This window comes from Crocodylus siamensis, chromosome 7 (assembly GCF_052110815.1).
Source record: "Crocodylus siamensis isolate JL-2025a chromosome 7, ASM5211081v1, whole genome shotgun sequence".
In the NCBI taxonomy this organism is placed as follows: Eukaryota; Metazoa; Chordata; order Crocodylia; family Crocodylidae; genus Crocodylus; species Crocodylus siamensis.
In genome coordinates, this window is record NC_143401.1 from 9830413 (window position 1) to 9952308 (window position 121896).

The 121896-nt window shown below is 46.4% G+C and overlaps 4 protein-coding genes across 6 annotated transcripts; 1 reads left to right on the forward strand and 3 right to left on the reverse strand.

Moving 5' to 3' along the window:
* Nucleotides 1-4181: 4181 nt before the first annotated feature.
* On the reverse strand, nt 4182-5204 carry ATP5IF1 (ATP synthase inhibitory factor subunit 1). Its single transcript, XM_090057377.1, has 3 exons — nt 4999-5204; nt 4812-4924; nt 4182-4488 (listed from the first exon to the last, which is right to left on the reverse strand). The coding sequence occupies exons 1-3, from the start codon at nt 5092-5094 to the stop codon at nt 4344-4346; spliced, it is 354 nt and encodes a 117-aa protein (XP_089913503.1). The 5' UTR covers nt 5095-5204; the 3' UTR covers nt 4182-4343.
* A 5637-nt stretch (nt 5205-10841) lies between these two features.
* Nucleotides 10842-23463, forward strand: DNAJC8 (DnaJ heat shock protein family (Hsp40) member C8). The gene is made up of 9 exons (XM_090057553.1): nt 10842-10972; nt 13048-13149; nt 14778-14834; nt 16575-16641; nt 17369-17463; nt 18590-18661; nt 19314-19405; nt 20337-20412; nt 22671-23463. The coding sequence occupies exons 1-9, from the start codon at nt 10904-10906 to the stop codon at nt 22791-22793; spliced, it is 753 nt and encodes a 250-aa protein (XP_089913679.1). The 5' UTR covers nt 10842-10903; the 3' UTR covers nt 22794-23463.
* A 10088-nt stretch (nt 23464-33551) lies between these two features.
* On the reverse strand, nt 33552-72382 carry ERLIN1 (ER lipid raft associated 1). Of its 3 annotated transcripts, none has more exons than XM_090057550.1 (12): nt 72258-72382; nt 63540-63663; nt 56122-56203; nt 54422-54468; nt 52098-52159; nt 49667-49792; nt 47773-47846; nt 44495-44553; nt 42545-42636; nt 41572-41661; nt 41129-41208; nt 33552-40867 (listed from the first exon to the last, which is right to left on the reverse strand). In XM_090057550.1, the coding sequence occupies exons 2-12, from the start codon at nt 63650-63652 to the stop codon at nt 40649-40651; spliced, it is 1044 nt and encodes a 347-aa protein (XP_089913676.1). In that variant the 5' UTR covers nt 63653-63663; nt 72258-72382; the 3' UTR covers nt 33552-40648. The 3 variants fall into 3 exon arrangements, with proteins under 3 accessions (XP_089913676.1, XP_089913677.1, XP_089913678.1); XM_090057551.1 differs by lacking the exon at nt 72258-72382 and adding an exon at nt 71989-72159; XM_090057552.1 differs by lacking the exons at nt 54422-54468; nt 56122-56203.
* A 2652-nt stretch (nt 72383-75034) lies between these two features.
* On the reverse strand, nt 75035-121583 carry CHUK (component of inhibitor of nuclear factor kappa B kinase complex). Its single transcript, XM_090057549.1, has 21 exons — nt 121404-121583; nt 120991-121085; nt 118076-118190; nt 112830-112899; nt 107098-107186; nt 105902-105991; nt 105624-105748; nt 102975-103082; nt 99957-100092; nt 98559-98753; nt 97577-97679; nt 94796-94919; nt 93484-93635; nt 89146-89207; nt 87771-87880; nt 84384-84433; nt 82577-82673; nt 81101-81248; nt 79957-80093; nt 78859-78958; nt 75035-76189 (listed from the first exon to the last, which is right to left on the reverse strand). The coding sequence occupies exons 1-21, from the start codon at nt 121530-121532 to the stop codon at nt 76163-76165; spliced, it is 2262 nt and encodes a 753-aa protein (XP_089913675.1). The 5' UTR covers nt 121533-121583; the 3' UTR covers nt 75035-76162.
* Between the last annotated feature and the right edge of the window lie 313 nt (nt 121584-121896).

Sequence of the window (121896 nt, forward strand, 5' to 3'; positions counted from 1 at the left end):
AGCTCCTACTCTGGCTTTGCTGCTTTCTGGGCACCTTTGAAGGCTAAATTTTCACTCCCAGGAGAATCTTCCCCATCAACATTTCCCTTTATCCAGGGAAAGGCAAGTTGTGTCTGCAAAACACACTTTATACACACTGACAGGATCAACACCTGGTAGCAGCCTAAGGCTTTTGGATAAGCACACTACTGTTTTCCATGCTGCTAAAAAGGCACATCTGCATCACAGGCAAATCCTTGTCCAGGAACACCATGTTTGATATGTTACATTGAGCTCAAACACCAAAGACACAAGGACCTGCAAAATGCCAGCATGTCACCCAGTAGTGCTATGAAGGTGCCTAAAGCCTTGAGAGAGCCCTTCAGTTCACATCTTCAGTGATAGGGTTGGTAGTCAATGTACATTTCAGAAGTTGGAGAGGGAGTGGAATAGGGTTAATATCACGTTTTTGTGAAGGCTATATAGTGAGCACAAGAACTGACAATTAAACGTTTGGCGATTTCTTTTGTAACAACAAATTGTGAAGTAATTATTGCAAAAGAGGAAAAGACAGAAAACAACCAAACACTCAGCAGAAGAACCACCAGGAGAATAACGAGGAAGCTGCACCTGCTACAGGCCAGCATGTGAAAGCCTGAAATTATCTTTCTTGTCCTCTGTTAAGTGGACCATGGGAGGGAGCGAGGGAAGTGATCCTGAAGATTCCTGTAGTGCAGGGGGCTAGGATCCCCCATAAGATACATTCTCCAGAACCTAGACAAGCTGGAGCAGCTTGCCAGATCTAGTGGTCAACTACCTTCTGCAGGATCTCCATCTGTTGCCAGATGCATCCTGTCTGTCAGAATAGGCTTGTTTGCTTCCTGATACTCCTAGGGCAGGTTCTTTCACATATGCTCATCTTTTCACAGCATCTTCCCAGCACAACAGCTCCATGAACTCATCCTTTCTTCCTCCACCTCCATGTCACCGTCAGCCAGTGTTACCAACAGGTCACTCAAGGTTGCTATGAGTAATAATGGAGACATGGAGCATTCCAGATTTACAGCAGAAGGCAGGGTAGGGTGGCACATTAGAAACTAACTGCTTCTGTGACATGCACTTTGGTAGACAACAGCATGTTTGGTCAAATGCTTTAATCAGATTTACAGTGGCAGCCCAAGGCAAAAAATAACTCTGAAAGATCTCTAAAATACTGCTCCTGTAGGCTTACCATAGTCAGCAATTCCCACTTCTTTCTAATGAACCTCTTGTACCTCTGTCAGCAATATGCCAGTACCACCTGTGGCCAAGTTAGCTGTAGGCATGCTTCCCCTACAAGATACCCCCTCTCCCCTCCTCCTACCTAGACCAGCAACGTACCCACAGGCACTTGCATCTAATCTATTGGGCTTCCACTGCAGAGTTTGGGGGTTAAACAAAGACAAAACAACCACTATTCCCATCTGTGTTGGGAAAGAAGAGTTTTGTGGCAATAACTTTATTGGACTGACTAGCTAGTTGGCAGAAATGTTGGATAAATTTGGGGCAAAAAGTACTCTTCTCCAGTGAAAAAGTTAAAAAAAAAAAATAGAACTGATGAAATACTTAATTTAACATTTTGAAAACTAAATGTTTAAGGTTTTTCATTTGAAAAACAGTTTTTGGTTCAAGTTTCATAGATTTCATAGACACCAGGGCTGGAAGGGACCTCGGGAGATCATCGAGTGCAGCCCCCTGCCCAAAGGGCAGAAGTCAGCTGGGGTCATAGGATCCCAGCAAGATAAGCATCCAATTTACTCTTGAAGGTGTTCAATGTAGGTGCTTGAACCACCTCCGCTGGCAGACTGTTCCAGACCTTGGGGGCTCAGACAGTAAAGAAATTCTTCCTTATGTCCAGCCTGAAACAGTCTTGCAGGAGTTTGTGACTGTTCGACCTCGTCATCCCTTGGGGCACTCTGGTGAACAAATGTTCCCCCAGATCCTGGTGGTCACCCTTGATAAACTTACAGGTGGCCATCAGATCACCCCTGAGCCTGCGCTTTTCCAGGCTAAAGAGTCCCATGTCTCTCAGCCTATCATTGTAAGATCTGTTTTCCTGACCTCTGATCATGCGCGTGGCTCTCCTCTGGACTCTCTCAAGCTTCTCCACATCCTTTTTGAATTGTGGAGCCCAAATCTGGACGCAGTACTCCAGCTGCGGCCTCACCAAGGCCGAGTACAAGGGGAGAATGACGTCCCAGGATTTGCTCGAGAAGCACCTATGGATGCAAGCCAGCGTTTTGGTCGCTTTATTAGCTGCAGCATCACATTGCAGGCTCATGTTCATCTTGTGGTCAATGATGACCCCCAAGGCTCTTTCTTCCGTAGTGCTAGCCAGCATAGCACTGCCGAGCCTATAAGGACGCTGGAGGTTTTTCCTCCCAAGGTGGAGAACCTTGCATTTTTCGGTGTTAAACACCATCAGGTTCTTGTCTGGCCATTTGCTGAGCTTGTCCAGGTCAGCCTGGATCACCCGCCTATCTTCTGGTGTGGATGCTTTGCCCCAAAGTTTGGTGTCAGTTGACCCAAAACTGTCTTTTTCCTCAATACTCAAATGTTTCAGTTCAACTGGCAAACCAAAAAAGTAATTTTTAGAGCTCTACTCACCCCACCATCCCCCCAAAAAAGACCTCTCCCCCCCACACCTGATGACTCCTGCAAACAAGCATGGTATAATGGAATAGTCTGTAGGGAAGCTTCTTCTTCTATAGCCGATTAAACCTTGGTGATAAATACGCACGTAGCTAATCTAAATTCTTTAGGGCAAGGATGGTCTTTTTCTGTATTTGTATAGCATTTGATACCAAAAGGTTCTCAGCATTTTTATTAATAGGAAAGACAGCACAGCTGTTACAAATACCTTAGTTAATTGTTTTGAATCAATGTTTCCTCTTTGTTGTTTTTGATCTATGTGCCCTTTATTAAAAAAGAATCAAAGGCCTCTTGCATTCCAGAGATGTTCTTTAAAACAGAGAGAACTTAATCATTTTCTTCTCAGTCAGTCCAATGACAGCTATGTTAAAATGCTTTCTGTACCAAAGTCTCAGTGAGCCAACAGCTGTTCAGAGATCTGTTCCAATCACAAAATCCTATGACAAAACAGGCTTTACTGCAAATCTACAGCTATGCTAGGGATACCCTCCCATAATTAGGCTACACACTGTGAGACTACTTTCGTAGTACTAAAGAATAACTCCACTTGGTTCACAGGCTGAAAAACAAAACAGGAGAGAGCACGGTAGAACCCACTTTCTCTTGCCCTTGTTATTCCCCCACCCCATGACAACAATCACATACACACACTTTTTTCATCTCTCTATTCCAGAGGTGTGCTTGTTAATTGGGTGGGTTAGGTGGCTTTTATTCTTTAAGAAAGTTCTCCTTCAAAAAAAAAAGATTAAAAGTTGGTTACACAGATTTCAGTTACTAGTACCACGTTGACTATTTATTTACTCCATTAGATTTGTGCGCCACCTCTCTCAAAGCAGCAGCTCAGGGATTAGTTCAACATGCTGTTTCTGAAACAGCACCAGCATTGTAGGAGGGAACATTTTAAAACAAAAAACAAATTAAGTTAATCAGCAAAAGGATACTGACATTTGGAATATTAATGTCTGAAGTGTAATGAGTATAACCAGAACATAAGTGTTTCCTTTCTAAGTATTAATACTATGAAGTCTATTCTCCTATCATGAGCTAAGCTTGTACTACCCAGCAGTAAACAGCTTTATTTCATACAAAGCTCTCTATGCATTTGCATATGACCAAGGGCACATTTGAAGTAGAGAAACAAATAATTACTCTAAAATGGCTATAGTTTTGCCTTGCAACTCAGCCACCACACTTGTGACCCGACACAAAAAATTCAGGCCCTAGCCACTGGTGGTGGGAGGGGGGAGAAAGAAGGGGTGAGTAACGGCTGTACAGACAGCCCAGCTCAACTTGTGGCTGCTGAGCCCTGCCACGAGGCCTAAATCAGCATTGCAGCTGCTCCTCCCCCTGCAGGGCCAGGCTGCAGCCTGGGGTAAAAATGCTATAGTAGGAGTATAAACCACTTGTTAGCAGCCAAGACAACATAAAGCAGTTTAAATGTCAGTGGCTGGGGAAGCCAAGACGAAGGCCAAAGAATATGCATTTTGGAAAGACAAAAATCACTAAGAACGCTTGTTGGATTCTTTGTTTATTTGATTTTTCTGCAGTCCATATTATAATGGTGCAAACCCAGATCATGCTGGCTAAAGCATGTAGTCTTCAACGCAGCAACAACAACAACAAAAACACATATTGGCTGCATACAGAAGAAAACCACAACAGATACTGACGGTTTAGTCATCATCATTTTTAAGTTTCTTGATCTTGTACTTGTGACGCTCGATTTCTTTCTGCAGAACTTCTATCTGTTTCTTGTGGTGATCGATTTCTTCCTCATGGTGTTTCCTCAGAGCTGCCAGCTGTTCCCTCTCCCTTTCCCTGAAGGGCACAGCAGGCAGCACAGGGGTCAGCTAACACTTACCAAAGGCCTGGAGACGACGTGCTTCAGAGACAGGTCCCTTCCAGCTCAGCTGGGGACTTGCCCACCGCTCAGCTGTGCCACACCCCCGTCGCCGCCACCCGGACACATTTTTGGAGAAAAGGGGCCTCGGTTGCAGTTGAGCACACGAGGGGGGCACGGCCCCAAACCCCAGACCGTGGAGGCTGGGGACGAAACAACCCTGCCCAGACCGGAGGCTGAGGAAGGCGACTCCCGCTCGCAGCACAGCCAGCAATCCCGGCCCCCGAGGCGTCCCGCTCACCTGAAGTAGCGCTCCTCCTCGGCCGCCTGTCGCTTCCCGAAGGCGCCGCCCGCCTCACGGATAGAGCCGCCGCCCCCACCGCCCTTGCCGGCGCCCTTGCCCAGTTCGCCCAGCTGCGGAGAGAGGCGGCGGCACCGTGAGCGCAGCCCTCCCCCACCCGCCCCGCGGCCGGCCCCCCCGCACGCACCTGGTCCGCGCCGGAGCCGGAGCCGGAGCTCCACCCGCGCTGCTGTTGCATGAGAAAGGCCCCACGCAGGCCGCCGCGCAGCACGCCCGCCGCCATCACCCCGCGCCCTTGCAACGCCGCGCCTGGCCGAGCAGCGCGCAGCCCGAAGTGACGCTCAGCCGGGCCGACCAGCTCCAAGCCCGAGTGAAAGCCGCCGCACCCCACCCCGCCCGTGGGGGATGGGCCTACGCCACCCTATCAGGGGTTAAAGGGCGTGGCCATTCCCCGCTAGGCAAAGGGGTGGGACGCACGTTCCCCCACTCCCTGATTGGCCGCGGGCTGACTGGCAGCCCGTGAGCGTGGGGGGGGAAGTGCTTTGTGCTCATGCGCTGTGGCCGTCTTGTCTCATTTCCCGACCCGCGCAGGGGGTTGCGAGCTAGGGAGTGCCTGGTTGTAGTGCGCATGCGCGTCCCCCGTCTGGTTTTGCAGCCGTCCACTTGCACTTCTATTGGGTCTGGGCTTTTTCCGCGGGCCGTGCTCACTAGCTCCCTCTAGGAACAACGGTTTGCATCCCTTTGTGGCTCCTCGTTCTAACCCTGCTTGCCCCACTGTTGCCCTCACCTAGGGGGGTGTGCACAAGTGCTAAGGCAACTTAAGTAAGTTGACTTAAGGTTGTGGAGCATACACATGTACAGCACCTTGAAATAGCAGCTATCTTCTGAGCAAAGTCGACTTAACTAATGAGGCTCAAAAGAATATACCTCGGGGGGGTTTATGCTCTGATAAGCTACTTAAAAGTTAGGTCAACTTAACTGCTGGAAAGTTAGTATGTGTGTATGCACCATAGGGTCGCTCAGTAGATACAAATGTGAGTCAGGAAGAGGAGGGCGTGTATACAGCTGTGCTAGTTCTGCCTATTGTTAAGGTAGTTTGATACCTTCCCGCATAAGATCCTGTTTTCAGTTGCTCTCACCCTGGCCAGACATGAACTTTTGGGCTGACCTGTTTCATTTCAGAGGTTTGCCTTGGGCAGGTTTGTTTTCTTCAAGTTCCACTTAAAACAATCCAGCCATTTTGAAGAATAAAGATGAAGAAAAAATACATTGGTTTCCTGTATTAAATGAGTCTGACATTTTTGGGATTTTTGGTTTTTTGGTTTTGTTTTGTTTTTTTTAGATGATCTAGTGCCCCTATGATTTGGAGTCAGGGCTTGCAATTTGACAACTAAATGGATTTTGTGCTAGTGTTGTGCCTTTTGCTGTCCTGAAATAAAGCTACACAGCTTTGGCCAACTTACAAAGCTCTAAAAATTGCAGCTTGCATATGGTCAGGTAGAACTTGTTAGAGCAAAATGTAGATCTCCAAAAATTCTGTCTGCAGGGAGCATGCTCTGCTCGAAAGATGCAAATACTAAATAGGACTTTTACTTCCATTGCAACTGCATGGGACTTCTAATGTCAGACTTGGAGATGCTGGTGCTTCTCACGGTCTGGGGTAAGGTGGACTTGTAATCAGTGCTGGATGGATTTTTTTCAGAAAAGATGTGTGTACTGGCCTTCTACCCAGCTGAGCTGGGATTCAAACACACCACACAGGCCAGGTTCTTTGGGTAGATGTGATCTCTTTTATTAAACCAACTGAGTTGTTGGAAAAAAGGTTCTTTGCAAGCTTTCAGGCACAAACACCCTTCTTTAGGCATTGGGAGCCTGCTGTTCTGTGATCTCCACGGAACAACAGACTTCCTTGAAGATCTCAGAACTGCAGAGACTCCCTACATCTGAAGATGGGTGATTGCACCCGAAAGCTTGCAAAGAACTTTTTCCCAATGACTCAGTTGGTCTACGCTGAAGAAACACAGACATGATCTGCAAGCACCAGTGACATGGCCTGAATTCTCAGCTGCTGGGGTTATCCCAGTGGTGCCTCTGGCCCCAGCTGCTAATTGTCCTCACCTCACCCTGCTGCTACAGCCCCTGCTGCTGCTGCCATCTGTTGGGCCACACATACCAGGCATCCCCACAATGTCCAGAGCTGGAGGAGGGCACAGAGTTCAGATCCTCCCACAATAAATTGCACAAGGACTCAAATGAGTACTCCTCTTATGCCGAGCTGCCTCATTAAAGTAGAGTTCCTCCTTTCACCACCCTAGCACTGAAGGGGAAGGTTTTACACATGTCAGTCGGCAGACCAGTATCCGCCCCAAGTCAGGCATCCCAACATTCAAACCTGCTTTGAAAATTTAACCTTGGATAAGATGATGGAAAAATCCCTGCAACAAAGTGCAGATACAGAAGAAAAGTTTTACAAATATGAAGATCAATGGCTGAAAATTGAAGACAAATGCTGTGAAACTGAGCTTGCTTAAAAGCTCCAGCTGATGCTAATACTGGGGCAGACACTGGCAAGAACTTCTTTTAAAGTATCCCAGAAGTCATAGTCTGTACCTGCCAGTCTACCTCAGAGAGCAAATCACTGCTAACATGGCTATAACTTTAAATAGAATGACACGACAGCATCACTTTCTCCACCAACAGGGTATTATAGAGTGACCTTTTCATTACATAAAACAAGTCCCCTAAAGGCGATGAAGAATGTTTTTCCATTGATGACCAACGTCATTCTTTCTTTGACACAGGAACGTCAAACTCATTTGGCCCCTTAGTCTGGATCCGGATTGCGGGGCTCCAGACCCACTTTTGGCAGCAGGACAGGGCAGACAGTGACAACGTAAATGGCATCAGGTAGCCATGAGGGTTAATGCAGCTGCTGCTTGCCAACCTCCACAGAAATACATACCCCAGAATTTGGCAGCAGGCCCTGCCCCTAAATTCCTGGCCTCTACAGGAGCCCTGCAGGCCATGTGTTTAACACACCTGTTCTATCAGAAAGAAGCAGACAGGTCAAGGTGGCTGAATAGGAATCAATGGAGGATGCGAGGCATACACAGAAGCATATCTTAATGCAGGGGTGTCAGACTCACCCAGGGCCTCAGGCTGGATCTAGACTGTTGGGCTCTTTGGAGGCCGGAACCAGCCTGAGACACAAGGGTGGCTAATGCATCAGCAGTTGCAAGGAGTCTGGCAGTGGTGGCTGCTCTGCATGTGGCAGCATCTGGTCTGTCGTGCAGACTGGGAGTGCTGTGGCAGTGAGCCAAGCTTACCACCGACAGCCAAGGCAGTGAAGCCAAAGGGCCACAAATTTGGTGGCAGACCATGTCCCCAACTTCCGGTGGCCCAGTGGTAGCCTGGTGTGCCAGGCAGAGAGGCTTAGCTGGCTGTATCTGGCCCATGGGCTATATGTTTGACACCTCTGTTTTAATGCAGTTGCAGGTCTCAAAGCAGGTATTGATTTTGCCCAGCCCCTTCTAGTTGCTGCTCCAGATAGAGGATGGGAACATACTACTGCCATTGGTTACTGAATACAAGTAGCAAAAATCTTTTTAGTGCATTTCTGTAGTTCCCATCTTGGCTCCATGAATTGTTTCCCTAAGGGGAACAGTAGCATCCCTTTATCAGTCTGAGTTGACATTCAAGTCAGTAGGCATTAGGAAGTAGGCTGCCTGCTGGGAGCTGAAAGCCACATTACAGATCAGTTGCCAAGAATCCTCTGGCTTTCTGACTACTTGTGGGCACAAATGATACCACTACTCATCTATCTGAGCAGGCCAAAAGGAACAGCGGGGCTGTGAAATGGAGGGTGAAGGAACTGAGCTTGAAGAGATGTTCTTTTCACTTCTTGCAGTCAAGGCCAGAAGTGAAGACAAACAGATGCTTCTTGTGGGTGAATGCACAGCTGTGCAAATGGTTTTACTGACAGGGCTTTAGCTTTCCTGAGCATGAGGTGATCTTAAAGACTGTTGTGTCAAGATGAAGAAGGGGTGGGAGATGTTGGTCTCAGACTTGCTTACCTAGTAAGGCAGTCTTTAAACCAATTCAATTAAAACTGGTGACAAGCCTACAAATAAATATAAACCTAAGGCCTAAGAACGGAAATCATATGCACAATCATAAGCATCAGGAGAGCAATCGGTGTGACACTTAGATCGTCTATTTAGAAACTTGGATTGTCAGGGAGTCCTGAACACCCCTCCCCACATTTTGCTGTGCTGGGTGTGTCACTATATTCCTCCTCTCACATACTCTGATCCCAGAAGCAGTTCAGTCTGAATCAGAGATTAGTGTGTGTGGAAAGCAGGTTGAGAGACAGTTTCAAGGGAGTTGAGATGCACAGGATAGAGTTGAGCTGCACAGGTCAATGATTGCACCCAATGCTATTAAGGTGACCCTAGGTTAAGAACAATATTCACAGGTCATGACTCTGCTCCCTACTCAAGTTGGCCAAGTTATCTCAGAGGAACGGGTGGGAATATGGAAATTTGAACCTGAACCAAACAAAGCTTTCCCACACAAAGGCAGAGGGGTGAGAGCCAGAAAGTGCCTTGAGCTGTAAGGACAGATCCAGAGGACCCTGAAACCTGACCACCAGGTAGTGAGTAGGCCTGTGTATCCTCTGCTGGATGTTGCTGCTTTTGGAGATGTTGCCTGGTTGCTAAGATCGCCATAAACCTGTGTCTTGTTCAGAGGAACTTGCTTTGGCTTGTCTTCTCCAGATGAAATAAAAGCCCCTAGCACTGGCAATGCACAGGGGGTGCACGTGGGTGCATGTGCACCCCCTGCAAAAAGCAGTGTTGGCAGTCCCTGCAGACAGTCACTGCTCACCCCCCCCTCCCGCTGCCAGTGTCTGGGAGGTCCGCGATCGCCGCTGGCGGCTGCCGATGTTGCTGGCAGCGTCTGTGGGTGGTTGCCGACCATTGGTCAGCGCTCACCACCCCGCTGCCAACAGCGCTGCAGCTGCCTGCAGGAGCTCCCCACTTGCCGCCGCCATGCTCCTGCTGCCGACAGCACCACAGGGACGCACGGTGTTCATGGCCCCTAGAGCTTCTCAGCCTCTGGTGGGCTCAGCTCAAGCGTAGTCCTATGTTTACCTGCCAAGGTGATGCCTGCGGTGGTTTCCTAGTCACACCTGGGGAAGACCACTTTCCTGGCACAGTGATAGCACCTGCCAAGGTAACGTCCCACTTAGCTGTTGGAGTGGGACTGTCTTGGCTTTACACCCATTTATGGAAAGGGGAGACTCCTCCTTAGCTTGCTCCTGGGGCCTACAGCTAAAGGCAAACAAAACTGGGGGGCATCTGAACCCCAAGCCTCCGGGCTTGGGCCTGCAAGTAGGATGCCTGCCAAAGGATTTGGAAACATCTGAAATCCCAGATGGGGGTGGAGGATGTTTGCTGGTAGTAGGGCCACTTTTGGCACTGGACTGTCTCACGGATTTGGAATTTGATTTGGCCACTGATTTAAAGACTCATAGATCCTTAGGGCAGGAAGGCACCTCGCCAGAGCATCGGATCCAGCCCCCCTGCACTAGGCAGGAATGACAGTGAGGGTCAGGTGACCCCAGCAAGGCGACCGTCCAGTTTCCCCAGCAGGGTTTGCCCTTAAACTGCCAAAGTCACCCCTGGAGAAGCTGAAAACGGGCCTTGGCTCCACTAGAGGTGTGGCTCGTACTCGCGGACGAGTTCCCTGAATGAAATGGTAACAGCGTTCTGTCACTGGTGAGGCCCTGCGTCGCTCGGGTTTTGCCGAGGTGCTTCTGTAAACCAGGTTTGGAACAAAATTTAATCAAATGACGTTAAAATAAATAAATAACAAATAAAAGCCCGAGATCTGACTGGGCGGGACACCGCGCACGAGCCACGCAGCCCCGAAGCCCCTCTAACTCCCGCTCACCTGCCGAAGTCCCGGAGCAGGGCGGGAAAAGCAGCGGCCGGGGGGCGGGGCTCTGTGACGCTTGTCACATGACGCGCCGCCACAGGGGCGGGGCCCTGCGGGTCACGTGGGGAGGACGCCCGCGTCACGTGGTGCGAGCAATGGCGGCTCCGGCGGAGCGTGGGGCGGGGGTCGCTGCCGAGGACGCGTTTCTCACCTTCTACACCGAGGTAGCGGCGCGGCGCGGGGCCGGGCAGGCGGCGGGGCCGGGCCGTGCGCTGAGAGCCGCGGGGAACGGTTCTGAGCAAGCTCCGCGCCTTCCCCTGCTGCTCCGGTCCGGGCCCGGGGTCGACGGGCCTGTGCTGCAACCCCCGCTCGTGACAGCAGCGGGGTTTTGAGGGGGATCCAGAAAAACACACAATACGGGTTGGTGCCATGGTGGTGGCGGGGTGATCGGCTGCCGTGCGGGGGGACTCGAGAGGCCTGTTCAGCTCGGAAGGGGGGGACCCGATAAGGATTTACGCAATACTAAATGGCGAACGGATGGAGACTTATTATTGACTCTCTCCCAAGTTGAGAACTAGGGGTCCGAGGAGGGAACGAGTAGGTGGTGAGGTAGTTTTTTGTTGCGTGGCGTCTATCATCCAGGCGTGAAGCGCATTGTCACCAGATGTGGTGGCAGCTGACATTTCATCCGGGCTCACGGAAGAGCAGACGCAGCCTTGGAGGAAAGGGGCATCGGTGACTGCTGAGTTGGGGAACGAGGGGCCAGCCTCTGAAGCAGACCTTCCCTGGCCCTTGGATGCTGGAAGCTGCGATAGTTCAGACGGTGGCTGCCATGTCGAGGGGCTGTACATGTGTACGCTGTGACATGGCTTAAGCCGATGTAGTTAAGTCGGCTTACTTGAAGTTGCTTTAGTACGTGTGCGGACCCTAGGTGAGTGAGAGCGGAGCAGCGGGGAAAAGCTGTGGTCAGACCCAGCTTACTCTCCTGTTCAGCATCTATAGCATGACAGGAGACTGGGCAAGATGGTTCTGTGGTCTGACAGTAAATGGCAGTTTCTTTGGGGACCTCACAGTAAGCTAGACAGTTTCAGAGGTGGGATTTTTTTCCTCCTTTATCTTAAGGTGACCCCCCCCCCCAATCCCACTGCATGTTGCAAGTAGGTACGGTTCACATGGAGCATTTTAAGCCACAACATACAGCCATAATTGTACTTTTCATATGGCTCTTCTCTCCTACCATAACCTAAATAGGCATCTCATGCACTGAAAAAGATTTCATGCATGACCCTGCAAGCACTGCGTGTCGAATTTGTTGTTCCACTCCTCTGCTTAGCCGAATCTTGGAAATCTGGCATCCCACTAATGCTTAAGGGGGTTTTCTTCCCTTCTTCCTCATTCTTTTATGTGACACTTGCACCTTTTCAGCAGAGTCAGGCCAATACAAGTATGAAATGGAACGATTACTTCAGGTTAACTTAATCTTGCGGGGAAGGAAAGTCAGCTAAACTGAAAATCGCTCAACCCAAAATATCTGCACAGGAACTTGCAGCAGTTTTACTAAATCTGTTTAAAATATCCCTGTTAAACCTGCATAGGTCTGTAAGGACCTAAAGCCTGAGAGAGTTTATGCAGATTAGAGAGTGCAGAAGGCAGTACTGGTGGGACACCCAAGAATTGGGTGCAGTGTGGAGGATGGCCCCTCTCCTTAATGGGAAGCCACAGACAGAAGCAAAAGCAGTTTCTGAACTCCTATAGTGGAAAGGCAACAGGGATGGTAAGAGCAAGTGCTATATAGCAGTGGTTCTCAACCATTTTTGTACGAGGATCCATTTGTAACCATCGATGGACAGTCCCAGCCCAGTACCCCTCTGTCGAACCCCCTGCCCCAGGCCTCAGCCCCCAGTGTGAGGTGTGGGGCGTGGAGGGCCCCAAGCAGCCCCTGGCAGGCTAGAACTCTGCCAGCCTGCAAGGGAAAAGCCATGGTTTCCCACTTTTTTTTTTCTACTTTGAAGGAGAATCCATTTTTAAAGTTTGTTGATGACCCTTTCATATATTCTTATAGCCCACTTTTGGGTCATGACCCACAGGTTGAGAAATGCTGTTGTGCAACATCAAAGTGTAAAAGGATGACAAATGAGTCTAGCTAATTCTTATATAAGGAAATGTCCCCACTGAATTGATGGCGACAGGCCTGAGTTGGGGTCGGGTGTCTCTTCTACCTCTCAGCAAAGCCCCCTGTCATGGTCACTACACAAAAGTATAATTAATTATGCTGTAATAACTTTGTCCCTCTCTCCAGGTGAAGCAGATCGAAAAGCGAGACTCTGTTTTAACATCAAAAAACCAGATTGATAGGCTGACCCGTCCTGGATCCTCTTATTTCAACCTCAACCCTTTTGAAGTAAGTCTGAGCACTCTTCCTCTTCTTTGACTTTCTCCTACTCAAGGAGCTTCCTATGTCTGTTGGCTGTCTACTTGTTGAAAAATTCATTCAGTGTAGACCCTGATTGCAAGGGCAAGGATGTGTCATTATGTTCCATGCACTCTCATTGGGAGCTAGCCTCTTAGTAGATTTCACTCATATTATGGCACTGACAGACTTGGCAGATTTGCCTCTAATTTTAACAGAATATTGCTTTTGTCACTATTTACTGCTTGTGCATTTTATTTTGGATATCTGAAATAAAAGCAAGGCTCAGTAATCAGTTTTACTTTAGCATGAAGTTACATAAATTTGCAAAGAAGTAAATGCATTCAAGTTTCCGTACATGTGATGTTTTAAATGATCGCTGACTGATGTATACATAGGTGAGAGTCCTGTTTTGATCTAATGCACCATGCACATGCTGTGTAACAAAGTCCTGAAAGAGAATTGTACTTGCAATGCAAACATTAGCCTGGTTTTTCTTCTTAGCCAGCCCTTCTTAGGACCTGTCTTTCACCTTCTAGTTTTCTCTGGCTTCAGATTCTCAGCTTTATGTTCTGAGAAGCAAAAGAGGCCTCCTTGCACTGTTTGCCAGGGTGATCTGCAGAATAGTCCTGTGGAAAGTCCTAGCACTTGATTGGAAAGTAGATCAGTTGTTCAGAAAATTACATGAAATCTTATCAGTACATTGGGTGTGTTCTTTGGAGTTGTTGATTTTGTGCCCCTCGTAACAGTGTTGATGATGTGAGAAGAACTGCAGATTACTTGTAATCTGGTAGAACCAGCATGCTTCCTCTGTGGGTCCCAACCAGGATGGCAGGACTAGAGCAGGGAGGTATATGTAGATCTTCCAGGTTGCAAGCTAGCATCTTTACAACGGGGCCAGACTTGCTCCTTTCTCATTGGAGGGAGTCAATAAGCAGTGTTTGTTTGTTTTTGTTTTTTTGTACCTATTCCCCTGTGCCATCTGCATCCTTCAGAATTGTGCTAATGCTGCATCTCCCTATTTCTTCTATTTGGTAGGTGGGAGCATTACTAAATTCCCTTGCATATCAAGGGGATGCTTTCTTTGCTAGATCTCCAGTCCTCAAGCCATTGGACTAGCACAAAGGAACTAAACAGTAAAACTTTCCAGTTCGTCTTTGCTTAAAAGAGAGAGAGTTTAAACAGAAGCATTAAGCGTAATAGTAGAGCAAACTAGATCAATGGTTAGATTAATCAGTCCTAAGATGGGTATAATACTCATGATAGAAAATTAATCTGCAAGTGTTTCTCCACATAAGCAGCATTCACTGTTTCAACCAAGTTGAGCTCTGTTGCAAGACTATGAGATAAAGGTGCTTTTATGCTACTATTTGTATAGCTAAGCGGGCTCAGCTGGAGCCTAGAATGGTCCCTAGTATTGACTAGACTAGAGCTCCCTAGAATAGCATGCACCACCCCCAGCTGAGACTTATAGTGGAGAAACTGGTCAGGATTTAGTGGCTTTGTCTCTACTCGTGAATGCACTGCACAGATGCCAGTGAAAGAGACATTATAGGCTAGGCTGCAGGGAACCTAAAAAACAGGCCTCTCATGAAACCTGTTGCTGTGGGCTCTTCTAGGTCCTGCAGATGGATCCTGAGGCCACAGAAGAAGAAATAAAGAAGAGGTTCCGGCAGGTATGTAACTCTTGTTGGGCTCGCAGCTGAACTCCTCACTGAGAAGCCAGGCATGATCTTATTCCTAAGGAAGCTTATTCTGAATTGACTGAACTTCTGAGTATCTGAAAGTTGTCAATGCCTGTGTGCAGTAAATTTTTGCAAATACATAACAGCTAGAGCTGATAGTCAGGGGGCATTGTAGCAGTAGAACTAGGATAGAGAACAGGACCAGAATTCACAGTCATTTTGAGAAATAGACAAAATGGCTTAAAAATTAACACAATGAAATTGAGTAAAGAAAAATGCAGAGTACTGTGCTTAAAAGGGAGAAATCAAATGTACAAATACATGGGAGATAAGTGACGAGGCAGTGGACCAGGCAGAATTTTGGGATTATTGTGGGCCACAGACTGACTGAGTCAGCAACATGATGCTGCTGAAAAATGTACAGTTCTCATTCTGAGACTCTTAACAGAAATGTTCTATGTAAGACCCTGGAGAGTTATTCCACTTTCCTAGATGCTGGTGAGGCTTCAACTGGAATAGTGTCCCATTTATGGCACTAGACTTCCAGGAACATGTAGACAAGCTAGAGGAAAATGACAAGTAAAGAGTTGGGGGTGGGAAGCATAAGTTTTCAGATACATAAAAGATTGTTATAAAGATGAAAGTGATAGATTGATTTGATATCCCATGCAAGGATGCATGCATCTGATGAAGTAAGCTGTTGTTTACAAAAGCTTATACATCTCTGAATTAGTTGGTCTGTAATGGGGGTGGGCAACTGTTTGGGCTGGAGGGCCATTTAGGGAGTTTTGGTGAGATGTTGCAGGGCGGGTCAGAACCCCTTCCTCACCCCCGGTCTGCAGCAGCTCACCAAAGCTACGTAGGTTGTATATTACTAGACCTGGGAGCAGATTGAACTGCCTCAGGCCCCAGCCCTGTGCTGTCACCTCTTCACAGAGACTGGCTCGGCCTGGGATCCCCGTGGGCAGGGCAAACTTGGTTGGGCAGATGGGATGGGACTGTGGGCGGGCAGAGAGCAGTGTCTGGGAGCAGGATAGGTGGGCAGGGCTGGGACTGGGATATTGGAGCGGTGACAGTCTGGTGGTGGGTCAGAGCTGTGATCTACTTCCCACTAGCCCCTGCCTGCAGACCTGGCATCCATTGCAGGGATGTACAAGCAGCGGGATCATGGCTCTACCCCAGGCCACGATCTGCTCCCCTGCCCATCTGTTTTGCTCCCAGATGCCACTCCCCACCCACCTGTGGCCCCACCCCATCCACCCGACTGAGTCTGCCTTGCCTGTCCTGGCCTGTCTCCATGAAGACCCTGCCTGCCCACTCTCTCTAGTGCCCCCAGTGGTGGGTGTGGGGCAGACGGGCCAGGGTGCCTGGACAATAAGGCTGAGCTTGGTGGCAGCAACACTAGTGACAGCAACTGGAAGGGAGCTGCTGCTGCTGGGGCTGCCAGAAAGTGGAGTCCAGCTGCCATACCACCCCAGCCCTGCTGCATACCTGGGGGTGGTGGGACCCACTGCTTGTGCCAGAGCTCATGCTGCCCCCATGCCTGCACCAGGCAGGGCTAAGGGATCTGCCGTGAGGCAGATAAAATCCTTTTGCAGCCTGCAAGCACCCCTGGTCTATAAAGTGCAACTCTGCCCTGCCCTCTGCCTAATTTCAGACTAACATTGCTAGTACTCCATATACACAGTCCAAATAAAATTGATTTTGGTCTAATGGCATGTTTTCTTGTAGTTATCTATATTGGTACATCCTGACAAAAATCAAGATGATTCTGAAAGAGCCCAGAAAGCCTTTGAAGGTAAGGTTGCTGCCAGCATTGTATAGAAAACTGTATGTGGCCATATTGTACTCATGTTTTAGTACAGTACTAAAGCGCTTAGCTGGTTTTTCTGTTGCATAAAGTCAGAAGACTGTTCTCTTCCTTGGATGGTAAGGAACCCCAGAAGGCAGAAGGGGGGTTAAATGGAGGTCTTAGAAGGGAGAGAGACATAACTCTGCTTGCTAATTGCTGCTCTAGAGGAAGATATCCTCTAGGTGGTAGTAATAGCTTTGCTACAATCTAAGAAAGGGCGAGTTTGTTCATAGGTCAGCCCTAGGGGACCATCTTTAATTTATTACACTCTATGAACTGTTGGTTGGGCAGAAAATACCAGTGTTGAGTGGTTTTTAGCCCTGTTCTCTACATGGAAGTTAGTAGGAGACATGCCGCTTAAAACTGCCTTACACTGTGAAATCCAATCACTTGTTGGGAATTACAAATTTATTAATCCCCGAAGGAGGTCTGTGGATGATTTCTATCATAAGAATCTACCAGCATTTCAGCTGACTTCAGGTTGTGACTGATTTATGTGATCTGTAAAGGAAAATAAATTGACATGTTCCCTTGTATTAATAGCTCTGGTTTATGCACCTGATGGCATGAGAAGGGGATTGGATTGGATTCTGCCAGCAAAGAATCTTTATGGATATGTAGTGTCTTATGAATGTGTTTGCAGATTTGCTTAACATCAACCTTGTTTTGCTAGCCGTGGACAAAGCATACAAGTTACTACTGGATGGAGAGCAAAAGAAGAGGGCCTTGGATGTGATACAGGCAGGAAAAGAATATGTGGAACATACTGTAAGTACTCCCTGCCTGTAAAGCCAGCAGTGGGGAAAGAGTGGGGTAGTGACCTTATTTGATGCTCTGGGATTTGTTGCTGTTTACTTGTATAACACTGTGGATGCATAAGACATCAGAGTGACTGAGCTGTGCACACTCCAGACAGAATTGTGCCTCGAGCCATAGTTCAGCTGCGTGCACAAAACTAAGCTTTATTCAAACAGAAGTTGTTGGGACCAATATGGGATAGCTGAGTGAAATGTGACGGCCTGTGATCAGGGTCAGGCCACATGATCTGAACTTAAAATTTTTGAAACTATGAATGATTGATACGGATTACATTTGGAGAACAGCTGGTGGTGAGAGAATAACATGTTGTGGGACCCATGGGTTTAGGGAAAATGTCCTGGAAGGTAAAGAAGGATGCTGGAAGCTTGATTTACACTCAGTCGTACAGGTCATGTAACATACAAATAGCTTGGAAAACAGGCTAAGAGGAAACTCTGAGGCCTTAAATCAGTAGTTCTCAGACTTTTTTGGGTTCTGTAACCCTTTTTAGGTTTGTTATACTGCTGTGTACCCATATGGTTTTGTTTCAAGGACAGTTGCAGTGTATCATCTTCAGCAACCAAAGAACTATCATAGAGTTGTTTATTTTTTTTCCATCTTTTTCTTCCATTTAATTTCCTTTTCCTTTTTCTGCTTTCCCATCCCTTCCTCTCTCATTCTCTTGAAGTTCATCACAGGAGTATGCATTCCCCAGTTGGAGGAACAGTGTGTCCTTTGGTTTAGCACAGCATTTGCCTGCTGGGTGGTGTAACCAGCTTCTCAGTAGAATGAGGAAAAAGCAAACTTCTTAGTGCCGCAGATGAGGCATATTAAGGGTGAATAAAAACAACGGGACTGTTGAACAGTGGCCCTTTAAATAAATGGGGTTCACTTATGTGTGCATGTCTGTAGGCTGAGAGCTGCAAGATTTTAGATAAAATGCAAATCCAGGATAAAGTCTGACTGTCACTCTGAGGACCACCCCCCCACTCGTGATATGTGCGTATGAGGGCTGCTGACTCAGTTGGACTGTAAGAAGGAACCCCAGTGAGATGCCTGGGGAGTCCGTTTTTTACCTTAGCATAATCTTCCTTAGGTAAAAGAAAAAAAGAAGCAGTTGAAGAAGGAAGGCAAACCCACCGACGTAGAAGAGGATGATCCAGAAATAGTAAGTTGCACGAGAGCAAATATTTTTGGTTCTGTTCAAGGAGTCTGAACATCCAAGACTGGGCATTGCAGGGTCATATTCCAAGGACTCTTGACAGTAAAACTGTCACCTGGCAGTTGCATGCAAGCCCTGATACTGAGCTTAGATGATCTTAACTTTGGTTTGGAAGAAAATGCTGGGGGAAGGTACTTTGTGGAACAGTGCCATCTCCCCTCATACTCTTTCTTCTGTTTGCATTTTTACTTTTCTCACCAGCTGAAATGTGAAAGCGGTACTTGCTTCTGAATTCCAGAATATAATGCTGGAATTGGAGCTGGAGCAAAGAGTTTTTATACAGCAACATACTGCTCATCTTGCTCTGCAGGTGCTCATGACGGCCATCCTGAGAACAGGGTAATTGTGCCCCCAATACAAGAAGGTTGGACTAGCCTCCTTGCATGTTGAGTCCTGCAGAGTTCTGTGGAAATGCATGAACTCTGAGTCCTGTGAGTTGGACTTTCCTGCAACACTGTGTTATTCATGCCCCTTACTATGGGTCTCAGATGAAGCTTCTTTCTTATCTAGCACACAGGGCTATTAAACCAGCAAAGCTTAAGGCCCAGTGCAAAACAGATGCTGCAAAGTGCATTACCACTTGTTCTGTTTCTTACAGTTCAAACAAGCTGTGTATAAACAGACGATGAAGCTCTTTGCTGAACTTGAAATTAAAAGGAAAGAGAGAGAAGCTAAAGAAATGCATGAAAGGTATGAGCAGCATTGGCACTGTCTGTATGTAAATGAGGCTTTGTCATGTGTGTTCAGGAGGAAATTAAGACTATGGACAAATATAATTTTAAAACATTCAAAAAGGAAAGGAGAACTAGTTGCTCAGGAGTGGAACGGTTACAAGTACAGCGGTTATGTGGTCACTTACAGGAGTGGACAGATGTAACAGTTCTATTAAGAGGCTTAGTTCTTTAATTTAAAATATTATTGTATTATGGATTCTGGCACTTCCTAAAGAAGTCACTCACAAGAACAATTCAGTGGGAGCACATGCTAGCAGTACTAGCAGTAAGCAAAATGTTAAGTTTCCTAATGTTAAATATGTTGCTGATTTTGTATTTGGTGACTTTCATGACCTGATGGTTCACTTTGGTATTTTGCATGATTATAGTGCAACTTTCCCAGCTGGTGGGCACTAATATCAGTCAGGGGGCTGCAAGGTATTAAAGTTTGCTGCAGTCAAGAGCACCCCCCCCCAGTCAAGTGGTCCATGAAAGGGTGACAGACTATCTCAGCGAGTAGGTAGGGGTATAATTGTTGTCATTGGTATACTTACAAAAAAAAGGTGGAATGGCTGTGAAATATTTGACTTTCAAGAAGGGTTGCGAAGATGAAACTTGGGAACCACTGACCCGGTAGTACACATTCTGTCATCAGTGATTGTGTCATCTTGTGTTCTTAATGCTCTCCTTATCTGGGTTGTTTGAAACTAATTCTTGTATCAGAAATGTCTTATACTCCATGTTCTCTTGCTTCCTGGCTTAAAGTGTATATTTCTTTCATTCTTTTTCAAAAGTACTTACCTTCCCTGCCTAATCAGAGTGGATTCATGAGAAGTTTGTGGGCGGGTTGTGTATTTCTTTAAAGTATGGACCGACAAGCATGTACTTCTTTATTGCCTCCCTTCCAGGAAGCGGCAGAGAGAGGAAGAAATTGAAGCCCAAGAGAAAGCCAAACGAGAGCGAGAGTGGCAGAAGAACTTTGAGGTACTCTGCAGCACAGCCAGTTGCTATCTTCAGTAAAGGCTTCTCAGCAGCTCTGGGCTTGGCTACAGAGGATGCATCTGGAAAACAGAGCAAGTCTTGTCCTGTCCAATAATGGCACAAGGCAGTTTAAGTAGGCAGAAAGCATAGTGAAGGATCCTACAGGAACCTGAGTTTTACATAATCCAGGGAGAGGAACACTGTTCTCGTGTGTTATCAAGGCTGCAGGGATCTCTTGCATACAAAGGAAAGCTTTTGATCTGTGTCCCTTTCATGAGGAGATGTCTGTAGTGAGGTGCTGTATATCTCGCCCCTCTGACCAGCTTTATATCTACACTCAGCCAGGAGACTGAATTGCCCCTGAGCTTGAGTAACTGGTGTGTTTGTTTGGCCTGTGGAATACATTGGTGAGACTCAGTCTAGTTCTTCGTGGATGGGTGCTTGTATCTAAGAAGCGTGGATCTTGGCTGAGTACCATAAACCTGAATGAGTGCAGAGATAAGTCAGGATGGCAGGCATATCTGTAGGGGTTTTGTATATGGTGCTGTTCATGCTGCACCTGTACTCTCGGTAAACATATTGGACTTGAAATTCACTTAAATTTTATCAGTTCCATCCTAGCATCTAGGAGGCTGACCCACAGACTATTGTGCTAGGTGCTTTACAAACTCAGAACAAAAGCTCCACAGAGCTTCAGTGTAAGATGAGAGATGGTGAGGAGCTACAGACAAGAGAGAAGCACAAGGAAGCAGTGAGAACGTTGTCCAAGATAACAGTTGTAGCACAGGAACAGCCAAACTGTTGTGAGGTTTTTGTAGGTATCTTGGCAAAGGAGTTCTGAGGGGGCCAAAAAGGAGCATGCGGATGTTTACAGGGAGCTTCTCCCAAGTGTGGGGGAAAACACAAAGGTGCTTGTTTGGAGATTAAAAGTGGGCAAGGAAGATGGGGATCGTGGGACGCTATCATGGCTGCTGGTGGTGCAGCTCTGAAATGCATGCTCTGTGTCTTTGTCTCTGGGCAAGGGAACCCGTGCATTTGGAACTGGTTCTCCTCCCTTGCCCATTCGCCTCATAGTCTGTGTGAAGAGCTTGTTCTCTAAGCTAAATAGGTTTAAATTTGTGCCCTAAAAATATACTATCTTTAAGTGGAAGAGGCCTATATACACTGGAGTACTTGCCCCTCAGCTGGAAAGAGAGGGTTAGAAACAAAATAACATGTGGATTCTTGGTTTGATAGTAGGCATGTGCCTACTATTGTGTTTATATTTCAGATCCTTATGGAGTAGATACATGTGCGGGGGGGTTGGGGGGGTTATTCCTTGGAGAAAATGTTCTTCCAGGTCTTCATGCCAGAAGAAATATTTTTGCTTTAAAGGAATTGAAACCTGGAAAGTTGAAACCAGTCCATCCAGCTTGTTCCCCAGACTTGCATTGGTATACAGACATAAAAGATAGTTTGTAGACTGCTGTTTCTCCTTTTGTCTCTTTAGCCTTATTATGGTTTCCTGTTGCCTCACCAAAAATTGACCCCATTTCCCAGTCATCATCACTCGATCTCAGTTGCACACTGGCCTGTATGTTTTTGCCACCATTCCTCATAGCACGTAGCCTAAAGCTGTACTCGCCAGTTTGGCCAGATGATGTCCAAAGATGTTCTTCCCTGTTGCATTATATCCGTGGTCTCCAACCTTTTAAGTAGGAGATCACCTTTGGCATTTAAAAGCAACCCAAGATCTACCATGTGCTGCTGCCAACCCCCACCCCCAGCAGGTAAGTTGCAGGGGTGCAGGGGCAGATCGAGGCAGAGGGAGAAAAAATTATTTGGGGGTGCACCTCCCCAGCAGGTAAGTCCCACCTGGCTGGGACCCCACTCAGTTTACCCCTGCTCCTGCCTCTGGCAGTGTCCCTCACCACAGGGGCCTCGATCTAGCCCCCCCCGTCCCTTCCCTCCTTTACCCCATGGACTGACCTGCTGGGCTGGGGTGCGTGTATACACGCAGGCACTCAGTCCCCCATCCCGGCTTCTGATAGACTTCAAGAGGCTCCGAGATCTACTGGTGGATTGAGATCCACTCGTTGGTGACCACTGCATTAGATGGATGCTATCCCTCTGCATTCCATCTGCTCTCTTTTTCTGGCACCTACTTGGGGGTGCCATCTGCTGGGTGAGAGGTTGCCGGCTGTCAGAGTTGGTGGAACATGACCTTCTCTGTCAGTCTTGTCTTTCCTTGTGTTAACATGTTCCTCCCGTATCTTGCTCAGGAGAGTCGAGACGGGCGTGTGGATAGCTGGAGAAACTTCCAGGCAAATACAAAAGGGAAGAAAGAAAAGAAAAACAGGACCTTCCTGAGGCCTCCCAAAGTAAAAATGGAGCAGCGTGAATGAGCCCAGCAGCAGCTCTGCACAAGCAAGTCCCCTCAGCCTCCCTGCTTTTAAGGACTCATTGTCACATAGGATAATATTTGCTTTTCAGTAGATGGTTTTGTTTTTCAAGTACAATTGAATATTGGTCCAGTATTTTTTGTACTTTGTACATTTGAACTAGGGCCACGGTATGAACTCTGTCAAGAACCAACTGATCATAGAACGATTGGATTAAGAGGGTCCTGCCATTATTGCTGTCCTGTTTGTTTTCAGCCCTGTAATTCAGTGTTTTGTACTTCACAGAGATTGTGCTGTTTCTCCATCTTCACATACAGTTTGTGAGAGTCTGATAGAACAGCATGTCTGAAATGGCACTGGTGCCTCTTCAAGCCTCCTCCAGCTTTGGGAAGATCTGTTACCAGCTGTGGGGTCCGTTTCCAGACTGAGGTGGGTGGGGAGGCTCAAACCTGACTTGGAGATGTGCAGTTCAACCTCCTGCAGTTCCCCACCCAAATGCATGGTGCTGAAAGACTTGCCCTTTGACTCCCAAACTAAAATCCTGGCTCTCCAGCTTGGAGTTCTGTTAATCTTAGTTTTTCCTTTACAGGAGGTGACTAGCTCATCTATCTTCTCCCTTGTTTAATAGTTAGTAGCAATGTTCTGTATGTAAAATAAATTTTTACCCAAATTATTAATTCTTGCTTAGATTTATTTAAATATGTGACTTTGAGGGAGTTAGGGTGATTGTCAGCCTTTCCTTTGTGGCTTCTGTAGTCAGCACCAGCCTGAAAGCTGTCTTTAAATCATCATTTGAAAAACTCTTTTCTTGGCTGTCATTCAGCTTGGCTCCTGGTTGCAGTGGGGTGAGGAGGATAGAGTCTCTTCCAAACTTGCTGCCTTGATGGTTCCATTCCCTAGGCTGGGGATCAGCAACCTACAACCTAGGGGCCTGACTGAAGCCTGTCAAGCAACTTCATTCAGCCTACAGCACCAGAAAGTTGGTGGTGGTTCGGCACCTGCTCATACATACATTGGGAATCTTGGTAGCAATTCAGCAGCTGGAGAAATGGCAGCTGGAATGGGATTCATATACCCAGTGCTGTACTGTCAGACCAGTAATCCACGTAGCTCAGTAGCCTCTGACAGTGGCAAGCGTACGCTTTAGAGCAGAGGCAGGCAAAATATGACCTGCAGACCGGATCCAGCCTGGGGTGAGGTGCCTACCAACTGATTGGATCCGACTGCAGCTGCCCCTCCAGCTGTCCACATGGGGCCAAGCCCCTGCCAGACAGCACCACCCCAGCCCTGGCCACACAGCTTCCTGGTGGGGCTGCTTCCACAGCTGCCGTGGCCCTCCTTGGCTTGCTGTCTCCAGCAGCTCTTCCTCCTGGTGGCCCTGCTGCTTGCTGTTGACCAGCAGGGTGGCAAAATAGTGCCATATTTAAAACCATGGGTTTTGCTTCCCTGCCAATGGGGGGGGAGCAGGGAGCAGTGTGTGGTGGGGTGGCATGCACAGGAACCTGGAAGACTAAAGGAGCTGCCATGAATTTGGTAGGTCCCTAGTTAGAGATGTTTGACTTTTAGTATGTGGTTTGTTTTTATCTGTAATTTGTTAAAATGATATCTTCTGAAAGATTGGGTGTGCAGCCCTCAACAGCTCACCAAAACTCATTAAGTGGCCCTCCAGCCAAAATAATTGCCCATCCCTGCTTTAGAGGGAGAGCATGTGAACAGGGTTTAGCTAGAGCGCTCCATTCCCTGTCATACTCTCCCTAGCATCAACCAGCATCGGTTTAGGAATGGCAGAGAAATACATACCTCTATTTAATAGCTCCCAGTGGACCAGTGCTCCATTAACGTTTAATCCCTTTTCCAACTTGATTATACCTGCCTCTACAGCCTCCTGCTGCAATGAGTTCCACAAGCTGACTATGCACAATGTAAAAAATACCTTGGTTTAAACCTACATCCTGATCATTTCTGGGAGTGTCCCTAAGTTCTTATATTGTACATCTTGGTGAACACAAGGCAGTCCCCAATAACTGGCCATGTGAATGCTCTTTCTTCACAGCTGATGTGGAAAAGCTCATCTCACTCCGTTATGCTACCTCACAATGACCGCTGGGTCTGAACTTGTGCACTGGGGTTTCCTGCCAAGCCGATGTGCTGTACGTTCTCACCCTGGCTTATCCCGTGGTAATTTGTTTACTTGCCTGCACCCTTAAAAGAGTTTAAGTAGCCCTTGGAAATTGCAGACAAGTTGAACTGCTGCAAGGGAGATTTAAACTGATGTGTGTCCCCATGTACAGTTGCAATTCAACTACAGATACGATTTCAAAGCAAATTAAACTGATCCAGGTTTGTGAATAGATCTGGGCTAAATCAGTATTGCTATTCTCTATGAAGACTTAAGGATTTCCATAAAACATTATGGGTTGAGCAGGGGGGGTTGTGAGTTAGGGTGTCTGGTTTTTCTGGGAGGGGAATGGGCCCTGGTGGGGTTTGGGAAGGGAAGAATGGGCACAGACAGACAGACCAATATGCAGACATGGATGCTCAATGGTTTAGAGACTGAGGGCAGAGGTGGTGCCCAAAGCCAACAGGCCCAGGGCCCCAGCCCACTCCTCCCATCCCTCAGAGCCTCTTGGCACTCACCTGGGAGCGTTGGTGAGATGGTGCTTCCATGTGCCCTATGCTATTCGGGGTGGAGAGTCCTTGTGCAGAGAGGGTCCTGCCCCGACACCTGTGTGGGGTCTGTCCTGTGGGTGGAAATGGTCCTGGTCTCAGGGGGGTTGGCTGCTGCCTCATCCCTGGCAGTCCCTGCGCCCCAGGGCTGTGGCTCTCCAGGCTGGGCAGGCACTGGTCCATGACGTTGTGGGCTGCCTGTGGCACGGGTTGCACAAAACAGGTGGTAAGGCAATGACAGACCTGCCCCCCCCCTTCAGCTGCAGGGGCATGTCCCAGACCCCTTGACCCCACCCTGCCTAGGAGACCCCACAGCAAGGACAACCCCAGGCAGGGCCTTGTAGGAGCGTAGCCTTGGGGTGGGAACTACCCCTGGGACCCTCAGAAACCCCCTGTCCATGTCAGTGGGTGAGCCTGGTAGCCCCACAGTGTAGGGAGCAGGAAGGGGGCATTGGAGACAGGGTAGGGCAGGGGGAGCAAAAACCCATGCCCTCCCCCCGCAAGGGGCAGAGAAACCTGTCACTGCCCCCGGGCTGTGGGCTGGGGGGAGGTTTAGACAACTGCCATCGTTGCTGTGGGAGGGAGGGAGGCATGGGAGCCCTGGGCACTTAATTCACCCCCCTCCAGCCACAGCGAGATGGCTGATCGTTCAGGGAGCGGTGTTCAGCGCCTGCAGTGAACAGCACCATTGTAGGGGGGCGGGGGGACGGTGATCTAGGAGCCAGAGTCCTCTTGTCTGGCTGGCTCAGTGGATGGGGACACGGCCCGGGGCTCTCCCCTCGAGGGACCCTGGGCAGCCCAGCCCCAGGGTGGGAGCACTGGCTGGCTCAGACACAGGCAGCTCTGGTCTTTCTCTTCCAGCTCTGAGCTAGTTTTTCAGGTTCAGGGGTCCCCACCTATACCTCAACAGTGCCCCCACCCCCTTCCCTGCCGGCTCACCATGCAGAAGCCGGGGGGCTCCAGACCCCTGGGTCCTGCTGGCGAGTGGGTCGCTGGGCAGTGACTGCTCCTCCTGCCGCATGTTAACATGGTGACGTCACAGGGGCCAGAAGGGCAATGAGGTCATCCCAGGTCAGTGGGGAGGGGGGCACGAGCAGGAGAGGATGTGGGGTGGAGTGCAGGGACACCCACTCCATCCCTACCAACCTCAGGCCATCCCCTGCCAAAGGGCGTTCGGGATCCAGGCGCTCTCAGGGTGGGGAGGCAGCGCTGGTTCTGGGTCCTCAAGGGAGGCGGGGGAGACGTACAGGGCTGGACGGACAGACAGAGGCATGTGCGGATGGAGGCCTTTCCCCTACAGCCATTAGGCCCATGTAGGGAGTCCTGGCAGAGGGGTCAGCTCTAGAAATGTCAAGAGCTGATTGTTCATTAGACCCCCAGAGAGACAAGGATGGAGTGGGTGGCAGGCCAGCCTGGCTCCGCTGGCATCTGACTGTGTGTGTGCACCCCCACCCCACCCGCTTGTGATGGGGGGTCTCTTTGGGGCAGGGTGTGGACAGGCTGCTGGGGGAATGAGTAATGCATTTTGGGAGCTCTGCTCTAGTGCATCAGCTCATGTTGTGGTGTGCAATGCATTCTGGGAGCCCTGCTATCACTGGGGCTGGACAGTGCATTGTAGGGCCTCCCATATGCATCCAACGAAGGGGCAACAGTTCAGCATCTGCCCCTTAACACAGGGGTGGGCAATTCTTTTGGGCAGAGGGCCGGTTGCTGACTTTCAGCAAGCCATCAAGGGCCGCATGACAGGCAGCCCAGGGCAGATTAATATTAATTTTCTAAATGTTTTAGGGGCCCCACGGGCCAGATAGAATGCCCTGGCAGGCCGCATCTGGTCCCCAGGCCGCATTTTGCCCACTCCTGCTGCCTTAATACCATGCATTGTACTAGATCTGCAGTGGCTCAACATCCTCCCCCACACCTCAGACAAGAGCCACTGCCACCCAGCAGCTCTGCACCAAGACGCACCCATGACAACTCAATGCTCTCCCCTAAACACACCTACTATGAGAGACCCCCCAGAGCCCCTCCCAACACACACGCACCCCTAGCTGGGATGGGCCCACAATGCAGCATTCCTTCCCTGTGTGCACATCCCTGCACTCCTCCATGCACCTCGCTGGGAAGTGACCACAGAAATGCACCCTGCTGCCCTACAGAGCTCATCCTGCCACACCCACAGCTCAGCATCTGCATTCACCAAGCACCACTAATGCAAGAGCACGGCAAATACCCAACACAGCCCAACCCCACCGACCCACAGCAACACACCATCCTTCCCTTGCATTCCCACTGGGAAGGCATCACAGACACTCAGCCTCCTCCCTGCCATGAGCCCTATTTTGGTATAATTGCAGAAAACTGCTTCCCCCTAACACCCTGTACTGTGACATACCTACAAGCAACTGAGCATCAATTCCCCCACCCAAACCTTGCCCCAGCACACACCCCTGCACACACCTACACCCATGCACACCTGCTACTGGGACAGAATGGAAATGGCCCAGTGCCTTTCCTCAAACACAGTCTGCTGTGCCAGAGCATCAGCAACTTGCCATTCTCCACCTAACACATCCTTGGTTTCTAACCAGCTGCAGGACATAATCCTCCTCCCCCGCAAATGCACTCCATCAACTCACCATCCTGTGCCCGCAGGATCCTCCCTACAACATACCTGCAGCAATACCCTGCCCCCAACACACCCTATCCCATGACATGCATAGATATTCACAGTCCCACCCCCGAGCACCACACTGGGATCGGCCCAGTCCCTGGACATAGGGATCACTGTGTGTTCGTGGTCTCTAGACTGCAGTGCACAGCGGAGGGTGTTTTGGATTTTGCTGGTTGCCACACGGGGGTGGAGGGAATTTCCACCGTCTACCATTGGTACTGGTTTGAGCAGGGGGAGGGGGAGGGCCCAGTGCCGTCTTCTTCAGCAGCTTTGTGTGTTGGCTGCAGCCCAGGTCAGAGGTCGGAGCAGGGTGGGGTGTGCTGATACTCCTGCTAGGACATCAAAAACCCTCAAGGGTTTCTGGCTAAAGGATCCAACTCCAGTACTCGAGGTCAGAGCAATCTGACCCTGGGGATCAGGAAGGGCTTTTACCGTATAGTCAGGCTAGCATGAACTGCCCAGGGTTTTGTCTTGCTCTGCAGCAGGAGCATGGTTCTCTCTCTCTCAAGTCTCTTGAGCATATTTAACAACTGCCTGTCCTTCTGGTCTTTGCAGGAGCAGGACATTGCTACTGCCCTCCTTCTCCTTTACTTGTTGCTGATGTTTTGGGCACTGTGCCTGGTAGTTACATTGGGAGGGGTGTTTACAAAGTTTGTAGGAACAGGTTAGACAGACATATAGGATAGGTTGGATAAGGACAATCCTGCCTTGAAAGGGGGGTTGGTTGGAGCAGATGACCTCCTGCAGTCCCTTCTAGCCCTCCTTTTCCATCATTAGAGGACAATCTTGGCATGGTCCTCTAGCTTTAGCCCTCTTCTGTAGAAGGCTCCTCAAAGAGCACATATAGCACCCATCTTTAAGAAAGGGAAGATGGAGGATCAGGGGAGCTACAGACCCATCAGCCTCACTTCAGCCCCTCTCTCTACAAAAGGTAGGGTAGATTTGCACCTTATAGACTAACTAAATCATATATATGTAGAGAGAGGTGTCTTTTGCCTGGTCTGTCACAAGATGGCGATAGTCTAGTCTAATCTAGTTTAGTCCTTGTATGTGTGCGTATATGGGGGGGGAGGGTGTGCACACACACATACACACAATAACTATGTATACTATTCAGTATAGTTATTATGTATACTATACTATACACAATTACTATATACATATAGTATACTGTATACTACATACATACTATATACTATGATTACGCTATACTATACTATAACCATTTTGTGACAGATCAGGCAAGACACCTCCCTCTACGTATGATTTAGTTAGTCTACAAGGTGTAAATCTACTCCACCTTCTGTAGAAAGAGGCGTCTCTTGCCTAGTCTGTCACAAGATGACAGTATTTCAGAGCATTAGTTCCCACTGAACAAGTGCCCAATTCTCAAAGATTATACTATGCTACAAAGCTGCTATTTGCATTTATTCCACATTATAAATACTGCTAATTAAAGCCACCCTTCTTTCAACTTGCAAATAACTTTTCCCCAGAGCCGTGTTTCTGTCACTGATTTGGGCAAACAGTGCAACTCCTCTCCCTTCCACTGCTTTGCTCCTGCCACTCACGACTGCCCAGCTGTTTTCTCAATTAACTTGCCTCTACTGAAGTTGAGCACAAATACTTTAAATTCTACACAAAGAGGTGTTACTGCCTGGGTGTGGTTTTAACTTGCCAGACATAGACAGGATGGCACAAGAAGGAGAAAAGATAATATCAAACACCAGTAAGGGCAATTTTATAATAGTTTGTGAACCTAATCTTCTGGGCAGCATCCCCTCCATAACAAATGGAGGTAAGTCCTTGCACAGGTACTTGGTAGGAGTTAGACTGTGTTGATTTGGGGCAAGAAAGGTCACAGATGCAAACATCAGGATGAATATGGATGTGCCTTTCGCAGCAGCATTGTACATACTTCTGAATAAGTGTTTCAGATAATTGAGTTTTGGACTTCTAAGATAATCTGTTTCAAAATAAAAAAACCAGGACTTTTCTGGGATAATTTAAGAACCACAAATCATAGAAAATGGTGCCGCTATTGATTCAGCTGCACTGAAGGCATATTTCCCTGGTTTTCAGAGTGATTTTTTTCATGAAGCAATGAATAAGTGTTGTTCACATCCACCTTGAGGAAGACAACAGCTCTCAACTCCTGCCATATTTCTTCACTCCAAACACTGGATCTTCTTTCTATAATGCCAATTCCTCTGGGTTGTCTTTTGCTGGTAAACAGAATAAAATCTATTTAGTGTTGCAATTGACTATAAAAAGGTTTTGTAGCCGTCAAAAATGGGCTGACTGATAAAATGGGATATTTTCCAGGTATCCAAAAATAAATTCCCAAGGTATCTGAGAAACTAGGACCATTTTGGGGTAACCCTTCTGCTAGGCACTGGATGGCAGTAACAAAGGTACAATGTAGGAGTTTACATGAACTGTCTATTTTGACTGACATCCCACCCAGAAACTGGGAAACTAAATTTTAGCTGGGTGTTCCACAGTGAATGAACTTCCCCACTCACAAGCAACAGGAACTTGTAACAGGGTTTACCAAAGAGGAAAGGGGACAAATACAGCTTTAATGAAAACCATGTGTGTTAAGGATCAGCTGAAACCACAAAGTTAATAGTATCAGTCACCACCAAACTGAGCCCATCCTGCGGGAAGAGACACTCACCCACAACTGCTATCCAGGGGCTCTACCATCTACTCCAGCCAAAATGACAGCTGTTGGCTATGGAGATCTGCACTGGAGTTGGCAGTTTGGGATCACTGCTCCTCAGTGCCACCTGGGGTTGTCACCACCCCTGGAAATGCTGCTCCTTGCCACCTTCAGAGATCACTGATGCACTGCCACTAGGGATTGCTGTACTCATCACTGGGGATTGCTGCTCCCTGCTGCCAGAAGAGGTCACAGCTGCTGCCTTGCTGGGGATCACTGCTCCTTACCACCTTCAGAAGGAAGTCCTCACTCCTTTTCCAGTTGTTCATGCAACCCCAGTTCTGCCAGATCCTGGGCTGCCCAACAGCAGGGACTTCAAATTTCAGAATTAAGGGTATAACAGGTTTCCATCTGTACCTGTTCTAGGACCTTGCTCCCATAGACACGCTCTTTCAGGTTTGCTGGCCAACAGCACTGCCATATAAGACATCACCCCTACCTGAAGTCTCTCTTGTTCCTTATATGCATTCTTCACTCTGTACCCAAGGACTACCCTACAGCAGACCTTTGCAGAGTTTACAGTGAGTGCCAATTCCTCAGCAACCTTTACACAACTTCCCCTTGTGCCATTTGCGAACCTATAACCTTCACAGGTTTGGAAGAGGGCAGCAGATGCCAAGATCTGACCCACCTGGCCCTTGAGCCACAAACAGTAAAGCACAGGCCCAAGTAGCCCCCAACCCTCTGAACATGCATGCTAATGAGGGTATGGAATATGCAGTTACCACGAGAACGTACCCTACAGAACATGGGTGTCCACTATACAGCCCCTGGGGCTTCTCACAGGGTGAAGAACCCATCTCTGTGGGTTGAATGGGGTGAGCAGGGCTCATCACTGCAGTTGCCAGAGCCATTACATTGGCACAGCTCCAGAACCTGGAAGGTTAACACCTATTGCTCCCCTCCTCCCCCCGACTTACCCACATCCAAGATCAGGGTTTCAGGCACCACTGGCTTTCTCAACTGAAACTGGAAGTAGGGAAAGGGGTGGTGGTGAGTGGTAGTGATGTCAAGCCCCGGGCTTCTGGAACTGTGCCATCAAACGAACTACTATCTGGACCAATCAAGACCCCTGCGGATGTCGTGAGGGGAAGCCAGGCCCCAATTCTGCTTCCCAGGAGCAGGGGCATTCACTGGGCAGGCTAGAGAACCTGTTTCGGGCATGCTCACCTGGGATTCCTCTGGGTGATCCCCCATTTTGCATCCCAGGGCAGCAGGAAAAACAGCAGCTTGATTAACACATTCCTTTGGAGCTCCAAACCACTGTCTGTATCAGCTGCTGCGGGGGCATGGAGAGAGCAGGCCAAGGAGTAGCTTTGAAGGTAGGCCCTGCAGCCAAAGGCTCTGTTTCCGGATATTAGAATCTACCATTCAGAGACCACATCATATGCTCTGTGCCATGAGTGAGGTCAGAGAGCAAGACATGCAGGCACAGGGCACTAACCAGCCACTCCACGCTGAGCAGGATACACTGCAGCAGCTCTGCTCCACCTGCCTGGGATGAGCTCAGGACAAACTCTCAAAAACAAGGTTCTGGTTCCCATTGTCCTCAGAGCAATGGTTCTCACTTGGGACACAATGGGGCACTTTTGAGATCCTTTCAAGGGTGCCATAGGGTGTCATGCAAAGTTCATGCTGTAAGGTGTGCAAAACAGGATTCACAAGATGAACAGATTTCACATAGGAATCCAAGCTGAGGTCTCTCTGAGTTCTCTGCAATAAAAGAATCCTTCTAGTATTTTTCTGCAGGAAAAAAAAAATATATGTGAAAACTAAGCTGGCATTGTCTGAGGGGTGCACCTTGAGACTAACATGGTTGAGAATCACTGCCTTTGAGCCGAAGCTCAAGGGCTGAGGGTTACCACCAGGGGGTATTCATCACAAACCAGGGGGCAGCCCTCTTCCTCCTCTCCAGGAAAGCCACTGCTCCGGCAACACAAGCCACGGTAATGAGAGCAAGAGGATCATTTCCACAGTAGCTACATTGCCTTGTGCTCTGGGATGTTGAACTCAGAGCAGGGCTGTATCTTGGCTGCATCCCCATGGCAGAGACAGCTGCACCATGAGGGCTCCAGCTGCCCTGCCTGTCCCGTTCTTGTTACTGGGATGGGCTTGGTGCAGCCTGCTTTGCGCATGGATAGAGAACAGGCTTCACCAGGCTTCTGAACTGCTGTGACCCTAGCACTGTGGATCTTGTGCTGCTACTTGGCCCTGGCGTCAGGAAAAGACTTGTTTACTCCATGGTGAAGGAGCAGCTGAGATAAGACTTGGTCTCTGGCTCTGTATACATAAGGGTACACAGAGCCTAGCAGCAGCTGTGGTGCATGGATACAGTCCCACAGCAGGGTCCTGGTCTGGAGAAAGCCTGTGAAAGAGGACTGGCAGTTTGAATGGTAGGCCTGGAGAAACCCCAGGCTCATGAATGAATCCCTGCCTCCCCCATTCAGTCCGCAGTCTGTGCAGGGTCTTCATTATTAACCTGGGAGGACTTTGGGCAATGCCTTTTCCTGGCTTAAGGACTAAGTGACCATGAAGGCCCTTACTTGCCATTGTGTGAAGGGAGAGCAAGGGCTGTAAGCAGGCTCCAGCTTAGTCAAGGAGCATGGTGCTGGACCCTGTGCAGGTGACAGGCTCTAGGGGCTTTCCACCACATAAGGCATATCTTAAAAAGGGTGTGAAGTTGAATTATTTATTGCACCTGCTCTCGGGCTGATCTGGGTCTTCCCATGCATCTGAGAGGGGCAGCAGGCTGACTGCAACATCAACAGGAGCTTTCTACTGAAGAACATCTTATCCAGAGTGATGCTGGTTAGGAGGCAAGGAGACAAAGGGCTGAGAGACTGCTGCTTGCCGCAGAACTGCAGCCACCTGCTAAATGCTAACAAAATAATTTTATTCTTGTTTTATCCAAAAATTCAACATTGTGCATATACATTTGAACACAAACACGTTTCCAAAGGTAAAAACTCCACAGAACCCTCTTCAGTGACCAGGAGAAGTGCCCTCCCCACGCAGATCCCAAGAGCCTGTGGCAAGAACATTGTTTAAAACCAGATTTTGAAGGGCATCCACATTCTGAGATTGCAACCAAGCAAGTCTTCCCTCCCTGCCCCCCTTAACAAGCTCTGAGAGAGTTCACATTCTTGGATGCAAAGTGCCCTTTGCCTAGAGACAGGGCAGAAGTTCCTATCTCCATTTCTACATGCTGCAGCTGGAGAACCAGCAGGTTAGAACAGGCAGAAATGATCAGAAGGTGGACCCTCAAATGGTAAAAAAAAAACCCAGAAAGTTCAACATCAAAGTGCCGATCAGATGTCAACAGGAGACTCTCAGAGACTCCTCGGAGAGATGTACAAGAATACAGTGAGATGAGGGTATAGAACATGCAACTCCCAGGCTTGAGAAAAGATATTGGAAGCCCTAGATGAAAAAGTGGCTGGAGGGGGTGGGATGGGGAGTTCTGAAGGAGAAAGAAATCTCCAGGAGGGCTCCCTGCCAAATACTTCTTTTGTGCTCAGCTGTTTGTGCCCAGCTGTAAGGCTGTGGGAAGCAGGAAATCTCTCTTGCATTTGTGCCCGTCCAGTCCGCTTGGGCAATGTAGAGTTCAATGCAACACTGAACAAGCTGGCTCCAGCAAAGCAGAAGCCCCAAGGTGAAGGACCTGGGGAGGGCCATTAGCACCCAGGCAATTCTCTCTTGACTGTGGAGGAAGTGGTACTTCCTTTATTCCTACCAAGTACAGTACCTTCTCCTGTGCACTATCCTGAGTCCAGCCTGGAGTTGGGGGGAAGCAGGGGAGGAAGTGTGTGTGTGTGTGGGGGAGGGGGCCCCAACAAACTACACTCCTGCACTCTCACCCATGTCCATGAGCTGGGGAATTACTCCCCTGTCCCAAGTGTAGCGGTGACCACAGGTACACAGACAAAAGGCTTTGCCCCAGAGAAGCGCAAGCCTTGGTCCACGAATACTTACTGCCACATGGGTTCCAGGCTTCCACAAAGGTGGATCCAAGAGTCTGGAAGAGGAGATGGGGAATCCCAGCCCCAGGCAGCCCCACTGAGTGCCCTGGTGTATGGGTGCACTTAAACCAATGCAGCACTGGGATACGCAGACAAGCCTAGCATCACTCATTTGTCCTGTCATTGCTTCCAGCGCCTATGTCTGTTCTCTTGTGACACAGTGTATGCCAGGAGCGCTCAACCCCCAGCCCATGAACCAGACCTGGCCTGCAGAACCATGTGATCTAGCCCACAGGACTCCCCATGGGGTCTAGAAATTTGGCAGTGGTGGCTAAAGGGGGCAGGAGGGAGCAGTGGCAATTAAGTGCTGCTACCACCTTCTCCACCACCAAATTTCCAAGCTCTGTGGGCCAGATGACATGACCCTGCATATGGGAACCCACCTGCATGCACAGGTGGGATGGTGAGCGATGGGGCTCCATCAGGCACACAGAGGACTGGGGCAAGAGAGCCAGAACCTGAAAGTGCATGGGGCTGAGGGCAAGCGGCAGGGTCTGATCCTGTCTTGGGGGCTGGGGTGGCAGGCATGATCCTGCAAGGGGCCACAGCTGTGGCTGCCACAGAGTATGGGACTGGAGCCCGATTCAACATTTGCCTGATTGAGCCCCAGCTCTATGCTATGCTGGATTGGGCCTGCAGACCCATTTCACACCAGTCATTTGGCTTTCAGAGCAAAAAGGTGGGCACCACTGATCTAAACCCTCCTGTGTCTCTGGGAATGCAGGACCATTCATGCAAAGGGTCTGAGGATGCAGCACCTACAGTAGGTGTACCCACATTGCAGGGGGTGTACATCCCATTGAGGGTCACCACAAGTACACTTCACCTGTACCTGCAGGCATGCTCTAAAGCTGGAAATACAGCAGAGATTCTGCTCCAGGCACTCTTGTGTCTTCAGCCTGGGGAACGTTTGGGAGCAGCCACTGCGGGTGAGCTCACAGCAGCCGTACTAGCAAGCTTGTGGGTTTGGAGCATGCATGCAGGCACAGGAAGGGGCTTGGCCCCTTCCTCACCAGGACCTGCCACCATTGCCATGTAGATAAAGCCTAAGCAGCTTCTATCTGTACTGACTCAAAGCTGTTACTTGGTGGGCATTCAGCAGTCCATGAGAAGTGGAGGCTGGGGAGAAGACTTGTACAGACATTCTAATTCCTTGTGACAGGCATAAAAAAAAACCCGCAGAGCCCCTGCTGGCAGGGTATGGAGCCAGCCCTACAACCCCTGCTGAGGTCACCTTGTCCAAGGTTAGGTCATGTCAACTCACTTCATCATCTACTGCAGGAGTGCCCATCCTGCGGCTCCAGAGCCACATGTGACTCTTCAGAAGTTAATATGCACCTCCTTGAATCTTTGTACAAGCACACAATGTGACATAATGGCTTTGGAAGCTGGTCACTGTGTGTTTGTGCAAAGGCTCAAGGAGATGCATATCAACTTCTAAAGAGCCGCATGTGGCTCTGCAGCCTCAGGTTGCCCACCCCTGATCTACTGGCTTGTGCCATGGGGCAGGGATTGGCAGAGGTAGGCCTCTCTGTTCCTAATACGCCTTCTATTCCCAGCAGCCTCCTCCCAACCTGGAAACTATCCCATGACACAGCCATTTCAGTTGATACTGGCCAATTAGAAAAGGCCATGACTCCACAGGGAAGTGGCTGCCCTTTGTCCAGCAGTAGCAAGGATTTGGATTTTTATGAGGAGTTGGAATTGGCCAGTTTCTTCTCCAAGTCATATCCATGGAGGGCCATATGATCCACCTGGAAACAGGACACTACTCTGCTTTTGCTCAGTAATTCCCATTTAAGCCCAGGTAAGCTCTCAAATCAAAATCAGGTTTCCAGTAGCAGGGGGGGAGGGATTTTGCTGAACCACCGTTTTCATGGCCGGCATCTTACCTCCAAGCAGCAGGACCTGCCCTTTTCTAGCATTCCTGTTTATACTTAGCAGGAAATGGCTGTAAATTGCACCTCCCAGCTCTTCCCTTTATCTCCATCTCACCCCCATGTCTCTCCTTGCCCTAACAAAGTTCTTGGCCTTGCTGCTCAGGCCATTTTAGGGTTTTCGCTCTCTGACCCATTATCTTACACGTTGGATCCAATGCTCCACCTCGGCTCTGGCAACACTTCTACTGACTGCTGGCTAGTCTATGCTTTCCTGCCACCCCTTCATTCTTCCTCCCACTGTGTACACTGGGAGGAGATCCTACAGCTACCTACAGACACCATGACATTTCACATGCCAACAGAACTTTGGCAGCAGAATAAGTGAGCTCCTGGTGGCCGGGATACAGATGTGCAAACTCATAGATACAGACAAAAAGAGGGCACAAGCCAAGAGGAACATAAAGGTCACGACAAGAATAGGGCCTGGGACAGGATCATGAATGGCAGATGCCCTCGGGGAGCTCCTGCACACATCGCCGGGACTGTCAACAGGAGGATGTTGACAGTGCCGGCACTGCCAGTAGTGGCGGTGACCAGGGGATGATCATGGACTGCCTGGATCACAGGGTGGTGAGAGGCGACTGCCTGCAAGCACCAGTGACAGTGTCAGCGGAGCCTTTTTGCAGGGGTGCACGTGCACCCGCATGCACCTCCTATGCTTCACCCCTGGACAGGATCTCTCCTACATCATAATACATTCTGAAGGGAACTCTCCCCCAAGTCCTAGAGCTGCTTTCTAAGGAACTCCTAAAAGATGGTGTATTCTCCACTGATTGCAAACTCCCAATCAGGTGAAGAGATGCAATCTCTGCTGCCGCTTGGCCCCAGGGAACTGGATGGTGGTTCAGCACTTGCACAGCTAGATGCTCCTGGGCTCCCAGTTTGGCTGGGCTCTAGGAGCTCTGCAAAGCAAACATGAACAAGATCACAAGCCATTCTGCATCCAGGCCACTTGAATGACAGTATCTCGGAGACAAAATTCTCTGGCTACAGAAAAAAAATCAAAAGAAACAACCCCCCACCCCCAAAAAAAACCAGACAAAAAAACAAACAAACAACAACCCTCAAAAAACCCAAGAATGGCATATGGTAATCCTGACAGCACAGTTCAGAGAAAGAACCTGAGAGGCCTGGGAGAGGACAAAGCAACAGCATCAGGCCTTTTAAATAGTCTACACATTCCTATGAGAATGCCTGCCCCAGGAAGAATAAGCTGTAGGAGACAACTCTGGCTGAAACTCAAAAACAAAAGCAGAGTAGCTGTGGGGTGGTGGGGAGCAGATGGAGATCAACACTCAGCTGCAGAGTGGAGCCTGAAGAAAGCTGCAGGAGGGGTTCTCTGTGTCTGAGGGAAGGAGGCAGCAATGACCCTGGGAAGATGCAGGGAGTAGTGCTAGGACAGAGCAAGCATTTTGTTGCATGAAATTCAAAGGCCAGGAGCAAGGAGCCTACAAAAGCTCTAAGCCTCAGGCCTAATTGCAGGCAAGCTGCTTTGATCGGAGTACAGTTAAAACTGAGCAGCCCAACCTCCACTCCCCATGCATGGATGGCATTGCCGCAGGAAAAGAGCAATTGTTACACAGATAAGGCACCTTTAATCAGGGTCTGCAGCAGGGACCATGTTAATCCTGTCACCCATGCTCCTTCTAACTAGTCAAGAGAATAAGAACAGGTCTCTTTCAAGACAGTGTGCTGGAGAGATTTTTGGATTTGACCTTTGGACTGGATATGGCAGAGAACAAAGCAAGATTTTATTACTTGGGATCTAAAAGAAAGAAAGATGACCAAACACATTCCTCCCTGGGGATGTCTGCTCCCCAAACTGCCAGGATAGAAGGGAAGACAGGACTTGACAGTCTAAGGAGATCAACACCTACCCTAGGAAGCTCTGCAGGTAGCCTTGATAAAAAGCAGTGCTACAAGGCAGACAACTATAGCCAGCTGGAAGAGGGCTCCACACAGAGGCTCTGGGCTGCTTTTCTCCCATCCTGTCACAGTTGGTTTGGAGGCAAAGAGTGCTAGTGCCCTTATGCAGAACCAAGATGTTTTGGTTCCATGGTATTCACCTCACACTCTTATAATCTCTAGCAGGCAGGAGGAGACGAATCACCAAGAAAGGAACTGCAGGCAAGACAGCAAGATAAATGCCAAAAAAAACAAGGCAGAGGACAAGGAGGAGACCCTGCCAGAATCCATACCTTTGCTACACAGCTGTCTCCTCCCAGCCTCTGATGGTGCATGGAAGGCAGGGAGCAGGTGTAACGAGCAGCCTCCCTTACTGTTCTGCAAACATCAGCACCCAGAGATGTGGTGCAGCTCTGCCTACAACTGGGGCAAGTTAAGAGATTCTCTGGCCAAACAGTTCATCAGTGGAAAACACATTTTGAATTACATCAATCTCTTAATTCCACCATCCCCCCGGCTGTCTGGAAACAGAAATATTCCAGTTCTGAAGGGAGGCTGTGGTGCCTCAGGGCCCTGTGGCTCAGATGCCCAGTTCTCCCACTCTGCTGCAGAATGCCATCAGCTGGGTGGCACGGCTGAGGTCAGGCTCTGGCATTGGCTAGAGAGCAGACAAAGGCCATAAGTGCTCATTTTTGGCTGAGAAGCAGAACAAAGACTAAACTATTCCAGCATCCCTTTGAGAAGTGGGCATCAGGATGGCCAGCTGAGGCCCTCTGTGTGCTCCGAGCGCTGCTCCAGGCTTTCTGCATCTGCCATCCCTCTCTTTCTCTGCATTTGGGTGGGGAGAAGACAGTCTTCTTGAGGTGGGACGACCAGCACAGGCACATGTGATCAGAAACAGATTTCAAAGCTCCATCCTCTAGTTTCCAGCAGTCGATGCTGTCTACTGGGCACCCTTCAACCCATCAGAGCACGGGGAGAAAAGCAATCTGCAGAGCCCCAAAGGACAATGTGCTCTCCCCACAGCAAATAGGATAGCTAGGGAGAAATCTTCAAAGGGCAAAAAGCTTCAGTAAAGCTAGCAGGGGTTCTTACTCTCAACAGGGGAGAGTAATGGAAGCCCATTAGTGACAAAACTAGTGTCAAGTTCAAATGAATTAGCGTTACACTACACAGCTAGAGGAAAAGATTACACCTATCTCAAGATCTATTACGTATGTTCTATTAAAAAGTCTCTCTCAAACCAAAGCTGTCCCAGCTAGGACTCCAGCAGTGGCTTCTGAAGAGTCAAACAGGAGCACACAGCAAAGCATGGCTTGGTTGGCTAGAGATCAACATTTTACAGGCAGCAATGAAGCATGCCTCTGGTGCTGTTTTCCAGCTGGGAGACAGATGTGGAGAGACAGTGGGGACCCCCACCCCCTTCAGTCACATTTCCCAACCTGAAGCCTCAGCAACTGGCTCTCCTGTCAGTGACCAGCCAGAGGCAGCATTGTGTCAGTCCAGCCTCAAAAATAAGCAGCAGAATGACCCTTGCACTCAAACATGGCTCCAGCAAACCTCCTGCCCTTAGAGGAATGAGGACGCATGCTTTCTAACAAACCACCTTTGTAGGCTTTCCTGGCTCCTATCCTTTAATATTCCAGTATAGGTACGTTTAGTACAGGATCATCCCTCATTTGGAAGCACCAGCTTAAAATAGGAAGGGAGAAGAGGGAAAGGCAGAGAGCTTGAAACATTTGCTGCTAAAACAAAATCAACCCAATTGCCAGGTACGTTCAGGATGCCTGTGCACACACTGCGTCTCTCCCATTGGCACAGAGCAGAATGGCAGGCACTGTCCCTGTAGCACAGCTGGGCAGGACATCCGTGTAGACCAGGCATCCCCTTCTTCCAGCTCTTGTTCAGCTGAAGTCTCTCCACTTCTTCCATCAGCCTGCATTCTCTTCATTTTCGAAGCAGCTTTCCCCACAGGGTTCTGGGGCCTCTTTCAAGGGCAGGCTGGGGTCTTGTGCAGTCCTCTGCCATGTATGTTTGAAAGTACAGGAATCCAGAAACAAGCTGGGGATGCTGTCACCAAAATACAGCTTACTGTTTGCAGCAATGGCTTGATATTTCACTAGCTCCAGATATGCCGGCGTGAGTTTCAGCTACAAAGTGAGACACCACATCCTGTAAGAGGCAATGTTCCCTGGCAAGTATCATGGGTGTCTCCCTGCCCCACCCATGAGGCTGGATTTTGTGGTCAGGATTTAAATCCCTGCTCCCCCCCCACAAAAAAATCAGGACTGAAGTTAGCTAAAGCAAACATTCTCACATCATTCCTGCTCCAAGCCCCCACCCAGTCCTGGGGGCAGCTAGAAGACTACGCAAGCCCTTTTTGTCTTGTTTGCTTTCAGATACACCCTCACCTTGTTGGAGTCTGCCACTTTCTGAGCAGCGTAATAATCTGCATCAGCCTTCGCCTTCTCTCTTGCTAGGAAAGCAGCATCTAGTACAGCAGCAGGAAATCAAGTCAAAGGAGCAACAGTTAGCAGTGCAATGGCTAGGCCACCATGGGAACTGAGGCCGGAAACCCCCAAAAGATCATATTCTAGCCAGCCTGCCTGTGTCTACACCACAGTTTCGCTGAACAATCTGTCACCTACATGCACTGCTGCCTTCCTGCACAGGAACCTGGGAAAGGGAAGGGGAATTCACCCAGCAGGCAAAAGCTGCAGCTGTGCAAAGTTTATCCTTTGTACTATGGCAGCTAGTACATAATACCTGTGGTTGCTGGGGAGGGGGGTCTTTTCTGGGTTAATCTGCATAACAGCTCTTTGCATTGGGAGGTTCTATTATGTTCCATCATTACCTTCAATCTCAGAAATACGCTTCTCCGTCTCCTTCTCCATGATTTTCTGCTGATACTGAATCCTGGACACCTGAGCAGCCTTCTCTGCCTCTGTAATTACAGACAGTAGCTCAGACAATTTCTGCTCCAGCACCAACCCAATCCATACCTAGGCAAAAGTTTGGAGTAGACTGCACAGGATGTAGTGGCCAACTGGACTTGCTACAAAACCATCTCTGTATCTCACTTCTCTGCATAACCATCCTCCCCAGATCCCACACTGCTATTCAATACAACATCATGGTACTGGCTGTTTGCATTTCAGGTGACCCAGGCAGCATCAGAAGAGATAGCCATAATGGTTGTGAAGCTGTCACAAGCACAGTGCTGCTGTTCATTTCTGTGAATTCCCAGATGCATGGACATTCAGGTGACAAGAGCCTGACCGGTTTTGCCAGGGCAGCTTGGATTGCCAAGACCTACCAAACTTACAAGCCTCCCCAGTGTAGGAGGGAGCCCTGAATCAGGCCAAGAATTTCTTCAGTGAAAAACAGCTGCAAAAAGGGTTTGGGATGTACATTACAGCCCAGTGCCACTCCAGCAGATGCTACCTACACCTTGTCCAATCCCCACTTTCCCACACTATTCTGCAGTGCTGGAGAAGGGGGAATAATTCCTAAGGGCAGTGATGTGGTCCCTACACTGGAGTTGGACAAGGACACAGGAGCTGACCTTCCAACAGCTGAGGTGCCCCTGTTCTGCATGGAGGGACTGGATTCAATGCAACACACACAAATGTGTTCATACAGGACTTCACAGTGACTGTATTTCCACTTGCATTGCTTGGCCATGTTGGACCCCACTCCATCAAATGGTAAGAACCATGCCCATGCATGTCTTCTGCCCACCTAGTGAGTCAGCCCCTCAGTATCTGCTTGGGAGAATCATCACAGGGAAAAAACTGACAGATGTAAGCACTGCTTCTTCAACATACCTATGACAGCCTTTTTCCTCTCTGTCTCTGCCTCCTTCTCCACAACTTTTTGCTTCTGGGCTGCTATGAGCAGTTTGGTCTTCTCAGCTTCCCTGTACAGCAAAAGAGTTTACAACAGGGATAATTCTCTAGCTCCTTAGTGTGGATTTAGGACAGAAGCCTGGCTAACAACGTCAGTGTCCAAGAAGCATGGGTCACCGCTAAGGAGACAGAGAGAATCTGCTACAGAATAACCAGAGAGCAGTAGTTTCTGAATATGGACACCCCAGTGAGTTGGGGGTGGGGGGCGGAGGGGGCGGCAGCACAACCACACAATTTGAAAATGTGTTAGATGCCTCCAAAGAAGAAAAATCCAGCTTAAGCTAAATCAGCATTACGTTAATCATTTAATAGCCATTAGCTAATTAGAACCCACTTGGTAATAAATGGAGTGACACTTGTTAGCATCCATACCACCCTAGTGCAGAGGCATTTATTCCAAGGGAGACACCTGACTGGGAGCCAGCCAGCTGCTAGTTCACAGGGGCAGTGAAAAGCTGTGTCCAGTACAAGGTTAGCGAGGGAAGGTGTTACTATATTAAAGATGGTTCTATATGCAAGTGCCTTGTGCACATTTGAGTCTTAAATTCATCAAACAGACCACTGAAGGTTTTACAGATCACCAAGACTGGGACCCATGCCTGAAAATAAACAGGCACTCTGTCTGAGACAGAGCGCAGAGCAGACAAACAAAGTCTTTTCAAAAGATGAGCGACTGCATTAGCTGGAGCAGCCACTCAGTAGAACCCTTTGTAGTACAGAGCCTCTGGTGAGGTGCACATTAAAGAGATGATGCTTGCAGCTGTGCCAGAGCAAGTGCATCCTCCTGCTGTCACCTGGGAAGCCCAAACATGCAATGGCTCCAAAATGACAAAGACAAACCTGACAGAGACACAACATCCATACAACAGAGAGAAGCGAACTTCAGCCTTCCACAAGAGACCCTGGGCAGATCACTATACCTGCCATATGGCTGGGTGGTGTTTAAGCTGGTCACTTAGTCCCTTTCCCAAGATAACATCTGAAATACTAGGACATCAAAGAACATGTCAAGTAAGTGTGGGCTGGGTCTCAAAAAAATGGAAACAGACTCTTATCCTTAGTGCCTAATACTCAGGCCAAGTTACAAAAAACAAACAGATAAGGAACAAGGGAAACAGAGTTTTCAGCAAGATTCAATGAGTATAAGTACTAATTGTGACCCACTACAGAGAGATCAAGCTCTTATGGTGAGTAACATCTTCTAGAACCAAGCTATTTAAACTTTATAACCCACTCCAAACAAAAGAGCAACCATGTGTGCAGGCTTACAAAATGGATTCTTAGCACTCTCATGCTCTGACCCTCAACTAACTTTGCAGATGCAAGCTCCAAAATGTCAGCTGTAAAATGCTGATGGTGACATTTCCCTTCCTGGGTAGTGTCCTAAGAACGTCCAGTTTTACATGTTAAGTGATATTAAAATACTGCAGGACAGGCCACTATATCTTGTAGTTAAGACATCTGATCAGGACACAGGAGGAAGATTTAGGTCCTATGGAATCTAGGGCACAGTTTAGTCTCTGTGTCCTGGGATCCCCATCTGTACAAGGAGGATGACAGCACTACCCCTACATTGCAGGGGGTTGGGTAGCTGAATTCATTAATGAACACAAGGGGCTCAGATACTGCTACAGTGGTAAGAGCTAGGGAAATGCACAGACAGCGCAAGCCATATCATCTCTCTAAACACAAAGAGGAATAAGGCATTACATCAAATGGCAGGGCCTCTATAACATACCCCAGTGTGGCTGTTACAGGAGGTATGTAAAAGGGGGACCACGATTCACCTACAATGACGGCACACCAACCTGTTTATGTTGGCAGCCTGAACCTGCTGAACAATGGGAGATCTGTTGTGCAGCTACTCACATTAGCTCAAAATTTCTTCGGATGGCCTCAGGGATTTTGGGCTTTGTAACACGCACAGCCTAGAAAAAGAAAAGAGTGTGTTTAAAAATAAGCTCTACACCATGAGGACCACATAGCTGGGAAACTGCTGCAAGAAAGGTAGTGTGTTATGCTAAGTAAGCGGATTGGGCAAGGTCTTAGCTCCAGAACTCAAGCTACCAGCACCAAGACCTTTAAGCCGAAACATGCCCTACTATCAATACTTCCATTCAGATTCCCTATTCTTGATCTACACTGAGAACTGATATCTTCACCCAAACAGCAGGGAAGTCTGAAAGTACAGAGCCCAAGCTATGTTCAAGAACCATGTCCTGCTCACTAGCTCCTGCCTAGTATTCAAGCACGAGGCAGCACAGCCAACTGAGAGAAGCTCTGAGCATCTATCCCAGTACCACTTTCAGGCCTCCTGTCTTATGCTTGCTTCTTGCCATGTGCTCAGACTGCACCAAGGCAGCTAAACTACCTTATTTCTGACATTTGGAGCATGCAACATGAAGTGGGCAAGGTATCCTTTTCGCAAATCCTCCTAGGCACAGCATAACGGTGGCGCAACCAAGCTTCAAATCTGTATTAAATAGTCCCTATGCAACCATTAGCTGTAATGGGTTGCATTATAGTTGTGGAAAGAAGCAGATACTCTGCTGTAGACACTGAGAACTAGGTAGTATGTGTACATCACTGGTTTTCCCAGGTACCCACTTAAGCAACTATAAAGTTGTGTGCATTCATACTGCTTACACTAAGTAACTATTGTTTTAGTCTCAACTCATAACCTTTCAAACCTAAATTAAAATTACTTTTATTCAAAGCTTCCAAAATAATTTAATCTTGGGACACAGAAATGTAAACCAAAAAAATCCCAGCAATTGTACTTAGGAACCTTGAAAGAAAGTACAGACATGTCCACAGACATTAAACGAGTGCTGACTTAGGATACAGAGTGCTGGGCAAGCTGCACAGTAAGGCACACTTATCACAGACTATAAAATGCAGTTGTCTTGAAAACTGGGTTTTTGGTTGTAGTCACGGTGGTCTAAGAACGTAGGCAGGCAAGGTTCTTTGGGTAGATGTGATAGCTTTTATTAAACTGAGTAGTTGGAAAAAAAGTTCTTAGCAAGCTTTTGGGCACAGTCACCCTTCGTCAGGCATGGAGAGTCTCTGGTGTCTTGAAAAGGGACCTAAAATGCGATGGCAGGGCCCCATAATAACTCTCTCTATGGAATGTTTTTGGCATAAGAGATGGAAGTCATACGTTCACAAGGTTGGGCTCCGAGTCAGGATGGCTGACTTCCAACTTCCGACTCCTTCCAACAACCAAATTCTTCCATATGTTGTTTACAATGGAACAACAGAGGTCCAAGGATTGAATTTGGCTCTGCATTTCCAATTCAGCAAGAGTGACCTGCAAAGCACTTTTCAGTTTTGTTTGTGCCTTTTTGGTAAATAGAGGGTGCATCTACATTTGCAATTAATGTGCCTCAATAAACTCCAGTGCAGTTCATGCCAAAGTCAGCTGCTCCTGGGCACAGTGTCTTCATGTGTGCCTGAGACTGCAGCAGTTTGAGCTGGGGTGGAGCAGCCCTGGGCTGGAAGCAGGCTTGGGGGGAATAGCCCTGGGTTCCAGGTGACAGCATTAGGCAGCAGAGGGGCCGGCTGGGGCATGAGAGTGCCCAAAGTGCGGAGCTGTTTGGCTGACCCTCCAAGCCTGCTGCCAGCCTGGGGCTGATCTGTCCTGGCTCAAGCTGCTGTGGTCCTGGTCACCGTCCACGTCCTTTCTATGCAGTAAACGACTCCGCCTTAACATAGGAACTGTTACCTGATAGTACTCTCTTATGGCGGAGTTAGTTAATTCATTGTGCTCTAATGTTAGTGCACATGTAGACAGTGATGCTTTACTTCAGAGCTAATTGGTCAACTCTGCAGTAAAGCACACATGTAAATACACACACAGGGTCTGAAAAGTGTTTTTTGTTTTTTGAATTTAAAAAGGGAATTTCCTTTCTGATTTTTACCTAAGAATGTCAGGAATGTACAGACTGGATAGTTCCGTGTGTTTTACAGGAACCCCAGGCCTCTTCCAAAGTGAACCGGGACAGGATGTTGACTCAGCTATCCTTATCCAGGCAGACTTCACAGTTGTAAAGGTGCTTAAGATTTAGGGAACTCAAACTCAAGGGTGAGGATGTTGGTTTTTAACAAAGGCTTCCATTCAAAACGCTAACTACCACAAAGTTAAATGTGGTGGCAGGAGCAGGCAAAACCAGACTGACCTCCTCCCACCAATTCTACTTTCACTTCAGTTCCCTGGACCTCAGAACAGGTTCTTCTAACTGACCGTTTTCCATTTGAGTCCCAAGAGAAAACCCATTTTCTAATGTAAAATGCAAACAGAAATTCTTCTGAAAATGAACACCCTCGTCTGCACTTGCCGAAGAGACACAAAAGTGCAAGCCAACCCCCTTTTTATTTCAGTTACCTTTAACACATCCAGTGACAACTAGGGACAGCTTTTTTCCTCTTTCACACTGCCAGGCCCAAGTCACACAACCCAGTCCTACCAGTGTGATTGCTCTCAACATCAGCATAAAAAAAGAATCAGAAGCAAAACTTAAAGCCCCTACCCCTGAGTTATTTACTTGAACCAATCCAGGGTAGAATTACTGCCATAAAAAAATTGAGGCATAGCTACACCATCAGACAAGTCATCTGCCCAGCTTATACTGATGTACCTGTGTGCTCAAGGCAAACCATTGCCTGCTTCCCTATATCTAGTGGCAAGGCATGAAACTACTCCAGAAAAGCTGGTTGCTTAGTTCCAAAACTGAAAATTACATCAGTAATCAGTGTAAATATGTCTTATGTCCAGGCTATTGGGAGGAGGTTGGCTCTGCAGCAAGAGCAGAAGTCGAAAAAACTTTTTTTGTCACCAGTGCTTGCAGGTTAAATCCTAATGCATGCAGATCTGTGCATTAGAAAGAGACCATTGTTGTCCATCTCTTTTGCACATTTCTTTTCTGACCATTACAACACTTTGGATTCTGTATGGAAAACACACAGTTCAGAAGTGGTGACAGGCCCCACAGGAAACATTCTGAAACCTAAATAGGGTGCAGATAAACCATGCATATGCCTAATGCTCAGCAACTTGAGACCTCCACAGAACTCGTAGGTGAAAAAATCATTCCCATCCTGCCTCACTAAATTAAAGTTTACATGGATAAAATGCAGAAACTTCCTACCTGGATGGTGAGACCTGGTGCCATGACATTGAGATCTTTCTGCAAGGCCAACTTCAAATTCTCATCTATCTGATCTGCGTTCAGGGGATAAGAGAAACAGCCTAAATGAATCTCTGGTAGGAAGGGAAAGAGTTAGCATTTCTCCTGGTCAACATTTGTGCAGCTATGAGAGCCACTCCAGGAACTTTGAAAGCACATGCAATATGCTGTTCGCCATCTCAACTCCACAGAGCTACAGGGTCAGGGAAACCATGTGTGCTTATGGGCACGAGTGTGCTATTGTCACAGGAAAAAAAGTGGTGGCCAGAGCATGGAGAGTCCTGTGCATGTATTTCTGAACTGCATTTAATGTGATGATGAATTTCCCCTTTCATCTGCTGCTCTCTGGATATGTCCACCCTGAATTCTGAAGGACAGAGTCAGGAATTCCTTCTTCCCTCACAGTTCATTGGAAAACCTCAATTCATCTTAGCCAGAAGCCCAGCCACAGTGATTTAGACACTAAAGATAGATTCTTCCCTTACTGAGCTCACTGAAGCCAGGGTGCTGACAGCTGCAAGACATTGAAAGCTCTGACCGTACAATGCTGGCTTGATGCCAGTAGGAAAAAGCAGCCAGAACTTGCAGCAAAACTCTGCCCTCCCCCATTCTGAGTCAAGCTGACTCCAATCCCAGTCTGAGACCTGGCCTTAAATCTCTAGATTCCTTAGGATCAGGATGCTGTTATAATACAAAAAGCTTCTCTAGACCTGACATTCCCCTGCATAATCTTCTGAGAAAACATAGCCAGACCCCTAGGACAAAGAACATGATTTCCCCTCCCTATGAAGGGCGTCAGGCTCTGGTTTAACTCTAGTCATCCTTGAAGACGCTGAAAGCCTGTTTCTAAAATCACTCAGAGCAGACAACAAAGGCCAACTCATACACATGCTGAGAACTAAAGGGAAGCCTCAGAGTACAGCAATGCCCATCCCTATCTCCAAGTAGGCTTGGGAGTCAGCTATTTCCAAAAGATGTTTCCTTAAGAGTTAGGCAGTTTCCAAAGGGTCAAACTTTTATCTGTCACTAGTATATCACATGTCCGCCAGAGATTTACCATCACATACTGAAACCTAAATGCATGTAGTCTTCCTGTAATAGGAAACCTCTTGTGCCCTGACTCGCCCTTCCAGAGGGAACCCTCACTCAATGCTGGTTCCAGTGAACAGGAAGCCAGTATAGGACAGGAGCACCGCAACTGGCATCCAGGCTTCAAACTGGGGAGGGCAAGAAGGGGGAAGAGAAGTCCTAAGTACATCACACAGTAGGAAGCAAATGGGACCTCCAAGTTCATTGTGCACTGAACCAAAGCTGTTCCCTTATGAAGGGATCAGAGTGATGCGTGTGACCTCATTTTGGGGTAAGGAGTCAAGGAGGGAGGATAAGGGACTGAAAAGTCCTTTTCAGTTTCCATGAAGAAAACAGAGAATGGGAAGGTGGATTCCAGTGTAGGGTCTAGGGCTCATTTAGCATTGGTGCAAGGTTGGCTCAAGCAGTGTGTGACATCTATATCCCTGAAAACAGATGGGCAGAAAGGGAAGAAAGGAAAATGGTGCCCCTTTTTGCTGCAATGCAGCAGCAGGCACCAGGCTGGTTTTGCTGTACCTGGCATCCAAGGTACATTCCTGGACAAGCAGGGGAATTCAAATCTAGGATGTGTGAAGTCACATGAACAGAGTCATGACTGTTCAACACAAAATAATGCTAGAGTAAAGGGATACTAGTACTCACAAGGAGCTTGTTTTGCACTAAGTGCTGGGCTTCTTAACTGACAAATCTGACTGAAGACCCTGGAAAATCCTGAGCCAAATTATATACCCATTTGCTCTGTGTGTTTAAGTGCCCGCTTACTTACCAAACAGCTCAATGTACACTTCCTGGAGAGTGTGGGCACTGCAGAACTGATTCAGCTCATGGTGAATTTTATTGAAGATAAGGGTCTTATCATAGTCTGCAGTGTAGTTCTTCACAATGTCATACACTGGGGGAAAAAAATTTAATTACAAGAGATCAACTCTAACACTGTAACCTAAGTAAGAAGGGTAATTATACAAAAAGTATCGCACATCTGTGACTTATGGTCTGTACTAACTAAGTGGGGGAAATGTGCCATGAGTCATGTCAACAGGAACAGAAAGTACTATGCAGTGGGCCAAAGTTAATGCTAAGTCTAAGCGCAGAGCAAAGAACAGAGAGTGATTTCACATACGGACGCTGCAGTAAACACTTGTTTTCTCCATTGAAATCCCTTAATTTGAAGGAAAAAACAAATGTCAGATTTCTCTTCCTGTAGGATTATATTCCACAGGAGGTACAAATGGAGCTTTTAAAGTTTCCTGTACAGCAATTAGTTTCACAGGGCAGAAACAGAAGTACTGTAAATGCCTAACCTCCATCTGATACATTCACAAGCTTGTAAATGCTGTATGTAGCTGGCTGTGAATTTTGTTGCACGTACTCACTTTTGCAGTTTTCTGTCCCCTTTCCAAACTTAACAAAGCAAGTCCTTCTGAGTAAAGGCTCTTTGAAACATCAGCTTTGGTTTGGCCAAGTCCAGAGGATTTCATTTTCCCATGGACAGGCAGTCAATCTTCTCATTCATTGCTATAAAGACCAGGGCTGGAAAATTCCAGCCTGGAGGGACATGTGACCCCGTAAGTAGAATCAGATTCTACAGTGACGAGAGACATAAAAGGCACCAGGCTAGAGAGAAAATGGATGCAGTTTTCAGCTGTTACAAGATGATTGTTCTGCCACAGCTGAGATGCATTCAAACTCTACTTTTTATTTGCCCTCATCCTAGCCAATATGATGTTCTTGGGGCTCATTTTTACCCAGTTATCTGGAAAGTCAGGCAGCTGACTTTATTATGCTCTAGAGGGAAGCACTCACTCCCCAGAAAGATGAAGATAGCAAACAACTATTTCAGAGGGAAGCAAAAGCCAAGAGCAAATCTGTCATAAGCAGGAAGCTACTCCTAGAAAAGGAAGCCCCCTCAACTGTGCACATCCTTGTTTAACTGTAACATATGCACTGACTTCACTGCCTGCGGCAATGGCTGAGCACAAAGACACATTCCCAAAAGCAGGCACTTTTTGGTCAGTTCACTTATAAAGATGTGCTGTAAGGTAAGAGTTGACACAGCAAAATGTACGCAGAAAAGCAGCATGGAGGTCAGTGCACCTGTGCCTGCTCATCTTCCGTGAGACCTCCTGGCACAGAGGTGGAACTCCTTGAAAGGCCCCACTAAATAATACTCTGTTTCTCTAGCAGCATCCAACCAAAGATCTGGCAATGGCTTAAAGCAGGGGTGCTCACACCTTGGCCCGTGGGCCAGATGACACCGCACCGCAGACCCTATCTGGCCCACGGGGTTCTCTACAGGTCTGGAAAATTGGCAGCAGGGAAGCAATGGCGCCACTCCCTTGCTGCCAAATTTCTGGACCTATGGGGAGTCCTGTGCTGCACCAGGCCACAGGACCCAATCCCAGCACATGGAGGCAGCACTGGTCCCCAAGGCCTAATCTCAGTGTCAGGAGTGGGCAGTGCTGGGCCCAGAGCCGAATCTCAGCATGCAGGGGTGGGAAGGGGCAGCGCCAGGCCCTAGGGACCCAATCTGAGTACATGGGGCTTGATCTGGCCCATGGACTGACCCCACACCACTTATCTGGCCTGTGAGGCCAAAGGTTGAGCACCGCGGCCTTAAAACAATGCACTGCATTTCCCAAACACTCTGAAAGACAGGACAACCTTACTCTGCATCTGGGGAAACAGGCAGAAAAGATGCACGCAAGCAGCCTATGTTACAGTCAGGAAAAAACTTTGTCCTGCTTCCTACGTTCCCCAGTGAAAGCTGAATGTAGTTTTATTCCTACAGGAAGAATTCAACCGCTTTTTCCTGAATGAAAAGTGAGTTTTCTTCTAGAATTACAGGGCTTAGTTTTAGTTCTTCTGAAAATAGCACCTTATTGTTTAAGCAGTGATTAGAGCAAGTAAAACTCTCCAGCATAGAGCAGTGGAGGTCACGTTGAACTGAATAAAATAACCTGATGAGGCACACTGTGTGTAGACAGACACAAGGGATACCATGTGGGCCCCCCATTCTTTCGACACCACAAGCTTCCTCCACGATATACTGCACAGTGCTTTGGTCAGTCTAGTTTTAAAATTACACAAGCAATGGGGATTCTACTTTCCCAGGAATACTAACTCACTGTCTCAACAGACCTATGCAGTCAATCAGAGAACTGCTTTGTGAAACAGGAAAAAGAAAAAGGAGCAAATACCTGCATATGGAGCTAACATATTCACAACTTCTATTCGGTCAATGTAGATCATAACCCCACCACTACAAGAGAAAGAAACAGACTTGAGTAATGACAGCAAATGCTCATAAAAGATCCTGTTCAAAGTACAACAATCATTTTTATTGACTTGTGCTGCAGAGGTGCAGTCTGTTTTTTATGCAGCGTGCTGTACTCTGTTTCATGCTATTTTGAAAGAGACTGTGGGATTCTTAGATAAGGGTAAATCCCAGCTTCAACCCTTTGTATAAGCTAGAAATGTGTTCCAGCACACTCCCAAAGCACTTTTATTTTACTTTGTGGTCCCTCTTTCTACTGAGCCAGAGACCTCAATAAAAGGAAGAAAACACCTTTAAATGACCACAGTTACCACCATGAGGAAGGTACAGACAGCTATAAAATAGGTGGGGAGGGAAGGGGGAGACCAAGTATCCACTGAAAAGAAACAGAAGAGTTTCCATTCTGCCAAGCTGAAAGTACAATTCAGTTTTTTTCCCCAGCCTGTCAGAAGGGTGCTACGTAATCTATGTAAAACATGAATTCATACATTTAGTATATTTTAACAGACATATCTGATGTGAGCTTACAAGCAGAAAAACTGAGAACACTACTCAAGGGGTTCACAGTGCCAGACTTGTCTGCTCTGAAATCAGATGTTTTTCAGAGCAAGGAACTGACAAACTCTGTTAGGGATGAACTGAGCTATGCCAGCAGAGAGTAGGTGTCTGCAGGAAAGATCCTCAGGGCCAGAAAATAACTAGCATGGGCTCAGCAATGAAAAACTCCTGTTCAAGATTTTGTGGGCTCTGCTGGCAGGTCTTGTCAGCTTCTTGATCAACAGTCTGGGTTATTTGAATAGACAAATGATATAAAAAGAGGACACAGGTTTAAAGAGAGGCCCTATCAAAGAGAATCAAAAGTAAGGCTCGAGGAGGGGAGACATTCCTGATGGAAATACATGTCACTGCTGGATAGAAAAAAAAAGGTCTGTGGCTTTTGTCACCCTGGAGGATAGCAAGCAGATGTTGCTGTAAAGTGAATTCCCACTGATCTGTCACCTTTGACATCACCATGTTTTAAAATAATAGGGATGAGTAATGTCACTGAGCTAATGTTTCACAAGATTTCCTCTGAAATTTTCTTGACTTAAGAGGTCAGTTCTGCAATATTAGTAATGCACAAGTGTGCATGTAAATAAATAATCCACCACTTGCAATGAAATCTGTGCCTTGTATATTTTCTGGACCATCACAGCTACACCATCACTCTTACACAGCATAAATACAAGCATTTGGGATCTTTTGAACTTGTGTACGTTATCTTGTGAAACATGTACAAGGAATTGTTTCCAAGACTTCAGTGCTTATAATCAGTGGTTCTCAACCTTTTCATACTCAAGGCACCTCTCAGAAAATGCCAGCTCTTAGCTTTCACATGGTTTTTGACCACAGAAAAAAAAGAATACAGCAACTGTTCTGTGGCAAAACAGTCAGAAAGACTACAACAGGTCAGAATGTTTTTGACACTATGGATTAAAATATAGAATTCCTGGGTTTAATCTTGTGAATCATGGGTAGGCATTTCCACACCTAACAGTGATAATATTGAGCAGCACCCCATGGCACCTTTAAAAGCATCTCAGGGCACCCTGGTTGAGAATCTGTGGCTTAGATAACGCATTATGTAATTTTAGTGCTCTATAACATTTAAAAACTTCAAGGTTTTTTTGCTCTAAACCAGTTTCTAACCAAATCAGGCCGACAATAAATCCATGATTCATGAGCTTCTGGATTTTTGCGAGGGTTTGTTTCATGATAGGGGAGTACACCCTGACTAAGCCCAATACAAAAATTTGTAGCTATTATTTTCCCGAGGTAACACAGAAATCAATAGTATCGCTTTGAGTGTTAGTCTTCAGCACTAAGACAACAAGAGAAGATCAGACAACAGTAGAGAAAAGTAAAGAGGCTAAGACAAAAATTTATACCCTTGAGAGCATAGCTTCTGTTGTCACAGGTGCAAATGCCCTCCAAATATCAGCTCTGGCAGCTGCAGGGAACAATACAAGAGCAACCTGGTGTATTCTCCCATTTCCTTCCACCCACATCTACTTTTCTGAACACACACTCCACCCAGGATTTATACACACTCATTCACACTCTCAAAGCTACTCGCAGACATATCCGCCTGTAATCCCCAGGTCCTGGGCCTGTGCGCCCTAAAGAATGAGCTAGCTGAGGAAAAAAAAAAATCAGATCACATCTGCTTGCCAATGCCAGAAAAAACACGTATATAAAACAACATACCTTGTCCCACAAGGCACATTTTTCACTTCATCAGTTTGCAATGTAGTCTGGAATAAGAGACACGGTCAGGGCTCACGTATGTACTGAAACCTCAACAGTCAAGTGCAAATGCTAAATGGACCCTCCAGCCAAGTTCAGGGAATCTCTCTTGCAAGAAACCCCGAGCCCATCCTCTAATGGCTACTGAAGTAACGGGGGTGGGGGGGGGGGTGGAGGGGAACACGACACTGGGACCTTAGGAGAAGCAACCCTCAGTCCCTCTGTCGGTTGCTGACAGTTGCGGGCAGAGGGGCAGAAACTTCTTCCCAATCCCCACTCTGCAGTTGTTTGGGAAGAATATGGTGGTAGGGAAAACTCCATTCTCTCCTCCCCGGACTCTCACTCCCTTCACAACTGAAGGGACTGCAGTTCCCTTGAGCAGAACCTAGACTGCTGAGAACTCAGACCCCTTGCCAGGAAGCACCTTCAAACAATGGGGGCGGGGGGGCACAGGCACCGAGTACTTGGGGTCCAGGAGCCCTGCCCCCACTCAGGAAGAGGGCAGGGTGATCACCTGTCCCTACTTGGGTAGGACAGTTCCGAAACAGAAACATTAACTCCCAGTCCTGGGCTGCATGACTCTGGGACAGTATTTGTCCTGGATTCCCAGTATTGTGCAGAGATCTGGGTTTTATGGAAAAAAAACGTGGGAAATGGCAGGTTGCCCCTTGAAGGCTGGCAGTGTTCCAGCCTGCAAGGGGCTGCAGGGAGTGGGATGCAAGGGGTGCATACTTGCACATGGTCAGGAATACAGCCCCAGGCAGTGGCAGAGACAGGTAAGTCTATTCAGGGGGCAGGGGCAGATTGAGGCCCCCAAGGTGCGGGAGGGAGTGGGGTAGGTGCTGGGACTCAGGGTACTGTCCAGCCAGGGCAGTGAATGGGGCCTGGGACTCAGATGGGGAGCAGGACAGGACCACAGACAGCTCAGCTCGTCCAAGGGTGGGGAAGAAGGCCCAGCTGTCTACTGCTGTACACACTCCCAGGGAGAGGGTGTATGGAGGTATGCAACCCCCAGGTTTGTGCACAGGGAGGCAGCAGATGCACCTCACCATGGTGGCCTGGCCAGCACACGGTTCCTGGGGCTTGGGAGCCCTGAGCCTGCATCTACATCTGCTCCCACCCCCCATGCTCAGCCCTGCTCGGCCACGTGGCGGGGAGAAGTTGTCATCTCTGCCAGCAGGAAGCGCACAGCAGAGGCGCACCAAGGAGCTCACCTCCATTCGCACTGCATGGGGCTTGCATGGCAGATGTTCTAAGGAAGCTATCAAAGCTTCTGCCACAGCAAAAGACTGGTTCATTCATCCCCTTTCAAATTCCCTGCAGCAATGCTCCATCAACTTCAAGGCAGATAACACATAACCAGACACAGAGCACAGCCACAATGGCTAACACCAAACTGCAGACAGCATAAGACTTGACGTGCGTTGGAGTCAGCAGGATGAATCCGTGTACTCCAGCCCCACAGTTCATGCTGCACACCAAGGGCTGCCTCAGATAATTAAGGGAGGGGAGCAGGGGGTTGCCACTTGATCTATTGTGCTTGTGTGATGCTAACAGCTGACCAAAATCCTTTGATCTGGGCAACACTGTAGCTCTGCCATCATATCTAACACTCACACCTACCACACACCTAGCCTGCTTCAAGGTTAGGAGATACTAACCTGTACTGATTTGAACGTGGTAATGAATGGGAGCATGATGTGGTAGCCTGGTCCACTTGGGTTGGTTAATAACGCACCACCCCTGTAAAGAGAGAGAAATGGGGCAGTTCTTAAGTGGCTGAAAAACTAAGATCACTGACTGATCTGAATACTTGGTAAATGCGCTCCACATGTTCAAAGTCAGGGACAGACATGACCGTAGCCCTGTAAAAGCCAGTAATCACAGAAGCATCTGCATGCCCTCCCACAGCCTGGCAACTGGAAGAAAATGATATTTTGCTTGCCTGTTGAATTACCACCCAAGCCAAGTTAAAATTAGACAAGGCTGCATTAATACAGTGTCTGGAAAGGAGTTGTTAAGGAAAGACTTACAACCTTACTGGTCACTGCATTAAAGAGCAAGCTATTCAGTACAGATTAAATGCGAAAGGGTTTTCAGCATGTCTGGTCTGATCTGCTCTGCTCTTTTGTAAAATAACTGGTACACCATAATATTCTAACTGCTATATACAGCTTATCTAGTTCACATGAGCAACATGCAAAATATGCAGATTTTATTTAGACTAAGTGAGCACTCCTGCTAAGCCTCATCTTTTAGCACAATCTTGCAGATTGACAGTATTGCCTAGGCTAGAATTTAAAAATAAACTTCCTTTTAGTACACTGTACTAGAAAATACTGTTACACACTAACTTGCTGCTTACAAGCATCCTAAAAAAAGCTTCTTCTTCCTTCGACATTAACATCTTGTTATATTGTAAGTTCCTCTTTAACAACTTTTCAGACAAATTAATTAAATACAAATTAATATGGCCTTGTCTAACAGAATATTGCATATTAAACTCAAATCCAAAAACCATGACCTAAAGTCCCTATTTCCTGTACCCCACGGGCTTTGCTATGAGATATTGACATTGTGGACAGGCCCTTTCATATCCAAACTTAAGCAATTAAACAGATACTTACAGTATAGCAACTATGCAGGCACAGATACCATATTTACCTGAATCCAAAACAACTTGGAATTTAAGATTATACCCCACCCCCAATAGTTAGATTCTGGACATGGAAAATTTATAATTTTTTAAATCATTTTCCATGTCTAGAATCTAGTTGTTGGAGGGTCATGTAACATTTGTCCCTTCCCTTGCTGCAATAGGGCCAGCTGCAGCAAGTGGACCAGTGGCCTGATACCTGCCTCTTGCTTTCCGATCCCTTGATCCCACAAACCACTTGCTGCCCCCATTGCCTGACCCGCTGCGTTTGCATCCCCCAGTACCTGGCCCTTGTCACTTGCCCTCCCCCTGCCTCTTGCCTTACTTGTACCTGCACCCCATTGCCACTTACCCTCAGCCACAGCTCCAGCTCCTCTCCAGCCCAGGCCAGAGCTCATGGTGGTTCTGGCACTTGCCCAGCTAGGCAGTAGTGGTTGCAGCTGCAGCAGCTCTGACCCTGACACCAACCAGGAAGGCCTTCGACACTGTCTCTCACCCCGTTCTCATTAAAAAACTGGGGGGTTGTGGTGTCAACACCTACACAGTCAAATAGGCTGCCAACTGGCTGGAGGGCCGCACCCAGAGAGTGGTAGTGGATGGGTCATTTTTGACCTGGAGGGATGCAGGCACTGGGGTCCCCCAGGGCTCGGTCCTCGGGCCTGCACTGTTCAACATCTTCATCAGCAACTTGGATGAGGGGGTAAAAAGCACCCTGTTCAAATTTGCTGATGACACTAAGATGTGGGGGGGATGTGGGCACGCTAGAAGGGAGGAATAGGCTGCAATCAGACCTAGACAGGTTACAGGGGTGGGCGGATGAGAATAGGATGGGATTCAACACTGACAAGTGCAAGGTGATGCACCTGGGGAGGAAGAACCAGCACCATACCTGCAGGCTGGGGAACTCCCTTCTCATCAGTCCAGAGGCAGAAAAGGATCTTGGAGTCATCACTGATGCCAAGATGAACATGGGCAGGCAGTGTGGGGGCACAGTCAAGAAGGCCAACCGCACCTTGGCGTGCATCCACAGATGCATCTCGAGCAGGTCCAAGGAGGTGATCCTCCCCCTCTATGCGGCACTGGTCAGGCCGCAGCTGGAGTACTGTGTCCAGTTCTGGGCACCGCATTTCAAGAGGGATGTGGACAACATGGAGAGGGTCCAGAGGAGGCCACTCGCATGGTCAGGGGACAGCAGGGCAGGCCCTATGAGGAGAGGCTATGGGACCTGAACCTGTTCAGCCTCCAGAAGAGAAGGCTGAGACGGGGGATCTAGTGGTCTGTTACAAACTAGGCAGAGGGGACCAGCAGGCACTGGGGGAGTCTCTGTTCCCCCGAGCACCACCAGGAGTCACCAGGAATAACGGTCACAAGCTGGCAGAGGGTAGATTCAGGCTAGATATCAGGAGGCGCGACTTCACGGTCAGGGCGGCTAGGATCTGGAACCAACTTCCAAGAGAAGCGGTGCTGGCTCTTACCCTGGGGGTCTTTAAGAGGAGGCTAGATGAACACCTTGCTGGGGTCATTTGACCCCAGTACTCTTTCCTGCCATGGCAGGAGGTTGGACTTGATGATCTGCTCAGGTCCCTTCCGACCCTACTAAACTATGAAACTACAAACCCACAGGGCCAGGACCGGGACTGGAACCAGATCAGAGCCAGACAAGAGCAGGGACCAGTGCTGCTATTGCTGCCTGGCCTGGTGGGGGCTGGTGTTTGCTTGCCAACTCCCTGTACACATCATTCTGCAGCAGCACAGAAACTACTGTCACGAATGAGAGTTCAGAGGTTGACCGGGAAAAGGTGGGAGCCTGGTTGCTGGAAAGGGAGGGAAGATGCGCTTACAGAAATCTGGGCTTCACTCCATTTCTGTTTCACAGCTGACTTAAGGCCATGAAGCTGGCCTTTTCCTGACGAACGCACACCATAATGTGCAGGCCAAGAGCAGGAGAGGCTTAAGGGAATGCACAGTTCGCGTTTTTTATTGCCAGAACACTATAAAGAATTTGGGTAGGACACCAAACACAGTGATCTATTTTCTGGGAAAGACCCACCAGCAACAGAAGTTAGCTCCTAAAGCTAAAGATGTATTAATTGCTTTAATTATTAAAACTGTATACGTTCCAGAAAGAAATCCCAAAGAAATTGTATCATTACCCAGAACTGCAGTTTCACATGGTTACTGAGAGCTGCCCCCAGGGGGTAATTTTAATACTTAAGTGCTCCTCTAACAAAAGGTGAAATATGCTCCGTATTCCAGAGCATACCACATTTAACACTCTTGCTTCACATATTTCTTCCAGTTTTCATGGTGTCCAACCAACTTCCCAAGATGCATTTACAATTACATCGAAGCTCACATATAAGCACAGAATATCACAAGGACTGCAGGCTTTCAAGTTTGCTCCCCTTTGCCATGAGCACAGTGCAAGACCTTGGTCTCCAAGGAGTGGGTGGAAAAAAAATGCATCAAGCTGACTTTGGCACAAGAGTGCAAAGGAAGAGGAAATGTTAGGTAATGCCAGCGCTTGCATTAGCTAGACTCTGAAAGCTATGTAAGTGCAGTCCCATATAGATAATCTGTACTCCCATAACAACAGGAACACAGCTCATGGTAGGGAGCTCCTGCAATTGGTAGGACAAGTTGCAGCCTTCTAGCCAAGCACAGACAGAATGACATGCTCCTGCTGACTGCTATTTCTGGTCATCTGAAAGAAGCCAAGGGTTTAGGACAGTGGTTCTCAACCTTTTTAAGACTCAAGACACCCCTTGGAAAATGCCAGCTCTTACTTTTCACTCATGTTTTGACTACAGAAAAATAATAGAGCAATGCTTGTATAGCAAAGAACTCAGAAAGACCACAACAGGGCAGAAAGATTTTAGCACTAGTTTCTTAGCTGAAATCTGAGTTTATCTTGAGAATCATGTCTGCGCACGTAACAGTAGTAACATTGTGCGGCACGCTTGAAAAGATCTCAGGGTACTCCAAAGTGCCATGACACCCTGATTAAGAATCACTGGTCTAGGAGAACAATTAACAGAGCTGTGGAAACGAGACTATCTTGTCTTGGTCCAATCTTGTGGATATGCATCACCATGTTTAGCTGTACGTAGCCTGAACCAACCAGTTCATATCATGAATGGATCCCAGACACTGGTACAGCTGAAGACAGCCTTCTCTGTCACCAAAGAGACAGATATAAAACTGTAAGTCAACACATGGATGGCTCCATAATGCACACCATCTTATCACTACATCTGCCTCACATTCAGGGGTCTCAGGCCCTCTCAGAGTTTCGCTCTTTTATCCCAGGGTGATCTCAATGATTGGACAAAGGGTATCTTAAAAATCTCTAACTCCTCATTCCCCATTGTGATGGACACCTCTCAATCATCTCCCAATTCATTCCCCATCCCTGGGACTCCCTTAGTGCTTAAAGACACCTGGCCCTTCACTGGGTCTTTACAAATGCCTAAACTCAGCTGTTCTAGCTAGACATTTCAGTGGTGGTCTACAACCACCCAAGCAATGCAGTCATCCTCCTTTCCCATTCTCTGCTTGGGCAGTATCCTGGATTCAGTGAGAGGCAGGGTAGCCTGGGCAGCCTGGGCTAGACTGCAAAGAGACAAGCACCACTTTCTTGTAAGAGCCCTGCTACAGTTTTCTACTGCTTTTTTCCCCCTTTAATTTGAATGCCAAGGGCTTTCTCACCCTCTAGGCTGACACCACCACAAAAAAACAGTCTTTAAAAAGGTGGTGATCTTGTGGGATCTTCCTCCAGACTTTCAACTATGGAGGCATGATCAGATATTCAGCAAACGTGGATCCCACCCGGAACCATGGATCGCTACAGACCTCAAATCAATAAAACAGCCTCAAGATACACTGTGTGCTGAGGCCTTGGAAATAGCTATTATTGCTGACTGAGTCTTGATGCAGCAAACATTCAGTCAGGCTTACTGAAACCCCCGGTTCTCCAAGGCTTTGAATCGGATGAGTTCTGTCCTTGCCTCGTCACCCAGTGATAACCAGTTTACAAGCCTCGTACAGAACAGAGATGCTGGCATCCTGGTGTGGCTGCAATGGCTAACTCTCTGAAAGGCCTCTAGTATATTGCTCCAACACCCAGACATACAGAGCAAGCTGTGCCAGGTCTTCACAGGAAACTACCCCTTGGTGGAGCAGATATTGCTTACTAAAAGATGCATCCAGCTGGTGGCAGATGTGTGCACTACCTTCAAATACCAACCCCCCTCCAAATGTCTGCCTAAGTGCCTCTTCTGTGCAAATCTAATGGTTAGTCTCTTGCCCATAGCCAGGAACAAGGTCCTAGAACACATTCAAGAATAGCAGCTTCTTTCAGATGAGAAAATGTATGCACCAAAACATTCAGGCCACAGATGAAGTTAACTGAGAGACTGACATTGACTCCAGTATAACAAGATGAAGGAGTGCAAGGGCTGACACAACAGAAGCAGAGAGAACTGCAATCTTCAGGGTCACAGAAGCTGGTGATGGCAACTTATACTATTAGGACTACAAAGAAGCTTCTTTTAGAACAGTCAGTTTTAAAAGCTGGGAGAGTTGGGCACTCAGCAAAAGGGTTTTATTCCCCACTGGAAAAAAAAAATGCTTCTCATTTCAAAGGAAGAAACTTCAACAAGCTTCAATGCATCTAATTTGACAAGGTTATTGCTTAAATTTAAATAAAATTAAGAACATCTGAGAAAGTTTGTAACACAGAAAACTTCAAGAACCTGCAGCAGAATCCCTCAGATATAAGTCCTGCAATAAGTTTCACATGCCATTAGGGAGCGGTCATATGTAACCCCCGCATTTTGGAGGTCTGCAAAATAACGGTCTGATAAACCTTTCTAATGCAACTGCATTTTGTACATTGTGCAAAGCATGTGATAAAGCTGAATCAAGACCAAGATGGTCTTTCATAGATATTAAGGTCAGAAGAAACAGTTACCTACTCTGGTCTGGCCTCCTGCATAGTGCAGGCCAGCTGATTTGCCTTGGTGGATTCTGTAGGTAAGAAAATTAAGGGAGTTAAGCCTGACTACACAGGGGAGTCAGAGTGTGATGGTGGAGCAGTTAAAGTGCAAAGGTGCAAGTACCATCCCCGCTCTCTAGATTCATGCCAAAGGCTGCCCTTAGCAGACACACCTGAAAGTGGATACCTGCTCATTCAGGATGGCAGTCAAACACGGCTAGACAGGATGCTAGCTGCCTCTCTCCATTATATACCCCTGGCTATAGAAACTAGCATGCCCTGGTCATTCAACTTGAGCAGACCTTTGCCATAGACTTTTTGAGAACAAGAGAACACCATGACACATAAAAGACGTGCAGTAGAACACAACACTTTTCTTGGTTTTATTTAATTATGCATTTGTTAATTAAAGTAAGCCAGTCTGACTTTAAAACTCTGAAGTAATGGTGAATATACCACTGTGCTGAGTGACCTGAAAAATACCCCAGATTGTTTAACAGTTATCATTGCTGTGATTTATTTAATGTAAATGGAAGAATCCCAGGGCAGAAGAACCCAGATTCTGCATTTTGTGTTTCTCTGGTGCAGGTGCAGTTCATAGATATGACTTCTGTTCTCATTCAAGTGAGAATCCAAGCCTGCAGGGTGAACATCGTGGCAAGCTTCACAGTGGTAGAAATTGTACTTCTGCATGCTGGCCTGGAAGGGACTTTAACAGTTACACTATTATGATTTACTACATTAAATGCTGACTAGATCAGAGGCTCCAAATTATTTTCATGGAGACACACACACCTTCTGGAGATTGCTGGCAGGAGAATACTCCTCTCAACCACATTTGTATAACTTCTCCATGGTAACCAGAGCGACTGCTTATGTGGAAGAATGGAACAGTAAAGCATGTTTACTTTTAGGCACTTAGCAGCTGGAAATAAGAATAATAATCCACAGATCTACTAGGAAAAAGGTATTTCTAATAGTTTGGGTGGGAAGGAGGCAAGATAGGGTTAGGGCCAGGTGCTCAAGACTGCAGGACAGGCTGATGGTGAGGAACTCCAGAGTATGTATGCAGGAGTTCAAAGGCCATGTTCGTGTGCATACTCTGCATGCATTTACAATTGTACTTTTATCCTACACTCATCTTGCATGCTAGGGTAGGAAAGGGCATACAAAAAAGAAAAAAAAAAAAGACAGCAGAAATGAAGATTTTTTAAGAAAAAGCTTATGATTTTAGGCCAATTTTATCATTTATGTATTGGTAATAGAAGACCTGCCTGTCCTGAGACAGGGCCCAGGCATGGAACGTGGACCTGGACAATCACCTACCCAAAGCTTTCCTTTGAGGAAGTGTACTGCATTTTCTGGTTAAACCCAGAAGAACACTGTTTACTGGCAAGAGGCTTGGACATGCTTACTAGGAACAGTACCTGTAATACACAGCCAAGTGGCCCTCCTCGACTTTGTGAATGGAGGCATAGAGGAGAAACAGCAGAACTCCTGTTGCAGTTGCAACTACTGCCCCAGCCTGGGCCATGGTCATCTTCACATCATCTGTGGGAACAAAACAGTCACTGTAACACTCAGTGGGCCACTACCATACACATCCATCAATGTTATGGTCACCCGATGACCAGGATACCCCACCTTTTCTTGCCTATGAATTATTTTCATGAGCACAGGCTCCCAAGCCTTCTCATAGTCTGGACCTAAACCTGACAAACAGATCGTCTCCCCATTCTTGATCACGCTGCCCATCATCCTGCCTACTCACAGACATATGGCAACCTTGTTCCAGCTACAGCACTGCTCACATAGTACAACAGTACAATATTAGGAGTGGCACACATATTTTAAGCTTCATTTAAAGTGATTTCAGTGGAAAACAAAAGAAAAGGAGCCAGCAACCTGAGTCTAGCCCAATTTGAGAACTATTTTACAACAACTCACTGTAAAGCAACAATCTCTAGTGGAAAGCACAAACTTCTTTAGCAAGACTTATCTAAAGATCCTCCAAGTCCTAGCTTACTCCATCTACAACTCAGGAGCAGCTGGCATGCTGCAGTCACAAACCGACTGGGAGACTTCCTTCCCATCCAGCGGAGGAAATGCACCGTTCCAAAGGGCAAGAGAGCTAATCTGTTGCTGCTTCCTCTCTGCTCAATTTCTAGATGATGGGAAAGAGGAGGAATGAAAGTTTTTGGGGATGCTTCTCCCTCCATCCAGCCAAAACATCTATTTTATTTTTTCTCTTCAGCATGGAGCTGAGGGCAAACAATGGAGAAACTGCTGTTCTCATCTCTGAGCAGAAAACAGAGGGGGACCACAGCCTCCCACCTGTGCGTCCCATTATGATGGCACTCCTATTTCAAAGGCAGGGCAGTCCATGCTGTTGCACAGCTCACACTGCCACTTATGATGAGGAAAGAGCAATTCCCTGTTCTTATCCAAGAGCTCCTTCCCATTTTCCTTGACAACCTGAAATTAACCCGTCTTAAAAAGGCAACTGGCACCAATTGCCTACCTCTCTTTTCTGCAAGGTTTGGTCTTGATTTTCTAAGCTCATTACGAAGACTGTGATTTTTATTTAAAAAAAAAAAAAAAAAAAAAAAAATCAACCCACCTATGAACCCACACACCGGCTGGTCACCCACATAACACCAGCAGCATGCACAGCAACAACCCAGCCAGCGCCAACTCAGCTCTCTCCTGCCTGTCCTCCTTTTTCTGCCATTCTCACTCTCATTACAATAACAGAACATTGACAATGGCATTTAATAATCTTGGAATACAGCGGAAGTTTCAGAGGCCAGTGAGAAAGCTACTGGCGTGTCAATTATTCAGGGTAAATTGGGATAAAATGGGAATTACAACCAAGGTATCTTGACTTCAACCATGGACAAAGCCCTGGAATGGCTGAACAGGCATTAGCCATAAAGAATGCAAGGAGGGAAATGTAATCAATGCCAGTCTTGTTAAGTTTAACTTGATATAGAGCTCATTAGTGATTTTACAAGTCTGACTGATAAAAGGAACTGTGAACATAATGCACTGGTTTCTGAAGATATCTGACTTAGTATTGCTGATCATTCTGATTTTAAAAAATTAGTGCTAGACAAAAATCAATGGCAGCATTATATGGATTTAAAGCTGATTAACTGACATATCTCAAAAAGAAATACTTAATGAGTAGGTATAGGGTATAGCCATGTTGGTCTAAGGATATAGGCAGAAAAGGTTCTCTGGGTAAATCTGGTACCTTTTATTAAACCAACTGAAACAGCTGGAAAAATTCTTCTTTGCAAGCTTCTGTGTTCTCTTGGATGGAAAAAAAAGTCAGAAGCCACTATGCAAGAATGCCGGTCAGCGAAAATGCTGGGGCGGTATGCATTGCCACTCAAGTTCCACAGAGATCAATTCTTGGCCTAACATTACTCATTCCCTTCATCAGTGGTATAAACAGACGGAAGAAATAACTGCTGATGAACTATGCAACAGAAAATACTGTCTGGGTGACAAATAGTGAATAATTAAAAAAAACAAAACAAAAAACTACAAAAACCAAAACTTTCCTTGGAGTCTCAGAACAGCACAGACTTCCTATGCCTGAAGAAGGCTGACTGAGCTCGAAAGCTTGCCAAAAACTTTTTTCCAACTATTCAGTAAGTCTAATAGAACTAAAACCATCTACTCAAAGAACTCTGCCTGCCTAAAAGAAAAAGGTGCATTTATACTGGACTGTTTCCCAATGTATAAAATGCACCTGTGCATAAGAAGTCTGCCCCAAAAGAGGAGAAAACTGTAGCAGAAAGGTGTTTAACATAAACTTGACTGCATATTGGTCAGCTTTTGTTAGTTATTCTAACAATCTGCTTTCTTATATAGCCTTGGTGTATAAAACATGGCATATTTCCCACTCAAAAGGAAATCTAAAACTGTGTCATGCACCAGAAGATATAATAATAAAATCATATCTAACAACAGGGAACGTAGGTCACATGAACAGGATAAGGGACTTCATTCTGCAAAGCAGGTACTCTGAAGTGGTGATAGTGGTTGCACTACCAGACTAACTGAACGTGAGCTGACAGTACAGAGTGGAGACTAAGCAGGTGAACACGATCACTGGCTATAATATGAACAAGAGAACTGGAAGCAGGAATAAATAGGCGTTAAAGCTTGTACAGCCAGCACTGGCAAGATAATTCCTGGAATACTCTGTCCAGTTCTGGTGCAGAAATTTCTAGGAGGGTTGAGAAGAGTCACAAGCAATGGATACATAGGTAAAGGGCCAGGGCTCTAAAGAGCTGCTTCACAGTAGCTACCTGGGGGTCTGCCCTGCCCTCCTTGTAAGAGAAACTAAACTGGAGCATCTTTTATCCCTATAGCAATTTAGCATCCATTCATTACAAGGTAAGGACATGCCTACAGTTTCCAGAGTAGGTGAGGCACTATGAAGTCATCCTGTCCCCACAACAGGTTTCTCATGGGTCCATACCTACAAGAACAATTTGAAATCTGGAAAACCTGCTTCTTAAGGAGCTCAATTTGTTTATCTCACCAAAGAGATTATTATGTGGTCATTTACAAAGAGATGGTATCTGATAGCAGATGGCTATTTACCCAAGCACACAAAAGCAGAACAAGAACCAAACGCTGAAAGATAAAAATCAGTAAAACTGGAAATAAGGCACATTCTTAACCAGGAGAATAATCAATCATTTGAACAGGTTACCAAGGGTTGTTCTGGAGTCCGTTTCTAGGAGAACAACAAAAATTGGGTATCCTTCTAAAGTATGCCCAATGGTTAAGCTGGTGTGTTAGATACCTTATGCTACACAAAAAGCACACTAAATGGATTATGATCACTTTCCAGCCTGAAAAAAACCTTACATTAAAAACCTCAAAATATTTTTCAAGTTTAATTGAGCAGGGCACCAATCCTCTGTGCAGTGAAACACTGTAGCAAACTGAAGGGGGGGGGGGGGGGGGGGGGGGGGGAAGCTATAGCCAGCTGCAGGAAGGCACAGCTGATAAAGATGACTGGTTAGCCCCTGGGAGTTCAAAGCCTCCTAGGGTTCCCAAAGAGGGGAAGAGTAGCGGAGAGGGAGAAAGCAGGTGGGTCAGCTCCCGATGAGCCCCAAGCACCACACTAGTGGTGGCTTGCAGGACTCAGAGAGCACTCAGAACCCCTAGTGTACAAGAGCCAACACCTCTCTAGGGAAGGAAAAGTCAGTTCTTAAAGGGATCTTCCCAGAACCACCCATCCTAGCCTTTAAGCAAGCACCAAACCTCACCAATCTCATCACGGCCCATAACACACCAAATGGATCCAGACCATGCCATGACAAGAAACATAAAACCTGCCAAAACATCTCCACCACCCCCACAATTAATATACCCCACAACAAAACCATCACCAGGAAAATATATAAGAGAAACCAAACAACAACTGCTTACCAAATCACATACCAGAATGAATGCATACCAAAAATCAATCAAAGACAAAAAAACCCCAATTACCTGTGGGTGCATACTTCTTACAAGATAACCACTCTCTCTTTGATCTCTCAGTTCTAAGCCTCAAATGGAATTTACAAAATACCTTTCACAGACAAGCCTATGAATGTCACTTCATAAATCTGAGATACAAAAAATCATGGACTAAATATAGACATAGGATTTATGGCACATTATAACCATTATATGGCACATTATAACCTGCCTGATAACCCCAGGCCTTTCATCTCCCATGGCCCCTGATCCTCACTGCCACACATCTGCATGTTCACAGACCTGCATTTTGCATGCTGGCTTCTATTCCATCCAGAACACACACCAGCAGACTCTCCTTATGCCTGAAGGGTGTTGGTGCCTGAAAGCTTGCAAAGAACAATTTTTCCAAATATTTAGTTGGTCTAATAAAAGATATCACATTTACCCAAAGAACCTTGTCTATCATATTATGCAACAAACTCTCAAACCAACACTTGACACCCAACCTCATCTTCAAAGTAGGTATTGTTTCCTGTACCACCAACAGCATGGATCTCTCTCAAAAAGGCTGTTGATCATAGTTCACTGGTGATAGCTTATCTTTGGGTGCCAGCACATAACCATACTGCAGCTACTGGATCTCCCCCAGGCCTCTAATATCAATTGTCATGAAATGCAACTATTCTGTCACAGAGACAGTGCCATTTATAAAGGACAAATAATGCTACCTATTTGCTATTCCCTGGATCTCAATGATAAAATCACTGCTCATGCCAGTACCAATGTCACCAGGGCCCCCAGCCTGGATCCAGACCGTGGAGCTCTCCGTGAGTTGAATCTAGACCCGGCAGTGGTATAAGTGGCAGTATCTGGGTTAACGCAGCCATCGCTTGCACCCTTGCTGCCAACGTTTCCCCCCCAGCAGGACTTTGTAGCTGGGCATTTGCTGGCAGGCCCTGCCCCCATTCACCCCACCTCTGAATTCCCAGCCACCCTAGAAGCCCCATGGAGTGGATGAAAAGGCTCAGCAGGCTGTATCCTTAACATGCCTGGCTTATACTTTGTTATGTACACTGACAATTTCATGCCAATTCAGTGTTCCTACAGGCTTCCTTGCTAATACCAGCCTGTTTCACTGTCCATTATATTTACTCAGCAAAATCATAAGCTTTATAAAGCCTGCTATAAATACTAGGAACCATACTGGAGGAAATATAGGTGTCTGGATGAAGAGCAGATGATGAATCTAGACCAAGGGTTGACAATTATTTGGGCCCTTGGACCACAGGAGGTTTTGCAGAGCTGTCGTTGAGCAGTCAGCACCCCCCCCCCAAACAAACAAAAAAACTCCCTGTGTGGGATGGGGCTGCAGAAGGGCAGGGAGCTGGCATGGGTGTGGGCATGAAGGATAAACAATTAATGTTTTAACCAAAACAATGCCCCAAGAAGCAATTCACTGTTTAACGGATAAGTGTGGTGATAACCAGTTAGCTTAGGTTATTCCTTTAGCTTGGGACAGGTGCAGTCTGGCAGGGAAGAGGGAAGGAAAGCCCCACTGTGCCCCAGCAGGAATCAGAAGGCAGCAGGGAGGGCAGGCAGGGAAGAGGAATTAGTACCCCTAGCCTAAAAGGGAAACAGAAGCAGCCTAATGATAATGACTCATCAATTAAGCAATCAACTGCTTGTTCACAGGTGCTCCCTCCCTCCCAGCACAGCTTCAGGTGGGCTCAGTTGTCTGTCTGGGTTTGCCAGTGCCTCTTTCCCCACCTTTCCCCCTGTTAAAGGGCTCAGAGAGCCAGGAGTGACTGCCAGCACCAGCTGTGACTATGCTGCTGTGCTATCAGTTAATCAATATAATTAGAGGAGGTTAATTTTTAAAAAATGATATTTACATCCCTAGCAAGAGGGCAGCAACTTCAGCAGGGGCAGCTCAGCCAGGGCACCCACTGTCAACACCATCTCTGGGCCACACTTTTGCCCCAGGGAGGGGCTGGAGCTGCTGCCTGGCTTCAGCATTGGTGGCCTGGATGCAGAGGTGACAGCAGCCATGCAGAAGCTGCTTCTGGGCACTGGGAAAAAGCAGAACCTGACAGCTGGTATAACCACCCCACTTTGCCACTGCTGGGGCCCTTCTTGTTGTGGCTGCCCAGAGCTTGTGCTGGGGATGCCATGCAGTTCCTCCCTGCCACAGGCACGGAGGGTGGGGGGCAGAGGCAGCAGCTGGGAGGAGAGCCCCTGCACAGGCTCCAGGCAGCTGCAGCAAGAAGGACCCCAGCAACAGCAAGGGGAATGTGGCCATGCCTGCCACAAGATCTTGTTTTTTCCCCAAATGCCCAGCAGCTGCTTCTGCCTGGCCACTGCTGCCTCTGTGCCTGAGCTGCCAGAGCTGAAGCCAGGCAGGAGCTCCAGCCCCTTTCTGGGGTAGAAGGGCAGCCTGGAGGCAATGCTGGTGGCACTGGTGGGGAGGAGAGCCCTAGTACAGGCTCCAGGCTGCTGCAGAGAGGAAAGCCCTGGCAGTAGTGAGTGGGGGGTGACCCCACCTGCTGCCAGATCCTGCTTTTTTTATGGTGCCCAGCAGCAGTTTCTGCCTGACAGCCACCACCACCACCACTGTTCATCTTGACCATGGTGGGCAGGTTCAGATCAGGCACTACAGGGATCCTGACCCCCTGTACAAGGAAGACGGCCAGAAGCCACCACTGCCAGGGGTGCCAGGAAATGGAGTCCAGCCACTGAGCTGCCCCAGCCCGCTGCATGCCCGAGGGTGGCTAAATGTGCCACAGGCTGGGCTGCACCTGGGCCACGCAGGACTGAGGGACCCATTGCAGGCCGGACAAAAATCTTTTGCGGGCTGGATCATGGCCTGCAGGCCGTATTTTGCCCACCTCGATCTAGACCAAATTTAGATGAAGGCAGTGCTGGCAGAGTCAAGTGCTTTGAAGAACTTCCCACTACCATAACATATTCTCTAGTTATCAGACCTGTCCACATCTTTTGTGGACCCTACATTAAAAGCTCCGGCGATGGAAAGGCCCCCCACCACCTAAGCCTGCCGAGGAAGGTCTCTCATCTTGCTATACTTTGGCCAAGCCATTGTGACTCCTGCATTTATGACTTTTAAGCTATATAACTGCAACACAATATGCCAAGAAATGAATTCACCAACAGTAAGGCTCTGGTCAGGTTCAAACTGCAGCGGTACACCATCTAGTCACACAGGTACTCAAGACAGACTCCTGCAATGAACACACTTGAGTAAGAAACCACAGTCACCATTTCTAATTTCAACATCCAGTGTCTCTGCCTGGAAATGCCCTGAGCTCTCACTCAGACTTCAAGCCATGATCAGCGTTGATCCTGGTATCATTTTAAGGTCTGGTTCAACCCATGTTCTATGCCCAGGAAATCACAGCATGGTACACGGGCTGTGTGGCACATGACTGCATGTCATGTAGTTCTAACATCCAAAGTCAAGTTAGGTTTGATGCTTATGTTCCAAGTAAAACAATTTAATGTAGTCTGCCCATTACTGAAAATGTTTCTGTTGATATTTCACCCTTACCCTACTTCTTATCAAATCTAATTGTAAAGGAAACTCCTCCCAGGTTTCTAGGGTAAACAATGACGATTTGCTCAAAAGGTCCAAACTGAATAAAATGTGGCAAGTAAACAGAATTTTAAGAGATAAAATATATTTTTGTCCCAGCTCTGATGTTACTAACAAACTGCTAATGAACAGAAGAGAACTTGCATGTCAAACAGCCTCACGCAAGTGTTATAAAGGACAAACTCCACCCTGGCAAAGTGACAGAAGAATCAAGGGTTTAGTAATTTGTTAAGTACTTTGGCATCTAAACTGGATGAGCCTGGATAACAGTTTAATTATGGGTTTCAAGATTTCAAACAGGCAAGTAATGCTTTGCAACGGAGGCAGACGTGCAAGACGAACAGAAGAAAGGCTCATTAAAACCCTGCTATCGAGCAGTCTCCCTCATGCTCGTTATAAAAGATCTTGGCATTCAGATCATACTTTCTGTTACAATCCTAAGTCTCAACAAGATAGCCAAAGCTTCCCTTTATATGAGGCATAAACTGGGTTTTTTTTCCCCCACACAGCTAGACAGAAAACATTTTTTAGGGTACCAACTGAAGCAGGTACTTTTTCCCTTAGCAGGCAGCAGTTTTCATACTAGATCCGAACCGGAGACCACAAGAAACCCTGTGAAGGCTGATAGCGGAAAAGCCCCTTCTAGGGCGAAACCGGCTGGGACAACGACAGCGGGGCCACAGGCTGAAGAGGAGAAACCACAGCGCGTCCCAAGTGCGGCAGGACAAACCTCTACCCCAAAAGCCCTGAGCTCTTCAACTGCGAAACCGCCTCACCCGGCAGCCGCACGTGTCGCGACTCTGGGAACAGCCGGCCCTACTGGAGGCAACACAACAGAAACCGGACTGCACCGAGAGACCAGTTCAGGGCAAGCTGTCCCCGCGCTCGGAGGGCAGAAGCGGACTCTGGTCGAAGGCCGCCTGGCGCCCGGCCCGGACAGGCCGAGCGGGCGGACGCGGGGCGTCGGCTCTGCCCGCAGCCACGTGCGCCGGGAACGGGAGCGGGCGCGGGAGAGAGGGGCAGGGACCGCCCCACCCCCAGGTACCTGCTCGGCGCCGCCACCGGCACCGCCCGCACGAAGGCCCAGGCGCCGCGCGCGCCCCCCACGTGGCCGCCGCACGGGCCCCTCACACGCGCCGCCCCAGCCCCAACCGCCGCGGCCGGGCCCCGCCCCCAAGCCACTTCCGCCTCCCGACAGCCAATCGGCGCGGGGGAGGTGGAGGCCCCGCCCCGCCCCGCCGCTCAGCTACGGGACGGCGGTGGGGACAGAAAGAATTTCGGGCGCGGGCGTGAGAGGAGCGCCTGGGCCAGGATTGGGCTGTGACACATGGTCGGGGGTCTGTTGCTGTAGGGCGGTGTGACGTCATGAGGGGGGGTTCTGGCTGTGACAGCATAGAATGGAGGAGCGGTGCTGACGGGGCTGCCTTGTGATGTCATAGCATGGAGAGGCAGTGCTGATGGGCCGGGCTTTTATGTCATAATGGGGGTGGGGATTGTGGAGGGCCTGGGCTGTTGTGATGTCAGGTGAGGGGAGCAGTGCTGATGGAACAGTCTGTGATGTCATAGCGTGGAGGAGCAGTGTTGACGGAGCCAGGCCCTTGGGGGTACTGCTGTATGTAACGTGGGGGTAGATAGAGCCAACCTGTGGGGTGTGGGGGAAGCTTGGTGTTGGGGGCAGGATGGGGCCTGGTGAAATCACTGCTGAAATCAGTGCTGAACAGCGTTATACCCGAGCATCTGGGTGCAGGAGGACTGTCTTGGGAGGTTGGATTTTGGGCACACAACCGGGGCCTTGAGTGCTGAAGGTCTCATTTCTGGAGTCACATAGAGGGGCTCAGTAGCAGGAGTCAGGGTGAGGAGGTGATGTGTTGGAGAATAGGGTGGGCTCAAACTGGGGGGCTGAATTCTGGAGGCAGGGCTATGATGCTTGGCAAGCCCAGTGCCACAATATCATATGGCTGGGGTCATGGCTGCAGAGTCAGAATTAGACCATACCATACCCGCTGGGGGCAGTGAACCAGAGTGATGCCTAGTGCTGGAGTGTATGCCTAGACACTGGCACATTGCAGAGTTCAGCAGGGAAGAGCAGGGCTAGGCAGAGTCACAATATGGGAAAGCTCAAAATCAGTGGTCAAAGCCAGGCAGTAGGAGAAACACCAAGGGACATGATATTGAGACAGAGTTGGGTATTGTAACATCTTACAGGGCCCATAGTGTGCCAACAGGTGTTACTCCAGAGGGAGCTATGCCACCTCCCCAATCCAACAGAAACACCTCTTTGCCAGGATAGCCACAATTTGAGGGGATTTAGCAGTGTAGCTAGGCCAGCTTAGGAATATAGAAAAAATACACCTGTGTCTGGCAGGGCTATGCCAGACAATTCTAGCATAAGCCTGACCTTCAGTTATTCCCCTGACCTCTTCAACAAAGGAGCTGTTTGAAACTTTTAAGACATGATGAACAACTGTCACCTTTAAGAGGTGTCTGGTTCAAAAACTACTCTGATCTCTTCAGCCACCAAGTGACTGTAGGAAGTCAGGATTACACAACAGTTTTGCCAGCTAAGATTGAGAAAAATTCACATCCTCTAGCAGATATTTACCAAGCAAATTCCTTCTGCTGACAAACTGCATCTCCACTGGGGAGCTCAAGTATACCACTTTGCTGTCAATTACAGCCAACCAGTCACAAAGCTGGAAATACTGCTTCCCTCAAGGTGGATACTAGCAGAGGTCAAATCCAATCAACATAAATTTAGTTCACTGAAGATTAAAACTGTAGATTGTGCCTCATTTATGTGCAACAAAACAGTTAAAATGCACTGATTCACCCTTTCATTTGTATGTTGTATTTCTGCCTCCCCCCTCAAATAAATGACCAAATCTTATCCTGAAACTCCACTATGTGCCCCAGTAAGGCCCACCAATTTTCAACACACAAGTATGTACATGGATATTTGAGCACCTGGAGTGATCATATGCTAACACAGGAGCTCACCTCAGCCTCAACTATTATGGTACAGCTCAGGCACAAATCCCCAAATACTCCCTGCAAACCCCTCCTGAAAAACAGCCACAGGTACAAGCTCCAGTTATTGGTCAAATTCCCAAGACTTACTTGACTCAAACTAATGTCATGTTTCCTATTAACTTACATGCAGATTTAGAAATGTTGATACATATCTTCCAAAGTACTTCACTGACAATATAATTTTAACACCAGTTAAAGGAATAGCATCTAAATATACTTATATGGCATATTATTGTAGGAGGAAAAAACAAAGGTTGCAAAAAATACAAACCCCATGGGCTACAGTTCAGATTGTTGGCTTGTGATGAAGCCGGCTCTTTTGTACTCGGCTGGTTTCTGTTGCCTTGCATTCTGGAGAGTCGGTTCTAGTTACATAATGCATGCATGAAGTGCACGTGCCAAGCAATGGATTCCCAGTGTCTCATAGGTTACCTGGTGTGGGCTCAGAATGACAATTTCCTTCACTTTTTGTTTTCTTGATGTTTAACACGTAGGTGCTAAATGAGGTGTTTGTTTTTAGGGACAGTAGTGGAGAGAGAAACACACTAAGATTACGACTAGTGCTTTTGGATGCCCAAAATAGATTACCTAACAGTGCCTAATTTGCAGAAACTACAAAGTACCTGCCCTCTGAAAAATAATTCTCCTTTGAGATGCCTAAAGTTGGGTACACAAAAGCTCTAGTCATTTTTGAAAACCCTGTCAACAGACATCATGGTAGCATGTAACCTTTACTTGGCACATACTGTTTAAACAAACATGGGCAAGTAAATTAGACCACTTACAAAGAGGTACTATAGAAGATATTTATTACAAATTCACAAATAGAGTTTTTACATGATTTCAAAATAGCCATTAGATTCCAAATCTGTTCCATTTGGAATGGGGAGTGTTATTTGACCCATAATAAACACCTATCAAAACTGCTTCCTGCTGGGGAAGACGGCAAGCCAGAAGAAAGCCACAGCCTAGTGTTTCTCTTCCATTCATAAAAAATTGCATCCCCCCAGACTGATGACGGATGTTTATGAAGGAGCAAGGTAAGGTAACTTTCAGTTTGCAAATGGCACTGCAGGGGCCCCCACGCTGGCTCCAAGCCATTCACTGCAGGGGTAGGTCCTGACATATGTGTCCTCGGGGGGGGGGGGAGAGGGAGGGAAGCAGCCATCCTGTGCACAAGCAAGGCACACAGATGCTATCTACTTAGGGAGAGCCTGGTTTGCACCTGGGAGACACTCCCACCCCCAAGCAGTAAATATGAGCAGCAGGGAGATTGCCTCCATGGTGTCATAGCCTTATGACTCTCCCATACCTCACAGCATTCACTTCCAACACAGAGGCAGAGTATCTCCTGCTGGGAAAAGTTTAACACAGACTGAACTTCACAAACAATATCCTGACCTCAGCTCTTCTGCCACATCAGCAGCCACCATCCCACTGACACATCCAAGGGGCCCAGTACATGAGCATGTGATGTTAGAGATCTACTGACTACTGCAAACACTTTCAAGCCTAGGAAGCTTCTAAATAGAAATGGTGGCATTTTCCCAAGCACTGAGCAGTGGAAGCTGGAGGTGCCCAGCATCTCTGAATAACCAGGCTACTTGTTTAGATACTTTAACAGCCTGACTTAGGCAGCAGATTGGAAAACGTTTGCTTCTAGTTGCAAATCACACAGGCCAGAACTCTGCTAGTGACCATGAACTTTACAATCAAGTCCATTAACATTTACAAAATACAAGGCAAGGGCTCATTCAGAGCTAACTGCCGATCAGATGAGAAGTTAAGAGTCCTGAAGCAGCAGAGTGCGAGTGCAGACCACAGCACACGTGCTTGACCAACCGTCTCGCCACAGGCTGTCAGCCATGCTTCAGCACATGGATGCAATGGGGATGGCAGCTGGGCACCTACTTCCCTTCACTATTTCAGCCAACTCCAATCAAGGCTCTAAAAGAAGAGGCAAAAGAATAACCTGAGTCCCAGTACCCTCATGCATTTCCGTTGAACAGCCGAAGTGGCAACCACCTGCTTGTATAAATGCATTGCCGCAAATTGCACTCTGGTCCACCTTAGAAGTAGGCCTAAGATTATAAGGCCTTTGACGTGGGAAATGTCTTTGTGTTATGGGCCAGAACCTATGACAACCCGCTCGAGTCCCTGATAAACAGTTATTGCAAAAGGCAGCTGGCTCTTCCTCCTGCTCACTGTTTTGCAACATAGTCTTAAGGCAGTTTTTGGCACTAATGCATAGTTTGCAGTTCAGCTCTGGGTGCACATTCCTACTACTGAGCATGCTCCATTGGGCTGCACTGTCTTGGCAAGTACACAGCAACATAAGTTAACCTGGGACAAGTCCCAAAATTATAGCTGGGCAAACCCCCAAGCCTAGCAGATGTTTTCCTCTGGTTTTTAACATCAACCTTCTCATGTTTTAGCCCTTGAAAGAGAAGGGTGTGGGGGGCTAAGTTCTAGTCTGAGTTCTTGGTCTGAATGGCAGAAACTCTCTCAGTGCTGTGTATCCACTCTGTCCAGTGAATGTTAAATGCAAGATGCAGTGGGAAGGAACTGGGGAGAAAGAACAGGTACAGTAAAATCCCTGTTTTCTGGCATTCTACTAGCCAACACACTCTATTAATCGGTGCCACCGTGCTGCCACCACCATCCACCACTACGCACCCCCGCACGCAAGCCACGTGCCACCTCCATGGCACCACCACCACCTACCACCCTGTGCTGCTGTGTGCAAGCCCCCCACCCCCTCCAGTTCCAGTGTTTTTAGATAACTGGCATTTTTACGTTACTGGCACTTGGCATTCCCCACTCATACAAGATAACGGAGATTTTACTGTACCAGGAGCAGCGAGTTACCAAGCCTTCATGTTTACCCTTTTGTCCTCTAAGCTACTGGTTCTTTTTGACACAAACAAATGGGGATTGTAGTTCTCACCATGTGACGTCTATTGGGTAACTAAAGGGATGTACTTGGTAGCTGTGTTGGTCTGAGACAAAAAGAAATGCAACACTCTAGAACTCTTGGTTCAGAGATGAAGTTTATTTCTTACCTATGGGGACTTTTTACCATCTTTAATTTTTCCTGAGCCTGAGGAAGGGTGTGTGTACCCAAAAGTCTGCAGAAAAGACTTTTTTTCTGTGATTTCTTAGTTGGCCTAATAAAAGGTATCATCTATGAACCAAGAGTTCTAGAGTGTTGAATTTCTTTCTGGGTACCTAAATGCATAAGATCATGGTTTCCACCCAGTGTTTAGCACATCTAAGCCAACTCCATTAGCTGGCACTAATGGATGTTTATCTTGCTAGGATCCTATGACCCCAGCTGACTTCCTGCTCTTTGGGCAGAAGGATGGACTCGACGGACTTCCAAGGTCCCTTCCAGCCCTAATGTCTATGAAATCTATGAAATAATTAGATCCTGATGGTGGTACCAGTACTAATGCATGACTAAAATTTTGGAACTACTGATGAGGAAGCTGGGTTGTAAATCAGAGGAAGATAAATTGAGAAACATTAACAGATCATAGCAATAAAAAATGAATAGAACTATAAGAGTCAGATGTATGTGTATCCCTGAGAGGATCAGACCAAGGAAAGCAACAGGGAGACCTTTATACTACCTTCACACCCTCCACACTCTGGGCCACTATTTCAAGTGATGATAGTTTCTGCAGACCAGCACTGGGAAGAAGCTAGAACCCCTCTAACATTCAGTCCAGCTCCTTTACTACTCCCATGCTCCACCAATGCCTGTGGAGGCAAACGAGGACTGCTTATTCTTGACCTATGCTGCTCATTGTTCACTGGTCCATTATGGTTCAGTAGGAAAACTGTTCATTGGTCTGTTATGGTTTTTATAAATCTCCTGAATACTACCACAGTGGTGTGCAGTAGTCAGAATAGGTCCCTCAATTTGGTAAGGCTCTCAGGTGGCTGTGGGGAGCAGCAGCATATTGTGTATGCCAATATTAACAGGGTTCCAGCTATGGGTTGGAACCCGCACCCAACGCTCCCACGAAGAGAGAACCTTAACATCGTGGTTGGAAGATGTAAGATGTGAGAGCCTGGTCCTGAAGATGGACCAAGGGAAATTTAGGCAACTGTAACTGATCAGTTTGTTATGGAGACAAACTGCAGCATCATGGACACAGAAGAGCATCTGGATACTGCAGCTCAGTTAATCCACTGGAGATAAACTCAGGAGACTTAGGGCTTTGCTGAGTCCACTCAGAAAGAAAGAGGAATGAACTAATTGCCTCGGTGCTTCTGCTTGTCCCCATGTTTTATGTATTTCAGCCTCTCAAAATTTAGAGGAAAGTGAATAGTCCACTTTATCATAGCTAGGGACCTGCCTAAATGGTGGGGGAATCATCTGTATTCAATCACAGAGAATTATCCAACTAACAGTTCTGTCAGTGCCTGCATTTCCATTAGAATTAAAATAAGGAGACAAGAGTAGAGCAAACAGTTTGTTAGGACACTACATGCACACCGGCCACAGCATCTCACCTCTGCAAGTCACCCAAAAAGTGCAAGAGCCTAAAGCCTCAAACACCAGCTGGCAACTCTGAAGAACCAGGCCCCTGAAGCATACAAGCACTTACCATCAAGCTATTGCTCTGCTCCTGTTTTGCCTCTTGCATAATTGTGCTAAAGCGGTCGAGATAGTGCAGGTTCTCTTCCAATATACGGGCAAAAGTTTCCCTGCAAAAGTAAAGCACCAGAGAGCAGATTTAAGCTGAGACAGGATGACACCTCCAGGAGGCATGGGACAATGAAAGGAGAAGGAATTTGCAGTCATTTGCTGCCATTCTATACATTAGTCTTTCTGGCAGCAGCAGGTGGCAATGGAAGAAGGGGGTGATGGGTGGCAGAAGTGGCTCCTGGATTCATAGGGGGAGGCATGGGAAGCCAAGGAGGTAAAGGCAGCAGAAGCCTGTAAGCCATGGAGTTAGCCACTCATGGGCTGCATGCTGCCTGCAGGCCACCAGGACCTTGTGTGGCACAGCACTCTTCAAATGCAATTTGCAAGGAAGTGACAGACCAAACTCTTAGACTCAGCAGAGAGATGATGTCAGGAATGGCTCACATCATGTGTCCTATACTTAACCTTGGATGTGCAGTCAGTCACAGGGGTGTCACTCAATTGGAAATCTGAGATAAAGACCAGAACCAGTCTGAACCAGCCAATTCGTAAAATTCTGAACCACCGTGCAAGAGACATCAAGCTATTTAAAAGAGAAGACTATGGCTTATAATGCGTGATGTTCTGTCCGTCTAAAATGACAGAGTCCAGAACCGCAATCCAAATGGACCACAAGATTTTAAACCACTTTGGCAAGAGCCAAGTAGATTTTGTGTGGCCACTGTCTGCTACCAATAAACAGCTGTTTTCATCCACATTCTTACAATCAGGTACTAACAGTAAATGACGGAGGAGAGAAAAAGAGGAGTGCCCTCAGTCTACTGTCACTGTTGAAATCTAGAGCATCTCAAGCCTTCTCTAAATATGAACAGAGGGAGTTGTCTGGAATCACTTAGACTCTAAGCTTTTGAGGAAGGGCCTGTCTCTTTCTTTGCTGGTACAATGCTGAGTACAAAGAGGTCCTGGTCCATATTAGCCAGCTTCTGCATGCAAAAAGTTTCTTCAGGAAAGAGATAAATTAGTCTTGGTAAAAGCTGCTCTTCCAGTTGGCTCTTACCCATCTCTAGGCATAGGCACTGAAGACAGAGAGTGGGGCACAGTTCCTGAAGAGGTCTGTGGGAGCCAGGCAGCTGTTGTGGTTGTGGCTGAACCTTCTAGACTAGAACTTGCCAGAGAGCGAGTAGAGCTCTGAGTCTGGAGGAAGAGCAGAACTGTTTTCATTATCCGCTTTCAGTGGATGGAAAATAAAGATGTTAGTCGCACTTCATATGTGCTAAAAGACCCCAAGCACCATTTAACATATGTACATTCATGCAAAAGGAATGACAAAGCCCCAGAAAGCTGTGAAATACCATGGGTGAATGTTCTCATGGTCCCAGGACCTTGCCCATATTGTGCACGCAACACCCCCCCACACCCGCCCACCATCTAGCGCATTTGTTCTCCAAACCTAAGCCACATCCTAAAACAAGGGTCAGCAACCTTTGACAACCTCCTGTGAAACCACTGGATCCAGCCTGCATACCTGGGGCTTCTAAAGAAGTATTTGACAGCAGGGGGCACCAGCTATAGGCACTCTCCACGTGCCACTTCAGAAATGAGCAGCAGTGGCCGGCTCCTAGCACCTGCCTGCCTACCTCTAACCCAGGGCAAAGCAGTCCGCCCCGCAGCCAGAAAAAGTGTCCTATCCATGCCCTAGAGGAACCACCTTGTTTGGGGAGAACCATATATAGTTTGCATACTGATGCTTTAGGGTACCAGATGGTGATGAAAAGTTTATGCTTCCCTAGGAGCTGAGTGGATTACCTCTAACCTGCTTACATCTTTGTGAGCAAAGACTGAGCTCATACCCCAACTAACATGCTGCCCCACTCATGCTCCAGAACCAAAGCAGGCCAGTGCAAAAGGCAAACATGATATTCCACAGCAGGCTGTCTTCCCTTGTCTTGTCTACATAAGAGTTCTTCAAGGGCAGTAAACAACCATGTCTTACTATTTGTGTACAAAGCCCACTATAATGGGGCCTCAGCTTCAGCCTCCAAACAGCAAGCAGCAGGGAACAATTCCTACTTACACTGAGCATATAATGCTTCAAACCTCCTACAGGGCTTCACAAACCATTGCAGATTTGACAGGTTACACAATACCTGGCTGAAGAGATCAGCATTAGCCTTTAAGGACTTCAATCTTAAGTCACTTACACAAGCAATTTTCAGCAAATGCCAAATCTCCCTCTGCCTTTTGCCCTGCATCTGCATCACTGAGTTGTCAGCCTCCTTGATGTTATTCAGAGCCACTTCAATCTTTGGAAGCAAATCAATAATCTTCTGCTTGCAGCCCAACAGCTTGCTGTAAGGTAAAGGAGAAACTAGTTACTTTGCCATACAGGGTGCAGGAAGTTTTGGCAGTCTGTGTACTTGCAGTGCTTACAGAGCTTGTGATTACAGACAACTGGACAATATATGCTACCCCCATCATCAACAAGGATACCTGCAGGCACTAAAAGCGTCTCCAGGGTCACTGTTGCACGTGGATGTCTCCCCCTATCTGGTCTGGCAACAGGAAGATTGGCAGCCAGCAGCTGCCACTGCCAAGTCATTAGGGCACATGAACACCCTAATGCTTTTGGTGGCTCTATGTGCTGCCAGTACAGCAGTTTAGCCATTAAAGCACAAAGTGGACCCTAAGAAGGCACCAGCTGCTGAGGCGACCATAACAGCTGGCAAAAGGTACGGGCATATTTTCATGTGCCTTCAGCCAACTGATGGGTGGCAGCAGAAATTAGTTCACTCAGGAGAACTCTGAGCAACTCTGCCACCTGAACAGGATATGCTGCAGCAGAGGGTCTTTGAGTATTACCACACTCACTGTTCTGCCAGAACCACTGCAGTTGTGCTGGCAAAGCTTTCTAGGATAGATTAGACCATAGTCAAAGGTGAAACAATGCTTCCTTGGCTCCACATTTAAATAAAAGAAAAAGAGAAATACAATGTATTCGTACACGTTATGCTGAGAACCTCAGATTTTTCATCTCCTAAAATTGTTTAACAGAGTGACTCATTTAGTTGGGACGTAAATCACCACTTATTAACACTGTATAGATGGGGTTTATAAGCTCAGCACAAGGACAGCTTCCAGTACACGGCCCCTACTGTTAGGTGTGTAGTGCACAGAACTCAATGGGAGAAAGTTTCTACACTTCAAACTGTGTATATTTTATTTTTTTCTGCCCCACAAGAAACTCTGAACCTTACCCTATAGGGCTCCACTGCAGAGGCAGTGATGTGGGCATGGAAGTCATTTAGAGAACACATGAAATGCTCTTGGGAAAAGGCATTAAAAGGGCTGTTTCAAAAGATCCGTGCACAATTCTTGAAAGAGAAGCAATGCTCAGTTGTAGGCCACAGCATTCTATTGACAGTTGGTAATTTGAAGGATATATGCAGGCGTGAATGAAGCAGACCTCTCTCTTTACTGCCTTTGAATATGTTGGGGCAGCAATAGGACTCTGTCCTTCAACAATCTGAACTGCACATCTCTGAATGAAGTTTTCATTTTTGAACTATGAATGCAAGGGGTTTGTTTCCCAACTGAATTAATGTGTTAACAAGATCTCTCCAGCCTAAAAGCTGCATTTCATCCCTGCTTTCTAACTCACAGACAAGTTCTCCTGGTACCTTAAGTGGCCAAAGAGCTCTTTGAGAACTCTGTCCTGGCTCTGCACAGTCTGCACAATAATCTTCACCATGTCCGTGCTGTCACTGTAGGCATGATCTGGGAGGAACAACAATCCTCTTGTTAGCAAAATGCCCTTGGAGAAAGGACACACAGCTCTTAGATACATATCCATAAAACACCCCCCCTCCCCAAATATATTTCACCTAACAAGAGAAGCCTGATAAAAAAGGCAGGTTCAAAAAGGGAATTAGATGAAGTGGAGGGGTCAGTTCTGGGACCAGTTTTGTTCTATATCTTCCTCAATGATCTGGAACAGTGGTTTTCAACTTTTTCGTTTGTGGATCCCTAAAACATTTTGAATGAAGCCTGGACCCTTCTGGAAATTTTGAATGGAGGCACAGACCCCTCTGTATTATGAGTATGGGTATTCACACACTTTTGATTGATCACAGTCATCTTTTGTAGACCCCTTAGATGTAGTCTGTGGACCCCCAGGGTCTGCGGACCACAGGTTGAAAACCACTGATTTGGAAGATGGGATGGAATGCACCCTCAGCAAGTTTGCAGATGACACTAAGCTAGGTGCAGCAGCAGATATGCTGAAGGGTAGGACTAAGATTCAGAGAGACCTAGACATTTTGGAAGATTGAACCAAAAGAAATCTCATGAGGTCCAAAAAGGAGAATTGCAAAGTCCTGCACTTAGGACAGGGCAATCCCGTGCACTGGTACATGCTAAGGACTGACTGACTAAGCAGCAGCTCTGCAAAAAAGGACCTGGGGGTTACAGTGGACAATAAGGTAGATATGAACCAACAATGTGCCCTTGTTGCAAAGAAGGCTAACAGCATACTGGGCTGCATCAGTAGGAGTGTTTGCAGCAGACCGAGGAAAGTGATTCTTCCTCTCTATCCAGCACTGATGAGGCCACAGCTGGAGTTCTGTGTCCAGTTCCTCCCCCCCGACACACACACAAAATTGATCCGACCCACCATGGATGGCAGTACTTATGTTGGGGGTATTAAATCAACTGAATCAGTCTTCCTTATTATGCACAATCACACTGCAGTTCAATCCTCTCTTCACACTTGCTCTAAAATTGAGCCACTCTGGCTGGCTACGCACTGATTTCCATAAGGGTTGCAGCTATTTCCCCAAACACACAACTGTGTACAATCCTCCTTGATGGCTACTGCCCTGGTTGCAAAATACAGGGCTATTTCAATTCCCATCACCCTTTCTCCTTTTACTCTACCACTGTATTCAAAAAAGAGATAGCTTTTAGAGGGAGGTGAGAAGCCCTTTTTTTTTTTTTTTTTTTGAGGTAAGAAGTAGAGGGAAAGATGATGATGCTAGATGCTGTTACAAGGCAGTGTGTGTGTGGGGGGGAAGGGGTTACAAGACCAGTGGACAAGCAAAATATAGCAGTGAGACCACACGGCTAAGAAGCTGGAATAAGCATTTCAGTGTAGAGGTCATTTGAGAGCGGCCGATCAACCCAGCAACAAGAGACACTTGGACTGGCACAAGCCAGGACTTGGAACCTCAAGAGCATAGTAGCTCAAGCATACAATTATTCACAGTTTTAAACACATTACTACTACAACTACACCAGACCACTACCTTCTTTATCCAGATCTCTCACCAAGCTCCCCTACATCAGGGGGTCTCGCTGTGTCCCAACCCCAGTATTCCCCTTGTCTTTGCCCGAGACAATACTTTAAAGTCTGACATTCATTATTGAAGGCAAAAATCAGTAGAACAGTTTGAATTTTAAGGTAGGTCACAGAACAAGTCTCTTCCATACCTGGAGGCCTGGGTTTCAGCTGTTTATAGAGGTCTATGGCCTTTTGTTCCCTGCCAAGAGAAGAAGGTAAATGTTTTACATGTGTCCCCACACAGAAGAACTGTTTATAAGCAAAAAATGTTTCAGATTAAAGTGCTATTGTGGAAGGAGAAAATGTCAGAATTCAGTCCCCTCTGGGAAGTTTTGTGCATCGGAGGAAAGGGTCTGTACCTTAGACAGCTTCACTGTACCCTCAACCCAGTCCAGTACCCTTCAGCTTTTGCTGGACTTGGGATCTAAAATATGAGTAACCAGAGAAGAGACAAGCTGTAAGACTGGCTGTCCAGTCTGCTCTTCACCTCATCCCTAAGTGGGTAGACATGGGATGGAACCTTGTTCTCAGCCAACCCTAGACTGAAGGAATAATCTTGGTTTGAAATGGGTTTTGAGGTGCTTGTGGGCAATACTGTAATATGAAGCTGTTCCCAGTACAGAGGTTTGGACTTTAGAAGGTGCCATAAATTGCTCTCACCAAGGCAGCAATGCAAAGCTAGGGGAATGAACAATACTGAAAAGCCTACAGAGACAAAGAGTACTTCAGAGCAATTCATACCTCCTTGGGACCAGTGGGCCTTTTTGCAATCAGTCCCTGTAATCTCTATTCAACACTTCCCAGCTCTATTACTGTAAATGGCTGTCTTGGGAACACATGTCCCATTGGTTTTATAGAGAGTGAATAACTATCCCCTGGCACATTGCTTCCAAGCATATTAGACTATGCAGAATCAATGAGAGAAGGGCCTTATGGAGGTATGCACCATATTGAAGCAAATCCTTCAATAATTACCACAAGCAGAAACTGTATTACAGTAGTGTCTAGAGACCTTTTGTGCTATGTACTGAACGCATGTAATGACAGTGTGTTCCTGTCCCAAAGAACGCTTTGTCTTGCCAATACAGACACAACAGGGTAAAAACACATTAATCAACCTATTTTAAAGATGGGGAAACTGAGAAACATGTTAAGTGACAAACCCAAAGTCATATAGGGAATCGGGCAGAGCTGGGAACAGAATCTGGATGCCCTGCACCCCAATTTAAGGCCTTAACCATAAGGCAGCCATTCTTCTTCCTTGGTCCAAACACAGCACTCCCCAGCAATTTCCTCATCACCTCTCTCAAAATTCTCCAATCCAATCCCAGAACTTCACCAAAAATTGCTCATCAACCAGACAGGCAGGATTTTACAGCCCTCACCCAGAAGTGGGACACAGTTGGAAGCTTCATAGCACGCTACCTGTACCACTCATCAGTAAAGCCTGGTGTCAAATGCCCCTTTCTCCAGTCCCCCTGCTGCCTGCTTTCAGTCTGAAGTAAGCTTACTGGAGTCAGTGCACTGACTCAGAATTGAGATTACTGTAACTCAAAACAGATGTGGATCCTGAATTCCAAAGGTGGACAATGCATAAAAAATGACTGGGGCGGGGGTCACAGTAAGTATAGCTTGGAGCAAGAGGGTAGCCACCTTCATAGTTTCATAGTCTGTAGGGTCGGAAGGGACCTGAGCAGATCACTGAGTCCGACCCCCTGCCATGGCAGGAAAGAGTACTGGGGTCGTACTCTCAATGTGTTTTTCTAGCCTTGTCTTAAAGACCCCCAGGGTAGGAGCCAGCACCACTTCGCTTGGAAGCTGGTTCAGATCCTAGCCACCCTGACCATGAAGTAGCACCTCCTGATGTCTAATCTGAATCTACCCTCTGCCAGTTTGTGACCGTTATTCCTAGTCACTCCTGGTGGTGCTCGGGGGAACAGGGACTCCCCCAGTGCCTGCTGATCCCCCCTGACTAGTTTGTAACAGGCCACTAGATCCCCCGTCAGCCTTCTATTGTGGAGGCTGAACAGGTTCAGGTCCCATAGCCTCTCCTCATAGGGCCTGCCCTGCTGTCCCCTGATCATGCAAGTGGCCTCCTCTGGACCCTCTCCATGTTGTCCATATCCCTCTTGAAGTGCGGTGCCCAGAACTGGACACAGTACTCCAACTGCGGCCTGACCAGTGTTGCATAGATGGGGAGGATCACCTCCTTGGACCTGCTCAAGATGCATCTGTGGATGCACAACAAGGTATGGTTGGCCTTCCTGACTGCATCCCCACACTGCCAGCCCATGTTCATCTCAGCATCAATGACGACTCCAAGATCCTTTTCTGCCTCTGCACGGACGAGAAGGGAGTTCCCCAGCCTGTAGGTATGGTGCTGCTTCTTCCTCCCCAAGTGCAGCACCTTGCATTTGTCGGTGTTGAATCCCAACCTGTTCTCATCCGCCCACCCCTGTAACCTGTCTAGGTCTGACTACAGCCTGTTCCTCCCTTCTAGTGTGCCCACATCCCCCCACATCTTAGTGTCATCAGCAAATTTGAACAGGGTGCTTTTTACCCCCTTGTCCAAGTCACTGATGAAGATGTTGAACAGTGCGGGCCTGAGGACCGAGCCCTGGGGGACCCCACTGCCCACATCCCTCCAGGTCGAAAATGACCCATCCACTACTGCTCTCTGGGTGCGGCCCTCCAGCCAGTTGGGGACCCATTTGACTGTGTAGCTGTCGACACCACAGTTCCCCAGTTTTTTTATGAGAATGGGGTGAGAGACAGTGTAGGAAGGCCCTAAAGTCCAGAAAGACTACGTTCACTGCTACCCCTACACACTCCTGCTCCCTTTGATCCGTGTTGGGATTACCTCCCTTTGGGCTTGGAGGATCGTCTCCTTAAGGAGCAACCACTCTTCTTGGACACCTGACTCCCCTCCCCTCCGGGACCTCAGTGCCTCCCCGACTATTCTCCTTAGCTCACTGAAGTCTGCCCTCCTGAAATCAAGGGCTGCTGCCTTGCTTAATGCACGTTTGTACTACAGAACAGTGCAGATGTAGGCTACAGGCTATAGATTAGGGCAGAGGTGCTGGCAAGCAGAGTTCATACTACATGTGCAACCCTCACTTTGACACTACCCGAGTGCTTCACTTTGCAACTTCAGGGTTTTATTTCTTTTAACATTGTACAAAGGTTTTAAATCAACACACAAATTGATTCAAGTTGCTATTTTTCTTGCTCCAGAACCACATCTGAAACACTCCATACAGTAAGATAAAACATTATTGACATTTCTCCAGTGTTGGCTCAAGAACATTTATCTCCCTCCAGTCAAAACAGGAACCTTTGGAGTACGAGCAAAGCAAGAAAATCAAGGTTTTCCAAAGGCACTGGGTATATAATGCCTGGACAATGCCACAGCATTAGGGAAACCTTCTCACAACACACACCTTCCTCATCCAAACAAAAAGACAGACATGAAAAAACAAAAACTTTTACACTTTGTAATGATTTCAACAAGCAAACATAAAAGCTGTTGTCCTTACAGGCCCTCCATAACATCTCCTTGGCGTCTTGCATATGGACTCCTTTGCAGTTCCACAATCTCTGTGTGTAAAGCCATAATCTGTTCATCTAGGTAAGCAATATCTCCAGCCTGATGGGGAAAAAAGCAACTCTGTAGCTCCTAAATTGTAAATGGAAAGTGATACCTCCCTCCCCCCGCAGTCAATCAAAGCAAGCAGCAGTACCATATAAAACAGACAAAAGGATCTTCAAATGTTCAACTTAATGGTGGCCAATGCTTTTGGGAAGCATGCCACAAGTGCAAAGTATGAGACAGCACAAGTCTAATCACCAGCCACCACCACCACCACCCAGTGCTGCTGCATCCTACTAGTGCATGGGTGGGCAGAATATGGCCCGCGGGCCAGAACCAGCCCGCCAGGCAATTTCATCTGGCCCATGGGGCCCCTCCACAAGCCCTCTGTAAGCTCTGGCCCTGGGCTGCCCCTCTGAAAGCCAGTGCCTCCATGCAGGAGGTGCAGCTCTGCATGCTAAGCAACCACCCCCTTCCCACCCCAGCCTGGCCTGACCCACCTCCAGCCCCGAGGCACTGAAGACAAAAAGCCTCTGCCTGGCAGAGTTTGTGTCTGCTCCCCAGGTGGCTGTCCCTAGCCCTCCCTGCCTTCCAGAGTGGAAATTTAGGTAAAGGCTTCACCAGGGCCAGAGACTCTCACTGGGGGAAAGGGGGCCAGAAGTGCAGGGAGCTGTCAGCTATGGGGCCAGGCCGGGCTGGCTCTGCATACTGCAGAAGCTGCGCCCTATGGGGCTGGGCAGCACTGACCCTACAACATGCCATGAAATGCAGCTCCAGGGACTTGCACACTCCCTAGAGACTCCAGAGACCCTCCCACCTGCCCCAACACCCCTCCACACCCAGCCACCTACCCACCACATGCACCCTCCCCAACCACACACCCTCCACATACACCCCCCTCTTGCCCCCCACATATAATATACAAGAGTAAGCCCGTATTTTAAGCTATTATGCAATCACCTCTAGATACACTACATAAATGCACATTAATCAGGACAAAAAAAATTAAATTGTTAAAATTAAATTAAGTTATAGTAGATGTTTGATTCTTTTAGTATATGATTTTTTCCCCCTAGTTTCAAGATGGCAACCCCCATCCACCAGAGTACTTCTGAAGCAAGGGAAGGGAATGCCGGTGACAAAGGTCAGGGAAGGGACTTCTGGTGACAAAGGTCAGGGGTTGATCAAGTTGAATGAGATCATTCTGTAGGCCTCAATGAGATGCAATCTGATGTCTTGGAAACTAATTGAGGTAGAGCCGTAAGAAAAAAAAAGTTGTAACATGAGAGCCAAAGTAAGCAAACCTCTTTCACATTCCATACCTGGGCACAATGGATGGCCTTTTCTTCCATTTCCTTCCAGGCTTTGAGCATCTTTTCAGAAGCTTTAAAAAAAATGGAGTTTGGTTAATTCATAGAAAAGACATAGACATGAAACAAACTAGACCTGGCATATAGATCTAGTTTATAAATGTATACACATATGCACAAATTTCTAAAATATTGCACATAAAATTAAGTGTATAAATCCTTTTTTAGGGATCTAAACTGTCCTGAATTCTTGACATGTTGGGAGGCCAGTTTCTAGTAACATCATTTTTTTTTTAGTTCAGCCTGTTTGAAAAACTGAGCAGATGAATTTATACTTAAAAAAAATAAAATAAAAAAAATTCTGGCCTTTGTATTTCTGATCAGTATTAGTATTTTTGATAATCCTCATCATCCTGCAAACAAATGGCCTGAGTACAGGGGGTTTCTCTGTGCCACAGAATCTAGAGGTAAGAGTACAAACATTGGCTTTTGCAAGGTTAGGACACATCCCAAACACTTCAGAAAACCCATCTTGACACTCCAAAAAGACAGAATTCTCAAGGACTTGCAAGTGCTTAAGACAGAGGGACCACTATAAAGTATTAGGTGCCTCAGCACAGGCCATGAAGCCACCCAGTAATGTCTACATTCATTCCATTTCTCAGGCTTGGGTCAGAGAAGATTTTTCAGAAATTTAAAAACCCAAAGTAACGAAGAGTCCAGTGGATCCCTACGTAAAAGGTTCCAACAGTTGATCACCATCACTCCCACAACCCAGAAATACCAGGCTTTGTGCAGAAATCATTGGGTGGTGTTCTCTGGGCTGCTACACAAGAGGTTAAAATGGGTGATGAAATAATCATATGGACTTTATTTCTATAAATCTCTTACAGGCATGTCTCTCTCTCTCTCTCTCTCTAAGTACTATACCCAAAGAGGACATTGGTGATCATGGTCTTCCACAGATCTCTTCTCTTTGAGGCATACAGAATTTCCCGTGTCAATACATTCATCCATTTAGACAGACTCTTGATGTAAGTCAACCTCTGTCTTCCACGATCTCTCCTTCCTTCAGTCTTTCCAGTTACAACCAGACTTTCAATTTCGTCCTTCCTCACAACATGTCCAAGAAACTCCAACTGTCTCTTTCTGATGTTAATCAGCAGCTTCCTCCTACAGCATGTTCTTACCAAAAGATCTTCATTTGAAGTGCAACTTGTCCAACATACTTCCAAGATGCACCTTAAGAACCACATCTCAGTTGCTTCAATGCTCTTTTCCATACTTGGCAATATTGTCCAGCATGCCAATGCATACATGAGGACTGGTACAACATAGCAATCCAAGACTCTTAACTTCACCCCCATAGAAATGTTACTATTCGTCAGTATCTTTTTCATTTCCAGAAATGTGTCTTTTGCCATCTCTACTCTGTTTTATTTCAGATCGCATTTACCATCTGATGTTATCCAGCTTCCCAAGTAGTTACATTTATTAGCCTGCCTTATCTGTTCCTTTTCCACTTTGATGTTGCATAATGGAATGATCATCTTCTTTGTAATTACCATGTATTGTTTTCCTACAGTTAATACTTAGACCCTTCTTCTCACTTTCACCAACAATTTTATCTAAAATTCCTTGCAGCTTCTCTTCCAAATCAGCTATTAAGACTGTCTCAGCAGTTTGAATAACACAAGTTGTTCAAATTCTGTCCACCAATAATCAGCCTTGGTAAATCCCTCAGTATTTTCTCACAAGATGAATGAATCGAGTGAAAAAACACAGCCTTGCCCCATGCCTCTCTTAATTTGGAATAAATCACTTAGTTCATTTTCTATCTTCACTGCTGCTGTTTGGTCCCAATAGAGGTTTCTTAAAATTCTCAAGTCTTTACCAGCAATATCCAATTCTTCCAGCATTTTCATTAACTCCTCATGCTTGACTATCAAAAGTTTTGGTATAAACAAGAAAACACAAGAAAAGGTCTTTCCCTCATTTCTACTGCCTTCTCCAAAAAGCATTCATGCTATGAAGATAGCATTTCTTGTACTTGGATCTTCAACGAAACCACACGCCACTTTTACACACTCTGGTCTTATTCTACTTCTAACTCTCACCATCAGAACTTTGTCGTATAGCTCATTAAAATGATGGTTAAATGGAGTTCACATTCAGTGGCTCTGGGTCTTTTGAGGAGCACAATAAAGATCAATTTACTAAGATCCTCAGGTATTACTCCACTTTCATAAATCTCATTGATAACAGTTGTTACTTTGCTATACCAAACTCTTCCAAACATTATTTGTTCTACTGTAATCTCATCTGGCCCTGCAGCTTTATTGGTTTTCATTCGGTTGATAACTGCTTGTACTTCCGCCTTAAGAATTTTCAAAACATCCATGTTCTTCTTAATAGATGGCTTTTTTTCCTTGACTGCTGTGGAATAACTCTTCAGTATACTATGTCCATCTTTTTAATACTTGTACTTGTTCCATAATTAGATCACCATTCTTGGCTTTTATACATCCCCTAGCAGTACAGCCTCCTTTGCCTGTGATGTCTGATATTTCTATACATTGATGTAACATCTTTATCCTTCTGTTTTTGTCTCTACATTTTTCATTCAGTCATTTTTCCCTTTTTTCATTGCACCTTGATTGACTTTTGTCCAGTTTCTTATACTCTTCCATATTATGGGTTTTCATCTTTCTTTCTTCCATAAGTTCAAGGATTTCTTCAGTCCTCCATTTCTGTTTCTTTTGCCTTACTTTTGATGGAATGACATCGTTGGCTGTTTCAACTAGTGCTTCTTCAAAAATTTCCCAGTTTGACATATTTCCTTCATCTTCAAGTTCTTGAAAATGGTTTTGGACTGCAACTGTGTACCTCTCTTTAATCATATCTTTTTCTATTAGAATTGAGTAATCATGCTTCTTTGTCACTTTTGGTTACTTAAGTTTCCTCAACCTTATCTTAATGCTCCATACTACACGTACACGATCACCCAGTCAGCTCCTGGGTAAGTTTCGGATTGTTGAACTGCATTCCTGAATCTTCTGTTGATGATGATGTAATCAATTTGGTTCCTTATGTCATCTCCAAGACTGTTCCATGTATACTTTTTTCTTGAGTGGTGTCAAACCATGTGGTCATAACGACCTGATTATTTGCAACTCGCCAATCAATCCATCTCTCTCTCCTTTCATTTTTCTCACCAAGTCCATGAAGTCCAACAATATTATCTACTCCTCCTAACCAACTTTTGTATTTTGGTCACCCATCGCTATAACCACTTCTTGGGGTCTGCATTGTTTTGTTTTATCAAGGTCCTCATAGAAACAATCAATATCCTCTTCCACACTTTCAGCTGTCGATGTATAAATCTGAACTACTGCAAAGTTGAAAGGTTTAGCCTTTATTTTCACAAGCATCACTATCAGATATTGCCCAAAAACCATGCAAACATTTTGATGTTTTTTCATCCAAAATCAACCCAGCCACCCTTTTGTGCATCTGGCCTCCTGAATAGATGATCTACACATCTTCTGAAACAATAATCCCAACTTCTTTCCAACGTGTTTCACACAGACATAGAGTATTGATCTTTCATCTCTTAATTTCATGCTTGACATTGTCCAATTTCTCAATTTGATGTAGAGTCTTCACATTCCACATTGCCATTTTGACTGATCTCTTGTGAGTGAGGACTGTAACATGCTGATGGTCAGAAGTCGCTTGTTGCACATGACTACCCTTACCAGGCGAGGTCTTGATTCCTCCATCACACGCCCATAAGGGAAAAATCCCCAAATAAGTCCACACAACAATCAACCTTCCCCCAATTTACCCCCTTCTTACTCATTTGTAGGACATGTCTCTGCTATGATACATCCAGTACTCTTCTACAACCCCAAGGAAGTAGGTGTGAAGCAGGGACACTCCATCTACTACTACTACCTTCTCATGCTCCCTTATCTTCCCCAACATTCTCATTCCTCCTCTTTCCCTCCCCAAATCTCTATCCCCAACTAAAAAACACGGTGACAAAAACAACAATAACACCGGCTGATTGCTACCATGTTCATTCATTCAGATCAGAACTCATCCCCACCCGTACATCTGCTTGTACCTTGTAGGTTATAAATTCTCTGAATCTATCCATGTTTGTGTGGCACTCATCATCATTTTCACTGAGGCTTCAGTATAAAGCCTAACCATAATATAACTGTGTATTAAATAGCAACAGCAGTGACCAGTTATGCAGCATGATCCAAAGAAGGGAGGTCCCACTAGACAATCCAGGAGGTCCCATCTGACTTGTTCCAAGTTAAATACTCCTAGAATACTTACATATTCCATAAGCCATCTGGTCACTGTATCTTTCCAGATCAAGGTGAATACTCTGATGAAAGAATTCCAGCTTTGCTTTCAGTTGCTGAGATGCTGATACCATGTTATTTTTCATTTTGGTTAAATTGGCATTATATCGCAGGAGACTCAACCTAGAGTAATAAGTACAAAAAGCATTTTTTAAAATTAATGAAAAAACTAATGAAAATTAACAACGATAACAAAGAACTGACTGCAGTGAGGAAACTTAATTCTGGCACCTGAAAGGAATGCTTTAGTGACCCTGAATTTCTTTTAAAAACAATCTATGAAAATGATTATTCTTACGGTGCTGCTGACTGGACAAGTCACAACCCCTCTATGCCTTAGCTCCCCATCTGTGAAATAGGGAAGAGTGACCCTTCTTTACTTCCCAATTTTATTAGCCTTACCTACTTACAGTGACCTCAGTAGACCAGGAATTTTTTTAAAAATTGGTTTAAGCTCATTTAGGACCACAAGTCATTACTATGCACTAATCATAACTATTTGGCTATTTAATCAGTTCAAGGCAGGCAAGGTAGTTCATTTACCTTACCCATGTATGCACTGACCTTAACATTCTTGGATTTCTTTTAAAATTAAGCTTAAATTGGAATTTGTTGGATTTTTTTTTAATACTTATTACAGAATAATTATTCTGCCCCAAAATGCATTTTACTCTCCATGAATTACTCTTGTGTACTCTCAAATTTAATTCCAATTTAACGCAGTTTTCATCTAGAACGTGTGCGACAGAAGAGAGGCCTTTGAGCGATCAGTTGTAAATTCAAAGAGGATCTACGATATAAATTTAGGGTGGAAAAGAGCAAAGCACTTCAAAAGGGTGGGCAGGCAACAATCATATAGGCTGCTTACAGACATAAAAGAAAAACAAAAAAGATGGTGTTTAATGTAAACTCCCAGGCTGAGCCCAGCACATACCCAGATGAGGCACTGCGTTAGTTTGACCTTGCCCACCTAAAGTCTGTATAGATTGGGCACTTCAGCAGGGCCTTTTTGGCACTTTTATCTAATAGCTGACTGCATCAGCTATTAGATGAAAGTGACAAAAAGCCTTGCTGAAGCACACAATCTATACAGACACTGCAGAACCAGACTGAACTAATATACCGCCTCTTCCAGTAAAAGTGCAGGTTTGGGGTTTTTGCGGGGTGGGACTGTATAGATGTAGGTTCTACATCTGTCAGCAGCCTTACTTCCTACACATTTCAGTTCAGACCCCATACCTTTTGTACAACTCTCCCCAGTTACCAAATTAGCACAGACTTACATTGCAGCTCTTTGCCCCTGGTAGAGCCTGCTGTAATCTTCTTTCAGCCCAGTCACATAATGGACAGCTTCTGCCCACACTTTACGCAGCTGTGAAATTGGCAATTGGATTTTGCTATCCTGTACTGGACACAGAAGAAAGAGAGAGAAAGAGAGAGATAAACTAAGGGCTAAACCAAAAAAGGGCACCCAGGCACTACATTGAACACCTTCAAGAGAAATTTGGATGCTTATCTTGCTGGGATCCTGTGACCCCAGCTGACTTCCTGCCCCTTGGGCGGGGGACTGAACATGATGATCTTCCGAGGACTCTTCCAGCCCTAATGTCTATGAAATCTATGAAAATTGCAGTCCTCAAAGCTGTTGCTCAGTTGCCTCCTCAGCCTGGAAGCACTTAAGTCAGGAGTGGCCAACCTGCAATATGAGTGCCACAAGTGGCACTGGCAGCCTATGTGTGGCACATGGCAGATCAGGGAGGGCAGCACATATGCCAGGAAGCAGAAAGCAGAGCAGAAGAGACAGGGGGGACAAGGCAGGGAGCAGAAAGCAGAGCCGCTAATCAGGCAGGTGAAGGCAATCAGAGTGGCACTCAGGGAGGATTGGGAACTAATTTGTGACATACCTGCTAAAAAGGTTCGCCCCCACTGACTTAAGGTTGTTATTACCAGAGGTGCACTGATATACCAGTGCCATATTGGATCAGCACCGATGAAAGGAAAATTAATTGGCTATCAGCTTTTTTTGGCTGGTGTAGCCAATGACACCAATAAATATAATATGCCTTCTGGCTGGGGCCCCCAGATGCCACGTGCATGCGCACAGCCAAATGCATGCATGTGGCCAGGAATGCAGCTGGGCAGTGTGGAAAGCAGTGGAGGGGAATGGGTGTTGTTGGGGGGAGGGGTGCAGATTGAGGCCCCCACAGTAAGGGAGGGAGTGGGGCAGGGGCTGGGGGCACTGCTCAGCCAGAATAGTGAATGGGATCTGGTGCTGTGAGCAGAACGGAGCCACAGGTGACGCGTCCAGGGGGCAGCTGCCCACACCCTCTGGGGAAGGCATGTGCCCCCCCAGATGTGTGTGCAGAGTGGATGCGGGTTGCCAGCCGTGGGCTCAGGACTTTCTGCTCTGCTGCCTTTGCCCCAGGGGCTGCACATCACCTGCAAGTCGCCTGCCCACCCGGCAGCAGTGGGGTCAGTGAGTTGTGTCTCCTGTTGCCAGGTGGGCCGGTAACATGCAGCAAAGGCAGCAGTGTAGAGAGCCCTGAGCCCACAGCGGGTAGCCCACATCTGCCCTGACCCTGCTCAGCTCTGGTTAAAAGTGTCCCCAAACTTAGAAATGGTGGCGGCAGCACTTGAATGAAAGCTCATTTAAAGACCTTTGTTCAAGCACCCCTGCTGCCATTTTTAAGCACCAGGATGCTGATTCCCTGGATGAGCTGTTTGCAGCTCCATCCTGCTCCCTGCCCCAGTTCCCATTCACCACCCTGGCTGGTCAGCACCTCCAGGCCCACACCCTCTGTCACTGTGGGGGCCTCAATCTGCCTCCCCCCGTGCCACTTGCCCCCCACAGACTTACCCACAGGGCACTGCTCTCCACGCTGCCCGCCTGTATTCCTATAAACTGGTTATCAGATCGGTATCAGCTGAAATGGCTAGTTAATAATTAGCTATCAGTATCAGGCAAGAAAATCTTTATTGATGCTTCCCTAGTTATTACAGTTCCTCCAATGACCTAAATTCTACTTCTGCACCTCAGTTTGGACAGTGTTGAGAGCCTCAACTCTGACCTCAAGGGAAAGCACATTGGGATCCATATACTACGTGGTCTGTATCACTTACAGAGTGTGGGCCAAAGGGCATTTTCAGACCACACTTAATATATGAAGCACTGCACCAAACATGGCAGAAGCAGAAGTCACGTCCCCTTTTCCCCCCCAGTAGCTCAAGGGTTAAAGTACCTGCAATGTGGGGAACTGGTTTTACCACTCTCCTCTGTCTGAACGAAGTCAAACTCAAGTCTCCCACCTCTCAGGACAGTGCCCTGAGAACACCCAGACTATTGAGAGTCCTGGAATGGGGACACTCTCCCTTACTTCTGTTGAAGCTGTTTCATGTGCACAGAATAAATATTCACCAGGACAGAAAGAGGCAAGTAAACCCCTCACAAATACAATCACCCCATCAGAGGCCAAGTGGAGCAAAGACTGCTGTGGAATCACATATATTGGAGATGGAAACAATCTGCGTGACCTGATCTAATCACCAGTTCTCCTTCAATAATTTATGCAGTTTGAAAATCCTTTTGCTCTAACGCTTAGTGTTGTTTAGGTCTCTGGAGTACTCACCAAACTGATGGAAGACCTGGCTTTCACTCCTGGCTCTACTGCATACTTAATACAAAAGTGAAATATTCACTGGAGACCTAAGCCATACAAAGGATTAGAGCAAAAAGGTTTTAAAACTGCATAAAGGGAGAGCTGGCAATGCGGTCAGGTCACGCAGGTTGTTTTCATCTCCAATTTATGGAATTCCACAACTGTCTTTGCCACACTCGGTTGGTGACGGGGTGGTAGAATTTGCGAGAGGTTTATTTACCAGCAGTCAAACTGGGAAATATTCCCCCAGTGCACAGAGCTTTTTAGCATATAGATACAAAAGCTTAAAGGAAAGAAAATGTTCAGAGGGTCTGTAAGGTACACATGAAGGCACTGAAGACAAGTCGTACTTTGGTTTTAAGTTAGCTGAAGCATATTCAAGCTCAATATCAAATATAATATACTTACCAATGTAATTTACACAGTCAGACAGACTTCTGGAAGCAAAGGGACCTTCATAGACAGTTTTGCTTTTATCAAACAAATAAACCATGTAACTATCCCAGCCTCTCTGGTGAGGAAAGGAGAGGAAATGTGTAAGCTGAAAGGATTAAGAACACCTCCTGCCCACCCAAAGGGTCACTGTTACAGGACTGTATAAACTAATATGAAAAAAAATTACTCAGCTAACACACAGTCATGATTATTTTTTTTTACTCTGAAAGGCTGATCTTCCTAAGCACTGGCAAAGGGACTAAGCACTGTGGGAAGCTAAGCTACTTTATTTATATGCTTAATAAGGATACTTTTTAAAAAAACCTAGCCACTGGGTTGGGGAGGCAGAAACGTGTAGCATGGCACAGAAGAAACCACAGCAGCAAGTGTCTAGGACAGTGGCTCTCAACCTTTTAAGACTTGATGCACTCCTCCATAACTTCTATAAATTGAGTGGCACTCCATTTCAAAAAACTAATTTTATAGATTAGAGGGCTTACCTCCTTTCAGAGGATCTTGGCAGTGGGAATGAGGGATTGTCCAGGCAGGGACAACCATGAGCCTGTGCTTATCTCCTAACACCTTGCTTATCTCCTCCCACCTCATGGAACCCTTCAAAAGATCTGACAGCACCCCAGGGTGCCCTCTGGTTGAGAATCACTGTTCTAGGAGCTGAGGAATAGCCGTGAAAAACAACAACTGTGAAACCAATATAGTAGATACTCAAATTGCAATGCAAAACGTGCTCAGTTATTCATAACATTAACTGCCAAGCAAGGGATGCTGAAGCTTGCCTAGTCAATACCTATTCTTATAAAGCAAGAGATACGACCGAGTCTGTTAAGACAACAACTTAAACTAGAATCACTGATGGAATCAGCGCAGTTAATATTCCTTGAGATTTTAGCATGCACATTTAAAAGAACAGACATGACACCAATGGAAATATGCTTACAACGCCGTCAATAACACACTGGGAGGCAGGTTTCCGAGGGTCCAGGGAAACCCCCATTTCCAAAAGCAACTCTTGATTTCCAGTGCTTATTCCAGTTTCAACCTCAATGCGAGACTGAAGTGAATGCAAACTTTCCTCAGGTTGCAAGAGAAACGAAACAATCTTGGCAGAAGTCATATTTAGGATATGTACAATCTGTAAAAAACAACAGCCAAAGAACTGTTACCATTTCTTTCAAGCATAAAAAAAGAATAAAAAATTCTCAGGCTAAGACAGAGGTGCTGGACCTCTGGCCCATGGGCCAAATCCAGCTTGTGGGGTTCTCCACAGGTGGGGAAATTTGGTGGTGTAGGAGGGGTGGCATTTAATACCAACCCTCCCCCGCTACTAAATTCTCAAACCCCACAGGGCCAGATAGTCCCCATCCCTCCTGGGGCTGGGCCCGCTCCCCTCCTCCTGCAAGGCTGGATTGATCCCCACTATGCCCACCCCAAATGCCAATCCAGCTCACCAACTGGATCCAACCTGTGAAGGGCCCGGGCACTGCCCATCTAGCCCCCAGGGCAGAAAGGTTGAGCACCACTGGGCTAAGAACATGCTGCTACGGAGCGCAGAAATTTAATAAAGAAATGTAAAATTGACTAACGAAATAACAGGAGATACAGGGCCAAAGCACTGGATAACTGTTATACTCCCAAAGTAGGAAGAGTTTTAAAACCAGACTTATTATACCTAGGAGTCCAAAAACACTGAAGTACACTGCCCCACCACTGCTGAATCAATTCTGCAGCACAAACTGTACTGCTGAAACCACACACACTGCTCCTCTGAACTGCCACTCTTCAAACTCTTCAGCAAAACTCCAACATGTAAAGCGATAGTAATCTAGCCTTGACATTCTTGAAATGCTACCTAAGTTTGGCACACAATGCATTGTTGTAAGACCACTCTTTGGCTGCCAGAATAAAACTGAGCAAATCAGACTGCTGGTGGTATTTCTGCCTTCATATATGAACTGGATCCAGGCATGAATATATAAGTAGGGACCTACCTAAATTGTGGCAGAAGTTCATGGTGCAGCAGCACCTTTAATCGTTCTTTTTGCCATGTGCCACCTCCCCCACCTTCTCTGAGTGGCTGGGAGGCAAAAACCGGTGCCTCTTGGCCACTTAGTGGCCAAGCAAAAAGAGCAAATTAAAGGCATTGGAAACTTCCACAGAGACTTAGGTAGCCCCTATAAGACCTGAAGCAACAGAGACTACTTTCCTCATGACCCTGATCTGGAAGGTGTCAAGATTTCAAGAAAAAAAACAAACTGATCAGCTAAAATTTCACTTTATTTTCATTCATTTCCCACCAAAAGCCCTTCATTCTCAATGTTTAAACATTTAAGCTCACCTTCAAATTTAGTATTTGATCCATTAATAGGAAACATCTCAGACGACTGCTTTCCGGGTCTATACCTCCACCCCTTTGTTGTGGATCCCAATTCAGCATCAGTTGTAACCAATTTTCCATTGGTTCTACAATTATACTAAACCAAAAGTATTGACAGGTGAAATAAAAATTGAAAAGCAGGCATCTTACATTGAGAAGTCCAATGAATTCATACATTTCCTGTAAATATTAGAAGCACGTACAAGGGAGGAGCATGTTGCTCCAATGAAATCAATAACAAAGTTCACATGCAATGGGAGCAGAATTTTATCCAAGGTATTTTTTCTCCCTTCTGTCTTTTCTGTTCATAAAATAGTTTATCTGAATGAAAAAAATATATTAGCACACTAGTAAAGTTGAACAGTAAAAACAGACCCCGGCACTCTTTCCTGCCTAGGCAGGGGGTTGGACTCGATGATCTGTTGAGGTCCTTTCCGACCCTAGCATCTATGAATCAGACATAAGGCAAAAGCCAACATATCAACAGTAATGTTATTTTGGCATACAGAGAATCTAGTATTGTCTTCCATACGTATGCTTTATGGCCAAGAACCAGAGACAACGCTGTTCCAGAGCTTCTTGGGTATTCACCGGGCTTTTTAAACCACTTCACCTTGATGTTATGTTAATAGAGCTAAACATTTTTTTTTTTTTTTAATTAGGGGGACAAAACATTGTTTATGTCCAACACGAACCTTTTACTGGTTCCAGTTAGATTTAGATGTCCATACCAACAAGATTAGATTAGAGAAGTGTCAGACTGCCTTTGTTGCTGCTTCTCCTAGCAAGCAGACATTCCAAGTCAGGCCCCAGTGTTATCCAAACAGCCAAAAGAGAGACAAAGTCACGCACCTGTAACCAAAGTTCTTCAAGTGACCTCTCTCTGCACATGCATGCACATGGGACTACATATGCAGTAGTACTCAGCGGAATACTGTCATTGCTCACTGTGCACCCTCTTGTATTCCTGAATGTTCTCAGAACAACAGTTCTTTCTACCACGCCTGCATCTGGGTTTCTGATTAGGACTCTGAGGAAAAGGGGAATGTGGGCAGGGAATGGAAATGTGCAGAGGCCGTTTTGAAGAACTTTAGTTATAGGTTAGTAACCATTATTTTTTTCTTCAAGTGAACACTACACATTCTTACTCCACAGTTGCGGGGTCGGACCTGATGATCTGTTTAGATCCCTTCCGACCCTAAGCGCTATGAAACTAACTATGAAATAATTAGACAAGCAGTACAAACCACCGAAGAAAGTGGGATCCAGAATCCTGCAAGGTGGCTGGAATACTGTCCTGTCAAGCCATGCATCACATCCGTATGTTAATCTAGTGACCAGATGTTTAACTGGTGTATGGAATGTGTTCCATCCTGCTGCTTCTCAGACTGCAATGACACTATGTCCGAGATGGTACAAATACCACTAGGTGCATGTCCACTGAGTTTTACAAGAAGTCACAAAGATTAGCTAGTAAATCTCTCCATTATGCTATACTGTTTGAAACTGTGTTAAGATGAAACACCCTGATTTTTATTATCATCTCTGTAAGGGAGGGAGAAAGATAGTTTGGGGAACTTTTTACAGCCTTTAACCCTTTGCTTCTAATATACATTATGCAAGTTTAGACTGCTTAAATATGCATGAAGTCTGAGAGAAACTACTGATTGGTTAAAATGGACATCAGTTATTGTCTTGGGCAGGAAGGTAGTATATAGGTGCATGATCACTTTGCTTCCATAGAAAACTAAATGGTAGAGCCACCAAAGCTTGCAATTTGTTCATTCTTCTAGCAGAAGTTATTGCTGCACTGAATGCTGTCTTGACTGATATATGAAAAAGCACTTATTCCCTGACTCAAAAGTGGTCTCATATGTTGAGTAAAAGTTTTGGTTAAGGTCTCATGAGGGTGTCCATTGAATGGTGATATGTGTTCATCATTAACCATGGGTACATATGATACACTGCTCATTTGTACATAGTAAGTATGGTAGGTATCACAAGTATTTTCAGTAGATAGGGGAGCATTAGTATTGTTGTATCAAGCTCCAGTAAAACTTTATCTTTAATACAGCATGTGCTTCTGGTCACCTATGCGCAACAGGGAGATTGAAAGTACAACAGGTACAAAGAATGGCTACTAAGATGAGCAGGGAAAAGGAGAGTTAATCTTACAAGAAGAGACATGGGGCACATCTCCCTCACTCTTGACCACAAGACTGCAGCCACTGAAAAATATAAGTCCCACTGACTTGCTTCCCTCTGCGTGCCAAAAGCTGGAAACTGGACAGCCATAGAGTATTGGATAGGATGTCGCCAGGAAAAGGCCCAAAGTGGGTACCCTAGGGAGGCACTCAGACACAGGACAGCTTGACCATGGTCCTGGGGCGAACATTTAGGGCTGTGCTCCAACCTACTCCCAAGCCACCTATGCCATCTCTAGCTGCCAGTCTCCAGTGGGCCAGAATTGAAGAGACTAGGTGGGGCTTATTTTCTTGGCAGTGGTCCTAAGGTTGGGAGGGAGGCTGCATATTCATGCCCTAGACCAGTGGTTCTAAACCATTTTTGTACCAGGACCCATTTGTAAACATCAATACCACTCCCAACCCAGCTATCCCCTACCCCCAGGTCCCAGCCCTCACAGTGTGGAGGGCATGCCAAGAGTGGGGTGGGGGGTGTTGTGTATGGGGCATACGGGGTCCCATGCAGCCCCTTGCAAACTGGAACTCTGCAAGGAAAAAGCCATAGTTTTCCACCTTTTTCTCCTTTAAAGGAGAATCCATTTTCAAAAGTTTGTTCACGACTCTTTCATATTCTTGTGACCCACAGGTTGAAAAACACTACCCTGGAAGACCGTCTTGTTTAGTTTAGTAAAATACAAGCCAATAGGGAATACAATTGCTGTAAAAAATACATCAAGGCAGCATATACCAGGAAAAGGAAGTCAGAGGTGGATGTGCACAGCATGAACACACTTACCTACAAAGGCTGTTGGGCTGTGGCAAATGACTACTAAACCGAACTTCTCCTTTCATCTCTTCAAAAGCAAAGATGTGCTTAGCATCTTTCTTCTTGATTTTTTCATGCCTATGAAATAAAATTCCCCATGGATGCAGTGATTTGTGTACTTATTTAAGAACCCAATGAAAGCAGCATTAACAAAATCCACCAGCCTGGCAGCCCTGGAGTTCAAATCGCCTTCTCTAGATAGAACAGAGAGAAGGAATGTGAGATTCCTACTCATCCCTGACAATGTGTCTTACTTGAAGTAATAGGGGAATAGAGTCTCCACAGCCCATTCAGTCTTTGAACGCTCTGTTGTGTCTGCCAGCAAAGAGGCCTAGTTGGTAACACATGTGGTGGAATCCTCTCTTATTTGGAGCTCTATCATAGGGAAGGGAAACTCAAAAAACTCACTGCCCACAGGGTAAGGGGACTGAATAAAAACAACAATTGGGGACTAAACAAATAGCATAGGTCAAAGTCGCAGCAGTGGTCCAGGGAAGATAGTCTGTTGCCATCCAACCCATGGTGAAATACAATGCAGAAGTGTTAAAGCACAGCGTTCTACTGAGTCAAATAAATATCAAATAGGATTCAACAGAATATTAACAGAAGAAGTACCATCCCTGTATGGCCCCCAGGCTGCATACAGTACAGCAGAAGTTCTGCCTCAGTTTCCCCAATGCAATCTTCAACAATCTTCAGTTATGGCTACAGTCTACATCAGTAGTGCTCAACTTTATTATTATTATTATTTTTTTTATATATATATATATATATATATATATATATATATATTATTATTATTATTATTTTTTTATATATATATATATATATGGGCCAAACCTTGAAATCTGAAGTGGGCCAAAGGGGGTACGACCACACCTCCTCTGGCCATGCAGTGAGCTCTCCAAGTTCACCTACAGGTCAGTATGGCTCCTGCCAGAGCGCCACATGCGCAGTGAGCTCATGAGTATGTCAGTGCCACCACTAATATCGCTAACCAAAGCCACCACTTCTGCACGACTCTGAAGCGCAGGAGGTAAATTCCACTGCTGTTCACTGTTCGGCACCAAAAACAGGGGAAGAGTAGGTGCAACATTCGTTCCCTAGACTCCAGTGCCATGTGCAAACCTATATCCTGTCCATGGGTCATAGATTAAACACCAGTGGTCTACACTGAGACACCAGCCCATGCCAGGCTAGCAGCAAGGAAAGTCCCCATTGTCACAACCAAAAATAACCTTTGGCCCCACTTAGATTAGTTCTTAGACAGCAGAGTTGGGCTCTCTCCTTTTTAACAAATCTTCAGAACTGACATGAGCCAAGTGTAGTAATCTTAGTCAGACCTGATGCATTACAGGTCATTAACCCCTCCTGGTTACTGTGACTCAGCACAGTAGCTGTTGTTGCCTCAGTCATTTTAATTCAGCGACTATGGTCTTGACCCTTTGCCATTTTATAATATGCAGTGTTTGCTTCAACATGTTGAAAAATTTAATGTCACATAAGGATAAAGCTGGTTCTGAAGTGGAAAAAGAAATACTTTGGGGCTGAGAACACAGTGTGGAATTCACCCCCTCTCATAGGAGACATGTCTCTAGAATCAAAAAGTGCATTTAAAAAAACCCCCAAACTTTCCATCCTTTATGACAGCAAAAAAAACTTTGCAAATTTGAAGAGAATGTAAACCAGTGGTCAAGCCTTCCTGATTCAGCAGGCAATCTGAAGCAACAGCTTTGAGTAATGTGAACTATACCAGTCTGTTTAAACTGAACTCAGAAGATAACCCTCACCATAGTGAAATAATGGGGACACAGTGAAGTAGATGGATTATCAAAAATTAGTTCTATGTAAGAGCTACTTTTAAATCATTGGAAATTTAATTAAGTAACAAAAAAACCTCAATATGTTGTTTTAAATTTATCCAAGATGCTGCAGAATTTTGTGCATTTTACCATAATGCCATAATTTTGGTCAAAGCTACAGAAGTATAAATGAAGCCTTAATATTATTAACTGTGTGTATCACAATGTCCATCATTAAGGCTGCACAACATTTCCCATTACAGCACTATTTTCAGTGGCTTACAATTTTGCCAAGTCTGGGCTGAACGCCTTCAAGCATCTAGATGTTTATCTTGCTGGGATCCTATGGCCCCAGCTGACTTCCTGCCCCCGAGGCAGGGGCTGGACTCTATGATCTTCTGAGGTCCCTTCCAGTCCTAATGTCTATGAAATCTATGAAATTTCTAAACAACATGCTTGCCTCAAGCTGAATCTTTCCAGAGCATTTCAAAAAACAGTTCAGCCTTTGCTCTGAACAAGATTCGTAAAAATAACAAAATGGTTGCAACTGTGTTGGACCATGGACAAGTTAACATGTCATGCTTTACTGTGGAAACTCAAAGTTTGGCAAAGGAGAAAATCATGCTAGCTCTGGAAATACTGCACATATCAGGAAAGTAGAGTTAAAGGCAAAATGCCAATAGCCACTTCAAAATCTCCAAACAAAAAAGCAGTACAATGACAATCGTTTCAATCCATACCATTCCATGCCCAAAAGAGGGAGAGCAGATCTGTCAAACCTAATGCTTGGCACCCTCTCCTGTAGCAAATGTCTTACCATGTAAATGGTTCAAGGTTGTGTAGAAAGGGTCTAAATCCAGCAATGCTTTCAAATACCATTGTTCCAAAGCTCCAGTAGTCTACAGCAACAGTATAGGACTTATTCTTGAAGAGTTCTGGAGCCTAAAAACAGTAATATGCTTTAAAATTAAATTTCAGAGAACATATTTTTCCCCATTTCATAGGGAAACTATATAGGAAAACACTAAAGCAAAACTGATTTCTGCCAAAACAAATTCTACTCATAAAACCAAAAAAACCCTCAAACAATCTTACCAAATATTGCAAAGTCCCAACAAATGATGTGCATAAACTTCCTTGATCTAGATCCTTGGCATATCCCAAGTCTATTATTTTGTGAATAAACTGTAAAAATACAAAGCAAATATTACAACAGTAAGGAAAAATCAACAAAAAGAAGAAAAAAACATAGTTGCAGGCCTGGTGAGGGACATCCAGACGTTATCTCACTAAAAAAGGGGTGGGGGGAACAAAAACCCAGAGAACGAATCAGTGAACTGACAAAAATATTTCAAATGAACTTGTTCCACTACATAGAACTAGAACTTTGATGTTCATCCATGAAAGCCAGGGGTCAGTAACTTTTAGAGCAGCAGGCCACCACTTAAAACCAAGTCATACTGTATGCCAGCTCTCTGCCCCACCATCCCTCTCTATAGCACTGAGATCGCTTCCTGCCATCCCTGTCCCCAGTGGCACTGAGAAGGGCTAAATTTGGTGGCAAGTGACGCCTTACATTCTAGTATGCAAGCAGGGTGGCAGGGGCACTGTGGGGCAGACTGGCAATACAGCATGAGGTGGAGAGAGGAGACACACTGAGCTGAGCTCAGTGCTGTGGATCCCCTGTGCCACTGCAGACTTGATCCCAGCACTTTGTGGGCTGAATTTGGTCTATGGGCCATAGGTTGTGAATCCCTGACGTAAGCCGTAATCATTCATTTCATAGCTGTTTATAACGTAAGTTGAATATTACAATCCACTACTGTCCTGAAAAACTAACAGGTTTGAATGAAGTCAATGGGGGGAAAAGGCAAAACAAAAGAGCATTTTTGCTGAGAAATCAGAATCAGACTGACTACCAGGACAAATTTATTTCTACACACCACCGCAAGAAATCCAACGCATATGTAAAAACAAAGTTCAATGCAATTTATATTGTTGACACCGCGCTATGTCAGAATTACTGAATAGGAAAAAAAAGAATGTTTCAGTAAAGTAATTGACCTAATGGCAATTCTTTGAGGACCAGCAAAAATGGGATCTGAAATTTTAAGAAGCCAGAAAAACCTTGTTATAAAAATTATGGTTGCATTTTCAGCCTCATCCAGTGCCAAAAGAAGCCACTAGCAGTTTTAACTTCAATTAAATCAAACCAAAGTTGCTATGCAGCTCCCAAGCCTAATATCTCGTGCATCAACTCAATTCATTGACAGAGATTTTTTTTTACTTACCTTCCCACCTTCATCCTGAAGAACAATGTTTTCTGGCTTTAGATCTCTGTGTATAATTCTGTTTTCATGCAAATACTGGATACCAGACCCTGAATAAAATCAAGTGTTTGATGTAAGAGATAAATACCCATAGTAAAAAGAAAACAAACAAAACCCAAAAAAACCCAAGACCAGTCAGTGTCTAACACCTCTGTGTTATATCCTGACCATAAACAACTTAGAAAAGTCCTGAGGATGTGCTTCATTGCTGATCCTAAGCTCTCCTAAGACAAAGCAGACCCCATATGCTCCCCAGTTGCTAGGCTTAGGCTGTACAAAGCAGCAAGTTGAAAGGCCTTGTTTCTCCGTAGCAGTCAAAGGCACAGCCAGGAGACTATAGACATGGCTCTAATCTCCCTAATCATTCTCCTGGCAGCTATCCAGTACCAGCTATGCATCACATGCTGACCACATGCTTACTGCACACAACAGTCTTCCTGAATCTGCAGTCAGCTGGGATCAGATCTTAGGAGGGACAACCACTTCACAGGACTCAATGGGTTGTTGACAATATACTGTTGGGCAATATATTGTATTGTTTTGATTATAAGATTACCTTGCTCTTCTTGCAAAAATGCCATAAAACCACATCTGACTTGCACACAGCATTGACCTTTGTACTCACAGTATTTTTTTTGCATAGAATAAAAATACGAAGTCAGAATTTCTTTTCAGTGCAGTTTATTTTAGTACCCTTAGTGCAAATAACTCTCTGCGTCCTTTCCTTGGTTATCTGATTTTCTTGTAGGATTTTGTAATGGTGATAACACAAATAAAGGCATTGAACTGTTATCACTCTATATACAAGAGAAAGTTTATTTTTCCTAAAATAAAACTTGAAAATGTGAGGTTGACTAAAATAAAGTGTCGCCTTGTATTCAGAACAGACTAGTATATTCCAAAGCAAGTGAAAGTTAAGAAATTTATTTTAACATATGAACATGCTGTGCAAAATGCTGCTGAAACAAAGCAAGAAAAGAGGAAAGTTTAATTGTGAAGTGAACTGTGGTTTGATGAAAAAGAACTACTAAACAGAGGTTTGCCAAATTTTCTGGTGAAGTTCCACAATTATAAGAGCAACAGGTCAGAATCCTTCTTAATTTTGGAAGGAAGCATGCTCTGAACTAACTACTGACTGAACAAGGTTGCCCCCACATCAAGCACGTCCCAGTGGGGCTGCACCTTGTGAACTGCTCAACAGAGAAGGGAGCCTGGAACACTATCATCACCATGTCGATCATCAGCAGGGATCCTGCTTTTCTCTGATAAAAAAATTCCCCAATTTTCAGATTAAGAAAAGTAAACCCAAAATCCCCATTTTTCTGTAATTAAAATGAAACACCGCTATAGTGTTTCTAAATTTTAATCTATAGTGGCGTTTCATTTTAATCACAGAAACTGTGGATTTTGGGTTACTATTTTTAACCTGAAAATCAGGGATTTTATTTTAATCAGAGAAAACCAGGATTCTTGCTGATGATAGTGTTCCAGGCTCCATTCTGTGTTGAGCAGTTTACAAGGTGCAACCCCAGTGGGATGTGCCTGATGTGGGAGCACCCTTGTTCAGTCAACAGTTAGTTCAAAGCATGCTTCCTTTCATCTTTAAGAAGAATTCTGACCTGTTGCTCTGATAATTGTGGAATTTCACTATCGTGGCGTTTCATTTTAATCATGGAAAAATGTGGATTTGGGGTTACTTCTTTTAATCCAAAAACTGGGGATTTTTTTCAAATCAGAGAAAATCAGGATCCCTGTTGATCAGTATTAGTTGCATCATATGCTAGAACCTAGAGATGTGTCATCTTACTTACTGCTTGGGCATTTCTTTACTTTGGAACTGAATCACACAATACTGCCATGGTCAGGGCCCTTCCTGAGGGTTTCAGGGCCATCACCCAGCCTTTATCTCTCACAGCTGATTGATTTTCAAGCTCAACCTACTCAGCTGATGTTTGCTTTCTACCTAACTAAAGCCTTATCAGACGGCCACTGCATTTTCTGTTCTCCTTCCTTTTGTGTGTATTCATGAAGTAACAGGCTCAGATTAGCAACAACAGTTTAAAAGCCAAATACTACCACCTATAAAGCTGCCTCCCTCTCACGGCCCAGTTAAACAAGGTCACTAAATCAAACACAAATTTACTATCATACAAGGTTACAAAGCAGACAGAAAGAATCTATCAAATTAAGATGCATTTGCTATTGTTTGGGAAAGCCAGTGCTTTACATTTTAATCATGCATGGGTATTTCATTTTCATGGTCTGGCCTGGCTGATGTATTAGTGAACCCAAGTGTCCCACTATAAAACCCCTAAACAGAACTATTAGGGACCTCCTGACTTACCAACACCTGTGTCTTGCTGTCACAGGCACCATGCCATACAGTAACGGAATAAAGTGATCAAGCTCCATCTCAGAATCCCATTCCTCCATCCGAAACCCAGGTGCTTTTTCACTACCATAAGCAACATGGCAATAAGTAATAATAGCATAATTTAAATTATACCACCCCCTAAGACAGTTAAATCTGCACAATCCAACCAAAAACAAGCATTTTGTTCCTGACCATTTTATCAGGAACAGCCAGCTAATATACTTTGCCCATATTTCCAAGCTGCCTCCAACCTGACCCAACTGTCATAATTCCCATCTGTTTTACATCTAAATATGATACCAAATATGTGGCATCATAAAAGCACGAAAAGGAAGATTGTATAATTTGTTTTATATACAATTTAATAACAAACTCTGAATGTACCTGAAATGGTTACAGAATTACCAGCCAGCTGCACTGTGAGACTGAAAACCACAGCAGCACTGTCACAAAATTTACATTTAGCTTATTAGGAAGTGTGTGTGTGGAGGGGTGGGGGGGGCATGCAGCTTGCCAGTAGGTGGAAAAGCAGCAAGAATATAAGGAGACAGAGTTTGGATCTTAAAAATTATACATGGCATGGTAGGACAGGTTGTATGTGAGCCCAATTGTGCAACAGGTGGGTAGGGAGCCTTGGGGTTTATGCTCCTTGCAAACTCTACATGATAGGCCAATGATTTTCAACTTTTGAGACCTGATATGGTCTTGTTTGTTTTGGATCCAAACTCTGTCTCCTTGTATTCTTGCTTCTTTTCCACACCTATCGGCAACCCCTCCCCCACTTTTTAATAAGCTAAAGCTAAATTTTGTGGTAGTGCTGTCATGGCTTGCAGTCTCACAGTACAGCTGGCTGGTAATTTTGTAATGATTTCAGATGATATTAAGCACCCAAAGTAGGAACACAAGCAAGGCACTTTTGCTGATGGGCAGGAAGAACACTGTGGTAAGGTTTCCTCTCTGCTTTTTGTTTTATAACAAACTACAGTCACTACAGCAAGGCTAGGGAGCATGGTACATTTTGGCAAGCAGATTCACATCCACCACAGAGGCTGTACAAAGGGACTGTTGTATGGGAGATCCAATATTGCTAACCCCACATTGCTAAAAATCATGAGATGAACTCTTAAAAAAAAACAAACTAAAAATAGTAAATAAATAAATAAATAAATAAATAAATAAAAATCAATAGATTGGCATGTAAATCATGAGATGCTATTTTTGAAGTGTGTGTCTGGGAGGTGTTATTTGTGAAGGTGTGGGGGGCTATGGGTGTGTGTGGGGTTTGGAGCCTGGGGAGGGGGTGGCCCAGCACACCCTGGCAGGATGCAGGGTACTGTGGGCCTGGAGTATGAGGCAGCAGCAGGGCTGGGGAGGCTGTGGCTTGAGAGGGAGGAGCAGACACATAGACCACCCAGCTGATAAGTGGTGGGGAAGGGGCAGCGGGGGAAGATCGAGGCCCCCATGGTAAGGGAGGAAGACAGGAGCAAGGGCTGCAGTAAATGGGGTCTTGGGGCCAGGGCAGGTCATCTAGAGGTGTGGGAGGGAGTACTGATCCCTATAGCTGTGCATGCCCCTCGGGGAGGAATGGAGGGCACATGCCCCCCCAGGGGGCAGAGGTGGGCTGCCCACTGTGAGCTCGGGGCTCTGCACCCTGCTGCTTTTGCCCTGGGAGCTGTGCAATACCATTGCTGCCTGCAGGGTGGGCAGGGGACACAAGTTGCCCTGGCAGCATGGCATGTCCCCTGCGTACCCAATGGCAGGAAGCACACTGGCGTTGAGTGGCTGAGCTCCCGGAGCAAAGGCAGCAGGGAGCAGAGCCCTGAGCCTGCAGTGGGCAGCTTGCCTCTGCCCCGCAGGAGGCATGTACACCCCATGCCTTCCCGGGGCCCCATTCACCCCAGCCCCACTTCCTCCCTCACCATGGGGGCCGCAATCTCTGCTCCACCCCTTCCCTCTTGCTCTGTCCCTTCTCCTCCACAGACTTACCAGCTGGGAAAATCCAGAGTTTTGAGGGTTCAATCAGGAGCTCATGAGTCAAGAGTTATTTTGACTTAGAAATCCCAAGTCTCGCATGTTTTTGGGATGGTCAGCATTACTGGAGATCTAACCTCCTCCTACTGCCACTAAGCATCTGAGAGTTTCCAAGAGTCATAAAAAAAGGTATGGAACCACTGAAACCTAAAAGAGGCCTTCAGGTCTTTCTAGCAAACATCAGACTTGAGTCACCAATGAAGAAAAATAGTAGGAACAGCTCTAGTAAGATCCTGAACAAGGTTTTTCTTTTGTACCTAAAAATGTCTGACAATTTTACTTCATGCTGGCCAAACCAAAATTCTCCTTCCTCTGAGATCAACACTTCTAGGTGAAAAGGTAGTGCCTGAGAGTGGATTTTAGTTTTTTTGTTAAAAAACAACAACAACAAACCCAACAGGCATACAGACAAGAAGACCCAGGCCCACACACAACAAAGTCAAGCTTAAAATGCAAACTGTTCATTACACATTACCTTAACCTTCATATAAGAAGCTTAAAAGACAATATGTTTTCCTGTTAACACATGCACAGTGTTTTTGTGAGACCCCAGAAGTCACAACGAGACATGGCATTTCTAATTTTGATTCTAACTGCTTGTTGCCATCCAGGTGTAACAACTATGCTAGTCTGACTGATGTGCAGTTTAGCCACCATCAATGAATATACAAGTAGGAGATTGGTTTGGTTCTCCTGCAAAAATAAGCAGAACTTTCTGTAGAATTGGCTTACCCTGTACACTCAAGGAGAGATGAATAAAGTATCTAGACTAGAGGTCAGCAACCTTTTAGGAGCGGTGGGCCTAATTAGCCCAGCTTGTTCCAAAGATGGGCCGCTGTCACACTTCCAACCCAGCTACTGCTCCTCCCACTGCCAAATTACTGCCAAAGTCCTGGCTTTGAGAGTGAGACAGAATCAGTTGCCGGGCCATAATTTGCTGACCCCTGCAATTAATCATGTACTCTAAATCCTGTTTTAACAGTAAAGTATATCTACTGAAACCTGACATGACAGACTGCACACTTTAAAGAACAATCTTTAAAACATCACAGGGCAAATGATAACACATGTGCAATGCAAATTTGTCACTTTCTGAAAGAGGAGATGAACATGTTCTTTGTCAATGACCACGAACCATCATCATAGTGGAACAAAACATCTTTATAATGCTATGAAAACATGTCTGCTTTGGAACCTTTATTTGTTAGCCCTTTCTCAAGGATTGGCTGGAACAAAACAGAGCTGTATGGCGAACATGCAAAAGTAAGTAAAGTCACAGATTACATACCAATGTCGCTAAGCAGTGAAAGAATCTGACTCTCTTTAAGTCCACAGCAATTTTCTGGTTTGTTTAGCAACTATGGAAAAGAAAAATACAATCTTAGTTTGCAATGAAGAATTAGTCAAGAACAGCCTCCTCCATCCCAAGCACCACCACCCAAAAACAATTAAGCTCAGGCTTAATTCAAGTGAGCTAAAGATGATTCAATGAAAAAGTGATAAAAGAATGGAAAGAAAAGTAGTGTTTACAGGTTTAAGAGGACAGTAGTTTGGAAAGAAGATTTCAAGAGAGTGACTGTTATGTGATGTGTATAGCATCAGTGTGGGCAGTCAGAGCCCGTCAAATTAACCATAAGTCATAATGAGGAGCACGTGGCTCCCAGATTCTGCATTTTAGCCCACCACCTCAACAAATTTAAATAATATAAAATGAAATAAGATTCAGGACTAGCCTTCGTTTTTGGTACAAGCTTGCTACTTGGAAGAACAACTGTGCAAAACAGGAAACCACTGCTAAGAGGCCAAAGGACAAAAATAGTCTTTCCTGCCCAAGTGCAGGGGGGCTGCGAGGTCCCTTCCAGCCTTTAACATCTATGAAACTATGAGCATACCCAAAAAGCCACACATTGGCAGGAGCACAACACCTAGCAGCAGCCTGCCATAGGAATAGAAAGCAGGACCATATTATCTGCTTTCTCCAGTGTAAGGGATACCCAGGGAGTGGGAGCCATCAAGAGACTGGTTAAAGCCACCAGATTCTCCATCTGACTCAGGGTGACTGCTGCTTTAACCTGCACAAGCTCACCATGGACCCATTCACCCTCTGGGAAATGCAGCGAATGCTGGCAACACCTGGAGCTCTGGGGAAGAAGACATAAGAACCAGTAATGTGGGGTCTGTATCTCTTGAAGACAGTGCACCATGAGTGCCTTTGGCTGAGATCTAGTAGTTAGTCTCCACTCTATTTGCACCACCTGAGCAACAAAAAGGAAAAACAGCAGAGGAAAAAGACTTGCCATGAGCCAGAGTGGTGCCTGAAGGACACATAAAAAAAAAAAAAGAGAGATTCTCATCTCTATCAACTGCCTGGGCTATACTGGCCCAGCCCCAAGTAAACTGCTGGTTGCTGTTCTTCAGATCAGCTATGCCCAAAGTTCACTCTCTGCCAGCTGGAAATCTGCCACACAGTCATTCAGTATTTCGGTCGTACTAACTGTTTCTCTCCAAATCACTCCCGGCAGGCTAAACATTAATGCAGCATTCTCTGAGATGGCTGAGCTGCTGTGGTACAGAAGAGTGTGTTGTTTCCTGTGGTAATAGCTTGTGTGTGACTTTATTTAATGCAAGGAAGCTGGTGCTCAGAAACAACAACCGCATGGTATCAACAAAGTGGAGATATGGGCCCAGTGACAAGGTAGAATCCTAGATGACAAGAGACCTCCATCTTGCTGCAGCCTTCCCCCATCTTTACAGCCAGTGAGATCCTGACATCTTCTTGTGCCTGATCTTGTGTTGGGGTTGGACAGCAGTCTGTCTGGAACCTTCCCTCAGGCCTGTTTGCCATGGGTGACCCTGCCAGGAGCCTGAGACTGGGCGACATAGTTCTGAGGATCGCTGGGACATGCAAGCCTCTCCACCACTACGAGGTCTCGGTCACAGAGAGGGCTGACTGACTACTGCCCACTGTTTACTCACTCTTCAGCACCAGACAGTTACTTGGTATGTAACCACTCATTCTTCACTGTCCCATCTCATCAATCATCTTTTGAAAGCTGAGCACTCAACTATCTACTCAGACTGATGCCCTCTGTCCATTCACTTTTTTGCTATCTTTTTACACATGACTTCAGCTCTGTATTTCTCACCCTCTATTCTTTCACCCTATGTCCCAACAAACTCCCCTATCTGCACGTTCACCTCTTCTTTCTGTCCTTGCTCCATCTTGCTTACTCCACATTCCTTCTTCTGCCATCCTCATTGTTAGAAATGCCCATCCAAACCCCAGCCCTGACTCATCCGTGTCCTCCTTTCCCTCCTGCTACCACTAAAATGCCAGATCCACCTCAATTAAAGCTACTTCCCCTCTCAGCAGCTCCATCTCCAAGACCTGAACTGCTAATGCTGCCTCTTGAGCCCCACTTTTATAATCTGATCCATTTGATTCCACCCAATATCCTCTGGGTTTCTCTGCTTCACAATCTCGCACAATTGTTTTTGGTTACTTCATCTTTCACACTGATACTCCAAATAGCCCCAAGCTACCTGCCCACTTCCTCCTTTGACCTACCTGCCTGGATTAGATCTCTCATGCATGCAATCTTGACATTTCTACTGCTACCTTGCACCAACCACTAGCTTGCCTGTTCAGCACTTCCTACCAGCTCATCCCAGCATCTTACTATCAGATTCTTCAGAAACTTCCAGTTCAATATCACAACTTCTATTTTCATGTTCCCCACTGCTATCACACTTCCAACAGAAGTCCATCCTTCAACCCTGCTGACTTTCTGCACTGGAAACAGACTGTCCTTTGAGCTAAACAGCTATGGCTCTTCACCCTCAATGAATTCCACACACAAGCCAAGACAACTTTTCTCCACTTCAGCTCCCTCTCTATATCCTACCCTCAAGATTTCTTCAAAACACCCGATCAACAGCACCTTCTGTGATCTCCTTATCACTAAGACTTCCCGCAGATTCTCCAGCAATCCCACCTCTTTTCCCAGTGACCCACATTCTCACAGCCTTCTCTCAACCACCTTACTCCTCTCTCCTTCACTCTTCTTTCCCTACCCTTTTAACCAGCTTCCTTCTCTTTCACAGAATCACAGAAAATTAGGGTTGGAAGGGATTCCAGGAGATCATCTAGTCCAAACCCCTGCTCAAAGCAGGACCATCCCCAACAAGATCATCCCAGCCAGGGCTTTGCCTAGCCAAGTCTTAAAAGCCTCCACAGATAACTTCTCTGTGTAACCTGTCCCAATGCTTTACTACCCTCCTCATGAAAAGTTTTTTTTCCTAATACCTAACCTAAAGTACCCTTGTTGCAACTTCACACAATTGCTCCTTGTCCTGCCACCTGCCACCACTGAGAACAGTCTAGTTCAGGGGCACATAATTATTTCAGGCAGAGGGCCACTTACTGAATTTTGGCAAGTCATCGAGGGGCGCATGATAGGCAGCTGGGGACAGATAAAGATTAATTTTCTATATTTTTAGGGGCTCCACAGGCCAGATAGAATGGCCCAGCGGGCCTCATTTTGCCCACCCCGGTCTAGTTCCATTCTCTGTGGAACCACCCATCAGGTAGTTGAAGGCTGCCATTAAATCCCCCCTTAGTTCTCTCTTCTCCAGACTAAATAGGCCCAGTTTCTTCAGCGTATCCTCATGTCACGTGCCCCACCCCCCTAATCATTTTCACTGCCCTCCAATGGACCCTCTCCAATTTGTCCTCATCCAGTAGTGGGGGGCCTTAAACTGGACACAGTACTCCAGGTGGCCTCACCACTACCAAACAGAGAGGAACCATCACTTCCCTCAGTCAGCTGGCAACACTCGTACTAATGCATCCCAATATGCTGTTAGCCTTCTCTGCAATGAGAGCACACTGTTGGCTCGTATTCAGCTTACTGTCCACTGTAACCCCCACTGCAAAGCTGCTGCTTAGCCAGCTGGTCCACAGCTTGTACTGGTACATGGGATTATTCTCTCTTAAGTGTAGGACTTTGCATTTGTCCTTATTCTACCTCATGGGATTTCTTTCAGTCCAATCCTCAAATTTGTCTAGCTATCTCTAAATCCTAGTCCTATCCTTCAGTGTATCTACTACTCCCCACAGCTTGGTGTCATCTGAAAACTTGCTGAGGGTGCACTCCATTGCATCTTCCAGGTCACTGATGGAGATATTAATAAAAACCAGAGCCCAGGACCAACCCCTGGGGCACTCCACTTGATAATGGCTGCCAGCTAGACATTGAGCCATTGATTACTACCTTCTGAACTCAACCATCAAGCCAGTTTTCTACCTACCTCGTCTATTCATCCAACCCATACTTCCTTAGCTTGCTTGCAAGAATCTTTTCGGAGACTCTCTCAAAAGCCTTGCTAAAGTTGCATCCACAGAGCCAGTCATTTCATCATAGAAGCCAATCAGGTTGGTCAGGCATGACTTGCCCTTGGTGAATCCATGCTGACTGGATCACTTTCCAATCACTTTCTTCTCTAAGTGCTTAATCCTTTCCAAGACAACAAGTTCTGATCTCCCCATTTTTAAAGAGAAAACTTTAATACTTGACCCCATTTCAGCCCCAAATTAATACTCAGTTTGCTTTCTTTCCCAAATCCTCAACTGGCTCGTGAAACTGCTCCCTGGAGTTCCTTTCCTCCAGCTCCATCTAGCTTCCACTTTATTCTTTTTCGCTAGGGAAGTCCACCGGTCCTCAAGCTGTCATCCTCTGCAGCACATCTCTCGGTCACATCTTCTATTTGAACCACCTACCATTTTTGTTCCATAAAGAGCCCTCCATAATTAGTTTAGATAAAAGTCAGATTTCTAAACAGTCCTCACTTACTCACTAGTCAAGGACAGTTGTTCATATGTGGACAATTCCCCACTGTAATGAAAGAGTGTGAACAAAAATGTATTTGCTCATATTGCTGCCATGTGTTCGGCTACTGAAAGGTTTCTGCAAGTATACCATTAAGGAATTTCTTCCAGTGTCTGTCTCCTGTCATCCCAGACTACCTCTACTCTGTTTTTAACCACTTTCCTAATTCAACACACAATATCAGCAATCAGTCACTTTGTCAGCCCCAGGAAGCCACACTGTTTAACAATACAGCTATAAAAGAATCTAGAAGGAACACGTCAGTTGACAATACATCAAGCTTGTACATACTCCAGAAGAACTTCCCTACTACAGATCTGTCATACGTACTGGACATTAACTCCAAACTGAGTATAGAATAGAATAATTTGCATGTTTTGTGCAGCACTGATACAGCTGCCTTAGTGCAAATCCCAATGTAGACATGTTGATGCAATGTAGAGTGCACTTGTGTTAGCCCTCACCATAAAGTACCCTGGTGCAAGCCCAACACTGGTTGGTTTGTTTTGGTCTGTGTTTTGTGTAAGTGTATTTAGACAGTTACATTAGTGCAAAAAACCCAATCTAGTCAGGCCCATGGGTGCTCAAAATTATAAACACACTTTACTCACTCATTCAGCTATAATTCTAAACAAGCAGGCATTACCTTCCTGAGATCACCTCCTGAACAGTACTCCATTGCAAGAAGAGGGACATCATTAACTAGGAAGTTCATCTCCTCAGGAACTTCACAGGCTTTTACTATATTGGGATGGTTTAACCTAGGCACATGGAAAACATGATGAAAATCTTGACCCTGATATTTCTGTAGAAGTTCAAGGCGGCAAAAGCATCAATTAGCCATTTCAAACATGGGCACAGTAAGAGTTCTCTTCCTCAAGCACTTAATGGTTAAGATATAATCTCTGACATGTAATTATTAGTACCCAAGTGTACAAAACAAAGCTCATACCCTCTAACAGCAGGCAGACCAGAGATGACTAGAAGGATGTTCTAATACAGGGGTGAAAAAGCTGCAGCCCGTGGGCTGGATGCAGCCTGCCAGGCCATTCTATCTAGCCTACGGGGCCCATAAAAAAGTTAATATTTATCTGCCCCTGGCTGCCTGTCATATGGCCCCAAATGCCTTGCCAAAACTCCGTAAGTGGCCCTTTGCCTGAAATAATTGCCCGCCTCTGGTCTAACAGTTAAGGGACTGAACTCTGTGCCACAATTTCTGCCCCTGTCAAGTGGAAATAACTCTTTCCTCCAGCCCAGGGATACTTCAAGGATGTCTGTGATGCACTCAGACACTCTGCTGTTCAAGTCTGTAGATTGGGAAAGCAAATGTTTACATCAGGAGCATGTGAAACACCCAACCATTTTCCAAAACTAAAAAGAAGGAACAGAACTTGGGCACACTGAGATCATTTCCAGCTGAAGTACAGACAGCCAGGTCAGAAGCCATCAAATGACTAAAAAGACTGCATAAAGTAAACTCTCTTGGTAGTTTATTTTAGCTTTACTTCTACATGGGAAATAAAAACCTAGGAGAGAAGCTGGTTTCACGCTCGTGCATTCCATCTTTCCACCTCAATAGCACCTCAGACAGGTTTTCCTACCTTTTTTAACCTTTTCCCAGCTACTTCTTTCAAAAAGCTATTAACTCTGTATCCATTTTTAATGTTTCCTCTCTCTTCCTTCCCCATCTCCCCAACATCCCCTGTCTCTCCTCTCTATCCCTAGTTCCTTTCATCCCTTCCTCTTCTACCCCTTCTTCTTGGTGGACTTTAATCCCTCTCTCAGCCTTTAGTGCTAGCCTGGCCTCCATAAGGAAGTTATCTATAGCCTGCCTACCTACAGAAGATAAAAATTAGGGAACTTCCAAGTCCCAGAAAGAAATCCTGCCTTTTCTTTTAGCTAGGACCACCCAAGCTGTGGCAAGGGTGGCACAAGTCTTCTGTCTCTGCCCTTGACTTTCCTGAGGACTATGACCAGAACCTGCATTCTTGTGGGACACTACCCAGGGGAACCTCATATCCTTTGACCACTCCCTCAATTAGTCCAAGTCACCCCTGCCCTCCCTCTCAAAGAGATTTCCGTGTCAAATGTCTCTCCAAAGTCCCACAGTCCATTTCTGCTTTCAGGAATTTCACAGCAAGAAGATGGATTGTTATAAGGCAGCAACAGACTTGTTCTTTGGATACTGCTGCTAATGTGACAAAACTGTTCCAGCACCTCAACGATTTTCTCTGTGGGCCAAACATGCAGTTTTAACCAGTAAACATAGAAAACTTCAGGAAGCAGAGTCTGAGGCAAACCCTATCAAAGCAGAGATGACATCCTTCCCCCACCAACCCCTCACAGTTCAAGGCAGCTGCTTTAAGCACTGTATAGTCTTATGCCAAGGTCACATCTGTATGCAGCCCAGAATTCTCCTATCAAACTTCAGGCTGCCCCAACCATGCTCCTAGGGCCACCAAGAAGCATTTGCTAGGAAGGCAGGGAACAGAATCAATGTTATCTGGCTTAATTTTTGTAATGAATTCTCCCCTACCCAAAGGGAGGTAGAAAATCACAGCAGCCTGGGAATCCTATGGTGCATATCAGCTGAAGCAGAACCTACTGCTGAACTTCCTACTGGAACTGCCACTATAGATTTCATACACATTAGGGCTGGAAGGAACCTTGTAAGATCATCCGGTCCAGCCCCCTGTCCAAGGGGCAGGAAGTTAGCTAGGGTCAAAGGATCCCAGCAAGATAAGCATCCAAATGTTTCATGAAAATGTCCAGAGTAAGTGCTTGCACCACTTCCGGGGGGAGCCTGTTCCAGACCTCGGGGCTTGGACAGTAAAAAAAGTTTTGCCTTATGTCCAGCCTAAAATGGTCTTGCAGGAGTTTGTGACTGTTGGACCTTGTCATCCCCTGGTGCTCTGGTGAGTAGGCATTCCCCCAGTTCCCAATGTACATCCCTGATGTACTTATAGGCAGCCAAGTCACCCTTGAGCCTGAGCTTCTCCAGGCTGAATAGTCCCATAGCTTGCAGCCTCTCTTCATAAGGCCTGTTCTCTTACCCTCTGATCATGTGCGTAGCTCTCTGGACTCTTTCGAACTTCTCCACATCCTTCCTAAATTATGCAGCCCAGAACTGAATGCAGTACTCCAGCTGCGGCCTCACCAAGGCCAAGTACAGCAGGAGAATGACATCCTGGGTCTTGCTCAAGATGAGTTAGTAGACACAAGCCAAGGTTTTGTTTGCTTTGCCAGCTGCAGTATCACACTGGTGGCTCATATTCACCATCTTGTAGTCAATCATGACCCCCAAGTCTTTCAGTCATGGTGCTAGCAAGCATAGCACTGCTGAGCCTATAAGTGTGATGTGGTCCATCCCCCTTCTGGCCCCCGCCGAGGTGAAGCACCTTGCATTTCTATCACAGCTGTTCTCCAAGTGCTTCTCTGGCTACAACATGTCACTGCAAACAGGCTGATCACCCACCCCACACATGAAGATTGCTTATGACCCACTGGTACCCGAGCCACACGCCCTGGATTGGAAGGGCAATAGGAAGCAGAGGCACTTACTTCTTCATGATCTGAATTTCATGGCACCACCGGTCCTTGTTTTTCACACTGAGCTCCAGACGACAGGATTTAATCGCCACCTTCTCACCAGACTCCTGCAACACAACAGCTGGGGGTGACTGGGCAGGCCACCAGGAGAGAAGGGGGTCACCGCTGGGGTCAGTTTCATTTCCTCCTTTCACCGTGTAGCCACTCGGGGCCTTTTTCAGGACAGCGGCGCAAAAACCAAACTAATTAGCAAACCAGCCGCGTGCATCCACAGCTAGCACCCCTGGGTCCAGCACCCGCCCACTGGACCGCAGGGGCCCCGGGATCCGTGTCTGGGCAGTGTCTGCGCGGGGAGGGGGAACCGGAGAGGGGGAGGCCACGGCGGTCTCCATGGCAGCAGCGCCAAGCCCCGCCCCCGGCCACACCTGGTGCTGGTAGAGGCAGACGTTGCCGAAGCCGCCCGTGCCCAGCCGCTCCCGCATGTCCCAGGGGCCGCAGCCGCCACTCGGCTGCCCGCGCAACGCTGCCCCCACGCCCACGGCGCCCCGCTCCATGCCGCCCACCGCCCCGCTGCCCGGCCCTGGCCCCGGCCCCGGCCCGCCGGAAGTCAGCAGCTCTCGCGAGATCTCTCCCGCGAGCCCCGCCCCGGCCCAGCGGCGCAGGGGGCGGGGCTGGCCTCCAGGTATCCCAGCATGCGCTGCTGCCTGAGTTCTTTGGAATAGGGGAAAAAAAATACCAAACGATAAGAAAGCACTAATAGCAAACCCCCAAACTCAGGGGAAGCAGCGTGACCACGTAGGCGAGCTCCCCAGGGTAATTGTCTCTGATATGTCCTCCATAGGAGGTCTATATTGAGCAGATTCTTTTTGGTATTGGGTGGTGGAACCGGAGCGTGCTCCATCCACTCCATGCATTGAC

Bases quoted from the DNA above. Each gene is read 5' to 3' on its own strand.
- ATP5IF1 (XM_090057377.1), bottom strand. From the start codon at position 5,094: ATGGCGGCGGGCGTGCTGCGCGGCGGCCTGCGTGGGGCCTTTCTCATG. The intron at 4,925-4,998 runs GTGCGTGCGGGG...CTCTCTCCGCAG, and splicing joins CCGGCTCCGGCGCGGACCAG to CTGGGCGAACTGGGCAAGGG. The intron at 4,489-4,811 runs GTGAGCGGGACG...TGTGCCCTTCAG, and splicing joins GAGGAGGAGCGCTACTTCAG to GGAAAGGGAGAGGGAACAGC.
- DNAJC8 (XM_090057553.1), top strand. From the start codon at position 10,904: ATGGCGGCTCCGGCGGAGCGTGGGGCGGGGGTCGCTGCCGAGGACGCG. The intron at 14,835-16,574 runs GTATGTAACTCT...GTTTTCTTGTAG, and splicing joins TAAAGAAGAGGTTCCGGCAG to TTATCTATATTGGTACATCC. The intron at 18,662-19,313 runs GTAAGTTGCACG...TGTTTCTTACAG, and splicing joins AAGAGGATGATCCAGAAATA to TTCAAACAAGCTGTGTATAA.
- ERLIN1 (XM_090057550.1), bottom strand. From the start codon at position 63,652: ATGACCATGGCCCAGGCTGGGGCAGTAGTTGCAACTGCAACAGGAGTT. The intron at 41,662-42,544 runs GTATGTTGAAGA...CTGTAATTACAG, and splicing joins GAGGAAAAAGGCTGTCATAG to AGGCAGAGAAGGCTGCTCAG. The intron at 40,868-41,128 runs GTGAGGGTGTAT...CTCACTTTGTAG, and splicing joins AAGTGGCAGACTCCAACAAG to CTGAAACTCACGCCGGCATA.
- CHUK (XM_090057549.1), bottom strand. From the start codon at position 121,532: ATGGAGCGGGGCGCCGTGGGCGTGGGGGCAGCGTTGCGCGGGCAGCCG. The intron at 112,900-118,075 runs GTAATGCCTGCT...TCTTTTCCATAG, and splicing joins CAGGAGGTGATCTCAGGAAG to TTGCTAAACAAACCAGAAAA. The intron at 98,754-99,956 runs GTGAGCTTAAAT...TGTTTTTTACAG, and splicing joins ATCAAATACTAAATTTGAAG to ATTGTACATATCCTAAATAT.